A 119807-nucleotide genomic window follows, 5' to 3' on the forward strand; every position below is an offset into this window, starting at 1 on the left:
CCTATTCTTCAGCCTCCCCCTTCTTTCTCAGCCGCTAGCACAAGCTCTTTCTTGCCCCTTAAACCAAGACAAGACTCCCACCCTTCCCCCTTTTCCGACATCTTAACCCGGCTCCCCGACCGCTCCTCCAAAGCAAAGCGTTCCACGCCATCAACATGGCGGCAGCCACCACCTCCTTCCCCACCCCGCTCCCTAGCGCGGCCGCGCGGCGCGGGATCTGCTGGGAAATGGAGTCCGAGCCCCGCACGCTGCCGCCCTGTGGCCGCCGTAAAGAAACTACAAACCTCAGAATCCCCCGCTGCCAAGGGACGCCAGCCAATGGCGAGGCGGCGGCGCGGGCAGCGGCCCCGCCCCGGCGGGCGAGAGGGGTGATGTCATTGCCCAGCGGGGGCCGCGGGGGCGCGCCGCGCGCCGCCGCTCATTGTGCTCGGCCGGTGCCGCCTCCGCTGCCGGACACGGCGGGGGGGCCGCGCTCCCGCTGCTGCGCTGCCTGGGGCGGGCGGCCCCGCGCACATCCCCGCACACGGCTGCCTTGCGCCCAGCCCTGCAGCTCCCGTCCCGGCCGTCCCCCCAGCGTGGCTCGGCACCGTTCCGGAGGGCTGCGCTGCGCTGCGCTGCACGGGCGGTGGGGACTGAACACGCATCCCCGAGCGGGACTGCCTTGCGCCCAGCCCGCTGCACCCATCCCGGGGAGCTGCCCTGCGCCGGGAGCGTGGCCAGCATCCTTCCCGGTGGAAGTGGGCTGCTCAGCTCGGGGTCAGCGCCCAGCCCGGTGTGCGGGGGCTGCAGCGCCAGCCTCGCTGTCCCCAGTGCGGCGGCCCGGCGCTGCCGCTTGTCCCCATCGCCGCTGGCCGGCTCCTGGCTCCCGCCTCGTTTTATGGTCGTGGAGAGGGAGGAAAAATCCCAAACCAGGTGAGTTCTGCGCTGCTCTTCTCTTTCTGTGTGCTTTTCCTTGTCCTGTTCCCTCCTCCCTGCCAGCCCCCATCTCCCGGTGCCCTTCCCCGCGCCGTGTGTTCCTTAGCGGGAGCAGCGCTGCCGGGCGGGACTGCGCTGCGTTCCCTGGTCCTGCTGGAAAAGGAGGGGCGGAGGGATGGCGAAGCGGGGAAAAAGCCCTAACCCGCTACATGGTCTCATCCCGCGGAGATGAGTCCCCTCACCCCCTTCGGGCCCGGCGGCAGCTCCGCGTCCCGCAGCCCCGGGAAACTCCCGCAACTCCGGGATGCTCCGGAGCTGCGCGGTGCCGCGCCGGCGGGAGCCCTGTGCCGCTTGTCTCCCTCGCTGGATAAGAGGGGAAAATAAAATGGGTTTTGAATTGTTGTCGTTAACCGCAGCAGAGCCTGCGAGAGGGCTCCTGAGGACAGAATAAATACGAGGTGTGTTTTAGGTTGGTTTTGGGGGAGTTGGTGTGCCGGCGTGCGGCTCCGTTGTTTTGGCACCGCTATTCCTCCCCTTTTTCAGGGAAACGGGGGAGATTTGGACCCAACTGATTCTCGGTCCTGGCTGAGTGTGCAGTTGGTCCGGGTTTCTTTTCCAAGACACATCATGAGTTAGTATCTTAAAAATTCTTGGCCGAACAGTCTGATGTTTTATTTCAACTTCCAAACTACTGCGCTGGTCTTTTTCTTGTATGTTATCGTAAATACAAGAAGTGCCTCTCTTTTAAACTTTGTAGAAACTTTGTGGTCCCTCAGAGCTTCATTTTAGTGTGGCTGTTTGTTTGTTTCCCTGTTCATTGCTGTTTGTGAGGTGCAATTCGGATCTTTACTTGAACAGTGCTCAGAAATTAGCACAACACAACAGATATATTTTTTTATTATATGACATCAGAAGGTTTTATCCCCTTCTATAACTAAATTACTTCTGGAACTGCTGGTGGACCCCAGACATCTCATTTTGTGCTGGTGGTAATGAAATGTGTGCACGCAGAGGGGTCCTGCTCACCTCAAGTCTGTCAGTATCTTTCAGTGCCCTTTAAAGTTAATCCTCACCAAAGCCCGACTTGGAGGCTGTTCTGAGAGCAGCAGGAGAGTGTGCAGCTGAGCTGATATTTTTAAATTTTTTTCCCCCCCTCTGCTGCATATTTCCTTCTGCGCTTGTCTTGTGTAACTGGCACTGTGTGTCCTCTGGCAGGGCTCTCCCTGGAATTGCAGTGCTGGGGAGAGCGTGACATGAGTGCAGTGGGGACAATGAAACTCCCTGTTTGGTTTGCTCACAGTGTTTGTAAACACCCAGGCAGTGTTGGGGTGTCCATATGTAAGGCATGGTAACTGTAAAACAGTTTCCCCTCTTCAAGTGGGATAAACATGCTGCATCCACACCTCCTTGCATTTATTTTATCTGTGTTTTTTCCTTCCTTCCTCTTTACTACTGGCTCAAAGGGGAAGAACAACAGTGCACACAGGCGTTGCCTTTGGTTGGTCTTTTTTTAACATTTTTGTTTCCTGGAATGGCGTTTTCCTCTATTTTTCAAGGGAGGGAACAGATAATCTAATAGAGTGTTTCCCATCTTGCCTGTAAAAGGAGAAGTTTTGTAGCAGTGGTTTTGTTAGCTTAGGATAGAAGGCACTGGATATGTGGTGATAATTTGAAAGTGTAGCCTGGGAATTGTTCTGAAAAATACTGATATCAACGTTGGTGAGAACAAGAAAAGAATCCATGGCCAGGGATTTTATATTTTGAGATGCCCATATTTTTAAATTCTTTCATCTTAGAAAGATACATGTATGCATGTATCTTGAACAAAACATGTGTAAATAGCAATACATATTTGTATGTTTTTCAAAATTTGTTGGATTTAGAAGAACTTGTGATAATGCATACTAGCATTTTCAAGTTATGTTATACTATATCAGGAGGTGCATTAAAAATGTACCTCAGAAATACACACTATTGTATTAATCAGATTAAATTTTGTCTTTCAGAAACTGAAGTACAGATGCATAAAAAAGGACAAAAAGCTGAAAGTCACTCAATGTTTCTGTGAAAAAAACCCAGCTGAGCTAGGGGACCCTTTCTCTTGTCCCATAAAGACCTAAATGCAGTATATGTGTTTACTCTGAATCAAGAATTCTCCAAAAGGTCAGTTGCTGGAGGCAAAAAAAAAAAAAAAAATAATCCCAGGAAGGCAGCACTAAATAGTTTCTCAGGTCTTTTATTTTTTTCCCATTTCTTACTAGTGTCCAGTTTCTGAAGGGAAATTTAGGATTAGGTGGTTTTAAGGTTATACTCTGCAGTTTTCTTGTATTTTAGTCCTTTTCCCCATGAAATTGAGTATGATGCCAACTATTGGCTTCTTAGTGGAGCCAGAAATCTTATCCTTGCAAGCTGGTTTTTATGAGCATCACCTGTGTGCCCTGAACTGTGTTAAATTGCCTGTCCCAGAACTGTTGCTGCCCTGGGATGCCTGGGTGTCACCCCTCTTCATGTACAGGGGAACCCAAAGGCTGGTGGGATGAGGGGAACTGGGAAGAGCCAGAGCTGGGCCAGCCTTGCTGACTTCTCAGCTTAACTTTCCTCTTTGCTCCAGGTGAGCTGTGAGAGGACAGGGATTTCTGTAGCCTGGAGTTGGAATCTGGTGGAACAGCTGAAGTTCCTGAAGCAAGAGGTGGATGGCTGAAGGTGGTTCTTCAGGGAGGAACTGTAGAGTTGCTTCCCAAATAAGCAAGGGGAGAAAGACATGTGCAAGCAACCAGCCCCCATTTGTCAGCCTGCTGTGAAAGAGCTTTTCTCTGTTGGCTGAGCTGTGTGTGTGCTCCCCATCTTCCCAGAGCCAGCTGCAGGTGGTGGATGGTGCTCACAGCCTGAGCACTGAGCTGCAGTGTGGTGGCTCTCCATTGCAAGCTGTTTCAGCTCTGGAGCTGCCTTGGTTTGGGTCCTTGCTGGGACAGCCAAGCTGGCATCCATCAGATGGAGACATTTGCTCCAAGTTTTGTGGTGTGTCCCAGAGAGGTGTATTTGCAGCTAGATTTTTTTTTTTTTTTTTTAATGGGTGATATAGGTTTGTTGACATTTTCTTATTTTTACATATAATGTGGCCAGATAAGAAATTATAATAGCTGGAATCTAGATTGATTCCATTTCTCATTTTAAGGCTTATTGCCTTTTTTTAAGGACAGGACCAGCAGCTTGAGTGCAAGCCTTGTTCTCTGTAGGTACAGAAGGAGGAGTGGGGAACGTGGTAGGTGCTAGTTTGTGCATATTGTCAAATAACCACCCAGGCAGTGAGGAGATTTGAGAGATTCATTGCAACTGTGTGGCTGGCATGGCAGGAGTGTGGAAAATAGCACAAGATGGGCATATCTTGCAGTGACAAAGCTCTTTAGGGCTTGTATGGATGTTTGCAAAACTTAGGAACAGGAGATTTATGAGATTATTTTACTATCTTCTATATTACAGATGGATTTCTGACACCAGAAACATCAGCCCAGTTGGAGAGGTCTTGGGGCAGAGATGCTGGAGGACAGATGAGATAACCTGAGGCAGTGTTTTGATTGACTTTCTAGTTTCTACAATTTCATTTTGCAGCAAATCATTTAGGTTCCCACTTCCTCCCAGTGCTTCTGTCAATAACTAACTACATTCTCATTTTAGTTTTAATGACTCTCTTACAGTGGGAAAGAAGTGATCTGTCATGTTTGTTATACAATCCTGGTTGGTCTGTGCATAAATAATTTAAAGTGGGGGGAAGGAAGAGGTTGAACTGAATATTCCTCAGGTGCTAATATGTTGAAATAATTAGGGCAGAGCCAGGATAAAACTTGTCCCTTAAAATCATTGTCAGCTTTTAATGGTCAAGACCACATTGAAGTCTGTTGCTGTTGCAGTAGTTTCATAACTAATCTGTGCTATTAAACATTGACCCTGCATAAGGTATTAGTGAGATTTGTGTTGTAATGTAATTTGATTTCACCTTGCGTAGACAAAAATAATTAGAGAGCTTTGTTGCTTTGAGCTCAGGAGAGATATTTAGGTTGTGAACAGCTTGAGATTCACTTGCTATTTGTCATCTCGCCTCTCCTGGAGTTACTGCTCTCACTACACTGCAGAGGTGTACTCTTCCCTAAATATACTTAAGGCAAAATTTAAACCTAGTTAAAACCTATTTAACCTAGCTATTACTTTCCTGAGATAATTAGGGAATACTTGTACAAACAGAGGAGAAAAACCTTCAGTAGGGTCTCACAGGAATCTGCTGCTGTTCTTTTAAACATCACAGGATACCCTGTTTATTTTCATTTCTTTTAGCAGAAATACTGCCTTTTGAGTACTGCTGGACTAAAAATTAACTGTAACTTTTAAGTATCTGAATAGTGTTTTCTTTTAGACCTTCAAAAGAGTAATGAGAAAAGGGAAGAGAGAAGAGGAAGGGGAGGAAAGGCTGTGCTGGCATGAAAAAAGATGAGCTTGTGCATGGTTTCTTAAAAGACTGTATCCTGCAGGCTGAATTTAAAAGGGGAGGGGAAAAAAAGAGGTATTAGAGATGCCAAAGCACAGAAGTCAAGCAGTGCTTGGGTTACTGTGTCGTGCTAAAGATTCCCTCCATGGAGAGGCACTTCATGCAGAGCCCCAGCAGCCCAGCCCACTGCTGCACTGTGCTGCTTCTCCTCTGCAGTGAAGGTTCCAAAAACTAAAAAAAACTCTGCTTTTTTTGATTAAGCAAAATCTCAGTTACTCAAAGGGCAGCATGTGTGCATTTAAAGTGGGAGTATTTCTTGATAAAAATCCAGGCTTTTGTTTGTAAAAGAGAATTGTCATGGAACTACCATCCTGTAGGCTGGTGCTGAGCCTTGATGCCATTTTTTTTTGGAACAGTGCAGAAAATGAATCTGACTGTGTATGAGACTCTCACATCCCCCACAGTAGCAATCATTTGCATGTGCTTTCCTGAGTGTCTTGAACCAAAATCCTTGCAGCCAAAAAAAAAAAAAAAAAAAAAAAAAAAAAGAAAAAAAAAAAAAAAAAAGAAAAGCTTTTATTGCTTTGGCAGGAGGGATTACCTGGTTACCTGTCTCTGGAAGGATGTGACCCCTCTCCAGAGTAATGAAGCTGTTAGAATAGACTATTTTCCAATGCAGCCACCCCAGCTGCACCTCCAGGAATCTGGATGCTCCCAGACTACAAATAATCTGAGGAGTAGGAATAAGTGGAGACTTTAACTGAGGAAGATGTGATACCTACAGGAAGCAGATTATGAAAGGTGCTGAGTAGAAGAATTTGTCTGGTTAGCAGATCACCCTACATGAAACTTAAGGCATGGGAACTTGTCAAACCATCCTGTCTTTTCAATGGTAATTCTTTTGCTCCAAATAGTAATTTATCCATAAACATGAGTGTGATGAGAGATCCAGAAAAATCTGTGCTCCAGAAAAATCCCAGATCCATGCTCGGGACATAGGCCATTAGTTGAGATGTGAATGCCAGCATTCAGATTTACAAGCAATCAAAGAAAACTTAAAGGACTGTCAGGATTAGAAAAGAGATTTTGGGTGTGCTGTGTTGCAAAGAATGCTTTCAGTAATGAAAAGAGGACTTGAAAAATAATCATTAGCACTTCTCTGTAATTTAAATTTCATTGCCTGAACTCAGAGAAATGGAAAATAGATCAGTCAAGGCTTTTCATCTAACTAGTTTTTAAAGAAAGCCAGATTTGTGTCTAATTAGTGAGTATTTCTTCATGGTGCTTTTGGGGCCTAAAGAGTGGTGTTTTCATGACAGTTGGGCCTGTATGGGAGTATTTACTGAAAATAACATCCTTGCTTAAGAACATAGTAAGACAACTTTGTATAACCTGAATTGACATTGAGAAATCCACTGTGGGATCTCCATACTGTGTGGTCCTATTTTCCTGTTGCCTTCTCATGGTAGAAGGGAGTTCTAAATTCCTCCTTCTCCAACACTGAAGATTGAGACTTTGTTATAATGCCTATTGAACTTGATTAACTGAGGTTGAGGACAACTGCCACTTGAAAAAAAATAATTTCTATTGTTCTTGTTTTACAGCTATTAACACAAATACCTGAAAAGGAAATGTAGGCTTGAAAAAGCTTTCCTGGCTCATTTGGTATCCCTGGTAGGTCTCTGGAGACATCAGATTATTCTATCCTGAGAAGATTAATCTTTAGAGGTGAGAATCAGGTAGCCAGAAATTGCTGTGAGAGTGTCAGTTCATTTTTGCATATTGAGAAGAAGGTTAAGAGAAAAAACATTATCATCTTTATTCTTGCATCCCTGCTGAAGTTCACAGTGCAACATGGCCTGTGGAGAAAAGGTATAAATTCAGGTAAATCTGTGTAATGAGTTTATTTAAACCCCAGCAAAGACTGGAGAAATCTCTAGCTGTCACAAAAAGGTAAGGGCAGGTTTGGTATTTCCATATATCTATGGACTGCTGAGGGTGTCTGAATAGTCAGCATCTGGTTCACTGGAGGTGTAGCAGCAAGTTCAACCTGTGTGATTATGGCTTTGGGCTCTGCTGTACTTCTCTGTAATCCCTTTTTCTGTGGCATAATTGCAGAAAGTGCTTTTACTCTAAAGGGGATGTTCTGACACAGTTTGCAGCTAATTTCGTGTTTTCTGTTTGAAATACACTCAAGTGCAGTGAGTATCTGCACTTGCAATTACTCCAGCCCTCTTGGCAGGAGCTGTCTCCTGTCTGTAGCCAGCAGAAGATTGTGGCACCCTCTAATTTCTCACATATAAAAATATAAAAATCCTTGCTGTTAGTATTTGCTCTTAGAGCATTAGGTACTTATGGGGGAACTCTTGAACAATGTTGGGTCTGTTGAAAAAACCAAACATGTAAATACTGTGTCAGAGTTACATATACCAGCAGCTTGAAACTGCAGAAGCAGAGTCAGTGCCTGATTTCTTTATTGGATTTGTCCTTGTTCTGAACAATTTGTTCCTTCTAAAAAGGGAGCTGTGCCCATTCCCTTCAAGTCAGCAGTATTCACATTTCTAAAATGTGGTAGTAGCATTTTGCTTGGATTGATGTTTGTGCACATGTAGAAAACACTTGGATAAACACAGGTTTCTTTTAACTCTTTAATTTCAGCAGGCAAACACGAGTCTAAAGTTGAGCTCTAAATGCTGGGCTAATGGATTTCTGCTCCACCTATTTAGAAGGAAGCATGAGCATAGGACTTGGATGGAAGCTGCTTTGTGGGATCTGTAGGAGTGAAGTCTCATCTTGTGTTGTGACCTGTGGTTGGCATGTCCTGGACACCTTGTGCAGGGATGTAGTGCATGTTCAGTGCAGAAATAATCAATGTCTTTAGCAGTTGTTAACCCCAAATTCTGTCTCTTCTGCCTATCACCCAAAACTGGAAATTAAACTTAAATATACCTCATTGTGGTCATGAGGTACTTCTCAGTACTTCCATTATGTTTGTAAATGACTTTTGCTACTGTAGAGTGTTTCCCTCTACTAGGAAGTCTTTGTTTTCCTTTTCTCTGAAGTGGCAGTTCTGTTGTCACAGTTGTGCAGGCAAGCTGTGTCTTGGTGCACTTGCACTTAGCTGTGAGAGTCACTGTTCCCCTTGTGTCACTGGAAGCACTGACAGAAATGTCCTCAAAAGCATGGCTTGTGAGAAGTGTCTGCTGGCTCACACTGGACATCCCTGTGCTGGAGGTGCTTGAGACTGCCTTGTCCTCTGCCATTACACATGGCTATTATGGACCATTCCTGAATTTTCTACTGCAGGTGTGAATATAGCATGGGGAATTTCTAAAGCTCCTTCTCAAGCTGCTGCCTGGCCTTCATGTGTGCTTCCATCATGAGTAACTTCACCTTGCTCATTGTGAGTATTCACTCTTGTCAAGGGCCATTTCACTTATATCAGTGTTGTGCCTCTGGATTGAGAAACTGCTTGGATAAGTCTGTCTTAAAATTAATCTTTTTTACTAGGTTAACTTTTTGGGATAGCATCCTCAGGCTGATTCATTTGGAGCCATGTGGGTGGTTAGATGGTATTTAATTGCAATAATAATAAATAAAGGCATGTTTAAAACAAATTCCCCCCCAGTTAGGAATTTGCAACTGAAGAAATTCAAAATAAATTGAGTATTGATTTGCACAATGAGATAACCAAGGAAAACATTAATTGTGGGCTGAGGCTAATTTTATTAGAATAAATGAGGCTGATTGTGAAATAAATATTAAATAAAGTATCTCATTAGGTTCTGCAGTTTTGCAGAAGCTGTCACCACAGGGAGGAAGAACCTGGTGTGAATGATTGTTTGTTTACTGCAGCTGTCAGTCATTGTGGGGGTGAGCATGGTGCATCAGTTTGTGGAGTAGCCACTGGTAACCAGGTCATCCTGCTTAAATGTCAGGCTTCTTGCTGGAAAATGTGTGAAACTACATAAAAATTCTTTCCATCTTGTTAGCACATCTCTCACAATATTTCTCATTTTGCTTGATGACATCAGTTCTTGGAGATACAGAGGAAGATTTAAAAAATATCTCCTGGGCAAAGCTAGGTGATGCTTAGCTAATGAATTTATTGATGTCTGTCTCATACTCTGGGGGGGTTGATCCATTTCTTGTTCTTCCTCTGATGCAATTTTTGAGTCATTAATCTCTTTATGACTGCTCCTATATTTAATATATAGATTTTTATTATCCACGATAAGGTCTTTGGGATAGAACTTCTGTCTGTTAGTCCCCACTTACTACAGTGAAAAGTCTGCAGTTTTCTACAGTCTTTAGGTATTACTGTAATGTGAGTAAACAATGCTGTAATTTGGGTGGGAATAGCCATTAGTAGTTTTGGGGAAACAGTCTCCTTAATTTCACTGCAAATCAATTTATATAATTCACAGTTTCCCCTAGAAATTGCATATTTTGTACTTTGGAGGCTGGACAATTGAATTCTGCATCTCTCTTGTGTTTAAAGGCAAGTTCCTTTTAAACTTTGTGTCTTGGTTACCTCCATGCATAAAATTGAGATAACCTCAGAGGGCTGCCTTGAATATTTATCAGTGATTTATTGTATGCCACTGAAGAAAAGAGTTACCAGCAATGCTGATGAAGTTTATTACTCAGCCCCTCTGCTGCACATTGATTAGTATTTCAAAGATCCACAGTCTCCACACTGAGCTCTAGCAAATTCTTGACTGGACTTAGCCTGTAGATGATACTAATAACTTTGATTTATGTGGGGCTTTCCCTTTGGAAGAGCTCCAAAGGATTTTATAAACTGGAATGCAAGCCATAGTGTAAATATTGCCTCAGCAGCCACCAGCTATCAGGGAGGTGCTGTGTGATGGATATTGCAGTGCAGCTGAATGTGAGGGGATAGCAAGGGAGAAAAGGAGTTCTGCAAGCATTGGAGGTGGCTTGAGGAGATAAGTAAGAAAACAAGCAGCCACCACTTGAATTCTGATTTTTATCTTTGACGTGATTGGTTCTTACAGATGAAGTAGCTCTCATGTGAAGGGTGGCATTGTCACAGGCTCATGATACTGTGATACTGGTTCAGCTTAAGTTGAGCAGAACAAGCCCTGCTAGCAGCCAGGGTTTTCTTCACATGCAGAGCCTGTGTGTTTCTGGATGTCTCAATTCAAATGCTGGGGTGCAGCAATGTGTTCTCAGTGGTTCCTCAGGCTGGTGTGGCTGGCTCAGTGATGTCCTCTTGCAGAGGCAAAAGGCACTGTTGCTTGGAGTTTGCCCTGTATATGATCCAAAAGACTTGAAAACATACCCTCTTTGCACTTAAGGCAATGTCCCATTAACCCTAAATCCTTTTAGAAAGTGTAAATAACTTTGCAAAGATGCTGGCTTAGAATTTATTGCATTCAGTTGGGTTTGTTCACTGAATGGTGGAGCTTTGGCTTTTCTCCGAATCATAGATGCCCAAGTTGTGTTGTCTAAATAACATTATTGTTATTTTAGGTCCCAGACACCATCATTGGAGAAAGAGTCAGAAGCTTCAAGGGCTCAGAAGCCGTAGATAGAGGGAGGTCCAGAAGCTGGATAGCACAAATGAGTGGCTGGAACTGGAAGCTGTGAATGGAAGAGTTGGAGAAGTGCATGGCTGCTAGGTGAGCTCTTGGTTGACAGGCACCAGTGTCCTGAACAACCAGCCAAATAAGAAATGGCAAGAGCAGAGGCCAACCCAATAGTGATAGTGTGGATGTTGATTTTGGGCTCATCCCAGCTACCTGGGGATCAAAAGAATTGTAGTAATGATGTTGCTGAAACGCTGTTTGCTTCAGTAACTCCTGAGCCTGTTGGCCAGTTTAGAAGATTGCAAAAGCTCGTTTTCCTTAGAAAACAGGGCTAAAATGTGTATAATGCTTTGAGGAGCAGGGAGCTTGTTGAATTCAGGTGCTTAGCAGTGCTCATCTGAAGATTGCTTGATATAGAATAGAGGTTACACTCTATCATGTTTAGGTTCGGTCTGGGCAAATGAGTATTTCTGTTGAGCACCTAATGGAGACCTCAGCAGTGAACAGAGCAGTTTGTGGCTTGGCTTTCTGCCTGGCTATAGGCTTACACCAATCTTTACAACAAAAGCAAAACACAGAGTGTAATTATAGCCTGGTGGATGAATTTGTATTTTTGGTATATTCTGTTGCCGGGACTATTTTAAAGCCTCAGTTTCCAGGATTCTTGTCTTTCTAGATATTTAGTTCTGTATTTTCCTAGGCCATACCATTAAATATATATATATTGATAACAGTCAATGAGTGCTTTAATGTTTAATTCAGTACATTTTTCAGTTTTACCATCCCATTCATCCATATTGCTGTAATCGATTCCTCCTGGAAATGCTGTGGTAATTAGAGGAGAGAATGATTTGCAAGCAGTACTGTGACATGTGTAACCAACCTGTCTTGATTTGAGCTTTTCATTACCTTAGCTTATGACTATAATTGTGTACCATCTCAAGGAGGAGTGTGAACTTTTCATTTGCATGTTAATGGCACTTTGTCTGGGAAGGTGCTACAGAAATTCAAGCAGAAAAAGTGACGTGCCCAGTAAGCAAACTATTTTGATGGTTAGTGGTTCAGACGTTGGTAATAATAAGGGTGTCTTTTCTTCTGATAGAGCAAATGCATTTTTCAAATGGGCAAGACAATTGGTATGGTCTAGGAAGATAATTGTTATAGAGAACTTCCTGTAATCAGCATCTGTCTCTTCTTAGGAAAGAAGAAAGTGCTTATAACTTGTGTGCCCTTTTGAAAGGGAGAATGTATTAACTGAATCACACTATGTGTTGTGATACAGAGAGATGCATTGGGAAAAGCTGTGTGCTGAAACTCACTGGCTTTCTCATGTGCAAGACATGTGAAGCTTGTTTGGCATTTGAGGGCTTTGTCCAAGGCTCTGGCATTTTGCTCTCTAACTTCTAGTATTAAAAATGAACATCTGTGATTTTATCCTAAGCCTGAAGTGGGTCCCAGTGTGCTTCAGTGTATGATTGAGGTTGTTTGTCCTCTTGCAAAGAACAGGCTCATAACAGCTATTTTGGCTGTTCCTGGGAAAGTAGACTCTCCATCACACTTCTGCTTTTGTGTGGGAAGGGCTCCCTCTGAAGTTACAGAAATCCCTTAAAATATCAAAAATGCATCGTGTCACATTTCAAATCCTTCATAATTCCCTACTCTCCTGCTATTTGCAAGAAACCCAAGCCACATGCTTTCATCTCACCATCACCTCAGCCTGATGGATCCAAGAGGCATTGCTGTTCTCTTTAGGTCAGACCTGGAGGAAAATGAGTAACATGGGCATAACAGCCCAACATTTCGATTTAGGAACACTTGGATAAGCCTCAAGAGGGGAGACCTGCTGCTTTAAATTAAGAGTTACCACTCAAGTGAGATTTCTTCTATCTCCTGTCACTGTATGTTGCTGCTGCATTTTGTGGTCCATAGTTTAATATCCACAGTAGCTGTCACTGGCAAAATGCAGTTTCCACCTGGCAGAGCTCAGTGCTTTCTGGTAGGTGACTACAGGTTATGATCACTAAGAGGTAGGGAAAGGCCAGATAACAGCAGTATTTTTGGGCAGGGGAAAGCTCAGTGAGTGTTTTCCTCCAGCTGTGAGGAGAGCATGGTTGACAGGGCTGCTTTTGCTTTAAGGATAATTAGTTGGATGTAAGCTAGGCTGTAAAGTAAATGTGAAAAGTAATAACAAGGAGTTAGAGCCATAGAAAGGAGAAAAACTGGAAACCCTGAAGATACAATTTGGGCAAATTGTGTTTTAACATTACTGGGTTTTTTTGGGGGGGTTTTGGGTTTTTTTTTTGTTTTGTTTTTTTTTTGTTTTGTTTTTGTGGGGGCGTATGCCAGTGATCCAAGTTCTATTTGGGCTAGAGAGGCACAATTACAATTGATAACTGAGATGTGAGAGGATGCTGACTTGGATTAATCCTGAATATTTTTTTTTTTTTAAGAAGGCTTCACTGATACAATTCTGCAGGAAATAACTCTGTTGCCAGCTGAGACTAAACCAGTTCTTCACATGAAATATTTGTGTGAGCAGCAAAGATGTAGGTTGGCAAGGCTTTGGTTGGGAAGGGCTGTTCTGTGAGCAAAGAGAGGGTTTAAGAGAAGCTGGGTGGTATCTGCTTTAAGCTGATATCTTCTTAGGATTCAGCTTAGGAAATCTGAAGTCTTCTTAGGTAAGTATCAGCCACTTGAGAACTGCATCAACCAGTTCAGTTGCTGCACATAGAACATTAAATTAGGATAGAAAGTGTTTCTGCTCGAGTCTGGGGACGGAGATGGCACTAAGGCAGCACTAGTGACTAGGAGAGAATTTGGACAGTTGCAGATCAATGGGATGTGACCTGTCTGCATGGAGAAATGGTGAAGACCAGGATGGCCTATCCTCCAGCACCGAGGAGTGAGTGGTAAGAGAAGGTAGAAGAAAGTATTATTTTTGTTTATTGTGGTAGCTAAAGCTTTCATACAAGACTTACTTAAAAGGGGGAATTTCCTGAATATGGTACGAAAATAGTTTCCATAGAAAAATACCAGCCCTATCCTGTTACAACTTCCTTGGCAGACAAAGACAAAAATGCACATGGGGAGTATGATACTAGGGCAGAGGAAAGTGGGCATTGTGACTGCAGAATGAAAATATACTCATCAATGACAGTAAAGAAAAGCAAAGCAGAGTTGGGAACATCAGTAAGGAAAGAGGCTGGGGAAGTAAAATAGCTCAACAAAGATGAGGTATAGGTTTGGTTTACATAGGGTTGTTCCTGAGTTTCTTTGGACAAGTCACCTGACCTGTTACTTTTCCCTCATTTTGCTTCTGTATGCAGAGTGCTCAAAGATGAACAATAATTCTTAGTAATTTTTCTGTAGCACAGAATATAGTCAGGCCATCACCTCGAGTTCAAGTTTTATTATGATATAGACTTGAAGTTCCTGTTAATGATGAGGAAAGCAGAATATGTACATACTGTTTATGAGCAACTTGCTCTCCCTTTAAAATTTAAAGGATGTACAAGGGGGTAGATGTAAGGTGGAAACTGTGCTTGCACGTGTTGAGTGAAGCTTTTGACTTATTACTCCAAACTTCTAAGAATGCCACAGAGTTCTTTCAATGTGATAGACCAAAACCATGTGATATATTCTCTCAAAGCACAACTCACATGCTGTTGGAGTCCATACAACCTGGTTTAAAGGAAACTCTTGTCATGCAGATGGAGATACCAACAAGGAGAAAATAACAAAATTGAGAAGAGTCTAACAAGTGTGTAAAGCAGAGACAGCTTCCATATGAGGTCTGCAACACTCCTCTGGTGCCCTTATGTAATCTAGCTAATGTTTGACTTAGTTTTGTTTTCAGTGTTGGTTCTTGTAATGAATGAAGTAATAATTTACTTTTATTCTATATTATATATTTAATGTGGCTTCTTAATTCCTGTGTGCTTATCACCACCAGGCTCTGGGTCTGTCCAAAGGTGTATTTGTGTTGAGGGTGAAGGGAATGATGTTTGTAACCATGCTGAGACTTTATTTTGCTGGCTTTGGGGCAGACATGAGTGGACGCAGATCTGCTCCAAAAAAACATGCATTGTCTTCACTGATTGCTTAAATGTAATATACAAAAAAAAAAAAAAAAAAGGCAAACACGGTGCTTTCTGTGTGACCCCCATTCTCTGTGACTCTCATGTTGTACCTGGGAAGTTTCACTTGGTACTTGCCTGATTTTGTGGGAAGGGAGAGAAGAGGGTGTCCATTGCCAAGAAAAGAATCCCTAATCAGTTTCAGAGAGCACTTCACCTCTCTGGAGGTGAAGTTCTTCACTCCAAATGCTAGATAGACTTTTTTTGTATGTGGAACACTTGGCTTTGCCCCAAGCCCACCTACATTGCTGTGCCCAAACCATACTCAAACTTGTCCCCTTGCATTGCACCACAAATGGGATGATATTTAACTTTTAATGCCTAATATTACCCAATTGTTGTGGGTTGTTTGGTGCTTTTGACAGTGAACCAAAAGCCTGTTTGTGACTTACAAATGCATGTTCTGTTGCAGGTGGATGTGTTAGGTGGGGCTGTAGTGACTGTCTCAGGCTGGCACTAGAACCTGATTTATGCTCAGGGCTTGAATTCAGATTCCCAGATCCAGCACACAGCCTTGCCAGGTTATGTACCTCCTTTGCGGTTTTAAAAACAGAGGGTGTTCTAACTTTTGGCAGAGATAACCCCATGGCTTTTATCTCTGTAGGTAGCTGGCAGGTGTCATTCCAGAGTAAGGGATAGTTGTTTGACATTTGTTCTTCCCATCTCTCCCTCTGGGCAGCATTTTTCCTTCCCTTTTGTGCTGTGCAGGGCAGGGATGCTCCTCTCCGCAGTGCGGCTGGCTGGGCTCATGCCTTGGTGCTTCAGCAGCATCTGCCTAGACATCCTTAGCCCTGATTCATCCCCTGTCCTTCCTGTTTCCCCTGTCTTTTCAACCTATAAATCTTATTTCTTCCTTCTATAATGATAACCTAAAATTGCCTCTTGGAATTTCTTTAAAAACACATTTTTTTCCCCTCCTTTAAACTAGATTTTTAGAGCTGTGATGTGTTTCTGCTCACCATCATCTGTAGCAATTGAGAGTACTGCCAACTAAGCAAATATCCCAGTCAGTTTTACAAGCCTTGTTACCATGCCTGGATTCTTTACCACCACAGTAGCTTCTCTTTTGCTTTTTATCATACATGTATCCAGTAGTTCAAGTTACCTCAATTTCAGTTGTGTACATGACAATTGCAGAGGCTCTGAGGAACTTGGGCTAGAAGGGAGCAGCAGCACACATTAAAAGGAATTTTTTTTTTCCCTTTGGAGGGAAGCTAAATAGGTTGGGGAAGAGAGTAGTTTGAAAAGGTGGTTCAAAGCTGGAATTCTTATGTGCTTGCTGGAGTTAGCTGCTTGCAATAAAATTGTGCAAGTCATTGTAAACCCTCTTCTCGGAGAGAAAACCAGTGACTTTTATAAATCTGCTTTTAAAATTAAGACTTAAGGTAATGCTTTCATTCAAGTTCCTTGCACAGTGCTTTGCAGGATGGGTGGATTTGGGCTTGAGTGCCATTTCAGGGCAGTGCTCATGACTGTTGCCTTGGAAAGAATAAAATCTTTAAGTGCTGTATAGAACCTGTCCAGCAAGAAGTCATCACCATAGCCAAAAATCTTCTTACATTCTGACTTGTGGTTTTGATCTTCACCTCTTTTACCTGCTAAGAAGATAAAAATGCACTGAAAAAGGGGAAAAAAGTCTATTCTGTTCTATGGATATCTGTTTTCAGTCACATGTAATATAGAAATTCATACAGAAGGAGCTGGAAATCAGTACAGAGCTTCTACAGAAGTCTTGTCTTTGCTTTACACAGGCTCTGTTAGACATGAAATCTCTTTAGAACTCATATGACAATTTGCTGTGCAATAGGAGCTGTTGTTTGTACATTGCTTTATACTTGGTGGGAGCATGCTGTGCTGGAGGGCAGCAAGGCTGTGCTTGTGTTTGAGGGGATAAATGGCAAACTGAAACATGATGTGAGGGAATTCTTTATTTTGCTAAATAAAAATGCCTTATGTTGAGTTTTGAATTACAAGTAGTGTTTTTGGGTAGACTGCCCATTTTGTTAAATAACAAATGGTGCTAGTCCAAATAGTTTTGGGCAAAATTGGGAAAATGAAAGGAATGAACAAATGTGAAATGTGCCTTACCCCCATAAGCACAGTCTGTTTGCCTCATACCATCTCAGTTGTCGAGCTCTATCCTAAAGGAAAATATTTAAGTATATGTGTATTTGAGAAGCTGAAAATGCAGTCTTTTTTTTTTGTGACTGAAACACTTTCTGGATTGTGTGTCATGACCTTGAACACCTGAGTGTAACTAGCTGTAGCCTTGAGACTACTACTAAGTCTCCTAGTCAGGATGGAAAATATTTGCTCTGTCACATCCTTTCAACTTAAAGCTGTGTGGCATCCAGCAGTGCCAGCCTGTTCTTCTGTAATACCCAAAGAGAGCAAGTCTTGCTTGGATTTTTTCTGTTTTCCTTTTCCAGCTTGCCTTCAAATTCCCCTTTGGCCCATGCTGTCTCCCTTGCTTACAACCATCCTCATGCACAACTCAGTGCTGCAGCTGAAATTATTGTGGGAATCTATTTATCTAGTACTTGATACAAAGTGACCTCCTTTTGGTACTTGTAGCTTGTAAATGAAGGTGTCTGCAGTCCTGTGATCCAAATTAGTTATCCATGTGTTGTCTCATTACCTGTAGCTAATTTGTATGGGCACCCCTGATTATGGATGAGGTTTGTGCAGGAGCACAGTTTTGCTGATGTGATGAAGCTCACTGGTGCTGGGGGCTTTGGAAGGATGTGGCCCTTGGTCCACACACACAGCCAGTGTTGGAGGGCAGTGTGCAGTTTGGTACACAGCTGCTTTTCCAAGAAGATAAGGGAAAGAGTTTGTGGCTTTCCTTAGAGAAAGGGCTGCTTTCCAGCCAGCTGCCCATCTGTGAAGGTGCAATGTCTGCTCCCCTCCAAACAATCACACTGGATGGGGGTGTTGAAAAAGAACCTCACCCACAGAGGAGCACTGCTTACCACACTGTACAATAAACATTATTCCTTAGGGTCTTGTTGTTCCTTCTAGACAAGAGTATTGCACTGAAGCCCAGGAGTGGAGAGCAATTTGCAGGAGGGGAAGGGCTAGAGACAAACCAATGAACTAAAACCTGATAGTGAAATGAGTGATGTGAGTCTGCTGTGGAGATATCCTCAGCTTCCCAGATTTTTAGTGTGCAGCCAAAAACAAAAGGCAGTGTGGCTGGAAGGAGCAGGCTCTCTGGGGACCTGCTTTTGAAGTTACAGCCAAATTATCTCCCTATATTTAGAAAATCTGCTGTAATGAAAGATATGTGATGGTGGTCATGCAGGCAGGGTGCAAGGTGGTTTGGAGTGAACACTGGGATGTCTTTGCTGCTGTTACCTGTCTGGCAGATGAAAACTCAAACATCCATGGTTCTGGCTTGCTTTGAGATCACAGGAAAACACACCCGTTGTAAAATGGTGTTGGCAAGAAATGGCATGGTGATGCTGAACGTGGGAGCAGAGGAGGGGGGCTCACACTGCTGCCAGCTTCTCCTTGCCATGCTGTGCTGGCAGCCTCCCCTGGGAGCTGGTGGCTGAGCCCTTATGGGACTGAGACTCCCCTTGCAGCTAGTTCAGGCTCCCTTTGGCAGGCAAGAAGTCACCACATCCAAGAGCACATGATTTTCATTATCCGCGCCTGAATGTCTGCTGGGGCTGAATTGCCTGGATCCCCTAGAGCTGCTCAGTAAGAAACAGCAAACATTTTCCCTGGGAAGGAGCAGCTGTTTATATATAGTGTACAGTGGGTTCAAGAGTGATTATTAGGAAAACATTCCTTTCTAGTCATAAAAAAGGGCATTTTTGTTGTTTTCTTTCCTCTAAAACAGTCAAGTTGGAGAGTCAGGGATTTTCATTTGCCATGACAACCAATGAAACTGCCGAGCCATGTGATATCTTTATCCCTCCTATGATTAAATCTTTGTTAAAAATTTTTTAAGGTCATGATGCTAACAGTTAGGAAATATCAGGTGTTGTTTGCTTTTCTCATGTAGATAAGTCAGGATTTAATTTGCATGTTTTTATTTAAGAGCTGTAGAGAGTTGGGGGGTATTGATATTTCCATGATTTATGGTAAGGATGGTATCTTAGTTCAGAATTGCTGTATTGTACTGAAGTCTTTCCCACTTTGAGACTGGACCACTCAGCAATAGCACTGTCTCCCACAGGACAAAAGCTATCATTGGACTCATCAGTGCTGCTGAGCAGTGATGATATTCAGAACCTTGGAGATGTTGGTTTACACAGGATACAAATGGCTTAGAGACTGTATGAGCCAATAAATCTTTCCCTGTTCTTATGCCAGGACAAGGTTTTGTAAAGGCAGAAAGTGTGAGGGATGTGACTCTTGGTGTTTGGTCCATGTGAGCTTCCCTTGTCTCTAGGTTGGAGCACTTCACACTAACCAAGAGCCTGGTGGTGGTGGTGTCAGCAAAGCTGAGTGCCAGCATTTATCCTCTCTTTTAAAAATTGCTATCTTCTATTTAGGAATTTCCTCAGGATGCCAAATATAGATTGAACACACACACACACACAAAAAAAAAAAAACCCTACAAGCTCAAAGCTCAACCCCAAAAGCTGCTCTGTTGCTAAGGAATAAAAATAGGTGGTCACAAACACAGTGCTGATGTGCCAAGTTGTGTCCCCATGACCATGCAGCTGTGAGTGCAGGTCCCTGTCCCAGTGACAGCAGTGCCCAGGCTGCACACAGCATGTTGGCATCAGTGTCTACAAGTGACTGGCTGCTGCTTGCTTTAAAGAAGAAAGAGGCAGTAACTTCCTGTTTCCTAATCTTAGTCCCAAAGAGGTAAAAACTTCAGAGGGTTGCTGCCAGACATAGTAGTAGTACAGGAAGAAATACACGTTTTTGTGTGCTATTATCTATAGTACAGCAATATCTGTACTGGAAGAGAGATGGGATATGTATTTTTTAACAAAAGCACTGTTCTTTGGGAGATCTTGGGCTATGTCACAGAGTTGCTGGTCATTGATAATATCAGAAGGGTGAATATTAGCACAGCAGAAGCTTCTTCTCTTCAAATGCAAATTTTTCTCTGCAGCTCTTTGCAATAATTTATTAAAAGGTGTGGCTGGAGATGGAGAGTAGCTGAGCTGGTGTAGAGGTGTGCAGAGGTGCAGATATGATTTATGTGGGCTGGAGAGCTGCTGTGGCCAGTGCCATCTTTTCATGTGTGTGTGCATGCACATGTGATTCTTGGTTTTGTGGGGCCCTGCCTGCTTAGTTCTCAAGGTACTGCTTGCTGCATCAGCTCTAAACAATAAATCTCAACGACCCTTGAACACAATTTTTAAAACAATGTTTTCAGATTTTGTACTTCTGGGTGAGCTGTTTGACTAATGTCCCTGCAGCAGTAGGAGGCCTGGAGCAGAAAGCTTCTGCTAAAGAGCTGCCTTTTTGTGTTTAAGGATTTGTTTTAGTGCCAGATTTACCCCCTGCAGTTTCTTGAATTGCAGCTGGTCCAAAGCTGAGATGAGGTTTTAACAGCAGATAGCTGTCCTAGAAGACTAAATGTACATTTGCAGTGGTTTAAAGTAAATTAAAAATACTGTAACCACCTGAAACTATAAGGGGAACTGAAACTAGGCTATGTCTTAGCATGTGATCCAATATATAACCAAAATAAGAATACTGTTCCTTACCTTCTGATGAGACCTGTCATATCCTTATAAAAATCTTACTTGGGAGCCATGATATGACGTTACTGAGATACTCGAGATAGTAAACATACTTCTTTACAAAATTAAATTCTGTGACCCAGGCTGAAAACTCTAATTCTGCTGTTCCACCCTCAGGTTTTGTTTTTTTTCCATCTGGATTGGGTCCCTCCTGCAGCTGTCTGGAGCAGGCAGAGCTGGAAGCCTTCCCTTTGGAAACATCTTAAGCCAGTCCTGAAGCTACACCCAAGTCTCTATTGTTTCTACTTTCTTCTCCCTCTGAACAATTTGTTTTTGTGAAACATCTGCTGCTCTGGCAGACACCCACAGTTAAAGCTGTAACGTAGTGTTTCTTTGCAAAAATGCAAAGAATATTCCCTGCCAGATCAGTCACTTGCCAGACAGGATAGCTGATCCCAGCTGAGGGGTTTCCATCAGATGAGACCATTTTTAGAGGGGAAGATTTCTTGGAGGGCACATGCAGTGCTTGAGCAGGTAGTGAAGTTCCATTAGGAAGCTGAAGCATTGTGTGCATGAGTATGCCTAGTACAGGTAAAATGTGTTTCCCATGTGGAAATAGGAGGTGGTGAATTGAGGACCACTGGGGCAATAATCAGCCTAGGAATAGGTCAGAACTCATCACCCCAAACTTAACTTCAGTGGCAGAGAGGGCCTCTGGTTGAGATTCCAAGCTCATCTTTGGACGCAAACTCCTGTAACACTCATCTGTATTTTATTCCTCCTATCTTATCACTTCATGCTCAAAAATGCTATCCCTTCTAGATAGCAAACCTTCCCTTAAGAGGCATAACAGAGGCAGAAATGCTGAATTGCATAAATGCTGCCTTTGCTGTTGTGGTGGATGTGCAGCTCACGTGTGGCTCATATACGATGGTGTGTGTGCTTGAAGAGGGAGTCTCCAGCTGAAACACAGATCACTTCTTTATTTCCTAGTGTAAGTTGAAAAATAACCAAGCAAAGAACTTTTTCTCTTAGCAATCCACCTCTGGAGTAGTAGGTTTCCCTTGAATTAGGGGCCATGCCTTAGAGTTTTGCCTGGGAGTGACAGCCACCTTCTTGAGTCCCTGGGAAGAAGCTGCTCCTGTAACCCAAATTTAAATGACTGACTGAAGATGAGTTGCTTAAACTTTGCAAATTAATGTGCTGATAACTTTTTGCTTGTTCCTGGATGAAGTTCCTTTAAAGAATTGTCTTGAGGAGGCTGCTTCACTGCCCTTCCTATTGTAACAAAACGTGTGAGAGGAGCTGTTTAGGGGTTGAACTCCTCTCAGTGAAGATTACTGTAGATTCCTAGAATGGTTTGGGTTGGAAGGGACCTTAAAGATCATCTGGTTGCATCTCCCCTGTTATGGGCAGGGAACCTTCCTCTAGATCAGGTTACTCACAGTCTCATGCAACCTGGCCTCAAACACCTCCAGGGATGATTTTTCACAGGTCCCTTCCAACCCAAACTATTGTATAGGTCTATGATTTTTGTCTTTATTTTTCTTTTCCTCTGATGCTGGTATTGCTAATATATTACTATGACAATATTTAAATTACATATTTATAATATATAAAAATATATATTTAAATACATATTACTTTATATATCAAAATGTATTTTGGAATATATTTATATATTCTATCTTCAGACTTCAGGTATGATATCTCTGCCCCGAGCCAAAAACATTTGTTAGCTCTAGGGCACTGTTGATTTGGCACAGCCTGGCCTTCACCAGTGGCATGGCAGAGGAGCATCATGCACAGGGCTCCATGGAGCCCACAGCCCGAGCTGTGAGGTACCAAGCACAGCCCAGACCTCATACACCTGAAATGCAATTAGCTGAGGTTTAATTACTTATTACTTCTAATAGATTTGATAGAGAAGTGATATAAATCCCAGTAAATCACAAGCTTACTTAAGCAGAAGTGAGGAGATTGAAATAATGGCTTATCTTTTCAATTAAAAAGCATTCTTGCTAAGTAAAACATTATTAGTTTTGGGGTTTTTTTCTGATTTTGTTCGTACCACAGACTCTGACACAATGAAAACAAGATGGTCAACAGCAATAAGACATGTCACTGCAGTTAAAACTCCATAAAATTTTCTTGGATAGTCTGGGTTATGAAAGTGTGTCTAAGGCACATATTCATATTTCACAATACATTTATGATTATGTCACTGCTAAATGGCATAGTTACACTTGTGCTAATCCTGCACTTGCAACCTCATTTGAGTCATGATGTTCCTGCAAATGCTTTATTGAAATTCTTCAGTTATGATAGCTTTTCTCAGCTAATCTTCCAAGTTTTTAGCAGAACCCAGTCACCCAGTTTCAAAACTTTTCCAGTTATGATCATGGTGCCACTCTCCTCTGCCAGCCCAGCAAACCAATGCATCAGGAGATTTCTTTGGTTTTATATATTTGACATGCACAAACCTTTGTGCTAAACCAAGGATTTGTTTCTGCACTGGCTTTGCCTCCCTGTGAGTGCAGCCTGCACTTCACTGGGGGTTGCACTGTCCCCAGAAACCTCCTGGGAGACGCCTGGGGTTCAGCCTGGTCCTGCACCTGCTTTCTAAAGACACAAAATCTCACCTAAGTTGCTGATGGGTGTCCCCATTTTAGTGAGTCAGGTCTTGGTGTGGGAGCTTTATTTCACCTAGAGAGCTGGACTTAGTAAGCTTTCTTGGCTTTTCCATGCAAGATATTCCTCTTGGCTGTAGTTTAAAAAAATAATTTTGTTGGTTCCCCACCCCCACCCTCCCCCCCCCCCCCCTTTTGGGAAGAGGCTGTTGTTTTTGAGTGGATGAAACAGCATTTTTTGGCTGGATTTCTGGCAATTCAGTTTTTTCCACACTTGGAAATCAGCCTGTCTGCTGTGCTGGCTGTAACTGCTTCAACACACAAAAGCGTGTTGCTGCAGAGTGTACAGCCTGGTGGTCCCAGGATGTGCTAAAATGTAGCCAAGACCAAGGGAATGTTGTTTTGGACATGGAGTGTTGTCCCCATCTCAAGCATGTTTTAAGAGATGTTTATAAAAGCATGTGTTAATATTGCAGCAACTTTTTTACAGTGAAAACCCAGATTCTGATGGTAAATGGAGTGTCAGGCTGTTCTCATGCTTCTGATGATGGTGTGAACCCTGAGGGTGCTGGTATGTGGTTTGGTCAGACACCATTGAGGCATTGTGCATGTCAGCAGGTTTTTTTAATCTTAAAGAAATTAATTTTCTATTTATCATTTTGTAGCTACTGCTAATAATGTAACTCATTATTCCTAAGTAACACAGAAATCTGATTAGTTTATCTGTGCGAGGAGAACTATTATTATTAACATTTCAATCTTCATATGTGTGTGATGGAATATAACTTGCTGTCTGCATGTGATATTTAGCACTTCCATGGCCATTCCCAATGCTGATGTGCACAAATGGCTCTGGGTCTCCTCTCCCTCCAGGAGATGACAAAGATAGATGAGGACACTGCACCAGGCAAGCTGTGAGTTGCCTGATCTCTCCTCAAGGGTCTTTGGTGGCTCTGAGATCCACAAGGATGTGTCCAACCCAAACCCATCCTTCTACCATTCACCTGAAAAGGATTAATGATGTGTGTTAGTGCTGCTCTTGACACCAGTAGCAGCAAAGGCCCCCAGAAGACTTCACTCAGAAGTAAAGAGGCTGGACACCAACAAAGCCTTTTCACCACCAGGGGATGCCTGGAATATGTGCAAATCCAAGGCTTGTTCCTGAGTGTGAGGTCTGTGAGCTCTGTGTTAAGCCAAGCAGGGAGATGCAGAGGGCAGTCTGCAGGCAGTGACCTCTGGTGTCCACCATGGCTGGGGTGTCTTCTGTTAAATGGCAACACCACAGCACAGCATCCTGTTCTCTGGAGCTCTGACTCCAGGCTCTTCTTTGGGATGATATTGGTGCTGGATTTACTGCTTGTTCTGTGGTGAAGCAGCTGTCATTGCTGGTTGGTGGGTTCCTCTGTAGGACCTGCACAAGCTCCTGGAGGCCAGCTCATTTGTGAGCCATGATCTGAGTCAAGTAGTTCAGTGAACTTCGAGTTTTCCATGGTGGCAAAAGAGGTAAGGGGAAGCTTGTGTGCGCTGTGGCCATTGATCTTCCTTTTATTTATAGAAGTATATCTGTGGGATAAAACATACATCTGACTTGTACCTTCTCAACTTGCTTGGTTGCTGTAGGAGAAACATGCTAAGTGAAGCATTGAGGGGCATGAATCTCTCCATATAGGGTAGGGCTGTGGTTTTCATTATCTGGTTTTTTGGGGTTTTTTTCCCCAGATGCACTTTTTAAAATGTGCCTAGACTTTAGAATGATTAGCAGCTCATCAGGCAGTGTTGCTGGGTCTGCTGTGCATGGGGAAGCCCCATGCCTCCCTGCACTATGTGCACAATTGCTTGATGCCTCCTGGAAGTGTTGGATGGATTTATTGAGTGCTGTTGGGACCTTGTCCCTTTCTTGAAGTGATATGTTTAGGATTGCCAGAGCACAGGCTATTGGATTTAGCTCACCTGCAATGGCAAGTGTGGTAGGAGGAGCTGAGAGATGTCAACCCCAAGTGCCTACAGTGAACCTTTCTCCCTTGATTTTGGAAAAGACATTCCAGGAGTTTTAATGCTGCACCATGCCAAGAGCTTGCATCCCATGCACTTGTGGTTTTGCCACCATCAGTGAGGAGGCATGCATGATCCAAACTTTCTTGGGAATTAAGTCCTTCTTAATTTTTCTAATGTGAATGGAAGTGAAATTAAACCCTGTAGAGATGAGGAGTGAGGAAAGTGGGCAAGGAAGCAGAGGGAAGTCCAGCCTGCTTATTTGCAGAGGGGCATGAGCTGGGCTCATGCCTGCTGAGTGCAGGAGCCTGCTTGGGTTGGCAGGTGCTTTGGAAACGAAAATATTTTATCCTGAGTTACATAATGCAGCAGCATGTCCAGACCTGAATTCCCTGCAATTTTCTGGCCTGTGAGGAATAATTTTCTGCCTGAAATCTAAGCCTTAGCTTTGAATTTTGTGGCTCATATGGCGCATGCAATCAGTGTAATCTCTGTATACGTAACTACTGCTGTTTGAACTTGAGATGTTTGGGTAAATTTATTTTTGTTTATAGCTGTTGGATGATGAAGAACATAAAATGGTTGTTTATTAAGAACTATATAAATACATCAAAACCTGCCTACTGGTTAGATCCAGCAGGTGAAAAGGCTGCAGATCCTTCTCTAATTGCAGCACTAGGTTGTAATGGGGTTTTGAGGTGGGATAGAGCTGAGGTGCAAATTATCAGCATGCCTGGCTTGATATGGCTTTGGTGTTGATCCTTAAATGGGGAGAAACCTTTGCAGCTGTGGATAGTTTGTTTTTTGTTCTGTTTCTCACACAGCTCTTTATTGGGTAGAAAACTGGCTGGATGGCTGAGCACAGAGAGAGGTGGTGAATGCAGTTACATCCAGCTGGCAGCTGGTCCCAAGGGCTCAGTTTTAATATCTTTCTCAGTTTAATATATTTATCAATGATCTGGAGAGAGGATCAAGGGAACCCTCAGTCAGGTGGCTGGTGGCAGTAAGGTGAATCACATCAAGTGGAGTGGGAATGTTGATCTGCTGGATGGCAGGAAGGCTCTGCAGAGGAATCTGGACAGGCTGGATCTGAGGCCAAGGATCTGAACCCTCTGTATGAGGTTCAGCATAAGTGCTGGGTGCTGCACCTGGATCACAGGAAGCCCAGGCAGCATTACAGACTGGGGACAGAGTGGCTGGGAAGCTGCCTGGTGGAAAAGGACCTGGGGATGCTGGTCAACAGCAGCTGAACATGAGCATGGCAAAAGCAGCCCACAGTTTCTGCATTCCCTTTCTGATGTCTCCAGGGGAGCAGGAACTTGTTTGTACAAGCTTGGGTGAGAGAAGGAGAGGTGGAAGTTCCTGGTCCCTGTGCTTTTGGTTTGGGTGGATCTCGCTGGTCTTTTGGTTGGATTGGAATTAATAACTGGAGAATATTGAGAGCATTTATTGCACTGTCTTGCCCAAACAGAAAAACACTGAGGTTCTGGAGCATGTCCTGAGAAGGGCAGTGGAACTGATGAGGGGTCTGGCACAGGTCTGATGAGTGGCTGAGGGATCTGGGGGTGTTTAACCTGGAGAAAAGGAGGCTCAAGGAGGACCATCTCATTCTAGAGCAGCCTCAAAGGAAGCTTGTAGTGAAATAAGGGTCAGTCTCCTCTCTCATGTGGAAAGCAGTAGGATGAGAGGAAGCATCAAGTTGCATCAGGGGAGAATTAGGTTGGGTATTAGGAAAAATTTCTTCATTAAAGGCTGATGAAGCACTGGAACATGCTGCCCAGGGAAGTGGTGGAGTCACCACCCCTGGAAGTGTTTGAAAAACACATAGATGTGTGAGGTAGGGAAATGCTTTACTGGTGGACCTGGCAGTGCTGAACATGGTGATCTTAGAGATGTTTTCCAACCTTAACGATTCTATGAACCAGTGAAAACCAGCTAAGTGTAAAACATGTCCTGCTGTCCTTCAACTGCATTCCCACTGATGGAGCACCTCTCCAGGTGGTCACCCTGCTTTGATTTATCCCTCCTGGTCTCTTATTCTGTGTGTGGGGTTGCATGATGGAGTGAAGCAGAGCAGTGGCACAGATGAAATAAAGCCCCACAAAACTGCTCCTGTGTGAGGCTGGCAGGAACAGCCATGGAGACTAGTTGGGATGCCAGCTGCATAAACTGCCTTGGGGAAAAACAGCTGTGAAACCAAATTTTCTGCTGTGCTGCCAGCCTTGGACTCTACTCCTGCTTCATCTCATGACAGGGCATGTCTCTGTGCTGTAGTGCTTGTGATTTAAATGAATGTGGTGAGGGGTGGCTGAGGCATGGACTGGCATCACATCTCTTGCTCTCACTGCAGGGTCTTTTCTCTTCCAGAGGGTGGGACAGGCAGCTGCATCCTGAACACTTTAAACCACTGCAGGGATCTGAGGGAGAGCCTTGCACCTGCAAACAGAAGAAAAGAGAGGGGAAGAAAAACCCAAACCCACACCAAAAAAACCCAAGAAAACAAAAACAACTAGAGAAGTTGTGCTGTGTGTCTGCTTTGGGTATTTAAGCATGTAATTCAATGTGTGCTGTATTGCTGAGATGCACATTCCCCAGCAGTAAGTGGGGCAGAGGTTAAGACACATCTTCTCTGGGGAGAGGGGAGGGTAGTGTGAGCCTGAGTCAGCAGCAAAGGTCACTTGGCTGCAAGGCTTGGCATGCAGAAGGAGAGGATTTCCCAATCCTCTGGCCAGTGCAGTGTTTGTGTCCAGCACTGGCAGCGTGCTGGGACAGTGTGAGCACTCACAGTGGGGTGATGGGTGGTCTGCTTCACCTGCCCACTCTGCCTCACAAAGCACTGCTCATTCTTCCTGGCTGCTTGCTTCCCTTGCCATGCCCTGGCTTCTTGTATCTCTTCAGTTCTGGCATTTCAGCTCATCATTGCATGTTTGTTTTATGGTCTTGGCTCATCTTTCAGTTCCTGTTTGGGGTCATTATCACATATGATTAGTCCTAGAGCCTAATGAAGGGGATCAGACATAACTCTAGGGTATGTCTGAGCCATTTAGCATTTCTAACCTCAAAGATCTGCAGACAAAGTTTATTTTTAAGCTTCCCAAGAAGATAAATTTGAATTTTGGATTGTTTAGGGTGCAAGTAATGGAACTGAAATCTCCCTGGGTGGAACATACCCTCCGGGGTATGAAGAATCCCAGGAATAATTATGCAGTTCTGTGTTAGTGTCATTAGTCTTGAAATAGCTTCGGCCATGAAGAAAAACGTGATTATCCAGCAAAAGCTAATGTGAAACCTTGAAACTTTGTTAACATTTAGCCTTCATTTAAGAGCACTGTCAATGTGTGTTTCATACTGCTTTTGTTATCTAGTGCCACTCTGGGAAAGCCGGTCACAGAGGTATGAAATGGTTACACAACTCCAGAAAATAAAAAAAGAAAATAAAAAGGTCCCACTCCTTCACTCTACTGAGAGAGGAAGGATTTGCAAGGACTCGTGTGCTGGAGCAAGGTGAAGTCAGAGCATCCTCAGGACACATCCAGCTGCTGCTGTTTGTGGCACTGTGCTGCACTGTGTTCCTGACCCGGTGCAGTGACCCGGGTGCAGTGACACGTCTGTGCAGTGACTCAGCTGTGTTCCTACTAACCATCTGCTGATGTGCTGCAGCTCATTAGTCACTAATTGGTGTGGTTACCCTTTTTTTAGGCTGTTGCAAAGGCCAAGGGCCACATACATGTGAAGCAGCTGAGTCAGTCTTCTCCCTCTTTTGCCCTCAGGTCCACCAGGCTCTGGGTGGTGCTTGGAGAGCTGTTTCAATGTTCACTGCCAGGCAGAAACAGACTGTCTCAGCTTTATCTTGTATTCTCTGATTGTTTGACTTGAGCCTATCACAGCTGTTTGGTGGGACTGGAGTCTGTTTCTGGAGCCTTCTGGTGTGTGTCACAATGACAATGGAGACAGCACCCTGACTTTGGACTGAGCATGAGAAGCTGGTTTCTCGTTCAACCCAGCCTGCATTTGCTCCCTTCATCAGCTCTGTAAAAATCCTCTAAGCAATCTAGGGATTTACTGAGGATAGCACTTATTCACAATATATTTTTGCCTCCATTCCCCACCCATCTGCCCCATACACTGACCATCTTTGACTCTATCACCTTGTTCTTTACCTAATCTACAAGTACTGGTGTTCTGGTTTTGCCTTACACAGTATTGAACTGATAACATGTAAATATGTCTCTAGTCTGATATCTTGAGGGCAGGTCTTTAATACCATGTGTAATACCTGGATCCTCCTGGATATAGCTGGATTTGGGCACTGTCCTTTGCTTTCTTGTCTCTGAGTTTTTCTTTCTCCCTAAAATCTCCATCTGAATCTCTTCTGGCTGTTGTTGCTTTCTTTGGAGTTACAGACCCCTTTTCTGGGCCCAGTTGGAGCACCCTTGGGAGCACTGGAGATGGAGGTGTGGATGCTGATCCCTCATGACTTGCTCAGCTGCAGCAAATGCATTTGTCAGCAGCTCAGCTCTGCATTTGTTTGTTTGGTCCTCCCCATGCTGTGAGTGGTGTAGGAAGCCATGTGGATCTTCCCCCATGTAGGCAACTCTTCCCATCTTCTGTGACATTGCTGAAATATCAATCTCTGCATCCTGCCAAGGAGCTTGGAGTTGGGACATGGAATGTGCTGGATAATTCCTAAGCTTCTCTCTGTTCACTTCCCATTTGAGCAATCTAAAGATTCCTCACAGAACTAAAGAAAATTATCAGAGTAGTAATATTCCTAATAGCATCTATCATTTCTTCTTTTCTAAAACCTCTAATTCTTCAGCTAAACTGTTGCCCCACTTTTCACTACACTTTCAGTACATGAACCCTTTCTGTTTTTAAGGCAAGCACTGCTGCTCTTGTTTTAAAATGAAGTCCCCTACCTGTTCTGCCCTCATGTGTGTCTGAGCCCTACTCTGCTTGTACCCAGTGTATTCCTGGAGGAGCTCATGGTGAAACTTGGGATATTTCCCTAATAGGAGTAAATTACCTGATCCCCTCAGACAATGTGACAAAGTCCATGCTGTCCTTTGGAGACTTAGTTAAAAGCAAAGCAAACATTTGGGAACATCTAGGAATCAGCATCTCAGATTTGTGGAGCACTGCTTAGAAAGCTGAAAACTGGCATCTCTAACTTGTGGGCAGCCAGGTGAGACTGTACAAGAACCAAAATGGGGCTGAGGTTTCACAGCAGCTGACTTTGACTACGTGGATGCCCCGGCTCAGAGTGAAAAGTGCTCTTCTCCCTTATCTGAGGAGCCATGTGTGTGCCAAGAGACCTTTGTTCTGCATATTTGGAGCAATAAAGTTCAGCAGGGATAAAAGGCATGTCCCCACTGACTTGGTTCACACAGTGTTGTGCTCTCTGTCTCTTGCAGCTGCGTAAATGAGTATGGAAGATTATGATTTCCTCTTCAAAATTGTTTTAATCGGCAACGCCGGGGTGGGGAAGACCTGCTTAGTCCGACGCTTCACTCAGGTAAGGCTGGCCAGCTCCTGGATTGTGGAATGTTGGGTTGGGGGCAGCTCTGGTTTGGGAGTGTGGAGCCTGTGGCTCTGCACTGGGGGCTCTCCAGTGTCACAGCTCCAGGGCATTTTGCTGTTGACAGTCTTGGTGTGTGCATCGCACACAGTGACATACGGGCACAAGCAGTGCATCTGTATCTAATGCTGCACCTGCCCTCTGATGGAGCTTGGGGTGGAGGTTGGAAAAACATTCCTCTGAAGGTGGAAAATCCCCTCTGAAAGCCACTGGCACGACTCCTCCTGTTTTGGTGGTGTTCTGGACCAGCTATAAAACCAACACATCTCCTGGTCTCCTCCCCAAGCTTTGCTGCACAAAGTACTCCGTTATTTATCATTAGTAAATAAATAATCTGTGTCCTGAGCTGTCAGTCCAGTGTCCCTTTCTATTGTCAGAATAGCCCCTGTGATCCAAAGCAAGGGAATGCTTTGCATGATGCATCATAAAGCTCAAGTTGTGGGGTTTTGGTTGCACTCTGCACTAGGAATTGTCAGCAGTTTTCCCCTTTGCTGTTAATTTTAGTTTTGAAGCTATAGTGATTTTAAATGCTCTACAAAAACATGTGGCAGCCAGTGGCAATAAAGCTAGTCATACCTAAAAGGTTAACAGCAAAAATATTTGGCAACTTCTGCTGCTTGTTCTTTGGCAGCACAGCTGCTGTAGGGGATGGATGTGTCCCCAACTGTAGAGAAGGGCTTTCCCCCTCATTTTTCTTCCTTTTTTTTTCCTGTGTTCCTACCTCTCAAGTCAATGACTTGCTGCATAACTAGGGATGTATAAGGCAGGGAAAACACAACAGGGTTGAATTTATGGTAAACTTCATGCTGGGGAAATGTCACACTCTAAATGTGATGGAACTAAATGTCATGGGAAGGGGACAATGAATGAATTTTTAAGAGTTTTAAAGATGGGAAAGGGTGAGGATTGGCATCCAGTGAGACTTTTGTCTTGTTGTTGAAAAAAGTTTAATCAAACTATTGTTTTCTTCCAGGGGCTTTTCCCACCAGGACAAGGAGCCACGATTGGGGTTGACTTTATGATTAAAACTGTGGAGATAAACGGTGAAAAAGTAAAGGTAGGAGCCTGATAATTTCAAGTGTAAATTCCTGTGGCAGGACCAAAGCTGAGGTTTTTTGCTGCAGCCCTTCCTCTGCTGGAAAACACTCAAGGAAGGTCAGGGCTGTCTGGCATTTGTGGGCTTGGGCAGTGCAGGGTCTAACAATCCATGTGCCCCTCTCCACCATTGCTGTCAGGATTGTAACAGTGAACCTGCTGGAATGGAGAAAGTGGAACAGGGAGACCTTGCAAAACTGTAGTTCTTGCTTGGGAGACATTAAGGTTATGCCTGGCTCAGGTTGAGGAAGCCCAAAGAAGCATTTTAGTGCAGCCTCTGCTCACTGTCATTCTGGTAAGCATCCCACTGGGATGTGCTTGAGGAAAGTCTTCTGCTGTGAGCTCCCGGGATGGCCATTGGGGAGCACAGACATCTGGACTTGGTGGTTCTGCACAGCCAAGGCTCATCTTCCACTTCTGCCAAGTTATGGATTTGGAGAGAAGCAGAGCTCATCACACTACTTGTGCTTCAGCCAACTGGTTGAACTGCAAAGGGCAGAGTTCTCCATATTTTTAACTCTTTCACCCTCTAAAATAGGGTGGAACCTGCTTCTGGGAAACTGTCCTTGTCCTGAGCTGACTCCCAAACTGTGCCTGAGCATCATTTGGCAGAGCTACTTTGCCTGGGCCAAAACACACAAAGCATGGGATTGGAGACCAATCTCATGCTTTAATGGGGTCTGTGGTTGGGTTCCAGAGCCCAGAAATGTTGGCTGCTACCACTTTGTTCATTAGAAGAGGTTTCACTTGAGGTGCTGTGATATCTGAGATGAGAAAAAAGTAATTATTTGAGCCTATAATATGGACCAAGCTTTCCATGATCCCTGAGCTGCTCCTAAATGAAATTCAGGGGCATCAAAGTGAAAACCAAAGTGAAACCCCTTACTGTCCTTTTTTAAACCCAATAGTGAGCAAATGCAAGAGTGTGACAGTGGCTGGGTGTGACACTGAGACCTGGTTTTAAGCTTGTGTAAGTGATGGAATGGAAACAGGGGACTTGGGCAGATTTTCAGCCCTGGGGATTTTTTTTTAACCTGTACTACAGCACCACAGAGGGGTTTTAAGAAGAAAATGAGATGTTGTGTTGCTAAGTTTAGGACATATTTTAAGAGCTGTGGTCATGTCAGCAAGCTGTGACTGTGCTGTGTGTGGAGCTTACAAACTTCTGGGGAGTGGTGGTGTTTCACCAGGAGGCCTTCCCACCTGAGCAGGTGAAGGACAAGAGGTAGAAAAACCTTCACCTGATACAGACCAAGTTTATACTTAGCAGGTGGCTGTGCAGGTGGGCCAGAGCAGCAGTGAGAGTCATGTGTAGCCCAGGTGGTGATGGTGCTCAGCTTGCTGGTTGTGATGCTCATTGGCCAGGACATGAATGCTGCTTGTTCCAAGCTGCTCAGATAGCAGAGATGTTTTTTTCAGCCAAAAGCAGCTCCAGTGAAGCAACTCAGAGGATCTGAGCTGGTAGATGGTGTAATTGCTGCAGTGGATTTTATTCTTTCTTATATTCAGAGTTTAAATCAGTGACCTCAAGACTGTCCTAATCATTAGAGGCAGTCCTGGGGTGCATGAATCCCATCCACTTTAGATACCTCTTCTTTTCAAGCATCTGGTTCTCTGTCAAATTCTGCTGGAGCCTTTAGAACATCACTTATATATGAGGTCTGGGGTTTGTACTGGTGAACTTGCCCTCAGGATTTGCCTGCATTTGAAGTGTTGCTCCTGTGATATAATCCTGTTTTAAGACTAATTTGGACTGAGGGTGCCAAGTTCTAAAGAGAATATTGGAAGCAGTTGTGCCAGTATGAGCTGTCTCAGGGGCAAGGATGGTTCAGGGAAGCTGTACAAGCTAAGTGAAAAGTCACTGCTGCCCTGCAAATGTCTGATGAATGCACAAGTGTCCTCTCTGAATACCCTTGGGGCAGGATTGTGTGTCACAGAGCCTTAGCAAGTGCTATCTGCTGTATTTCACATGGCCAATGCTGGCTTCTAAAGTCACTCTCCTGCCCCCAGCAGTGCAGTAAATTGGAGTTGCTGGAGCTCAGTTTCAGTGACCAAGCCATGGTGGGAGCTTAGTATGATCATTTGGGCATTGGAATGTGCTTTTGGAGTCTGGAAGGCAAACAGATTTCTTTCAGTAGTTTTATAGATGAAACTCTTTGAGTAAGCAGTGCTTGTGAGAATAAACATTTGAGAGGGGAAAGCAGGAATGAGTCAGAGAACAGAGCTGCTCTGGCTGTTAGCTCCTGTAGCAGTGCCCAAGCCATGACTCTCTTGCCTCTGTGCTGGGCAGCCTCCCCTGCATGTCTGCTGGGATCCAGAATGAGGGAGCAGAGATGTTTACCAAAAGAGTTTTCAGAGTTGAAAATAAATTATGGATTTCTGGGGAAAAATACTTTCCAGCTTTGAAAATAGCTTTATAAAGTCAGTGGAGAGGGACTCTTTGGTATGAAAGCTGTGTGCAGGCTTTTCCTGATATGAGCAGCTACCAAAGCTCACTGCCCAATGAGCTGAGAGAGCACTGTGCAGTTGTGAGGGGAGTTTGATCTGCCTGGCTTCTTCCAATGAACTCCAAAAATATGTGCAGCACTTGTACCAAGAGAGCCCACAAATTGGAGCAAAGCAGACAAGCACTTGCCATGCTGGTCAAAGCTAAGCATCCTCAGTGCTGCAAGCAGAGGGCTGTGCTGTATGCACTTGGTGGAAAGATAAATGTGTGTGCAGATGTTGGGAGGGTGGGAAGCATCAGCTGACACCAAGAAAATAAACATCTAGAGTTGCTGCAGGCTGAGTCAGATGCTCTTCTTTGGTTATTCTGGGGGGGGGGGGGGGAAATTGTACAAATAAAATAGTTGCTGTGAAATATGTTACTTGACAGAAATGACCAGTGAGGGAAAGTGTGAGATGTGCATTTTGGATGCACTAAAAGTTTATTGGTGGCTGCAAGATTGAAAGTTCTTCCCTGCCTTCTGCAGCCAGCTCTCAGGTAGACTCATGTCTGCTCCCCCCAGCACAGTCTCTTCTGCTTTCAATGTCTCTTAGATTAAAGCAATGGCAGGACATATTCACATCAAGTTTTTATCAATTTAGATATCTTCTCAATAAAGGCAGAACATATATACGCTGGACTTAACCAGCAGACGGTGATTAAATGTTTTTCCCAGGAAACAGCTGAGTAACAACAGAATTATCTGAATCTTTCCATCTGCCAGAGTTTGGAGGCTGGTTTGTTTTAATGAGGACTCAGTCATTATCTGGTTTTCATGTGCAAGTAATTTCACTTATGGTTTTGTGTGTCACTTTACAGATACCAGACTCAGCCATTTAAGTACAACTATACCAAGAGATTAAAGCACAAAGGTGCCCAGGAGCCTGTCACAATTACTTTGTTTAAACAAAAAAAAAAAAAAAAGTGTGGGTTTTGTTGTCTTTTTTCCCCCAAAATCCTGCTCCACATCTAAAAGCTGCTACTGGGAGCTTTTGTTTCAAACTAATATATTTATGATGAGTGGCTGGTGTAGCTCAACTTTGGGAAGAAAAAGGTAAAATATTTGAGATTCTTTCCATATATTCAGCAGCCTGTACAGAGAAAACCTTATTCTTGCCCAGTTCCAAAGTACACAGGATTTTGGCTAGAAGTCATCCTTCCACATATTTAATTCCAGGGAGAGGTGCTTTAAAAATAAAAGCTGAAGGAGAGAAATACTCTTTTATCTTGAAATTATGTTAGTCATGGATATTTTTCTTAGACTTCCTTTTTGAAGAATTGAGGTTTTGATGACCCACTAAAAACTATCAGACGGTCAAAATATAAAACCAGTATAAGTGTAGTTTGTATTGGTAAATGTTGTCTTTGTGGATCTAGAGGGTTTGGCAAACATTCATGAATTCTTTCATGCTGGTGAGACACAGGCACAGACTGTCCAGAGAAGTTCTGGATGCCCCATCCCTGGAGGTATTCAAGCCCAGGCTGGATAAAGCTTTGAACAACCTGGTCTGGTGGAAGGTGCCCCTCCCCATGGCAAGGGCTGGGAGCTAGATGGTCCCTTCCAGCTCAAATCATTTTAGGATTCTGTGATGCAGCCAATTCTACGTGTTGGGAGTGCAAACAGTGAGCAGCTGGATGGGATGGCTGAAGTTGTAGAGAGGAAATGTGTTCCAAACCTTCTATAAGCCTTCAGCTGAGCTCCTTGTTCAATCCTGTGCTTTCCACCCATCACTGCATTGTCTCTGGATAACTGCAAACAGCTCCATGAGCTAGAGGAGAGGTTTTTTTACCCCTTCTTGGGAATGGAAGCTGCTGTTGTTGGATTACTGGGCCGGGAGAAGTGACTTTCTCCCTCTAGCCCCTCCAGGCTGGCAGTTCTGCCCACTGCAGAGGGAGATGCTGGAAGTTTCATGGAATCCAACAGAGCTGCAGCTTCCAGGGCTGTCAGCCACAGTGCCAGCTGACTTGTGGATTGAAATGCAAGGCACAAAGTGCAGGAACAGAAACAAATAATGCTGGGGGAAGGGAAGCCAAGGGGAGAGGAGCAAAGTGGTTTCCCAGCGTTGGTTTTGCCCTGAAGGGGAATTTTTTGGTAACAATAGTGCTGCTATCAAATTTTTAAAAATTAAATAGATATGTATTTTCCTTTTTTTTCCCTTTTGGCCGTGCTCTTGCCTTGCTGCGGCCAAAGCTGCAGATCTGGGACACGGCCGGGCAGGAGCGGTTCCGCTCCATCACGCAGAGCTACTACCGCAGCGCCAACGCGCTGATCCTGACCTACGACATCACCTGCGAGGAGTCCTTCCGCTGCCTGCCCGAGTGGCTGCGCGAGATCGAGCAGTACGCCAGCAACAAGGTCATCACCGTGCTCGTGGGTAAGCCACCAGCCCTGCCCCGCAGCCCGGGGCTCTGGCCCTGCCCCGCTCCCCGGGGCTCTGGCCCTGCCCCGCTCCCCGGGGCTCCGGCCCTGTCCCGCTCCCCGGGGCTCCGGCCCTGTCCCGCTCCCCGGGGCTCCGGCCCTGCCCCGCTCCCCGGGGCTCCAGCCCTGCCCCGCGCGCCCAGCGGCGTTGGGGATGCCGCGGCCACCCCGGAGGTGTGCTCCTGCTTTGGGGCTACACTGGGATGCTTCCCGCCAGTCTGGGGTGTAGAGGGCACAACTTCCACCAAGCTAAGAGTAGAGCAGTTCCCCTTGTGACTCCAGATCTCCACACATCAGTCAGGATCTGCTGGAGCTGGTGATGTCTGCAGTTTGCTGTACTCCGTGCAGGATCCGGCAGCCACATCAGGACGTGGTGGTCGTGTGGATCGTAGTGTTCATAGGTGGGGCAGAGCTGGAAAACTGGATGTTCTTGCATGGATTTTAGGGAAACTAAAAATAAACAACTGAGTGTTATATTAATCTGCAGAGCTTCAACTCAAGGCAAAACAGACCTCAGGCCATCTGTCTGCTACAAGCAAGGCGAAGGTTATTTTGCCTACCAGTGCTTTTCCATGCTCTGCTTTCAGCATCTCAGAGTTGGGACTTGGCTTTTAAAGGTCCAAGAATATATAAAGAACAGTGGAAAAATAACTTGGGGAAAGCTAAAAAGTTTCATGCTGCAGTGTCACTTTTAATAGTTTGCTATTTAAATGAAAAAATCTAGGTCATTGTAAGAGGTGTCTGAAAGTGCATTTTAAAGGAAAAAAAAAAAATCTTTAGAGTTTAACATGCCCCAGTGCTACTTCAAGTGAACTGTGGGGTTTATAGATCTTTCATACAAGAAACTCGTATTCCATGAGTATGGCCAGGATGCAAGTGGTGCAGAAATAATTAATAAATGACTAACAAATTGATTTTTTTTTTTCAGTGAACATTAAGTTAATTGCTAGCATCTGCAGCAGAACATATAAATCATATTTTAGTCATAACACACCCTTTGAAGATGGTGACACCCATAAACCACTTGTGCTGAGTGATAATCTGTTTAGAAAGGTAACTTCAGTGCAGGTAGTGGGTCCAAGACACTGCTTTATTGGGAAAGAAGGAGATATTAGACGAGGAGAAGGCAATGAGACAAGGCTTGCTGGTAGAAACACCACCTTCTCCTCCCACAGGCTCTCACAAAAGTGCTGGTAGGAGTGGGACCAGGAGATGTCTCCTCCTGAACCTGCTGAGTCTGTGGACAGAGCAGCCTGTTACTGCAGGTCCTGGTCTCTTACCTTAATTTTAAGATTAATTTATGACAGAAACATCACGTTTGAAATTAAGTGACCAGCAATAGTGTATAATCATATCAGATTCTTAATAGTGTATAATCATATCAGATGATTGCTTGGGGCTTTAATCAACTCTCTGCTAAACAGACCTGTCTGAACCAAAGGGTTGGTCTTGCCCCTCCTCACTCTGCAAGTGCCTCCCAGCTCCAGCCTCTGCAGCCAAGTCCTAAACTGGAATATTAAAATAGGGAGCCTTCCTTCCATGCCAGGCTTTTCACAAAGCTTATAACAACATGATGAATATCACACTTAGTGTTTCATATGCTGTAATTGACATTTTAAGTGCTCCTCAGAGCAAGCACAGGAGAATTTTCAATAGATGTTAGCATGGAAATCCTTTAATGTTGGTTGATAGCAGCAAGCAGATGCACTGGTGCTAAATTAAAGCAAACTGGCTTGGATGTTCATAGGGCATATTTCATTACATGAACTGATATTAAATGGACTTGGGTGTTCCAGGGAATCCATTATTTGCAGGGGAGAGCAAGCACTAGGAGTTACATATTCAAACATATTGAACCAAACTCTTACATATCCTTTATATACCTCAGTTTCTCTTGGTTTTGAAATTAAATTAACTAATTTTCTAAAATATTTTATCAATGCAGGTAATAAGATTGATTTAGCTGATAAGAGGGAAGTCTCCCAGCAGAGAGCTGCAGAGTTTTCTGAAGCACAGGACATGTACTATCTGGAAACATCAGCAAAAGAATCGGATAATGTGGAAAAACTCTTCCTGGACTTGGCCTGCCGGTTGATCAGCGAGGCACGACAGAACACCCTTGTGAACAATGTCTCATCCCCCTTACCAGGAGAGGGGAAAAGTATCAGCTACTTGACTTGCTGTAATTTTAATTAAAGAGCTGGCATGTGATTGCTTCTTCTGCCATGGGCCAAGTGGATTTTTTTTTTTTTTTCTATGCTGGGATTTATCTACTTGAAGGAATTCCTGCCAATCTGACCCATCTGGCTTATTCAGAGTCAGGTTACAGTCCTGGAAACATGGCAGGCTGATGGCTCCAGCTGCATGGCAATGTAGCAGAATACAACAGGGTTTAAATTTCATTTTTCTTGCAGTCTGCGGAGCAGGTCGGAAAAGAAAGAGTTGCACAAGTGCTTCATGTAATGCAGAACATGAGCTGTTTTGTTTCCTTCTGTGGGAGAGTAGACCAGCCTTTCTTGAAGATACTGAAGAGATCAAAATCTCTCTTACACAACAACGTGTTTGATCCTTTTTAAAGTAAAACAAAGTAAGAAGAAACGCAACAATGAACGCTGACTTCGGGCTATGCTGGCAATCCTCTGGGCTGTCAGCAAGTGAGCTCTTAGGATGTGTACATAACATCTGCATCTTCATGGAGGACTCTGGTGTTTGAAATAGTGTTATGTCTCTCATCTTCAGGCACTTTCATGAACGTGGAATAAACAAAAAAGCTACATATAGCAGCGTTTTCAAGATTGAAGAAGACATGGATACGGCTCAGTTGCTCCCTTTGGTGCTAGCAGTTCAGCAAATATTCCATAGGCCAAATGTAGTCTTACCATATTACTGTCTTCTGAATGTGTAACTTAGACTGGTTAGGAAAAAAAAACCACTAATAAGCACTGTTCATAAAAATAATAATAAAAAAATCTCATTACCTCTTTTTCTAGGCCTAAACATAGTGGGAAACTCTGTGCTTCTTGGATATCCAACAAAGGATGAAAAGACTTTCCAGAAATAAAATAAATAAATAAATTAACCATTCCTCATCTAATTAGTCATATCCTGATGTAGAAAGTTAGCCTTGGGAAAGATTATTGGTGGACTTGGCAGAAGTGCACCAGACATGACCAAAGTCTTGTGCCTGCATGGATGGGGTGTAAGGGTTCAAAGGAAGCACAGTCTGAGCTGGCAGTCTGCAATGTGTCCAGCTGAAAAACAAAACAAAGCCTGTAGATACAGCTCCTGTTGGAAGGCAGGAGCACAAATTCGTAGAGGGTTGGTTTGATGGTCAGGGCCATCCTTCCATGTTTGCCCCATCCATCTCTCACCTTGTGGAACTGCTCTCAGAGGTGCTCATGAAGGTCTCTTCTTGGCATTTCCTCTCTCTGCTTGGGTAGCTTCTAGGTTCAGGGCTGTGGAGTCATTTTATTTACCTGATGCTTTGTACCCTTAATCCCAAACTCTGGTACATGTAACTTCTTCCTGCAGAGCCTCTGAAGTGGAAGCACCCTGGAGTTTGTGATGTTACTCCACCTCTAGTGCCATACAATGCATTGCAGATTTACACTTTGGCATGGAAGCAAAACCAGAAGATAGTGAATGTGCACATAAACAATTTCATTTAGGAGTTTGAGTTCAGTTTAGCTAATCTGGATAAATCTCTCCTGGTGATTACATGGCTGTGATATGCTGCAATTTAGAGTTAATCAATTTAATATTGTTTGGCTTTTACTGAAGATTGTAATAGAGCTTTTGTATTGACATAAAAAGCTGCCAGTAAGTACTTCTTGAAAAAAATAGCAATTAAAAAAAGAGGCATTTTGAAATGCTTTTTGTTTGTTTCATGGAAAGATTTCTTTGGGCTGTATCATGTTGTGCCTTTGATACGTAATGGGGAGTTGACTCTGTGTCAGAGAGAGGGGAGATTGCTTTGTCATATGGCCATTTTTAATATATTTTCTTGCTATTTTTAGGTTACTTTTGACTAGTGGTAAAAGGAAGATGTAGAAATTATGGTATGCAGCTTGTTTGTCATTTAAGTAACATTTAGCAAAGAGCTTCTGTAAGTGTGAGATGTTGGGGAACACGTCATCTGCTGCTCTGCTCTGGTCCATTTCAGTCTCTGCTCATGTTGTAATCTGGAGGATTTGGAAATGTGTGGGACTTGGTGGCTTCTGCTGTGCTGGACCATGTGATACAGCCTGTGCTGAAGAGCAGTCTCTTTCTTCTTGAGCATTCCCCAGACTGCCAAGTGCAGCTTCATTTGAGCTTGTGAAGGGCACCCAACTCCAAGACAGCTGATTCTGCTGAGCTCTTAGGTAGTTCTTTAGAGCTGGGCTCAGGGTGTTCCATGGCAGGTAACACTCAAGTTAAAAATCCATACCATGTGTATTTAATTTGTAGTAGCTCTTACTCCCTGAACCTGGACCTGTCAGCATATAATTGATTACAAATAGGGCAGGGGTCTTTGAACAGCTTCATCAAGGAGGAAGGAGACTGCCCAATAAAACACCCATGGGTAACTCAGCCTGGTTTCCAAACAGGTCAAAGAAAGATGGCCAGGTACTCTTCATCCCTGCTGAGTAGCACTATAAATGCATTTTAAAGTGCTCCTTGCATCACTTCTGGAATTGGAACATGACTGAACAAACTGAGCTAGTCAAATAGAAGAAACTGCTAACTTTTTTAATTTTTTAAATTTTTTTTTACTTTGAGTTTTCTGGAAATCTGAATCTTTGAATCTTTTCCCAGTGCTTTCCTAATCTGTAGGTGACTATTTTGGAGACTAGCTGCCTACTAGCAACCTCAAAGCACCAGTTCTTTTTATTGCTAGTGAATCTTTGTGTAAGGACTCCATCTCCAGACAGTGATGTGCTTTTGTGGTGGGGTGGAGTGCTGTGGTTGGGCTAATGTTCAAGAGAATGACCTGATTCCTTCAGTCAAATTTGAACTGATTCCTCTCAGTGTTTGTCTGTATAGACTGAAAAACTTGAAAGGAAACAATGGTGGTATGTGCAATGCTTTTTACATGGTCATAAACCATGTAAAGCTGTAGTTTAAAACTCACCCCTCTTTCTGCTGTTTGCAAACATCCCTGTTGTTGAAGAAGTGATGTTTTCTAGTAGTAATTCATTTACTGGAGTTACTTTTGTACACCTTTGAATATCTCTGTAGTGCATACAGCCAAACTTTCCTTGTAGCACTGAGGGCTTATTTTCTCTTGTACATCTTCTCTTCAGCTTCACTGCTGAAGTCTTCCCACCTGGAAGAGGAACTTTATCAACTGCAGAGTCTTGCAAAACAAAAAAGTCCCAATTATGTGATAATCAGCTCTCCAAATAAACACCTTGCTAGATTTTTGAGACAACTGTCAGTAAAAGCTTTGTGATGTTTGCTGGGTAAAATATCCAAAACCCATGCAGAATCGATCTAATGGGGCCAAATTTGACTGGGAATGTTCTCTACTCTCATGAGAGCCAAGCCTTTAGTGGGTGCTGGATTTGAATGTGTTTGAGGATGATGTAGTCACAGCCATGGAGTAATCTTATTTCTGGCTGAATGTTAATTCTTGTAGTAGTCCTGTAATGAGACCCTTTCGTGACATTTTTAGCACAATGATTATGTCCAAGCAGAAGCCAGTACTGGATGATCAACAGATGTTAGCTTAATCTAGCAAGCCTGTTTGCAGAGATTAATACAAGCAATAGATGGTCCAAACTCTGATTTCCAGTGGGAGCCACGGATTCAGTCAGGCTGATTTTGAGTAAACCACCAAACATTCAGTGCTTCAGATCACTGGGTGTGAAGTACTTGCTGCCAAGTTTTGCACTGGGTGTTGATACTGAGAGTTTGCTGAGACAAGCCATGACTCCTTTCTGTCCATATTTGTGTTCCCTCGTGAAAGTATCAGGGGACAAAAAGCCCAAATTATAAAACACCCTTCAGGTCAAAGAAATAAGATGGAAAAAGTGAAGTTATGAGCTCTGTAAAGAAAGGGAATGCTGGGTGCCTCTTCCTACCTCAAACCCTGAAGTCTTGATTTGACCCCCAGGTGAGCTGTTTGAGCATGCAGTCAGACACACGTTTGTGCTGAGTGCTAAATGGCTCTGTGATCACCATTTAAAGAAAACCACACATGACAAATCAGGCAAGATACTTTGTTCTTTGCTGTAGAACACATGAAACAGCCCTGAAAATCTGTCAGCCTGCTGGTGCTGTTTGTGTTTTTTTTGGAGATGGCTGTGTTGGTAACAGTTGGCTCCTGCTAGTCTGGGTTTAGCAGTTAATGGCTATCAAATTCCTTCAGCAACAGTAATAACAGCAGCAGACTGGGGCTGACACAGGAGACAGTGATTTGAAAAGAGGAAAAGCCGAAGTTAGAGATGCAGAAGCACAGTGGGTGCTCATACATGGGACAATTGGCTTTCCACAGCTTTTGCTGACAAGGGATGCAATTAGTTAGAGTCAAATCCACTGGGTTTTGCCCTGGTTCTTATCCCTAAGGACCACTGTTTGTTCAGCTGCTTTTCCACTTGTCTTCTCAGTATGAGGGACTGTCTGTAAATCAGGCTGAAATGTTGAGCTAGCATCATTCCTGCAGTCAGAGACTGAATTCAGTTGGGAAATAGGTGAAATTCTCCAGCTGTTGAAACAGGCTGAGCAAACATGCAGGATATGCTGCCCTTTGGGAACCTGTGGTGCCATTGGGGTCAGATATGGCTAGAGACACTGTCACTGAAACCCTCTCCTGGCTGTGGGCAGAATGAATGCTACAGCCATTTCTGCAATGGAAAGATGGGTCTCTGGAGTAGAAAATGCAAGTAAAGAGATGATTCCACATGCTTACGGTTTTCTCCATCCCATCCTCTTTTAAAATTGCATATATGGATTTGATTTTGATTGCTCTGGGCTTTCGTAAAGGTTTGCTTTGGAAGTTAGTCTGAAATTCTGCATTCTTTTACTTCCAGTGTCAAAGCACCCAATATCCTTATGTGATGGGCTCCTATCAACCCTACAAACAAAGTCCTTTTTGAGTTAATTCAGTTAGAGAAAGGTGTTTCTAGAGGATACTTTGTGAATTTCCAGTGAACAAGTATGGAAATTGTCCTTTTTTGAATGTCTCTATACATAAGGGCTCACCAGAAAACCATCTGGAGCCAAAGGAAATACTCTAATCAGTTCTAGCAGTGAAACGCCTGTTAAATCAAAATATTTTCTTCCAGTTTTTTAAAAGTTATCTCAACAAATTTGGGGTTTGACATCACCCTTTTTCCTTGCATCAGTTCTATCCTCTTGTTGCAGTGGGTAATAATTGTTGTAGCTGCTGTTCAAGGATCATCATTTTGAAGGACATTGTCTTATGGTAATGAATGGTGGGGAAACAGGAGCTTGATTTCTTATAGTGCATCCTAAGCAGAGCAACCTCAGCTGGGACTGGTGATGTCTTTGAAATGTAATCATCCACTTGAGCTGTAGCTAAATGTACCATAAATGTTACTGATCTCACATCTGCCTCAGTTTAGGATTTGTCTTGGCTGGGAAAGCAGACAGCAGGGTAGTCATGCTGACCATGATGCAGAGCTCCCAAAGCAGCACAATGCCTTGCTCTGACTTACCCCTCTAATCCCCACCTCACTCACCTGACCCAGAGCTGCCTTTGCTGTACTGAACCATGTCCAGCTGGGATAGATCACCAGCTGCCATCACTCACAGATGCCATCACAACCTTTCCTCTCATGTGAACGAGCTGTAACTTAAACCAGAAGTAAAATCTATGCCATGTGAGTCACAGGTGTGTGTTTCTTTATGAGTGGGAGCCACAGATCCAGAAAAAAACCCCCATCTCTAAAGCTTGCTCCTTCAAATGCAGTCGATGGGATAACTGAGGGAAGATAATGCAGACAGAGCAAAAAATGAGATGGCAATGAGTGTAATTTAGGCTGTAAATGTCAGTGAAAAGTTAGACTGGTTTTAAGAGGACAGCCAGGGTCAACAGCACAGCTTATTTGTCTGGATGACCAGGAGCTGGGTTTACAATACTCTTTAAGATTGTCTCTGTTTTCACATTAATAACTTGCAATTAGAACTTGGTGGATGTGACCACATATTTTGAACAAGTTATCCCTTTCCAGTAAGCTTAGAAGAGAATTTTAGCTCTGGTTAGTGCTACAATATTACTCAAACAGATGCCTGTTTTACATTTGCACCTTTGCTTTTTCCACTTGTGCTTATATTGGGATAACATTCTCAAGGACATGCACACTTGTGAGTAGGCAGTGGTGGTGTCCCTGGTGAGCATTTTCTGAATGCCTGGTCCTCAGGCAGGAAAATGACATGGCCAAAACCTGTGTCAGTCATTATTTTAGCTGTGCAGGGTTCCCCTGGGGTAGAGGGGATGGTAAAAGCATTCTTATGCTTTCATGGGCAGCAGTCAAGGGCTCTGGAGTGTCTGGTGTCACATGAATGCAAACCTCGGCACTTTTCAAAGCTTGATTCCTCTAGTACCTCTCATCAATGAATCTGCTCTTCTCTAATTACTGCTCATGCCTCAAGCACTGTAGAGGGATGATCTGATTGCAGGAACCACTGGATCTGACTCCTGCTTTAGTTAGAAAGAAGAGCATCAGAGGCTCATTTTCTGTGCCACCTCGAGCTTCTTACTATGGACATAAAGCTATTAATTCAGTAAGGAAGGAATACTTCGTTTTTGCAGGATCAATAAAAGAGATTCAGACATTAAGAATTGATGGGAGTTAGGTGCAAATGAGTTGCTCTCTAGTGAGCAGGTGGGTGCTGCTCTCCATCCTGTGAGACTTGGGGTGGTGTGGAGGAGGAGCTGTCACTGGGGAATGTGAATGTCTCCGAGGGCTGGGGTTGCATCATTGGCACAGAGCTTTAGCAAATGTAGTGTCCCAGCAGCTGAGTCTTTACAGAAGGGCAAACAGAGGAGAGGGAATACCAGTTTTATATTTTAATAGAGTGGGAATAAAATTCTTGGTCTGTGGTGGGGAGAGCTGCTGTGTTTTCAGGCACTGCCATTGCCTCAGCTCTTGTGGACTGTTGGGAAGAAAGGGTTACCACTCACCCCACACACAGCCAGCACTGAAGGGGGAAAAACTAACTTCTGAAGCCAACATTTTAGTGGAGAAAAGGCCTTCTAATGAGAGCATGGAGCAAGCCCAGCTCTTGTTACTATGCTGATTGGGAGTGACAAGTATATCTCTGGATATTGGGGAAGTAGTTTAAAATATGCCATCGTTTTTAGCATAATAAGATGCACTGCAGATATGTCACATCCATTTTATTCTCCACAGCTGTTTACAAAAGGAAAAAAAAAACCAAAACCCTGAGATTGGAGCAGCTGCAGTCACTCAGCTGTCAATATGGGACAAGGCTCTTTCTGCTCTTTTATTTCCACTTCACTCTGTTCTGCTGCACATATTTGGCTGTACTGTGAATTTGCAGATCATGAGATTTTTTTTCAAACTTCTCTTGATCTATACAGAAAGACTCACCCAGTTCTCATTTGAATTCATTAATACTTTGAGTAGGCATTTTAATTTTATGTTTACAGGCTTGTTTCCCTTTGTAATGTTATCTAACTGACAAGTTTGTCGTGCTCTGCATTACCTTTAGACTTGTGAATCTAAAACATTTCCTCTTTCCTGAAAGATATGATAATTTTTAGAGATGCTACAAAGGCATCTTCATTTCCTCAGGAGAAAACCTGAATTACCCTCAGCTTTGATTACTATCAAATCAACATTGAAGCACGTAATTTCTTTTACAGCATGAACAAAGTATGCTTTATACCATCAACTATAGTTGGAATTGTAGTTTAAAAATCTGCTTAGGCACTAACAGCAGCATTTTGTTTGTGATTTCCATGCCAGGAAGTCACAGCATTAAAGGAATTTTCTGTGTTGGAGTTTTTCCCACAATGGTCTGCTGTCTTTTTCCCCAACAATTGTGAATTTAGCACAATGTACAGAATTTTAGCAAGAACCCTGATTCCTAAACATTTGGCCAGAAGAATGAGGAGAGGATGTGGTTTTTGTTGATCAAGCACAACCACTTCAGTGGAAAAAATGCACTACAGCTGGTCAGACAATTGATGTCGTTGGTGGGGTAGTGCTGTCTTTGGGGAGGGTATAGGTGTTAGCAAATCACCAAACTGTGAATCTTTCACTGTCAGAAGCATTTGGCTTGTCTCTTCTTTATGTTCTCGTGGTCAAGTGTGGTACAGTGGGCTTGAGAAAGGAATGTGTTTTGGGTTGACCAGGATGATGAATGTATGATGCTTCATGTTTATTTGTAATGTCCTTTTTATACTTAGAAATTGCTTACATGTGTATCTGTATGTAAATAAATGTTTAATCCTTTCCACTTGGTGTTCAAAGTGTTTGATTTGTTTGGTTTTTGATTTGGACTGCAAAGCAAAGTTGCCTTAAATACAAGGCATTCAATTGACATGATTTGACATCAGACCAGCAAACTCATAGCTACTAAGGATTTTCTGCTTGGGCTGAGCATACTGAGGCTCTTGCAGCACTAAGACCTCACAAGAAGAACAGATGGAGAGCTGCTGCCCATGGGAGTGAGGTCCCTTTGCAGTAGAAGAGGAAAAACATACTCGGAGTAGGAGAAATTATAGAGGTTTGAAATGCCAAAGAAATGCCGGCGTCAGGCACTAGAGGGTGGCCTTTGACAGGCACCATCCACTCACTGACCTTGTGAGCCTGTGGCACCTTAAACTCTTGTCCTAGCAAGATGCTGGATTTGTGTAGGATTAAGTGTTGGGTGATGGTTGGATGCTTTGGTTTACACCCAGTCTTTTTTTATTATTTTTTTTTTTTTTAATGCCATTCCTTTTGTTCAGCCTTCAATTTGCTGTTTTCATTCTCATTGAACTCCACTGGAGTTCTCCAATGACCTTCCTCAAGGCCTAGAATCCTTTTGGACAAGATCTCCCATTTTAAGCCTTTTGTCTTTTGGTAAATACATAGGGTTTGTGCTCTGACTCCTTCTGGGGATCATGTTTCCTCCCCTGTGCTCTGCCCCACATCAAAGATGACTCCTGCTAACACCTACACTGAGAAACGAGCTGTGAAGCCTGAAGACACCATGTGTCTTTTATTGCCTCTTCCACTGACCTTGAAGCTCCTTCCTTGGTAAATGTCTGACATGAGGGCTGGACCATCTGCTCTTCCTTTCCCCAGGAAGCTGGCAATTTGAGTCAGTGAGAGAGCAGAGAGGTATTTGGAAAGGGAAAAGTCCCTGTATGCTTCTAGGTAGGAACAAGGCAAAGGGAGGGGAAGGAAAACATCCTTCAGATGTTCAGACCTCTTGGGAAGTGAATATTTTACTGAAAGAGAGGAGGGCTGGAGTGTGTTGCTTTTTAGGGGTGAAGGCTGTAGAAAACAGACCAGACTCTTCCTGGGGAAAGGTAAGGGGCAGGTGAAGAGTGGCAGCTCTTCTTCCCAAGGAATATTTCACCAGTGGGATGTGCAACCTTCTTCTTGTTCAGCAGGTGTAGCAGCAAGGGTACAATTTGTGCCAGGCTATGCTGAGGGTGAAATGAATGTGAGCACACAAAGGCTCCCTGCAAAAAGGGAACAAGCTGCCCAGGGGAAGAAAGACAAGGCTGACTGACTACAGGAGCAAAAGCAAGAGAGCTTTTTCTGCCTCTCTTCCATCCTCTCATGGTCAAAGTCTCCCTACCGAGTGTGTGGGGAGCTCTGCCAGAAGATGTCATCTTGCTGACAGGGGCCTGTCACACAACAATACTTTTTGCTCTCACTCTGTTCCAGTCCTCTTGCACAAAGCACAGGAGAGCTGAGTGTCCTGCTTTAATTTCAATGGTAAGGCACAGACAGTCCTGCCTAATTTAAAATCTACTCTTGATTTATGGATTTCTATGCGCAAGGAATCAATCACAAACCCAGTATGCATTTTCAGGAGTTTTATTACCCTCAGAATTAAACATGCTGAGCTTTAGTCTTTTTGTACAGGCTTATAATTATAATCCCATTGGCCTGCACCAAAGCTATCACTTACTGTAGCATGTGAATGAATTGTCTGCTGAAAAAAATCACTCATGCTGCACCAAACATTTCATGTCAAGATGCTGTCAGGTATATGATGTAGAAGCTCTGGCAGTGTTTCATAGCTAGCTGCATCAAGTCTCTGGTGTCTCACTTGGATCAGCTCTGACTCCTGGTGATTGAGTGGGTATCTGTCCAGTTCATCACAAGGGCATGCTTAAAGAGCCAATGATAACTGCAGTACCCTATTATGTCCTGGAGTACTAGAAACTGGTTTCAAGTATTGTGGTGTCTTAAAACCTTTTCTGTATTGCTTTTTCTATGCTCAGTGATTTGGGTATAAGTAATGTAGCTTTTCACTACTACATTTTTTCTATGTAATCTATACATGCAGATTTGTAATTTCCAGGCAGGAAACATTTCTTACCCCTTTTCCACTTGCCCCAAGGGTTCAAGTAGGATTTTATTTGCAATACATAAAATATTTTCAACAGGCAGAGCACTTGGCAAATGCAGGCACAAGTCCAGTCTTTTCACTTGGCCTCATTCTGGAGCCCTGCCCTGCCGTGATCAAAGCAGCCCTGGTGTGGTTTTGGTGTGATGATTTGCTGGGCTAAAGCTCAGCTGGGCAACTCAGCAGCAGCTTGCAAAGCCCTTACAACTTCTGCTCTTACCTCCCATCCCTCTGGCTGTGCCAGGAAGCCTTGCACAGGGAGCTCTGAGCCCTTTACAGCAGAGCCCTGCCATGTTCTGCAGCAGTGCTGTCACTGGCACATTTAGCACACAACTCCACTCACAGGTTACCTTGGCCACACAGCCACACAATGGTTTTGGGCTGGACTTGAAAGATCTTGTTCCAAGCCCCCTGCCCTGGGCAGGGACACCTTCCACCAGACCAGGTTGCTCAGAGCCTCATCCAACCTGGCCTTGAACATTTTCATACATGGGGCATCCACAGCTTCCCTGGGCAACCTGTGCCAGTGCCTCACCACCTGCACAGTGAAGAATTTTTACTGCATATCTAACCCAGATTTCCCGAGTTTAAAAGCATCATCAACTTATCAATTAAACATTGTTAAAAACTGATATGTCTAATTCTGCTCTTTTCCATCTCTCTTTGCTATAACAAATGTTCCTTTTCCTGCAGTTTATGTCTAGGGTTCAGGGACTGCAGGGCTCTAGGCTTGGACCTGTCAAAAGAAACCTTGTGCCTCTTTCCACTGCCATCTGCTGTGGCAGGATCCTTAAACACCAGAAGAATTTTTGAGTATCTTGCTAGGTACAGCAAGAAGAGATAAGGTCTTTCAGTGATCTTCATGTCCGTTCAATGTCAGGCTAGTCTTTGAACTTGTGCCTAGATTTCAACTGTAAATAAGGAGGGAAAAAAAAACCCCAAACCAAACCAACCAATTCTGACTTGAAAAAGCTTCTTTGTAGAAGGAATTTACCTGTGCAGACCTGTTGCATAACCATGCATGACTTTCTCTTGGGTCTGCCTACAGGAATGCCTGCAACCTCAGCACATCTGCACCCTTGGTAGGAGAGGCTGTACCTCATTTACACCCTGCTCAGCCAAGGAGAAGCTTGTTTGATTCCAAATACCCTTCTCCCTCCCATCCCTCAAAGGGAAAAGCATTTGATTAAAAGGTGCAGAACTTAGGCTAGAGACTGAGAGACTGAAAAAGTTTACCTGTATGTTCTGTGATGGTGATCCACGTCAAAAATCATGGATAAGGAAGAAGGTACAGAGCAAAAACCCTTAGTCCTGAGAAACTCTTCTGAACAAAGAGGGAGGCTTAAGTAGGTGCTGTAGAAATTATATGAGGCCTCAAACATAGGAAAATAAAAACATCCACCTTGTGGCTGAGGAGGAACCAAGTAAACCCTCCCTGTCACCAGTCACAATGTAAATGGTTTATACCTCAAAAGAAAGTCACAGCAATTGCTTTTAGGTCTACTTCTGGTTCTACAATCGTGGTGCATTCCTTCCACCATCTTGGGCTACACTAGGACCTTCAAACACTCACTCACAATAAAATGTCAGCATTTCAGGATGCTCAGATCCTGTGCCACCATATTCCCATATCTTCTGCAGGACCTGACTTACAAACTTAGAAGCAGCGGATCCAAGATTTTTCTGTTAAATGATCCTAAATGCAGCTGGTTTGGGTTGGGGATATAGAAGATCTTAAAGCAAGGAGAGGAAAGACACTGTCAGGAATCTGCCACTAACAGTCTTTAACTTGAAAAAGCCTGTAGGAAAACTGGGAGCTGCTACCAAGCCCTTGGGATGGTCCCCTACACCCAACTCAAGGCTGTCACAGGATCCCAAATGGGCTCCTTCTCCCAAAGGAGTCATCAGGCAAGAATCTGGAGTGGACATGGATTCCAGTGCTGATATTGTGATGTAAAGGCAATAGTGAACATTAAAACACTTCACCCACTTGTACTTTATGAAGTGAGATCAATGCACATTTACAAAAGTTTATTGCACATCCTAGTTAATTTTCAAGAAAATATAGTAGCTACAAATTATAATTCCCCTCATCTCAGTGGTACAAAGGTCTGAAAATAATCCTAACTCCTCTTTGCAAGACATATGCTGACAGGTGTATAAATAATTTCACTTTTAAATAGCTTTTTTCTTCCACTGGATCCTTCAGAAAAGTTAAAAAAAACAGTTAAAAAGAACACAGCATAGAAATGTATCTTTCTTACTATTTTGGCTTACTGGAAAAAGGAGTCTGTGCTTTGAAGAACAGCTCAGGGGACCAGACAGTTGACCCTTCCAACACAACTCCTGAATAATTTCCACCTGAGAGGTGATTCTCACCTTCTGAAGGGGAACAAGTTTTCAGGACTGGATCATTTAAAAATGAGGTCTTGGTGACACTTGCAGATACAGGAATTGTTAGAATCCTGGCTCTATCCCCAGGGTTTATTCTCTCATTTTGGATGAAATTTTTATCATTTTCACTGCTCTTTCTGCTTTCAGAAATAGGGTTCCTGCCAGTGTGCCCACAGGTGGATTCCAAGTCAGCAGCCCAGCTAACTGTTTTCAAATTTAAAGGTGCAGTTGGTTTCAGCCCTTTGTTTGAAGATGGAGGGGTCCACTCCTCCAAGCTGGCAGGCAGCTGGCAGTGAAGGAGCTGCTGAGAAGCAGAGCTACCACCTTCTTTGTCTTCCCTGTTCCTCAGTCTCTCACGTTTCACTAACTTGCTGGTAAGCTGCTGCAGCAGAGTGTTCTGAAAGGAAGACCTGGATCTCTTGCATTTGGAATGGATTTTAGTGGGATTCTTAGGGGTGAAGATGGTGATAAAAGAGCTTCTTTCCCCAACAGGCCATAGTTTCTGCAGAGGTTTTGTCATAGGAGTTGACTGTGAATAAGGAACAAAGTCCTGAGCACAAACTGAACCGCATTCTGAATCACAAAAGGAGGAAGTTACAGGTGTACTGTGCTTGCTGAAAGCATGTGGGGACCTGTGTAGGGATGAGCTCAGTTTTGAACTGTTACAAGGAACACCTCCAGGAGAAAGCACTGATTCAGCTATGACCTTCTCTGTCAAAGTATCTTCCTGTATTAAAGAATTACATGACTTATTTAAGAATTCCACAGGTTTTGCTACCTCTCTTACACTTGCATCAAAGAGATCAGCAGAAGCATTGTAGCTGCCTTCAGGGAAGATGTTGTTCCATTGCATGTCTTTCCTACTAACACTTTTGAAGGAATTATCTGACAGTTCTGTCAATGGTTTTAATTCTCTTTTATATATCCTTCTTGCATTGTTGGGAGTTGATGGATCAAAGACCTGGGCCCCTGTGAGTGTAAGATCTGTTTTTTGGCTTGGTGTAGAATAGTTTTCTTTATTTTCACAAGCAGCTAAAAAGCTTTCACATGCCAAATGCACACAGGTGGCTGTATTGCTCTCTTTTAAACAGGAGGTTTCTCCAGGCAGCCTAATAAAAGACCAAGATGAATTTGCAGGGTCACTATTTGCTTCTTTGGACTGCACACATCTGCTCTGAGAAACTGAAGGCTCTGGTGTAACTGGTAAGGATGCTCCACCTTCTTTGAGGGTTGAAGATAAATCACTAGGGGAAGACTCACATTGTGAAACATCACTTGGAGGGTTTGCATTTGACTGAAGACAAGCAAACACTGTGTTCTCCCAACTATTGTTCTCTGCTGGTGGCAAGAGCCTCCCTGAGACACTGGCAGCAGGCAAATCACCTGCAGCTTGCCTGGAATATAATTTGTTAAGATTTACACCCAACTTGCTACTTTCAAGATGGACACGTTTGCCTGCATCAAGGCTGGGTGATGTTACAACACTCCTGCCCTCTATTCTGGCTAACAATTCATTTAGGCTTTCTGAGAGTGGGAGCTCTTCCCAGAACACAGAGTCTATCTGAGACACTCCAGCCACATTTATGTGATCAGAAGCTGAGCCATCTCTCTTGCAAACAAGGGAGTTGTGGGATTTTTCTGGGTAACAGTAATTTCTACTAATAGTTTTTGGGCAATTGTTTTTTACCTCAGATTCCAAGGGATGTTGTAACAACTTGGAACTGTTTCCATGTGAACATTCGGTGTTTGAAGAGCAAATGCTCTCTAATTTATCAGCTGCAGAGATACTGTCAGTCCGATTAAGCTGTGAACTTGATTCATTATCCTTCTCTTTTTCCCCTTCCTTCACAGAAGAGATCAGAAACTGTGAGTCCCAAACAGTTTGACTGTTGAGGCTTACACTGCCCAATTCTGCAGAGACAGGCCTTTCCTCTTGTTCATGCTGTTCACTCACCAGTTTTCCCACTTCCAGAGTGGGAAAGTCTTCCGCTGTTACCCAAGCAACAGATGAAGTCAGACTGAAGGATTGCTGCCAGCACCCTAAAAAACTTTTCCTGCCACTAGACTGAACAAAACAGGAGCTCCTGCTCAGGCTAGACAAGCTGCTGAGCTCACTGAGAGGTTCATCTACGGAAGCTGATGACACATCAGGTAAACATGAGCTGTTATTACAGCTCCTGAATTTTGCCGACTGCAGGAGACGATCTAAGTAGCCAATAACAGTAAAGCCAGTAACTGCAGCATTCAGCGGGAAGAGCTGGCATGCTACAAGGTTTCTCGTACTTCTATTAATTCTGGAACACTTCTGCAAGATGCTGCTGGCAGCAGAATGCCCTCCATCTTCCCTTGTAAAACTCTGGGAGGGGGGAAAGAAAACAAAGAAACAACCAACTTAGAGGAAAAATTATTAACACGTGTCTTTTAAGTCAGGCGTAAATTTAGGTCTCGCTTTTTGTCAGGATCTGCAGGGAAGAGAATACAAAACGGCCTGTCACACAAGGCAGTCCCTGGGAAATAAACCCTGGCAAGGACTGTAAAGGGCATCACAGTGAGAGGTTCTTTGCTTGTTGCAATTACAGAATTTTGGAGCTGGAAAAACAACCAAGGACTCTGAGAAAGGACTTCACAGAAAATTTCTTCCTCCCTTCAGGGCACTGGATGCTTCCGGGCTTCCTCTAGTGCAGTTCAGCGTGAATGGCTGGCAGCCTAAGGCCAGTGCATTGCTTTCATCCAGGAGGCACTGGGCAGCACTTGAAACAAAGCACTCTGGTACCAGATACTTGACTTGGCAGCTCAGCTGCCAAAGCCAGCATGGTACTTTCTGTGCACTACATCCGTGAAAGGGAAATAAGCTACAACCTTTATCTGCTCAGATTTTTAAAAGAGCAGTGTTTCAAAGGAGCTTCAACTGCAATTATTTATAAAACCTGCTTCTGTCTACACTGAAATTACAGGTGAAAAATGACATTAAACAGAGAGGGAATTAGCTCATAGTTTAAGAAGTGGATAAACCCTTTCTCATCTGCCTCTCAAGGTCGGGCAAAGCCAGAGAGGCCAAAAAGCAGATACAGTTATCTTCAACAACCTTCCTCCTCCCTGAGTCTGTGCAAGGTTTGAGGCTGAAGGCTGCTAGCCAAGGACAACACCCTCCCAGGTAAGCCTTTAAACAGCACGTTATGCTGATCAGAATCAGCAGTATTATCTGGGAGGTGTAACATACACAGCTGAACACAACTATACAGAAATGTCTACAGCCAAGAGCTGAACAGTCTTCAAATGTGTGTTCAGCTCTTGTGTGGAGCAGGAGCAGCCACAAGGCTGGTGATATCTAGGATTAGTTAAATTTGTTAAGGCATCAGGCCCAGAGACCTGGTCAAGTGTTCCAGGTAAGTAAAGTTAATCCATTAGCTCCTCCAACTTCCATTACCTAGGATGCTGTACATCAGAAAAATTCTCAATTCAGATACTAACCTCATTGTACCTGTGGGAGAGGCAAAACACCTGCCAGGTAGGATTTAGTTCACAGATTCCATAATATGAATGACTCACATAAGCACCACTTGAACAGAACCTTGAAGACTGTTTCTATAGAAATAATGCTAAGAACTAATATTTCAAAGTGTGTTAAACACATAAAAGAAACACCAATGCAGATACTGAGCAGCTGTACTTCAACAGCATTTTGAAAATGCTCCTAAATCCAGAAATATTAAAATGCTTCCAAAGCCATGTGCTTCTCCTTACATTTCAGACTGGAGACTGCATAGCATGGGAAAGGTAGGGCAGTGCTTGGAAAGAGAGGCTGTTTCTTGCTCCAACCATACATAGGTTTTTTACAGACTCCAAGCTGTTACTGATATGCACAGGAGCTGGCATTGCTCAGGCTCTCCAAAAAGCACCCTGACAAGCTGTTAAGCTAACTACTGCCATTCAAGATGATTTTTGAATGTGACTCATAAAAAAAAAAAAACATCACAGGAGTCTTGGGAAAAGAAGCAAATCCTTCTCATGTCCTAGCCCTACATTTTCTCAAATTTCCAAAAGATATTCTACATGAAGCTTTGATAACTCAGTCTATACCCCTAACTGGCTACAGAAACTCAATAAAAGACCATAATGTGGACTAAAATTACCTTCACTCCAAATATAAACCTTTTTCCAATGAAACAGGTTTCCACTGCTTGAACCAACGCTCTTGTAGATGACTCTGTGTTTGTTTCTCCTGACAGCTGACTGAAATCTTGAATATACCTAGAATAAAAAATAGGGAAGTATTGGACCAACAGAGGAAGAAGCCTTACATTGCATTTTAGCTGCAATACAGCACTAATGAAGACACATGTTAAGGAGAAGATTCTGTGCTAGCTTCAACTAAACTTAGAATAAAAACAGGAAAACCATGAACCTAAAAATGCAATTCTTTAGTTCACCTTATTTGTTAGTGAGATAAAGGAAACAAAACAACCTCTCTGAACAGGTTTAATACACACATGACTTTCAGGTGCTCCCCACGTGGTTGTGATTTTTCTGCCAGCACAGTAACTGTACAATGCTGTCAAGATGCTGCTATTCCTTACATATCCTTCCTGCACAGCCTTTACAGCACGGTAGTATCCGTGTAAGACATGGAAATAATTGTTTTTCATGGCTGACAGCAGCACAGCAGTGTAGGGCACTATGCCTGTCACCAGCATGTTATTAATGCTGCTAATATGGCATTACAAATTCATCTCTGAGGCATTGATAACACAAGACATTGGAAAATAACAGACTAGCGAAAGAAGCACGGAATCTATCTGAATATCCATCCTGGCAGTTTCAAGTTTCAGAAAATGTGAAGCCTATAATGTGGGTGGTCAGGCTCTGAGGACTAATAGACTTTTTTAGAAATCCTTTCTTTCTTCGGGAAAATTTGGTCATATTGCCAAATAGTCACAAGGTGCATTCAAACTGTTAAAAAAGAAAACCCAGAGGCTCTGTCTGGAAAGCCAACTTACTTAAACAAAGGGAATTCAATCATCTCACAAAAAGGAGAAAGGACACGAGGAAGAAGCCAAACCAACTAAGCAGTGAGGCTCACTTAACAGGTAGTAGCTGCCCTTAAAAGACAAGTAGAGGATTTCTTCTACTACCTAGAAGTAATCCATCTCAAAACATCAAGATTTCAGGAAGAAACAAACTTCAGCACTTTCTCAAGGTGGTGGGTATCAAGGAAATGCTGGAAGGGAGCACTTTAGCAGTTACTTCCCACTCATCTTCCCACCATATAGGCTCACTGCAGTTTTTTTAGGCTGAATAAATAACAGCAGCTATATGGTCAGACAATCTATTCCTTACCTCTGCAGATTTTCTGCGGTGACCCCAAAGAATGGATCTAAGCAGCTTCCAAAAACAGTGATGTCAAATAAATCATTAGTGTCAGCAATCTTTAGGGACAACCTATATCTGTAGCTTGCATCTTTAGCTTCACCTGTGCAGCCACATTTTAGACAGCTGAACCTGACAAAAGACAGTAAAATGATAAAAAAGATTGAATGCATGAACTTCTGTTAATCACTGAGGTAAGAATTTATCTGCAGCCATAAGTATTACTACTACAATGTATAAAATATTCCATAAAAAACTCCAGGATTTCTTTTCTTATTCTTTACCCCTTGAGGGATTAATCTACCAAAGGCTCAGAGCAAGATGTGTATATTATGACAGAATGAGTCTGGCTTCTTTCACTGATTTATTAAATGCTAGCCTGTTGTGAAATTGAAGGGCTACTGAGCTTTGAAAAACTGTTGGGGTGCAGTTTTGAATTCCCTGCACTCATTTTTTTCACATTTTATTCTGGTTTGGGATTTTTTTTTTTTCCTTGCAGCTTGAGTATAAATACCTAGGTTTAAAACAAGAATCAGGAAACAGCAGTGTTATCTTGTACTTCAGCATTTGAAACAACAGATTCCTTGTTTTACAAAGTCAGCTCCTTCTATTTAGTGCCGACATTCATTGATTTACTGTTCTTCTGAGTGTCAGAGATTTCACCCACCACTGCAATTAAAAAAGAAAGCTCATCCCTTTCTGGACATGCACTCAGTGAAGAGTCATCCAGGACTGCCAGGTGCACTGCACACGTAGAATGAGATGAAAAAAAACAAAATCAGTATTTGATCTGGAGGGGCTGGATTTCTCACCACTTTGTTTCGTGTTCAGCTAACAGAGATCCCCAAGTTAATGGAGATCAGTAACAAATAAATAAATAAAATAAAAATAAATTATCCCCAAAGAGGACATACCTCCTGGAATCCAGTATCAGCCTAGAAAAGCAGTTTTGACAGGCAGGATAGACGAAGCAGGAATTCTGGATGGAAATCACAGAGGCAGCCAAGAGTCCCTGCACACTGTTCATGTGCTCACAGCATCACCTGAAATGAGCAAGTTGACAGGGTTTGGAGAGGTCTCATGAGATGTTAATATTAGCTGCTTTCAGTTGGGTTATTTCAACATTTTGAACAGCACTCTTCAGGAAATGATGATCCCTGTTTGAAAACAGAAATTCTATTAATTAACTCTAACAAAAAAAAAATTAAGAAAAGATAAAGTTATGTAACAGGAAGGAACTGCTCATGGCATTTGCACACCATTGCACACAGATAATGCAAATTCTCACCTGCATTTAGGGATCTTTATTAGAATTATCCTTGGGCACAGCACTGCAGCAAATGGCTTTCTAACTATTTCCCTTAATTTAGAGTGAAGTCACAACATGGGGTTAAAAATTGAAACTATTCTGAACTTGTAATTCTGCAAATTTTTCAGTGCCAATGACTTGGAGAAGTTACTCAGAAAATCTTGAAAAAGTTATACAACAGTAACTGTATTAGCTCCTGTATCACACTCTGAACTAAAGGGGAGGCTCCTGGTCCACAGAGGCTGTACAGATTTGACAAATAAATGATGAACTAAACACTTAAATAAACAGGAATGAATTAATTTTTATTCAGTATTATTCTTCTGCAGATTTATTTTGGCTTATTATACTATACTGCCCAAAACATCAAGTTTTAGGAAACTTCCCCTATTTTAGACAGACAACATTTTTCTCAGCAGATGTCAGAAACATGTAGACAACAATCATAGAATCTTGGAATGGTTTGGGTTGGAAGTGACCTTAAACATCATCTAGTTCCAGCCCCAGTGCCAGGGGCAGGGACACCTTCCACTAGACCAATTTGCTTGGAGCCTCATCCAATACCTCAAATCACAGAGTTCCAACTTAAATGACCCAAATGTTCTCAGTTCTGATGAAAAAAGAACCCCAAGATCCCCTACATCTGGAAAACAGAGTTAGGGAAAGGGAAAAGCTGTAATAGGGGGCCAAACAGAATGAGAAAAAACCATCTCTTCAAGAACACACATATTAACAGAGACTCATTTGACTCAGTATATTGAATTGAAATACGGGAGATAAAGCACAGCGTGTAAGTGCTCACACACGTTCTATCAAGCGCAGACTCAAGATTTCCACCTCTATTTCCCTTTGGAAGAAATACCCGACAGACTACCTGACGCAGCTGGAAGAGGAGGTCGGCACGAGTGGATCTGCTTCGCTTGAACTTTTTGTCGCAAACCAAACACCCAAAGCCCAGCTCCCGGCCGGGGAATCCCAGAGCAGCTGCTGCTGCCCTCTGCTGATCCCGCTGCCTCGCTCTCCCTAAGGAAAACCAAAGCACCAAAGAGTCGTTAACACACCTCACTCCCGTTTGCACCCCTGAGCCTCCCAGCGGCCGACAGCGAGCTGCCGGTCCGGTCCGGTCCGGTTCGGGCCGGGCCGGGGGAGCAGCGGGGCTCGGCGGCCCGGGCGGTGCCACCGCCTGAGGGCAGAGCGGAAGGGCGGAAGTGCGGCTGCCGAGGGCCGCCACGGGGGCGGGACGAGGCGGCGCTCAGCCAATCGCGACGCACTCCCGGGGAGAGCGGCCGCTCTCGCCCAATCAAAAGGCGAGAATGACGGCCGCGCCCCCACACGGCGCGGGGCAGAGAGATGGGCGGGTCACGTGTTTCAGGCAGCCAATCGCTGCCTCCCCGATGGGAGGCCGCGCGGCCGAAACACTACGGGAGCCGCCTCAGCCAACCGCGAAAGGAGCGCGAGCGAACCGCCGGCCGGCAGCCAATCGGGAGGCGCCGCTGGTTAGCGCCCGCCCCTGCACATGTGTGCTGGCCCCGCCCCTGACTCCGCCGCTCCGCGCCGCTCCGCGGGGCAGCCCCGGGCGGGGAGCGGGCCCGTATAAAGCGGCGGGGCCGAGCCGCTCCTGCTCCTCCTCTGCCGCTCCTCCCGCTCCTGCCGCCCCGGCCATGCTGCGGCTCCTCCTGCTCCTGCCGCTCCTCGGCGCGGCCGGCGCCCTGCCCGCCCCGCTCCGCCGCCGGCGGAGCGCCTCGCCGCCCGTCGGCCGCTACCTGACGCGCTACCTGAGCCAGCAGGTGGGAGCCGGGGTGGAGGGAGGGTCCTTGGGGAGTTAGGGGCATTTTCTGCTGTCATGAGCCTCACTCGAGCCACAGGACTGTTCGCAGGTTTTTAAAAAGCACTGAACGCTGGTTTTCTTCGGTAAAACGTTCCAAGCGTTGAGCATTCCGGTTGAGTGCCGCTGTTTAAAGGTCGGGTAACCTGCTCTCTTGCGCGTCGGTTCCCCGCGTCCTGGCGCTGCCGCCCGTGTCAGCGAGCGCTGCGCTCCGCTCTGCGCCAGACCGTGCCTGCCCGCCGCAGCTCTGCTCGTTCAATCACGGAATGGTTTGGGTCGTGAAGATCCCTCTAATTCCACCTTGCCACGGCAGGGGCGCTTTCCTCTGCATGGTGATGGCCTTCCGGTTTTTGCCGTTTTTTTTCCTCTTGTACGTTTTGGTTTTTCTTTTCGCACATACATTCGTAACTCTGTAACTTATTGTATTAGTGGCTAGTTTTCCGAGTAATTTTCCATGGCCTTTCCTTAGGCAAAAAGACCAAACAAATTCCAGAGCTCTCAGCCCTAGGGGGATCCAAGGCCCCTCTCCTATCTTGGTTCTTCCTGGGAACCAAGGCTGAGAAGAGCTCTTTGGGATATAGTTCATGGACAAAGTACAGCTAGTACCAAAGGAGAGGCGGGTTCCAGAGAAGGGACTTGGCCTGAGGGGGGAATTGTATCACTGCTTGTCCTCCCAATTGGTGCTTTTTGTCAATTATACTAATGTCGTAAAACCTATAAAAATGTACTCACCCCTGTGGGGCTGCGCTTTTGTGGTCATCTTTCCATGAATGCCTCCGAAAGCCTTCAATAAAGATCGCCTTTTATATTGCTTCCTTAGTAAAATAATCTCGAGTTTATTTCTGAGTTAGAAAAAAAGGGCAAGGAACAGATTTCTATTACTAACTTGAGCTTTGTCATGCTGTCTCCTCCAGCAATTCCTTGTCAAAATCCATGGCATGTGGGCAGAATGGAAGGCTCTGCAGTGTTAATTGTTGGTGTGTTTCCTTGATTCACACTTGAAGCCCACCTTGTTCATAGGTTTTCATAAAAACAGGCACCAGTTCCTTTGGTGTGTTGAGGAGTGTCTGCATTGTCCCCTGTTCTGTAGCTGAGTTTTGCAGGGGAGGCAATAGTTCTTTTTGCTGGGAGGCATAGTAAGGAGGGAGGAGGATGTTTTTCTAGTACTCGCCTGTTTAGGATCAGACTTGTAACATGCATCTGAATTTCATGCTCTGGTCTACATAGGGGATGGTGAGAAGGAGGAGGTGTTTAATTTACAGGCACAGAAAAATTTAGGTTGGAAAAGATCTTTCAGATCACCCTTTAACCCAGTACTGCTAAATGCAACACTAAACAATGTCCCCAAGTGCCACGTCTACACCTCTTTTAAACACCTCCAGGGTTGTTGATTCAAGCACTTCTCTGGGAAGCCTGTTCCAATGGCTGATAACTGTGTCAGTGAATAGTATTTTTTTGTTAATATACTGTCTAAATATCCCTTGGTGCAACTTGTGGCTGGGCATCTTGCATAATATATATATTGAATATCTCCTGTTTCAGCTTTGTACAGGGTGAAGTTATTACGGAGTGAGCAAAATGGGAAGATTACACTGACAGAGAGTAGATGTAAAAGAAACAGATAAACTTTGTAAGATTATACTGACTAGCTAGGGAATAATTTTAGGGTCAAGGTCGCTGTCATTTGAGATGGAAGATAGATTGGGTATGATTTTAGTGAGAAGTCTATCCACTGAGATTGCAGTCTTCTGCAGATAGTGTTACTGGTTTGGGAATGCTGTTCCAGGGATCTCCTTGCATGAATCATAGAATTCCCATGTCTGCCTCATGTTCATTTGGGTGATGATTTGAGATTTGTGTCCCTGCATTAACTTTATTAACAGCCCTGGAGCTTGTATTGTGAGTATATTGCAGATACCTTCTGCAGTGTGTGGCCAGCGTTGGCCAGGATATCACTGCTGCAGCAGTGGTGTAATTAACCCCAGCCTTTGTGCCATACAGGTTATTGCACATTGTTATCATAGTACCAGTGATACTAATTCTGTGCTATGGTCTGAGCCACCCTTTGTCACTGTCTGTTACACTTGTGTCCTCATCTCCTCCCGGGGCTGTGGTGTCACCTGGCTTTTCTCCTCAGCTCTGGCACTGACAGCCCAAGTGCCACCCAGCTGCCAGCAAAGCAACTGTGTGGTTGAGACCTATGGATTTTGGGATGTAGATAGGTATTGAGAGAAGGGAGGGAAGAGTCACAGTAACAGCCTTTTGTAAATATTGATGCCTCATCTTGTTCACACTTTTCTCTCTTATGCTTCAGGCAAAATCCTGTTGGCTTAGAGTGGCAGCTGCAGAAAAGAGGGAGCCTATTCACAGGCCTGGAAATACTTGCTTTTCTTGTCCAAGGACTAATATTGTTGAACAGTGTGAGAGACACAAGAGGTCTAATCACATGGGGAGCATAGGACACACTATCAGTAGCACAGTGTGTAGAACTGATAGCATTCAGCCCTAATGAAACACACTCAGTGCTGTTGTCTGGGAATTTGTAATTGCATTATTATTATTCTGTAGTGTAACATGAAAGCTATGATTAATATGTTAAATAAGGGTGGTGATACTTTACCACCTCTCAGGATTGTTGAAGTTTAATTACTTACATTATATTTCTTATGACATAAATTATCTGACTGTGTTCCTTGCTGCCAGGTCTTTCTTCTTAGCTAAGGTTCCTGTTTTGATTCTTGTTTCTCTCTTCACTGGTTTTCATCACAACTTGAAATAATTTATCTAAAAGTATGCAGTATTAAAAAATACTTCATAATATGGCAAAATACTATGCTGTCACAAAGGAAATGTTTTTATATTTATTTATATTAAAAATACCTTTAAATAGAGTCTTTAAATATTTAATTCTTCTACAGAAGAAAACTTTGAAAGTGTAAATAGATTCCTTACATGATTTGTTGCCTAAAAAGTTACTTCTTGATCACTGTGAATAATTTTACTTCTGCACACTGGAACCTCTGGGCATGATGGTCTATAGACATGTAACATTATTTGAGGGTTTAGTGTCAGCTTTTACTGTGAGTCAATATTATATGACATTTAAGTCAGTTTTCACAAAAATGGAGAAATAACAGGGTCAGAGTTAAGCTCAGTGCTCATTTGCATCAAACTTCCTCCTGTTTATCACTTTGTCAGTTATCCATGATGGGGCTAAGGTCTAGAATATTCGAAATCTGTCAAGCAGTGCCTGTGTCAGTGTGACTAGCATCTTGGCTTGTTTGCTGACCTGTGTTTGTATGTAAACTTTTTTGTTATTTTGACTTGGAGGTGTGATTTTCTTTTTTTTTCTTTTCCTCTCCCTTCAACAGGGAACTGTTGTCTTTCAGCCCTCTATTTCTATGTGCTGTATAAAAAGCTACCTTATGCAGACCTAGAGGAGGAGATGGCCTTTGAAGGAGAAACTGCTATCAACCACATCTTTAACAAATTTTGTCTGTTTAGGGGATGATTCTCTTTTATAGCTTTTCTGATGTACTAATGTGACTTTTGTAGGCAAGTCTGTATTAATTTGTTTGCCTTCTGAGTAGTTGGTTGAGATTTGTGTGTTATGAATCCATCCAAAATGGAACTTTACAGAGAGAATGATGTGTAGAATGTACAGAGCTGTATCAGGGTCACCAGTGTTGGGATGGCTTCTTTGTAAGCAGCTGTGCCTGTGACCACAATTCAAATTAATTGGAATATTGAGGAGGCTCTGGAGTCAGTTCTGACTTTCAGGGAGCCTTGCCTTGTACCTTTGTATCTCTGACTTTGGCACACATAGCAGTGTTACAAAAACCACAGCCTGAGGACTTGTGGTGCTTTATGTGCAGCACTGCTGAGAGGGTGATGCCTTAAAATTCCTTATTTGAAGGCTTTTCAGTGATTAAACTCCTCATAGAAAGGAGAGTGGATGTGGTGTCTCTTCACTCAATTTAATATGTCCGTATCTCATCATGAATTCACATGCAAGTCTTTGCTCTGAAATGCATCTACACTTCATATTGTGTGTACACACAAGGAAGATATGTTGAAATTTCAAAGTGATGAATTTTAAAAAGTAATGCAATTTGATCCTTTCTGACTTTATTAGGAGTCTTTGTTAACCCTGCTTTTTATTACAGACTGAAATTCTAAAGTGTAGAAAGTAAAAGCCCTGATTGAAAATTAGAATGGATATAGATGTTTTTAAAACTTAATGAAGTAGTTTTCAATCATAGGTCTAAAACTTGCTTAGGAAGATATTGAGATGGGTTGAGGTTATATAATTTTTAATCATGGTTAGCATCTTATTTAGCACCTTATTGTGATTCAGGTTGGTGTCTCAGAATAGTAACAGATGTCGGGAATGGTTAAGAAAGGTTTGTTTTTCATGCCTGGCACCATAGTACAATAGCACTTTTGGCTTCTGCTGAAGGAAAAAACAAAGTGCTTTTTACAGAGCCCCTTGGTACCAATTAAAAGTTATCCTGATATTTAGAGAAGTGATGCTGATGTTTGTCTCTGAGGTGAATTACTTGGAAGATGTGTTTTACTCATCAAGTACAGGGGCACTTGGCAGCTCTTTCTCTGTGATTTCATAGCATGATTTGAATGGGAACTGTAAGCTATAAACCAGGTTCACAAGCAGGAACAATAGCTCTTATTCAGTGAACAGGAAAACAGGGAAGTACTTGTTAAAGCTTGTCAGTGAATTTTTATTTTTATGCACTACTTATCTGTGGGGTCACAATGCAGGCATCAGTGTCTCTAATTAAGCAGGAAACAATTTCCTCACAACTTGCAGCCTTTTCCTTCAAGTGAGCAGTTAATACTAGTGACTCACAGAACATCAATGATCACTACTCCCTCACTGCAAGTGAGCATATCTCACTGGCTTTAATCATTAAAAGCTGTAATAAGCCACTGAAAGATTTCTGATAGCTGTCTAGATTAAAGAAAGTCTAAAGAACAAAACAGTAAGCAGAACTGCATATGGCTAAGGTAGCAAGCTGTTTACAAGGGAGATGTGCATGAGAACTCCTGTGAACTTCATTGAATTTGGCTTGTACCATGAGATTCTACAAGTTGAATTCTTAGCACAATTTTTTTTTTTTTTTTTTTTTTTTTTTTTTTTTTGTGGTAGGGACTGGGTGGGGAGACATGGAAGAAAATGAAGTTCAAGATGAAATTTTATGCTAATGAGTTCTTTATCTATTTTTTTCATTTGACTTTGAGGAGATCAAGACCAGCCATCAGCATAAGAAGCTGTTGTAGATCATGCAGATAATTTGTAGCATTTTGCCAAGTTGTTGAGAGATCAGAAGTCAAACTTGATTCTCATTTTAAGCTTTCAGAAACTGAATGCCTTAATTTATTTCATACATCCTGTAATATTTGTATTTTATATCTAAAGCAGTAAAACTTACAAGAAATTTAGTGGGATAAACCAGGCTGTACTGGGTCATCTTACTAATACTTGCAAAATGGTTAATTTCTTTATTTTCCAGGCATGTCAATTCAGAGAATTAAACATAGACAGAAGAATGGGATTTGCATTTCTTTTAAGCACAGTCAACATATACTCCTTTGCCTGTGGTGTAATAGGCTAGTTTTGTTTTTTTTTTAATTGAAAATTTCTAGTTGCTGTCTCCTATGCTTTCATTCAGCTCTAGCATACATTCTGATACTTGGTGCTGTTATAGTGCTGCTGTCAGCTGTGTGTGCATGGTTGTTGTTCTCTAAACACACACAGTGAGCAAAGAACAAAACTTCTGATCCTTGTGGGCTGCTGTTTCTAGCTTTAAACTGAGTAACAGCTTTTTTCATTATTCATACCTGCAGCCAAGATACAGAACTTATGCACAAGTTCACCCTTGTGTCAGGCTTAAAGCCAAAGTGATTGTGAAGATGAGCTGGAAAAGGTGCTTGTAGAGTGAAATTTGAGATGTGTCTCTTTGCTGAAAAGGAGATTGCTTGGTGAAAAGCCTACCTGCATGGATACCATGGAGCCATGATACTGTGTGATGTCCTTCCCCTCTGATTACTGGTATGGAGACACTTGGTGGTGCAGGGAGCTGATGATGATATTTCCCTGAATGCTGCCATTTCCCCATCATCCTGTCTACCAACATCTTGCAGCCCTGCAAGCAGAAGTTGTTCCTTGGTGTTGCAAGCTTGCCAAAGTAGCAGTTGCTAGGTGGTATTTCTGCTATTGCATCAGAGCTGTAGAAGTAATTTCTGCTTTCCTTCTTTGTTTTCTGAAATTTTCTCTCCTGCCACCTCAATGCTTATCAGAATTGGTGGCTACTAAATACATGATCCCCAGTGGCACACGTAAAATACTTAGCCTTTTAATATTGATAAACTGCCATTCCTATACTGAGCTTTTGTCCTTTTGTCTTTGCCTAATTGGAAGATTATCTGGATAGATGACAGGACAGTTTTCCTGTTTGCTGTCATTGTTTATCTCTATTTCCTTGGATCCTCTTTTCTTGGATCTAAAAATCTGGGAAATAATTCAGCTTGCAATTGTTTTAAAGCTTTTAAAATATTTTGCAAAGTAGACAGTTCTAGACCTTTTTGGGGTAGGGGTAGAGCTGGTTTAAGTATTTAATTTGACTAAATAAAAATATTCTCTTAGAAATGAAGTGATTTTATTTCCTGTGTCTTTGTTAAAAAAGATGAGGAAGCCTTTCAAATGACAACCACATTCATCAGAGAAGATGAAGCTTTGCACATTCTTTTGCTTAAACAATTAGTCTTACACAGAACTTTGGGTCAATTCTAAAAAAACCTGGAGTGCTTTTTTGCTGCTTAATCTGTGACATATTGGCATTTCACATCCAATTTTTTCCTCTCCTCTGAAGTTAATCCTCTGAGTGTGATGGATTTGTAATTCAATCTGGAAGGCACATGGAAAAAATTAGTGGCCTTTGGCTGTTAGGGGTCTGAGAGAACTTGCACAAGGGTAACTTTGTTCTTGCATCTTCTGGTGTTGTACATCTTTGTGCTTTTTTCACACCTTGTGAAGTAGGGCTCTGAGATGGTTGTCCCTGTGCCTTGCCCCATCCCTTGTTCTGTGGAAGAATTTCACCAGGAAAATAATGCCTTGAATGGAAGCATCAATGATGTGAACGTTGGGATATTTACTGCCATAGTGGCTTGTTGCAGAGTTATGGAAATTATGAAGTCTGGGCAGCACAAACCTCTTCTTTGCCCTGAAAAGAGCCAGGTAGCAGAGGAATGGAGACTGGTTAAGGAGGGACAGCAGTAAAGCTGATTGAAGAGATTCCTGCCTTGTCACCCATTCTCCCCATTGTGCTGGAGCTTTGTGGCTCTCAAGTCTGGGACAGAAAATGTTGAGAGTGCCTGTGGTACTCCTCCTTCCAAATGGAGGAGTTTTAATAGAGAACAGCATCTTCACTGTGTCTGCTGGAAGATTTTGCACCTAAGTAAACAAAGTCTAAATATCTTTATGGACTTCATTTTTGCATGGTAAGCAGAATCTGGAGGTTCGATTGCAGCACAAAACTATTAATGGTTTGTGGAAGTTGAAATCAAATTGTTTGTGTTCTCATTAGCTGGTTGGGCTTCCGACATAAAAATAACCTTTCTTCATGTACTGTTTGTTTCTAACAAGGGCTGACCTGAGTACCCTGGTGCTTTCCTACAGCATATCCTGTAGCTGTTTAAATTTTCTTTGGTCTTTTCAAGTGCCTGTCCAAACTGTGTGACTCAGGGCAGGAGTAGAGTTCCTGTCTGAAGTTTTCCTTGTTGGTGTCTTTTAATCACTGAAGAGATAAATCAGTGCTAAAAATCAGATTTCTTTAAACAGCATCCCAAGGTTCTGTGATTTCTGCAGTATAAGAGAAGCTTCAGAAGGATACATGAAGTGTAGAATCCTAGACTCATGTAGGCTGGAAAAGACCTTTAAGATCATCAAGTCCATCTGTAATGTAACCCTGCCAGATTTATCACTAACCCATGTGCATTGTGAAAGGCCAGTGTATTCTCCAGGACACAGTTGGAATGATAGATTCTTTCTATTACAAAGATCCTAAGCCTGCATTTGCTTTGGGGGTGTATTTGCCTGGAAGCTCATTACAGTCAAGGAAAACTTGGTGACAGTTGCCCTAGAACATCTTAATACTTGAATAGAAATTTGGAACAATAAACAGTCAAAAAGCATGTCTGTTATCTGTGTGGTTTGGTAAATGTGATGGATTAACAAATAAAATTAAATCAGTTGAACAAAATCTCTGAATTATGTAGCTTCTGGAGAATGACAATGACAGAGTCAGTCTCAGCTTGAGTGAGCATACTCTTTGCTGGGTGAAAAACTGGCTGGATAGCTAAGCCCAGAGAATGGTGGTGAGTGAGGTTAAATCCAGCTGCTGGTTTTCTGAAGGACAGCAAGGCTCAGCAGAGGGATCTGGACAGGCTGAATCCATTGGCTGAAACCAATTGTATGAGGTCTAACAAGGCAAAGTGCTCAGTCCTGCCCTTGGGTCACAGCAACCCCAGGCAGTGCTGCCAGCTTGGGGAAGAATGGCTGGAAAGCTGCCCAGGATACAAGGATCTGGGAGTGCTGGTCAACAGCAGCTGAACATGATCCAGGGTGTGCCCAGGTGGCCAAGAAGGCCAGTGGCACCCTGGCCTGTGGCAGCAGGAGCAGGGCAGGGATTGTCCCCCTGCCCTGGCACTGCTGAGGCCACAGCTCCAATGCTGTGCTCAGCTCTGGCCCCTCACTGCCAGAAAGACACTGAGGGGCTGGAGCGTGTCCAGAGAAGGGACACGGAGCTGGGGAAGGGTCTGAGCAAAAAACTGATGGGGAGTGACTGAGGGAGCTGGGGGTGTTCAGTGTGGTGAGGAGGAGGCTGAGGAGCAACCTGTATGTTCTCTACAACTTCATTAAAGGAGATTGTAGGAAGGTGGGAGTCTGTCCCTTAAGTAGCAAGCATAAGAATGAGAAGAAATGGCCTCAAGTTGCAACAGGGGAGATTTAGATTGGATAGGCTTGCACTGCAACAGGGTATCCAGGGAAGTAGTGGAATTGCCACCTCTGGAAGTGTTCAAAAGGATGTGGCTCTTGGGGATGTGGTTTAGGGATGGGCTTGTCTGTGCTGGGTTAATGGTTGGACTCAGTTTTAAAGTTGTTGTTCCAGCCTAGAGTAATTCCATTACTCTTATCTATGATCCTATCTCTTTTAAATTTCTGGTATTTTTTTTACATCTAAGACTTTCCATTTAGTGGGTTACACAGCCTGATGCAAAAAAAGGTGCAGTTTTTATCTCCCTGCTCTTCTACAGAGCACAAATCATTATGCATTTCAACAGAGGGGTACAAATCTTCAATCTCTGCTGTTCCTTGCACAACTATCTGCCTTGAAAACAAGGAAACACCTCATTCCTTGCATTTAAAATTAAGAAGGTGAAACAAAGCTAAGCTTGGTTTTCTTGTCTGTTTTTTTTTTCTCTCCCTTTCCTGCACTGAGCAGGGACAAACAGAGAATATTAGCTGATACTGGTGGGATGAAGCCTCAGTTCTGGCATGCTCAACAAAATCTGTTCACCACCCCCTTCTCCTTTGTTATACAGGCATGACAAGAAAGTCCCTGTCCTCATGAATTTCAAATTTTAATAGAGTAAGCAAAAGTTGTAAGAGGAAACAAAACTAGTAGGGCCAGCTGACTGACCTGGAATCCCCCACAGCCCATCAGAAGTAAACACATCAGTGAAATCCCAAGGAGGCTGAGGTCTACACTGCTGTTCATAGAGTAGGATATCCTCAGGCTGTCCTGTATCTTCCTGTCCTCAGGAAATAATTCAGACAGGATGAGCCCTCAAAACAACTCCATGGTCATGTGGAGAGTAAAGTGTAGCTTAAAATCCCCTGGCTTCTCCCCAGTAAAACAACTGGCTTGATTTCATGTGGGATATCCAATTTGGGAAAATAAAGCTATCACATAGAGGAGTGAAATTCAAGGCATCACAGAAAGGTGACCAGATGCTCAAAATCTTGCCGGAAACCCCAAAGCATTAAACTATCAGGTGCTGATTTGCCACCTCAAATGGTGTGAGCTGCTGTTGGTTAAAAATTGCCCTGTGAATTAGTCTTTTTTTTTCTTTTTTTTTTTTTTCCTTTTTTTTTTTTTTGGTAAAGGCTTAGGTTTGCTGCCTTGTCTCTGTAGTCACTGATAACCTTAAGGTGCTGCTGAAAAGGAAGTGGGTTTTAGCCCACATGTCCTGTTTTGTCTTTGTACTCTACTCCTTGCCCAAGTTCCTGAATACTTCCAGAAGTACATTAAGCAGACTAACATCTGTTGTGCCTTTTTTGTCTCCTCCCCAGGGAAGATATGTGGTGGAGTGGCTTGTTTTATTTTAAATGAACTTTTAAAACAGCAGAAAAGCACATTACAAAAAAAACCTACCTTGAGATAAGTAATCTTTGAGAGCTCAGCAAAAGCACGTGGTACATGTGCACTTGTAAGGTATAGGTGCAGGAAGGTGCTGCATAGTTCAAACAGAAGGCACCAAGGTGGAGTTTGACCATTCCTCCCAGTGTGAGTTTGTTCAGTAAACCAGTCTGGGGAAGGTGCCTCACCCTGACCTGGTGAGCTGCACTTCTCTGTAGGAAGTTCCTCTGAGCTGAAAAAGCTCAAAGCTGCTGTCTTGAGACTTGAGTGTGGTGCTCTCATCAGCCTCATAGGCTCAATGCCTGCTGTATGTGCTTGTTTTTATTTTCCCTAAATGCTTTGAGAGTCTTTGGACTCAAAGGTCTGCAGGAAAATACGAGGCTTTCTTAATTGAGCAGTGTTCACAAAGGTTTTTGTATGTGGAACTGAAATTTAGGTCTTCATTTTACCATCCTGTCTGCCTCAGCTAACAAGAGTTTCACTTAAGTTATTCATAAGTTCTCTTAAAAATTTGCTCATAACTTGCAAGTTTCAGTGCTGCTTTTTCAAATTTTATTCTTCCTCTTATTAGTATCAGGATGACTGTTCTTGTATCAGTAGATCATACTTTCATCTGTAAAACATTTCTGTTGCATCATTGATTATGACTGTTTTTTTTTTTTTTTTTACCAAACTTACCAGATAGCCCTGCTTACAGAAGTTTAGAACTTTGGGCTGAGTAACTGGTTTGCATTAATTCTAGAGTAGTTTAGTTTTAGAAGGGAGCTTTGCCATCATCTCTTTGAACCTCCTACACAAAGCAGGGACAATTTCAAAATTGTTTAGGATTGCTCAGGACCTTGTACTAACTGCTGACATCCTGGACACAGTTGTAATTATGAAAATTTTAATTGGAAAAACCACATATCTGCTAGTATACCATTATCATTGTTTTAACCAGCCACTAAGATGTTTTAAATGTGAACTAAGCAGATTGCTTTTCTTTTTGCTCCTGTGGTCTGGTTGTAAAAGTAATTGATTTTATCTTATTCCTTTTGCACAAGAGTGGGGAGAAAACCCTTTCTGCTTCAACTTTTTAATGACATCGGACTTAAGGGAAAAAAGCTATAAAAATATCTGGTTGATTTGAGTCCCACAGTAGGCTTCACACAGTTGCTGGGGTTTGTTGCCTGTTTGCATTCCTGTTCTCCCAAGAATGGTGAAATGAAGCAATTGTTTGATGTGACCCAGCAGCTCCTGTGCACAGCCCTGCACACCCCTGCTGCTCACTCTGGCTACACAACAGCTCCATCTGCTGCTCCTGAGCTGCAGCTTTCCCTGCCTGTCCACACCTTTCACCTCACAATTTTATATTGACTCTTGGGCTTCTTCCCTCTTGGCTTGACAAATTTTAACAGTTTTTATTCTTGTGGGAACATACTCCTTGGGATTACCTCCACACCATGCTTTGATATTTTGGATTTAGAATTTCTTTGAATTTCTTGGCAATAACCAGCATTTGTGGCACTTTCTTTTCTGACCACTTTACAAACATTAGGTCTTGTTTTGGTTTGGATTGTTTTTTTTTTTTCCTCATGCTGTATGTCTTACCCTTGCAAAGACAAGCTGCTACAAGGTATGAAGCCACATCATCTAGATCTAAAGGAGTTTCAGCTCTTCAGCTGAGTAATAACTACTTTAGATTTGTTTTGTTTTTTTGTTTTTCTTTTTTTTTCTAGAGATGTCTGGATTTGAGTTTGTTCTGCCAGGGATCTTATGCATGTCTGTGGTCGGATGTGGGGTGAATATGAACAGAGGCAATTTAGTTGTGGGAGTATCAAATTTCTACAGATTGAGAGAAAAATAGGAAAGAATAACATGGCTGATGGCAGTGAGAGAGTGTACAGCATGTCAAAGACAAGACAGAGAATCCTGACTCTTTGATCAGCACGGTTACTAAAACTACCAAAAGAGCTTAAATTCCTATATTTTTCTCCCTCTTGGTTTTGAAAGACACGCTAGAGCATTGTGATTTCGCAGTTTGTTTTGGGGAAATAGATTTGCAGATAACATCAGAGGAAAACTGCAGTAAATCACATCTCTAAAGAAAACTAGCCATAATTTGGGAAAAAATATGTGCATGTTGGAGTGTCACTCTCCTAATTTTCTAGCTCGTGTGAAATAGGAGGAATAAGATGGGCTTTAGAATCTGTTCTGCACAATAGCCCACTAGATAATCTCAGCCCAGTATAAAAATTTTTTCTCTCTCTCTCTAGCTTCAGGCAGGAAAGATGCAAAATCAATTTCTAAATCTAAATATTTCTTTTATTACATTAGAGGCAAGCAAGACACATGGGCCCATTTTTCCTATCTCTGGCAAGCAATCTAACAAGAAATTTTAAATAGAAAAATAATTTCTCCCATTTACAAACTGACATGGAGCAAAAGATTTGTTAGTTGTACTTTCTAATAGTGTTGGTGTTTATCAAACTATATGGTGACTTTTTAGATGTGCCTTAACTGATTGTTCTCTTTAATTGTCCTGAGGTCTTCTGACCAGAGACTTTTTCAGTTGCTGACCTTCTGTCTTTCTATGTTTTCTTTACTTACATTTACATACTCTTAAAGGTGAAACTGAAATTAATAACTATGCAGGTGAGTTGTCAGTGTGAAACAAGCCCAGCATGTGTTGTCAGTACTGAAGTTCAGTGAAAGAATCCTTAAATAAGCACATGATAGCATCACTGTGTACTTATGAGTAAGGAGCAAATGGCCTCCCTGAGGAAAACTGTGAAAGTGACTAGAATAGTTTTATTTGGGTGTGGAAGCAGTCACTGAAATTACCTACTGGAGGCCAAGGCTGTGTCTCATGTCTGTCCACACCATGCACTGACCTCCATCTGCTCCTGCTCTTGTAGCAGGGAGCTGCAGCACTCCCACATCCTCCCACTTGAATCCAAGAGTGATGGAGTTCAGAAAAGTCATTTTGCAGCAGACTGTACCTCTGAAATAGCTTCCTGTGCTCTCTTTGACCCAAAACAAATATAAGGATGGGGTGTGGAGTAGCTGCATCTTGCAGGTCAACAGTTAGGCTTTTCTGAGCTGCCTAAAGGAACCTGACTAGCAGATATGTTATTGCTGGGATTTGGGTGCAGTCTTCTTCTTTTCAACTTTAAAGTGCAGATGTTCCCAAAATAGGGAATGTGAGAGGTTGTCTGCTGTAGCATCTGAGAGGAGTGGCAGGGTATGGATGTGAAGGCAGATGGATGGGTGAGCAGAGATCCTCAAGCCAGCAGATGTCAGGCTGTTACCACCAGCAGTAACTATGACAGGAAAAGGTGGATTGATGCACTGATGAAAGTCAAAATTGGGAAGCCATGGGTCATCTTCAGCTGATGAATAAAAGTAGTGAAGAACTGTGAATACATGGTAATTAAGTAGGATAGGTCTTCTGGAGTAATTCTGTGGTTTGGTTTGATGTTTTTTTCATATGCTGTCATAAAAACCTGAATGGTATTCCAGAATAAGATTATGCCTATGCAGGGAGTTACTTGTAAAAGCAATGGATGCAATTTCCATTGGATGAATTCTAGGGGAAAGGTCAAGGTGGATGGTGAATACAAAGCAGTGTGAGTAAAAGCTGGAAAAATACACCTTAGGAATTAAATTTCTAATGAGGGAATGAATGTAACACTGTGGTTTAAGAGCAATGATGTATATAGGCTGGCAATATTTGTAGAGCAGTGGTAAGCAATAAAAACCCACTTTCTAACAAGAATCTGTTTGAATTTAATTCTTATGCCAGAAGGAGGAGAGAAAGAAGAGGTGAGTTTTTGTTGGTTTTAGTTTTGGAGTTCATTTTGTTCAGTTTGGTTTTTTTCAGATTTTTTTAACTACTGGGTTAGTAAGATTTTCCTGAGACTCAAAGCATCCTGTGATGACTCTTTTTACTTGTTGATAGAGTTTTATTGCATGAGGTACTTTGTGATCTATCAGAGGAATTGTTTACTTCCTAAATCTATTTAGAATTTCTGGTGTTAAGTAGGATGCTATAAAAAGGGCATAGATTTATTTTTCTTTATGTCTGAAAACAGGATTTCTCCTTCAGTATCTGCACCTGTAATTTTGACTATTTTTTTCACAAAGCAGAAATAATTTGATGAATTAAGAATATGAATTAATACTTTTTAAATTTAATCTGTAAAGTAACTGTCAGCACTCCCAGTGGGCTCTAGGATCAGTTCTAGCTTCCTGAACGTGTTGCTGATGCTTGTTCTTACAGATTGATCACTTTGGATTTGATGAGGATCGTACATTCCAGCAGAGGTACCTGGTAGCAGATCAGTACTGGAAGAAGGACCATGGACCAATTCTGTTCTATACAGGCAATGAAGGAGACATCGAGTGGTTCTGCAACAACACGGTACGTGGGAAACAGGGTTCACAGTCCTGCCTGCCAGTAATGGCATCCTGAAAAAGGGAGGAGGAACAAGGGGACACTCACAGGTCATTGAAAGATCAGTTTGTAATGATTGCTGTCGTTATAGGAGGAAGAGGAAGCTGAACAAAAGCACAGAAAAAGTTTGAGGGGGTTCAGGGTTCTATTTGAAGTCCAAGCAAACCAAAGGGTTACACTTCTATTAAATTCCTGGAGCAGTAAAGAAGATTTCTAGAGGAAACACTGTAGCTGCCCATAGCTAATAATTCAGAATTTTGGACCAAATTAAAATTATCCTAGTACTTTAGATTCCCCAAGTAAAATGGAAAGTTTTCATGTTTGGATTTTTGTTTCTCTATTAAGAAAAATATGAAGGGAGCCAGAAGTCAAAGCCAGATAATTATTGTTACTCTGCAGTACCTGTGGAAGTTTTTGTTTCCCTGACTGATACAAATACAGAATGGAGTGTGTGGGTATTTTTTAGCCATTTCTATACAAAGTCCAGTAATACAACAGGAGGTGGCATGTACTGAGCTCAAAGCCACCAAGGACTGCTTGCATGCTTTGTGCTGCCAGCAGGTGATCTCTGTCTGCTTGGTGGTAACAAATTGTTATCAACAAGTAATATCAAGTTTTACTTATTTATTAGTTGAAAATAACTGTATTGCAATGCTCTAGATTATTGCTTATTGCCAAACAAGTTTTGTATTTTCTATAACATAGTCCTAGGTCAAATGCATGCTTTTGTAGTCACAAAACAAGGGTGCTTAACATTTCACAGCATTGAAATATACATACAACCTTTGTATATATCACCTCTGGGTTGATATCTGTTTTGTGTGTTTTCTTAAGTCATTGTACTCTCTTTCTAGTGACATTTTGATAGTGATATCTTTCTAATCAAAGAATTTGAATAACACTAGACTGAAACTAGAGACTTTTAAACAGGTTGAATCAATTATTTTCAGTGTCTGTTTTCCTCCAACCAGGGTTTTATGTGGGATGTGGCTGAAGAATTTAATGCCATGTTGGTATTTGCTGAACATAGATATTATGGAGAATCTTTGCCCTTTGGGAATGAGTCTTTCAGTGTAAGTGTCATCTTTTGTCTTCCTAATAAATGCATTCCATACAAACATAATTCTGCGTATTTTAGTTCTTGGCAGGGCAATGAGTGTTAACTTGAAGATGTAACTTTTTTGTAACTATCAATTCTAGTGTGAAAAAGACACCAAAACTTAGAGGGTTGTTTTGGGGGTTTTGGTTTTTTTAGTGCTTCAAGGAACACTTGCACAGAATATTTCATTTGTTCTCAGGTGTAGATTTAGACCTGTGGTTTTAGCTGTAGACCTGCTTATAGCCATAGTTGCTGTGGGGAATAGAAAAGCTGCTGCTGGAAATCACTTTGCTGTCCATAACCTACCTGCCTTCTTTCTCTCAGGATTCCAAGCATCTCAATTACCTGACATCAGAACAAGCTCTGGCAGACTTTGCAGTACTTGTAGAGTACTTGAAGACAACCATTGCAGGAGCCCAGCACAGTCCAGTCATAGCTATTGGAGGATCTTATGGAGGAATGCTTGCAGCCTGGTTTAGGATGAAGTATCCCCATGTGGTGGTGGGGTGAGTGTGCTCCTCCTGCTTGAACACAGCAGGCATTTGTTATTTCTGTGCCATAAATATTACTGCTCTGGGAGAAGTACCATAATTCAAGCTGGCGTGAATTTTTCAGTAGTGGCAGAAGGAATCAAGTTACTTTGAAGTTGGGAAGAGGCACTGTTTGCCTAACGAAGGCAACTGTAGGTCAGCAGGTACAGGATGGTGTATTTTGTCAGAAAACAGCATGTGGACATTGACTTGGCACCCAGTTTTTTTTTAGGGTCTCTAGACTGCCTCATGACTTTAGGCAGGTCTTCAATCTCTTCAAGACCCTGGTACCCTCTTGGAAGTAAGCTAGAGAGTGTATTTCCATGGATTCTGCCTCTCTTCATTTGAGTTCACACAATGCCTAATGAGAAAGACCTAATTGATAGATATGAATGAAAAACAGTAAAGTAATCAAGTCAGAATTTCTACCTCTTGTATTTGCTGATATTGTCGTACAATGTCCAAGACTTACATGCTCCAGCAGCCTTTTACATACAGACCTGTGGAATCATTTTGCAGCATTATGATTAGTTCACCTAGAGCACTGTGTTCAAACTGAATTATAAATGCTGTTTAGATAGTGGCTGTGGGGAGGGTATGGATGTCCATTTTGCAGGGGTTTAGGATCTTTTTGTGTCCCTTTGCAGAGCTCTGGCAGCCTCTGCCCCAATCTGGCAGTTTGGTGGTTTGGTTTCATGTGGCACATTTTTCAACATAGTGACCAATGATTTCAAAAAGAGCGGCACGGGCTGCTCAGAGAGCATCCGGAATTCCTGGGATGCTATTAATCGCCTTTCCTCAACAGGTAAGACCTCACCAGTGCTTTTTCAGAGAACAGTAATGATCAGGAGTGTCATAACTTTCACCTGTGTATGTCTTGGGGTTTTTGAAACTCTGCTCCTGGTACTGAAAACTGCCTGTTGAACCTAGCACTACTTTTAAATGTCTGTTTTGTTGTATCACAAATTTCTTTCAGGCCTGGTGGGGTGCAGAATCCAGGTCCAAATGTTCCTAAGGTCAGATGAGAACAGACTTAAGATCAAAATCTCAATGCTTAAATTCCTTCTGACAAAATAGGCCAGATAGTCATTACTGTAAAAAAAAGTACTTTGCCATCTGAGGCATTCAGGAAAAGTAAACTACAGTCATTATGAACTCAGTGTTAGGGACTCAGTTGGACTTGAGAATTTTTTCCAACCTAAGTGATTCTGTGATTGTACAGCTGCCTGAAGAGAAGCTATAATGAGGTGCTGACTAAAATTTTATCTGCTGTGCTGCTATGTGTGTGGAATAGTTTCACTAAGTTAGGCTAAGCAAAAATATATTTTAGTAGCAGTACTATTGACATATGTATTAATGGTCCAATACACTAAATATTGTTTTATCCATTTATTTTTATTAAAGTTGCAGGTTTGAAATGGCTTTCCAGCACATTTCATTTGTGCAGCCCCTTAAAAACTCTTCAGGATGCTGCTGCATTGAAAAATTGGCTGAGTGAAACATGGGTAAACTTGGCTATGGTGAATTATCCCTATAAAGCTGACTTCCTGCAGCCTCTGCCAGCTTGGCCTATACAGGTAATTTAGAACCAATATCTTGGAGAATTGTCTACTTGGTTTGATTAATTCTCTCCTCTCCTAGCTTGCATCTTTTCCTTCTCTTCCTGTAGAAGCAGTGTGCTAAAAAATGGCAACCAGGATAATATCTTGTGCATGAGCTGGTTTGTTGCCTAAGTGCCACTTGTAGATCTAATAGGTTGCATCAACAGTGCAGGAGAAAAAAGTGCCAGGGATGACTGAGAAACCTCAGCTGTCCTACAGAGCTTGAGTGGCAGAAATGCTGCCCACAAAGTACATGTGATTAGAGTTTCTGATGGGAGACTCAGCTGACAGAGCTGTCAACTGAACAAGTTTTGAGGCCTATGTCTTTATGATGTGGGAAAACTAGTGAGAGAAAATGTGGGTCTCCACAGATATATTCCTTGCAGGATCCCTTCTCAAAGCAGAACCTCTTTTTACACTTGCAAGCCTTTGCTTGTGCATTTCTGTTTATCCACAGTGCCCTCTCCAAGATGTCTATATCCTTGGAGTGCTCTTTTTATTTTAAGACTGTCTGAATTTCCCTGCAGAACTTGGGGTGTGAGGCAGGTAAGATATAAGTATTTTAGGCAGTAGTTAATTATAAAACAAAATCTTTCCCTTGTGTAGAGCTTCCTGATGGAGGAGAGAGGGAAATTCATCTGTCCTATGTGGCTATCTGCAAAGAGCAGGATAAACACCTACTTCTGCTTTTTTATTAGTCTGAAAGAACCAGGAGACATGCTCACCTCAACCACTGTCCATGTTACCTCTGTTTAACTGAGGTACAAGCCTAACCCAGAAAAGGCCACTACCCATCTGGACAATACTAATCTATGAAATCTGATTTATATAAGCTGTTAAGATAGTTTCTTTTCTGAAACAGTAGCTCTATTTTGACTCTGAGAGGAAGAAAAGGGGGGAAAGATGTGGACTTGATGATCTTGGAGGTCTTTTCCAACATTAATGAGTAGCTGTATATATATATATGTATGTAGTTTAATCTGCTCTCTGTTGTGAGCTACCTACATCAAACTGCAGGGAACCCCAGTCTATACCTGGAGCTTCTGTGTTGTATATATGTATATGCTATTTTTAATTACAGAGGTACTAAATACTATATATTAAATCGAATCTATTTTAAAGTAAGGGAAATAGATTGAAAAATTTGGTGAACGAAACATTAAGGTGCCACTCTTGGGTTTTTAAAAAACATTTAATCAGGAAATACAAAATTTCAGGTTCCTCATGGTAGCATGCACTACACATATGTGATACTGCTTTTTGTGATAATCAGGATACATAATTCCATAGACACTTTCTGGAAGTGGTCTGACTGTACTTGGAAAATAAATTAATATTCTACCAGTTGTCATGTAATTCCTGTAGATTGAGATTTTTGTCTCTCTTCATTGCAGGAAGTCTGCAAGTTCTTGAAGAATCCCAGTCTCTCTGACAAATTGTTGCTGCAGAATGTTTTCCAAGCAGTAAATTTATATTACAATTATACAGGAGACACCTCATGCTTAGATGTGGCACAGACTGCAACGAAGAATCTGGGTGAAATGGGTTGGTACTACCAGGTATGCTCACTAATCTTTATAAGTTGCAAGTCAGTTGTGGTTCCTTGATCTAGAGCTGATGAGAATTGTCATTTAGCTGTCAATACATTGTGCCAGATGTATTGATGTACTGGTGGCAAACATAATCACAAACCAAGTGTGTTTCTAGTGGGGAAGGCAAGGCAGAAAAGAGAAGCTGCTTTCCCAGGAGGTTTAGATTGCATCATGGCCTGGATCAGCAGTGGTGTGGCCACCAGGACCAGGGCAGGGATTGTTCCCCTGTTCTGGGCACTGCTGAGGTCACATCTCAAATCCTGTGCTCTGTTCTGGGCCCTTCACTGCCAGAAATACGTTGAGGAGCTGGAGTGTGACCAGAGAAAGGAAACAGAGCTGGGGAAAGGGTCTGGAACACAAAACTGATGGGGAGTGACTGAAGGAACTGAGGTGTTCAGCCTGGAGGAAAGCAGGAGGCTGAAGAAAAACCTTAATTCTCTATACTGCTTCCCTGAAAGGAGACTGTAGGGAGGAGGATTTCTGTCTCTTAAGTAACAAGCAATAGAATGGCAAGAAATGGCCTCAAGCTGTACCAGGGCAGACTTAGATTGAATATTAGGAAAAATGTCAAGCACTGAAACAGGCTACAAAGGGAAATGGAGTCACCATCCTGGAGTTTTTTTAAAAGATACTGTGCACTTAGGTACGTGGATTAGAGGTGGACTTGGAACTTTTTTGATTTATGGTTGAACTCGATTCTTACAAGGTCTCTTCCGACCTATATGATTCTGTAGTAGTTAGGTAGTGTACTGATCAAATGCTGTTTCAGCCTTCTTTTTAAATACTGCAGTAACAGCTATTGGATATTCTCCTAGGAATGCATTTTATTGACCTGCCCTTTCTTTCAGGCTTGCACTGAGATGGTGATGCCCTTATGCACAGATGGTGTCCATGACATGTTTGAGCCTCAGAAGTGGGACTTTGATGCATTTTCAGAAGAGTGTTACAGGATGTGGGGAGTGAGGCCTCGCCTCTCTTGGATTCTTTCTATGTATGGAGGAAAAAACATCACTTCACACAGCAACATCATCTTCAGGTGAGCCTTGTCTCAGCTGATAGTTTAGAGTCTTTCATCAAATGTGGAGAATCTGCCCCAAGTAGCAAAGAGATCTGTCTCCAGCACTCCAGCTGAATAAATGATGGGAATGCTTTGTGTTGCTATTGAGAGTAAAATGGTCAGTCTGCAGTGGCCAAAGAAGCCAACTGTTCTGTTACTGCCTGTGTGACTCTAAAAGAAGAATCTGTGTTGGGATTCTGCCAAACATCATCTTTCCATGTGGATTCCTTCTTATCTTGTGGCCAAAATCCAGGTTTCCCATGTTGGTAAAGTCCTACTTTTATGAATCCAAAGCACTGTTGCTTGCATGTGAAAGGAAAGTCTAAATGATAACACAGAATCTTGGTCACCAAAATTATTGCTCTGAGTGATAGCCTTGTGAAGGGGTTGGCATGGCATTCCTTTTTCCCTTTGATACAGAAAAGAGAGGGAAGTAACTTGGGGAGTTTTTCTATTACTGACAACAGCTTTTTCTTTTAGTGGCATTTAGGCAAGTTTTAACAAACTTGTGTAAGATCCAAATACAAAGATGCTTCTATTTTAGTAAGGAATACTTAAATACAATGAAAGTTTGTCTGAAACACCTTTGTATGTGGACAAAAGGTGAAAGAAATGTTTCGGTTTAGCACAAAAAACTAGTCCATGCTGCTTATGCTCTATTCAGCCTTCACTTCCTTGGATTTCAAGATCAAACTCTGCTGTCTTTAAAGGTAGGTTCATGTGGTTTTACATATGCTGTGAGGTGATCCAGGTGAGTACTGTCTATTCATCAGGCTCTCATGTGAGAGGAAGGTGTTCTACAGACCCATTGAGGCCTCATCCTGACTTGCTGTACCCATTGCTTGGGAAGCTCATGGATATGTATTCCTCTGTGTTCTGGTTAAAATTTTGTTTTCATAAAACATCTTTCCACTTCTACAAACCAAGCTCAGAATTAGTCCTTTGGATGTGGTAGATAGGTATGCATTTTAAAAGTAGAACGTTCTCACTTGATTTGGGGATTATTTTCTGCATCACTGCTGTTAGTGTCAGTCTGGCTGCAAATGCCTTTTACTTTCCTCTCGTTTGCCTCTTGCTGTTTCTGTCCCAGCAGGATATCTCCTCTGGAGTGAGAAATCCCACCCTTTTTTGGAAAACTTTAATAAGAAAAATTTGTTGGTTTTGCTCAGTTTCTGCAGAGTGTTGCTTATTTCCAAGGCTGCACAACTCTGTACAGTAGAAATCTGATTTCTAAGCGATAGACAAGCAAACAAATCTAAATAAGTGTTTAAGAATTTATGCCAGCTGAAGGAGCTGGAAATGAGAAAAGCCTGAAAGCAACCAAATGAATGTTAAAGTAGTGCTGTACACACAAAGCTTTTGGATCTCAAGCTGGGTTGTTTCTCTTCAAACAAATACATTGTCAACACTGTACATTTTATATAAGAGCCTTTTATCCTCAAACACTGCAGAGTGCTTTACAAAAAACATCCCAATGTTTACCAGGGGATGTGGCTCCCTGTGGAGTGAAAAGGACTGTGTTTCAAGTGACAGGCAACTTGCACAACAGTGTAGTGCAGGAAGGGAAAAGTACTCCATCTAAAGAGAACCACTGTAGGGTGGATTTATCTGGACACAGTGGGACTTGGCCAGGATGCCTAAACTGGTGCTGCTGCTTCTCCCTCTGTGAGCAGTACATCACTCTGCACAGTCACACTGTTGTTTGTGCTGTGTGGGATTAATGCAGGGAATTCCATTGCCCTTCTGGTACCTTCCTGGAGTTGTGTAGTGTGTAAGTGGTTACTGTGGGCAGGTGGTACTTGCCTGTCCTGGGTAATACATCTTTATTAAAACTAGCCTGAGGCAATTGAGGGTTTCAGAACACCACTTCCTCTTTGCCTTCCAGCAATTTTCACTCCTCTTACTGGAGCATTCTGTGTACTTCTGTGTGGAAGTGCTGCACAATGGTGGGAAGTGACATTTTAATGCTGTTCATATGTGTGGTGACAGAGAGCTTGTAGCAGTTGTAGTGTCTCATCAGTGTACTGTGATAGTCAAAATCAGCCCAGGTTATATCAGACATTATGAAATTTGGTGTGCACAGTCTAAAATTGGGGCATTTTCAATTTCAATGAATCACCCCTAAGTTGTAGGCTTCTAAGGGCACCCACATCCACCCTGCACTGGCAGGCTCTGTTTTAAGAGATTCTGGTGCTCTGTGCAGAAGGGAGAATTGTTAGCACTGAAGAAGGGAATGGAGGCTAAGAAGAGAAGGCAGAACAAAGCATGGCTGAAGAGAAAAGGTTAGAGAAAAAGGGTGACAGGAAACATGACAGTTGTGGAAGGTGGTCATGTTAAAGGATGCACAGACAATGCTGCTGCAATTGTGTAAAACTGGGTAGGGCAGGAGGGTTGAGGAGACTGAAGAGAATGTAGGGAAGGATGTGCTGTGGGATATGTATGTTGTCAAGGAAGTATATAAATTGAAAACAGGACTGGCTGCTGTCTTTTGCATTACTTTTTTTTTTTTTTGAGGTCCTGCTTGCCTGGCCACTGCTAGAAAGAAATGTCTGATTTATTCTTTCTCTTCTTTTGCTACTTTGGTTTATACTGGGAAATTCCTGTCCTGTGAGATGGGCAACTGAGTACTTACACACATGCTTAGTTTTAACACATAAATAATTCATTCCAGTTGGAATTATTTTAATCTGCAAATGCTGTTAAGATTTATGATTTTGTGGTGAGCCCTCCAGCCCCTCTCCCTTCAAGTTTCACTTCCCAAACTGCATCAGTGCCTGTGGTGCCATCCTTTGGAAGGAGATGCAGAGGCTGCAGCCAGCAGCTCAGAGAAAAGCCTGTGGCATGCTTAGCTTCCACATGACCAGGACCAAAAGATCCAAGTTCACATGCATCATGGGTCTCTCAGCAACTCATCCCCCTGTTGCCAAGGTGCTCTGCTGATTCAGGTGACCTTTTCAATCCAATGCTTTTGGCTTATTGGGCAGCTCTCAATGCTTTTTGTTTTGCAGATACAAAATGTTTCTCTTGTCCTAAGTCATATTTAGAATCACTGAAAATAAAGAACTACAGAGACTCAAGATATTTCGTTGTTGGTTTTTTTTTTTCAATGGTGAAACAAGTAAAGTATTTAGACCCCATTAGGTTTTTACTCCTAGTTATTTCTGAAAAAGCTTTTTAAAAATTATTCATCATTTTACCGTTCTTTTCTGGTGCTGCCATTGTGGTATTTTTCTATCTGTATATCTTTATGTTCAAGGAGGTTCTAATTTCTTAGCTCCTTCTATAAATTTACCCTCTCATACCACAGCCCATCTCTGACATTTCCTTTTGTGGACAGGTGCAGTGCTTTAAGTGAGAAATGGATCTAGGTTTGTGTAGTTCCACAAGTATATGGATGTTGCTTTCTTTGTGCAGACAGATGGACCATGTGTGGGAAGGGCATTGCAGTAAAGGAAAATAAGATGGGGTTATGGGGTAAGTCCAAAGCTAGGAATCAGACATGGAAAGCTCTCTCCCAGCAGAGCCATTGGTTTGCTCTATGGACTATTATTTGGAGCCATATCTATAGTGTCTGGAGTTTTTAAAATTGGTTTGGGATGAGAGAGTAAGGGGAGTAAATGGTATTAAGTTGCCTTGTCACAGAGGAATAGTCATTTTAGGCAGGTTTTTTAAGGGATAAAAATCTTCATTTTCATGTGGTTGTTATTAAAGTCAGCACACTAACAAACCATCCAAGCATTTCTTTGCAAAACAGTTTGGCACTCAGCTGAGACAGCAAAAGGTAGAACTTCCTTAAAATTCAGCTGTAAAGATCCAGTGGGTAATTTGTTTATGGCAGACTGTGAAGAAGGAAAGTGAAGTGCTTTGATTTGGGAATTTGGGCATGTTTTGGTAGAGGGAAACCTGAAACTTTTATTACAATTACAGGTGGCAGCAGATTTCTTTTTAGAGGCTTTTGCAGTGTTACAGGTTAATATCTGAATAAGCAGATAATTAATGAGAAGTGTAGCCTTGCTTAAGTTGCTGATAGCTCCATACCTCTGTCAAGAAGGTGCTTCTTAGCAGAGGGGTGGGCACAAGGCATTAAGACAGGGCTGAGGTCTGTTTCTGTTGCTGCACATGTAAAACTAGTAGCAATGTTGATGTGAGCTGCTGCCTCACTGACTGCTGTGCACATGTACCCTAATGCCATAGTCTTTCCTTACAGCAATGGTGGCCTGGATCCATGGTCTGCAGGTGGGGTGACCCAGAACATCAGCAGTTCCCTGGTGGCAGTTGTGATCCCAGACGGAGCCCATCACTTGGACCTGCGCAGCCGGAACCCTTTGGACCCCCAGTCTGTACAGCAAGCTCGAGCCATGGAGATCTCCCTCATGAAGGAGTGGATTCAAAAGGCCAGGCACAGCCACTGAAGTGCTGCTGCAACAACTGTGGCCATTGCATCTCTCTTGGCTTTGCTGGGAGTAGGGCAGGCCTTGTGATATGGTCACTGGAGCATTTCCCTCCTGCTTCCTCACCTGCACAGCAGAGGCACCACTGCTTGTGTCCACGAGAGAAGCAGGCAGCAGATGGATGGAGAGCATTCTCAGATGATAAACTCCAGTCAAAGTGCATGGATTGAGCTGCCTGCTCTGGTTTGCTTTCCTCTTCTGCTCTTTTCAAATGCTGTACTTTGCTGCACAGTAATGGCTTCCTGTTCTAGGCTTGTTGCCCTTCTCACTGTGCTGGGTGATTGTTCCAACTGGTGGTGTATCCAACAGTGGATTACATGGGAGTGCTGTTGATGGTGAAACTCCTGCTGCCTCCAGTGTGATTGAATTTGAGACATCCTCTGCTGTGGAGATAATGGGGGAACAGAAATCACATCTTACTGTGGTGTCTGATGGAGAGGTAGGGAAGGCCTGGGGAAACTGGCTGTGCTGTTTGTAAGGAAACTAAACAGCCCTTACCCTTTGGAATTAGTGTTGGAAAAGAAATAAACACAACTTTTTTCCTACTTAATTTTGCAGCAGCTTATTAATCGGTGGATTTTTGTATTCTGTGCTGTAATGAATGGTCAGGGCTGGGCCCAGACTCACTCTGCTGATAACTGAGCATGCAGAATCTGCATCAGAATTTTATTCTTTTGCTATGAGTCCTAATTCTGTGATATCTGTCACTATCTGTGATGATGGTTACCAAAGAAAACTGAGTATATTTTGTGTGTGTATATGTGTATGTCCCTCACAAACACTTGGCTTTTTAAAATCAGGAAGCTTTTGAAGATATTCTCTTGAAGAGCAAATGTGACACTTGTGCTGGCTACATCTTATGAAGTGACAAATAATTGGGGCTGTGCCTTGTGTGGGTTCTTCCCTCCCCTCCATTCTGTGTATTGTTCAAATTCTGCATGATCTGTTTGCTGATGGCTCTTCAATAAAAGCCTTTAAAAAAATTGTTTGCTGGACAAACTATTGAAAACACAGAATGCAGCTATTGCCTTGGATCAGCCTAAAGCCTGATGCTGAGCTCACCAAGCCAGGTGCACTGGGTTTTCTGTAAGGCTTCCAAACCAGACAAACTGCCCTGATTCATGAGACAGCATATTTGACATTAATAAATGGCTGGGGCAGTCCCCTTGTTTTCCAGCTTTGGCTTCATTCACACTGCAGCCCTTCTTCAGAAAGGATTCTTTACAGTTTAAAGGACAACTCCATTTTAGAATGACTTAGGCAAGTCTTCCTGTCTCCAGACTCTTAAAATTCCATCTCTTTTGAAAAGTTTTCTCAGCTTTGATGATAAGCCTGATAGTTGAGTATTTTCCTCAGATTCCAGGTGGCCTTTTCTCTTTCCAGTCTCCTGTCCTCTGGGAACAAAGAGAACCTAACACTGCATTTTTGTATTTTCAAACACTCCTGTGTATCTTCTCTCCAATATATTGTCTTATTCCTCATCTAGTGTTACACATGGCATTTATGTTCAGACTTTGCACTCTGAACATCTTGTGCTTTTGAGTAAGGTAATTTCAGAGACTCCAGAGAACAAGGCCAGACAAGAGCTATAGGACTGAAGGATGAGCTGTGTAGGATTTGCCTGAAACCTGCTGACTGAAAGCTGTTGGTTTTCCCCTTTTCCAGCAGTTCCAGTTTTTGCTGTAAATACACTCCAGAGTCTCACTCGTGGACTTTATAATATGTCCTTGGTTATTTTGAAACAAATAAAATTTATTTTTTAATCAATTGTTACATCAAAGTTTTTAGAAATACTGTTGTATTTTCTTGCATGTTAATTGATGTGTGGTAATGTCCTGCTTTACTGCAGGGTGAGGAATGAAACCTGTAAGAGATAATATCCATTTGGGGATCAGAAATTATTTAATTGAGCAAGCAAGATCCTGGTCCAAGTGCTCCCACTAGCCCACTTACTGCTCAGGGTGCTACTCCAAGTGGAAATTTTGGGATAAGCATTTCTATGTTGTGTGGATAAAGATGTGAACAGCCCAAATTAACAGCTACTCTATATTATGTCAGTTTGTGTCTCCTCTCTCTCCCCTGCTAGTGAACTTACTGTCTCACAAAACAGCTGCTGCTTTGTTGTATGGAAAACACTTTTTAGTTTCAAGCAGCAAAAGTAATTTAAATTTTCCTTCCTCTTTCTCTTTTCAGTCCTTTCATTAGCAAATAAAGTTACCTTCAGCATTTACGACAACATCCAATTTCTCGATTTTAAGTTTTTGTGAAATGACACTTAGAAGTGTTTTTCTGAGGGGCTTTGTTTGTATTTCTTGTTTATATGTGGGGGGGGATGTTAATAATCTTACCAAGGGGCTGTCTTGTGGTTTGGCTGCCTCATCTCAGTTTTGGCTGTCCTGTGTGTTTCATACAGGTGAGAATGAGCTGGCCTATAACAAATGGTTGATTTTTCTTTTCAGGGATATAATGATGGGCCATGCTTCATCTCAGGCTTATGTAAATCCTTGGCTTGTGTCAGAAATTACTGGAATTTAAGCTTGTATGTTTCTTACTCACTGGGAAAAATGCAGAAGGAAAAAGAGTTAATGTTTTCCCCAAAGCCTGAATCTTAGTGGTGAGCCTGCAGTTTGTATCAATAAAAGTGCAGTAAAATGATGTTGAGTTTCTGGAACTGGATTTTGTTTTGCAGGGACATCAGTTTTTATCCAGGTTCTGCAGGTGCCATTGTCTGGTTTGTAATTGTCTCTTGAGGAGTGAGTGGGGGGAGAGCTGGTTACAGGGATCCTTGAGTCACACAGCAGTCAGGATGACAAATGGTTAGTTTTCTCTCCTTTGGGAGTCTCACTTCAGAGCTTTGGCTGTGGTGAGGAGCAGGTGAATGAGATGGTTATTCTCTGTAGGTGACCACACTGAATGCTGTCAAGCTACCTATAATGGGAAAAGTCCATTTTCCTTTTGAAAGTTTTCCCAGGCAAACACACACTTCCCACATGTCTGTACTGAGGAAAGTTGTGAGGACAGATCTGTAACTTCCCCTGACCTGGCAAGGAGAGGTTTTAACCAAATAGTTAAAGGCTTACCAAGGCTACAGGCTCTTGGGAAGGAGCTAAATAGGTTCTGCAGCTCATTTTGTTTGTAGGATAATTTTAATTTTGAAGATGATCAAATATTTTATCATCAAAAGAACGTACAGAAAGGAAACTCCCTCCTGAAGCATGGATTCTAAATCACAGGAAAAATGAGAAGTCTCCCATGCTGTCTGCCCACCAAGGATGCTGCAAAAAATGTCATTATGCTTTAAATAAAGGGATTTCTTTTTCTACCTCTGCTCTTAAAAGGGGTATTTAGCTGTTGTGAATTGAATCTCTAAGGAATAATGAGTGACCTAAAGAGCTTTATGTAGGTTAAAGACAGCACATAGACACTTGGATATTTTAGCTCCTTGCAGGACTAATGGTGGAATCATTGTGCCTTTCTGGCAGTCAGGAGGACACTGTGATGAAAGAATACAGAGGATTGTATACTCCAAGCCTCAATTTTTAGCTCTGCCCTGTTGATTCAGAACATCATTGTTATGCTGTAAGTGGCATCTCGCTGGGTGTTGCTACTGTAGCCTCTAGGTTTTGGGGTTTTTTAAAGTAATCTAACCTCTCTGTGTGTTTTTAAACCAAAGCCTTGGTCTTACAAAGGTGACTGCAAATCTGTCTTTCTTTTAAGATTGTCCCTGTCAAAAAACCTAAAATGGTTTGTTTTGGCAGTGCAGGTTAGCAGAAAATGTGGAGCAGTGGCAAAAAATATGAAGTGAAGATATCTGCAGTAAATTAACAGTGCTTAAGTACTTTTTAATTTCTCCCTTCTATTGTTAAAAAAGCCAGATTTTATCATCTAAAGCTGCTGGGCATTGGAGCTTCCACTGGTCTGAGTAGACTTGTGCTCCTGTATTGTTTGGGTCCCTTGATTTCCCAGCACTGCCTCCAGCTGCAGGAACATAAACCTTTCTTGTTTTACCCCCCAGCCCAACTTTATTCTACCAGCAAATCTGAAACCATTTGATCCACACACTTTAAGGCAGCGTCTGTCTCTGTATCCTTTCAATAGCCCAATGAAGAAATTGCTTTGCAGCAGAGTTAGATTGCTGACAGCTGATTGCACTCCTTCCCTGAGCCCTGCTGAGGAGGGGACCTGCGTTATCCTTGCTGCACCCCTGTGGGGATCCCGTGGTGCTGGGGCATGATGCAGAGGCAGCAATGCCCTCAATACCCACAGCAGAGGAGAGTGAGGATGTGCTCCTCCACCTCACAGCTGAGCTGTGCAAGGCAGTCATCAGCTCATCTTGCAGGTGGGTTTTGGGTGCGGATATTCAGCGGAGGAAATCAGCTGTGGGGGTGCTTTGGGTGTAACCTGTGGCCATCTCCACGTGTGACACTGCTCTCTCCAAAGCCCTGGGATCCAGGGCGGGTGGGGGCTGCCCAGCTCTCAGGGGCTTTTTCCTCCTCTGGTGATTTGAAAAATCTTTTGGTTCCATCCCCCAGTTTAGAAAGTAGGGGCAGTGAAACACTGAGACCGGGAATAGCAAATCCCTTCCGTTTGTCTTGTTGTTTTCTAATGTATGCGACCTCTCTGGGTGGTTTAAGCGGTTTAGGTACTTTCTATAAAAGGGATCTTTTAATGACAAAACTAATGTGATTATCTTACCAAGTGTGAGAGGCGTATTCAAGGTTTAAAGAAAATCTGTTAGAATAGCTGAATGTATCTGCTTAATCCTTTCTCTAATGTGGGTGGACAATGCTCTGGGAAGCAATTGGTCTTTCTTTCTTAGAGTAAATGCCTGGTCTCCAGAGGTAGGAACTTGTTTGCAGCTTTTTATACCCTTAGCTTCACCTTCTAGAGAATACAAAGGCGCAGGAGAGAGGCAGAGAGCTTTGAGAGGCCAAGTTTTACCTCAAATAGCTGGGGGTGTAACCAATACAGGGCCAATTCCGGCAGGGGCTGAGCACTCTGCTCCCTTTGACTGCCACCTGAATAGAGGGTCCTCCTTTTTGCCCTCCTGCAAAACCACACTTCCCGAAACACGGAATACAGGGATGCATTTTCCTTTCTGAGCATGTGGTGAAGCTGTCTGCAGTTACTGGGATGACAAGACCCTGTCTGGTTTTGTGCTTTGGGTGAGCAGCCCTACCCATGCAGATCCAGGGCTTTAGACCAAAGGTCCAGTTTTCCATATTAACCCCTTGGAAAAGTTTGCACCTTCTGACGAGTTTTTGCAGGGTGATGCCTGAGTGGGGAGGGAGGACAGCACCAAGGGGTGATGCTGTGGGATGCAGCCACAGCTGGACCTTGTCTGGCACCATCCTGGGGGTGTTCAGCTGTTCATAGGCCTGTGCTGGTGATTCTTAGGTTTCCCCATGCCCGTCCGAAGGCACAGATCTTAGACACATTAGGAAATCTTGTTGTCTGGAGCAGTTAGCAAGATGGGTAGAACCCCTATGCATTAACGCTGAAGCACTTAATAAAGCAAATAGTGGCTCTGGGACTCTTTAGCAAATGGATTTGGCTTTACAGCAGAGACAAAAAGGTTGCATTTTCTAATTTGTTTTCTAAGCATCCTTAAAACAACACATTAGGAAGAAAAGGTTGTTGGGCTATTGCCTTTCCCTGTTGGAATGAAACACAACCTCCTCTCATCATGCAATAGAGCAACACAGGAAAAAGAGGTACCTCAACATCAGTGTCTCTTCCTTGTGAAGACAGATGCTCTTTATCTCTATATACTCTGCTCTATATATTTCCATGTCTCATCTACCTGCCTTGACTGTGGACTCGGTGCTGGGTTCTCTGTCATGGAGAGAGAGAGAGTGTTCAAGAACTTAGTGCACCACCTAATAACTAGTCCCAAATTGTATCAAACTGAATATTCTGAAGGAGAGAAAAACAATTCTGCACCACTGCAGTGAGTCCTTCCTTCCCAAAAGCACAGGATTTTGTGCTTGCTCTCACAGAATGCCATGAAGTTCTTGTCTCCCTTCAGCACATGTATGAATGGCCACCCTTCCTTCAATTCTTCCTTCTGACTTGGCGTCATCTGCAAGGCTAAGACATTCCAAAGAACTTGAAATCTGAGAACAGCTTCTTCACTGTCTCTCTTGTAGAAGGTATACTTGGACTAGTTTTGAAAACATTTTTTCTGTAAAACTTTTGTAGCACTGAAAGGCTGACAATCTTCTTTTTGTCTGCATCCCTACATCAATCCTGTCATGGATTCTCAGCTGAGATCTGACCAGCTCCCAGGATAAGGGAGGAAAAGCTTTGGCTGCTCTGAGCTTTAGAAGTGATGTTCTGTCCTCACAGCCCCAGTGCTGCAATGAAAACAGGGCCCAGTCATTTCTGAGAGGGGCTGTGAGACACATTTAACACTTAATCACTGTCCAAGAAACAGGGATGAGGAAGAGGAGCAGTTTGGGCTGTCTCCATACAAAGGATAAGGGATTTCTTTTGGAGGGTGGTTCATAGCATCAAATGAGTCTGAGAGAGCTATGCATGGGATCACCAGTGTTTCATCACAGGTGTTACATAACCATTTCATAAGTAGGGGATTTGGACCAGAATGAGACCAGTAAGGTCTTGACTGTTTTTCTTCAGAAGGAATGATAAACAGTTTTATCTCTGTCCAAATCTCGAGTGGTGCTCCAGGGCTGCTCAGCATTTCCTGCAAGCCATTCAGTATCTCTGGGCAGATGCTGAGGAGTCATCAGGAGTGATGGCAGGCACAGCTCAGTGTGCACAGCTCCAGGACTGGCTTCCCAGGGCACCCAAAGCTCTGCTTCCACACCTGCACACCTGCCTCAGTCTGATATGAAGCAACCCAATGTTTTGTAATGTTTTGGTGTTCCTCCAAGCGTCTCACAGATCCACCAGCTGCCCTCAGCCCTTGGCTGAGGCAGGCTCTGGTGAGGTGAGCCCATTCCCTTGGTCTAAGGGGAGGAGAGCGTGCTCCCCTCCACGGAACACGTATCTACGTGTGAGCACACAGCTGAGGCCAGGGCTTGCTAGGCAAACGAGACTAATAAATGTCGGGGCAGCAGGAGGTGAGTGCAATCAACTGTGAGAGCCTGAATTATAGCGGTAACCTGCTGAATTCCTGGGTCACAAAGTAATTTACAGAACAGCCCCAATGTCATTCAATAATTACTCCGCCAGCCCGGGCCCCGGGGGGCGCAGCCTCCTGCCGCGGGTGTTATTAATACCATCAACAAGCAGCAGGATGGTGCTGTGAAGAAAAGAGCCACAGCAAAGCGTGTGAACCTCAGCAACAAATGGAAAATGGTAGTAGTGGGATAGTGTACCAGACTCTAAAAATTGATCTGTCTTGTCCTGGCAAGTCATTCAGGGAAATATGAGTGTGTCCCCTGTGGCAGCGGGAATGGCCGATGGCAGTTTGCAGCAGAAGGGGAGGACGGTCGGTGTGTCAGGGCTGCTCATTTCTATTGCCCAGCTCTGTGATAGTCCCCATGGAGACTGAACGAGAGTGGGGGAGGAGGTGGTTTCCAAGCACCCCAGAATAATTTAAATTAATATCCAGTGAACAATGTAAACCTTCCCTTTGACGTGGCGTGGGAATAGGCAGTCACAGCGCTCGGGCTGGGTCAGTCGAAAGGGAAGGTAATGCTGCAGCCCGGGATTGGATCAGCAGGGTAAACCAGGGGCTCGACCTCTGCCACCCCTTCCCTTCCCTTCCCTTCCCTTCCCTTCCCTTCCCTTCCCTTCCCTTCCCTTCCCTTCCCTTCCCTTCCCTTTCCCTTCCCTTCCTTCCTTCCCTTCCCTTCCTTCCCTTCCCTTCCCTTCCCTTCCCTTCCCTTCCTTCCCTTCCCTTCCCTTCCCTTCCCTTCCCTTCCCTTCCCTTCCCTTCCCTTCCCTTCCCTTCCCTTCCCTTCCCTTCCCTTCCCTTCCCTTCCCTTCCCCCATCCTGCAGAACATGGAGAAAGGGTAGCAAAAATACCTTTTGCTGAATGGAGAATTTGTGTATAGAAAGGATGTATAGGAAACTCGTGAGTGAGTGTAGAGGACAGCACCTTGCAACATGTGTGGACTCTGGCATGCAGGTGGTGCCAGGGGATGTAAGTGCAAGGGTGGCATTGGCACAGCTGCACTTTTAAATAATTTCCTGACACCACTTTGGGTTTTATGAACTTTCCTGTCAAAGTTCTGTGTGCTCTAAAGGTGGCTGCAAAAGCACAATAAGGAATTACGTGGCCCAAGCCTGAAATAACCCTGAGTTGTTTTTCAGCTGAGGAAACGACAGCAGAGGGCTGCTTGCTACTTTGCTTTGATCTGGTCCACATGGCTAATAAACAGCCAAGCAGAGCCCTGTGGGGGATAGGTCACCACCATTGCTGGGAAGTGACCATCATGCCTGAGGTGCCCTGCTCTGCACAGAGCCCTTCTGGAGCATCTCTGGCCACAGGGTCAGGCTGTTACAGGAGCAGTAGCAACACTCCAGCTTGGGATATGAGATCAACTCAGTGGTCCTTTTTGCCACTTAAGGTGCAAAATGAGTAAATCTCCACAAAATTGTGAGGCAAAGAGAAGCTGGCCATGTGGAGCTGCCCAGTGGTAGGCAGTACCCTGGACTGGTGCACTGGTGGACAAGTTCATCACTGGCCACGCCTGGCCTGTGATGAGTGAACACGGCCAATTCACTGCTTTTTCATAGCTTGGATAGAATCCAGATGCCTGTGTAACTAAAGCAGAATTAAGCAGAGGTCCAGCAGCTGATAAATGTTCATCTGCCAAGGAAAAGTGCCCAGAAACCTGCAAAATCACTGGAGAGAAGCCCACCAGGCAGGCATTTTATGACTTGGGCGGTTATAGGGAGAGGCACCTTACCACTGTGTGGATGCCTCATTCCTAGAGATGTTCAAGGCTGGGTTGGGTGGAGCTTTGAGCAGTCTAAAGGAAGATGTCCCTATCCATGGCAAGGGGAATGGACTAGGTGGTCTTTAAGTGTCCTTTCTGACCCAACTCATTTGATCTAAGGAAATGTGCTGATGGGATTTCTGTCTGGGTACCAGAGGGAAGTAGGACAGATGAGTGTGTCCTACACCCATGGTGAGCAGTCACACCTGAGGTTTAAGAAACAGCTCACCCATACAAATTGTTCCACTGGCCACAATTTACTTCTTTCTATGATCTTTTCCAATATTTGAGCAATGCTCTTTTTCAGTTTTCAGTTCTGCTTTGCTTTTGTGCTGCCAGTGCCCATCAGGCAGACAGGAGGCCCATGGAGAACTGCAGGCATTGATGGCAGGAGGTATGGGGGGATTCTGATATTAGCTTTAGACTCTGGGCCTTTCCTTTTGTTCATAGTTTAGCAATCATTGCTGGTGACCTCCCTCCCATCTAACCTCTCTCCTTGACTTCTACACAGCACTACCAGAAGTGTCTGCAATTTTGTGCCTCTACTGCTTCTCCTGATGAGACCCAGGAAAAAGGAGTGAGAGATATGTTATTGTGATGTTACCACTGTTACTGCCTAAGAACAGGATTACCAAAATACTTCTATTTCCTCTATTTATTCTTTTGTGCTCATGCATGGATGTTGCTACTGATATTCCCTGAACTCCCCTGAAAAATAAAGAGTGTTTTATCCTATTCCCTAAGTGCCCAATACAAATGCAAATCAGCTCTGGGCCATTGGTTTGTTGTTTTTGTTTTGGTTTTTTTTCCTGTCTGGCCAGCATTGCTTGGCAGGTCTTTTCTCACTTGTTCCTTTTCCTCCCTTTCCTTTAGCTGGTGTGTCTGAAGCAAGGTCCTCAGGAGGGTCAGAGACCTGCTCCATTCCCACACCTCTGCCCTCCTCTTCCTCCTCCTGTGGCCCAACTTGTGTCTTTATTAACCCTTTGTGCAGAAAGACCTGGAGGGCTAAAAATAAACCAGGGCTCAGATTCCCTAAAATAATGGTTAGGTGGGCCACATTTGTTCCAGGTGAGAACAGAGCCCTTTATATGTTCCTGCTTTGTTGCTGCTCTACGCAGTTCATCTCTTGGACAAAACTGAAAGCTATGGAGACCCAAGGTTAGAGTGAGGAAGGACTCTGAACCTTCCCATCACTTTAAAGAAGTCAGATTTTTAGATAATCAACTACCTAAATGAGTGACTCCTATATCTCACAAGTGGGATTTGGAAAAGGGGAATTTAAACTAGCAAGGCTGGTGAGAGTAACCAGTGCTCTAAACTCTCAGGCCAAAGCAGGTGCCTACTCACTGGGAAAATTCATGCACAATATTTTAAAAAGGACAAATAGTAGACTAGGCTGTTAGGTTAAATTCATGTCTGCCCTTTCTTCTGCAGCTGGCACATTCCATTATGTGCCCAAATGTCAGTCCGATGCCAACTCTGTGTCCTCAGCATCTCTTGCCTATTTTAAAATAAATTAATCGTATTTAAAGCTACAGCTGAACATATTTCAAGGTTATGTTGGATATGTACAGGATTACTACAGGGAGAAGTTAAAAATGAGACACCAGCATCAAAATTCAGCTCTAGCAATCCAGCCAAAGGCAGCCTGCAGGTCCTGTGATCCTGAGCTGAGCATCCCTGCCAGGGGCAGCCATGGACTTGGTCAGGACCCTTGTCTTCTTCCCATGGGTTTCAGACCAACCAAGCACTTAAATACACACTGACTAGTGGTGCATGAGCAGCTCTTACCTACCAAAATGTTCTTGCAATGGGCCAAGCATTTGGGGCACCCTTAAACCCCAGCAAAGGGCTGGTGAAGCCCAGGTGGGGCTGAGGGATGTGGCTTCCTTCCCTGCTTGGGTTCACAAAGGGGCTCAAGATCCCACAAATCTGCTGAGCCTGCGGGTCTGGCTTCATCTTGTGTGTTGGGGCCCATGGAGAGACCAGGAGCTGTCTGCAGGGGGTGAATGACTTTGGGAGATGTGGGATCCAATATGATTCCCTGCATCCCTTTGTTGCTAATTCCCATTTCCCAGGTGCTGATACCAAATGGTTTGTTCTACTCTTAATACTGCAGCTGAGATTGTTCCTTAAAAAAAAAAAAAAATAAAAAGCAAAACTCAAAGGGAAAAAAATAATTTGTGTGGGTTTCCTTCTTCCCTTTTCATCTTCTTTCCTGCTGCTATTCATTTAGCATGAAATAACCCTCCAAATCAATCCGGAAGAGATCATTTGCAACTGTTGCTGTTTTCCCATTGCTAATTGCTGGTTTGAAATCCCCTTCAAATCGGCCTGAATACACAGCCCAGTGTTCCTAAACTAAGTGCCTACCAGGTATTTTTCCTGATGGGCTTTTATTTCCTTGCAAAAACCCCCACAAACAACCAGTCCTGGATCACTGGTTGGATTTAATGGGACAATAGCATCTCCATAGTACATCTTGTTTCCGAAGCAGAGCAGTGTTTTGGCAGGAACCAGCCTCTGCTGAGTTTCACAGGCCTGGCAGCATGTTTTGGTACTGGCAGAGCCAGAAATGAAGCAGTTAATTGCCCTACTGGGAAGGAGGAAATTTCTTGTAAAAATCCAGAATCTGGTTGAACAATGTGGCCTTTTATTTTTCAGCCTTGGAATCAAGCCTGGCTGCCCTTGTAAACAAAGAAAGGAAAGAATCACTGAACCAACCCAACACATAAAAACTGACCACGTCTGTCTTTGAAGTTCCCTTTATGCTATTTGGAAAAGTTGGGATTATATAGTTTTTTCTTTCTTTCTTTCTTTCTTTCTTTTTCCCTTTCTTTATCTTCTTTTAATTTTTTTTTTTTTCCTAGAAAAAGAGAGATGGAAGTTAAGGGAAACTTTTTCTTAAACAGAGCAGAAGTCATTAATTAAGTATCCCATTCATCCCCGAGGCACCGGCTCATCAATCAGATTTCTTATTAGCATTCTGATGACCCGGCTGACCCCCTGTCTCTGCACTGTCTGCATGACGACACCGAGCAGCAGACCACACACCGAACGGAGCAGGAGGATTATTCCCCACTTTTCCCGGCTGCGGGGCGGGGGATGGAGCTGGAATTGCGGGCGCTGTTGTTTTGGGTTGGGGCGGCTCCTGCAGAGCCTGGCAGGGGGACTGAGCTGTCTGCTGCCTACAGGGGCTGGGACCTGCAGCTGGGTGTTCTCACAGGGGACTCAAATCCAGAGCAAAGAGCAGGAGTTTAGCACGCTGTGTTCCCGCTCTCGGTAACCCCTGACACTCTCGGGTCCTGAAAATGTGCTGGTGGCTTTGGGCTCCATTAGTAGGCTCTGTCCTCAAGGTGGGTAAGAGCCCCACATTACCAGTCCTCCAGCCCTTCTCTTTCCAAGTATCCTAATTGCCACCACTTAGCTGATTAAATAGTCACACAACTGTTTTTGGGCAAGGTTTTATGTTAAGGAGGACAACGACAGCAGCAAGCTGTGCACATCTTGAGAGAAAATGCAACTGCAGCAGCCCCTTGCTTAGAATGGGAATTTACCCATGCTCAGAGCACGCAGCCAAGGGTTGAAGGAGTGCTGATTCAGATTAGGTGTAAGAAGGAAGTTCTTTACCATGAAGGTGTAGAGACAAATGTTGCTCGAAGAGGGGGTGGCTGCCCCATCCTTGGAAACATTCGAGGCCAGGTTGGGTGGGGCTCTGAGCAGCCTGGATAGTGGAAGGTGTCCCTGCTCATTGTCAGGGGTTGGACTAGATGGCCTATAATGGTCTCTTCCAACCCAAAATATTCCATGATCCAGGATTCTGTGATTCCATGCTGCCCTAAGCAGGGAATGCCAGCAGTGGCAGTGTGAATGAGGCACCCATGTGCCTGCCACAGGAATAGAACCAGGAATAGGGCACTACTCTTAGGGCTACTTGTTACCAAAAGTTGGCTGAGATCGCTAAATGAGAGTCGTTATGCAAAGTGTTCTTAAAACCAAACATGTTTACTATTTCTTTTTAAGCTAGGGGTGCTGTTTTCCTATTTCTTCATTATTTTCTTTCTCCTTTTCAAAAGCAAAAGTACAGTGATGTGTGTGATGGATGGAGAAAAGGAAAACGTGAATAAAATTCCAAAGTTTCTAAAGTAGAGTTGGCTTGAACCTGACCAAGTGTCACACATTCTCCTTTAAGTCTCACAGCCCTGGAGAGTTAATACCACAGATCATCTCTGGCCTTAGGCAATATTCCCTGAGTCATGCTAAAACTGGTAGGGATTAGACACCTTTAGGAGTCTGAGCCTCAAGGTTTAGCCAAACAAGAAAAGTCCCTCTGGACAGCAAATTGCATCTTCTCTCCAGATAAAACCCCAGTGTATGAGACGTCCTTGTCTTTGGGGCTCATCCCCAAGGCAGAGGGTTGCTGTGACAAAGGGAACACAAAGGTTCTTCCTGGAGATGCAAAGATGTGCATCAATCTTTGCTGATCGAGAAGGAAATGGAGGATGGCAGTGAATGTGGGCAGCAGTTTTATCTGTCATGTCAAATAATAAATCAGCTCTGGGAGCCAATACCTGAACCCAGGGCTCACAACCCATGCCTTTGGCACAAAGCTACAGGAACTCCTCATCTTGCTGTGCCAATGGATCCTCAGTTGTTGGACACCAGTGTGAGGGGTGCAAGTCAACTTCTGCACTGTCTTCTGAAATTAGCATTTTGTTGTGGTTTAACCCCAGCCAGCAGCTCAGCCCCACACAGCCACACACTCATTCCCCCACCCCCACAGCAGCACAGGGAAGAGAATGGGAAGGGCTGAAGTGAGAAATAATGAGAGCTTAATGGTGAAGAAAAAGCTGCACACACAAATAGAGCAAAATTAGGAATTCATTCCCCACTTCCTATGGGCAGGCAAGAGTTCAGCCATCCCCAGAGGAAAGCAAGTAATGGTGACTTGGAAATGTTTTCTTAATCGTGTCTGAACATCCCAGGCAGCCTCTGTGGCCCCAAGTGCCCAACTTGACTGATATTACAGAGGTACAGCCATCCCCTCCTTGGCAAGTAACTGTGGACCAGGGCCAGCAGGATCACTGGGGCAAGGATAAGGGCAAACCAGGTATCAGACTATCAGTCAAAGTAACTGGAAACCAGTTCCCTGGGCTACCAACACAGATGTATCTTCCATGTGCTCACAAAGGATCTGGGTACCCCAGACACTTTTTAAAAGGCCATATTTTTTTCTTGGTGATGGGAAGAGTGCCTTGACAGACAGCTCTTAATGATGGTGCCTGACCCAGGGCATCCTCCCAAAGCTGCTTCTAGTCTCAGAGCCCTAGAGACTGATCCACAGCCCTTCATGTCATGGAGCAAATCATGGATGGTGGGCATCAGACTGTGAGATTCATATCCACACCTCCAGCGAGCTGATTACTGCTGTGTATTTTGCAGCTGGGAAACACAGACAGGAATTAAACCCTGAAATGTTAAGGGGGTGGTTTAGATATTGATAATGAAGTCTAGTTTTCATGCCCCTTGTTAACCTAAGCAGTACTTGATCTAGTTTCTCCCTGAAGTATCAGGTGGGGAGAGACTTCTATGTGGAAGATCAAAGAATGCACAGAACTGTGAGGAAGAAGGTTCAAACTCCCTCCAATCTCCCTCCAGTGCAGCAAACAAGGAGCTGAGTTTAGCTGGGTACCAGTTTGGTGGCTGCTGTTCTGGTGCTGGACCATCTCACACAGCAGTCAGGTATTGTTTACAAAAATGTCATAAATTAAATTCCATGGAAAAAAATGAAACTGGATCTCTGGTGCCAGCAGCTCCTCTTATCATTTTATAGCCTGTTCACATTCCCTGGCAGATAATCACCATGACTAACATTTATCTGACACAGCCAATTTTGCCACCCAAATCTGTTTTCTGACCTTAGCTGACTATTCACAGCCATAAATGCTAATAAAGCTCTCCTAGAAAATAGGTGAGGTTTGTGGACACTACAAAATCATAATAAGATGTAATGAATGCCGCAGAGTGCTGCATGGAGGGGCTGAATGCCTGTTATTTCTCTGTCTTAGTGGTAGTTTCCTTCATCTGGTTTGTTTATTCTGCTGTTGTCTGCTGTATCTTCAACTTGACTCCTGGGCTTCCTTCCTCTGTCATTTTCTGTATTTCTAAGAGTTCTGTAAGGCAGGAAAAGCTGGAACAAGGGTTTGGCAATGCAGGGATTTGATCAGGGTTCAGGTGAACCTGTCAAGATTGAAGAAAGACAGGTTTATCTTTTAGCTTCTCACCATGGGGCTGTATGTGATGCTGGCTACATACAGAGGAGGGAGCTGGGGTTGAGGCAAGGAAAAAAGGACAATCATGGCAGATGTGCACAGGTAGCTGTGGCTCATTAGCAGATTTCTAATCTGACAAGATTCTTCTGCTCTGACCAACTCCCTCTGAAACTGGCCCAAGTTTCCATAGATCTCCACTCAAGTCATATGTTTTATAAACCCCCAGTTTGTCCCCTGGGACACAGACTGGGCAGGGTCTCAAGGATAGATATGGGAACATTTTATCCACAATGATGTTTTAAGCACCTGATAGTTGTGTTTCTCAAGAATGAAATTCTTCAAGTAAATCTGCCCACCCTTTTCAAAATTCTGTTAGCAGTCCTTCTGTCCTCTTTCTCCTTCTGATTCTTCCTCCATGAAGCCCATACCATCCCATAAACCAAAATCATGCTTGTAAGGAAAACCAGCTTTAAATAGTGCATCTAGGTCATATGTTAACTCTGCAGTGGTCCCCACCTGATGGTCCCCACCTGCAGATCAGAGATGAAGGCTCCAGACTGCAGAGATGGTTCAAATATGGTATCTTGCACAAAAAACATCATCAGATATACTCCAAACAGGTATACAAAATTTCTGGGTAAAACTGAATGCACAGTGTTTGTATTTTCATACCTTCATGTCTGGCTGTTTGTGAGGGTGACTGGCTCAGAACTGGCTTGAGTCATTGGCAAAAGTGCCCACCCTATCTGTGCCTGAGGATGTAGTCTGAGTCCTCTCATCCCTCAGGGTTTTCCAGTGGACTCTATTCTTCCTCCACGTGATGCCATTAGAAGACTGCATTTTGTCCATATTGGTGAGTCTCCCTATCCAAACTGAATGACTGCTCCATATTCCCTTTCAGTTCCTTCCTAAAAGTCCTTTTCCATAGGCCCACAAGAAATAATTAAAAGTTGTTTGGAAGATAATGCCTTTCCCTGCTTTCCTGAGCATTCAGTCATATGAATAAGGTTTACTACATCTAGCAACTATTTGTTTTAGTGTCTGTACGTTCTTGGCACGCGGCTAATTATGGATATTCTGCTATATCAGTAGACTTTTTAAGCCTAAAAATGGGAATAAGAGATTAGATGATGTAGAGATTTTGGAGAGAGAGGTGCTCTGTTTTTTTTCCTTTTCTAACTTTGGTCTCAGTCCAATTTAAACTCGCAATGAACAAAAGCAAGTACTGGAGGGGAATTTCCCTTGCAAAAAGAAGCATGGTGACCTCTGGATTTCCAAAAACCATTTTCATGACGTTTTGGACAACTGCCTGCACTGGTTTGACACCTGTAGCTCCAGTGGATGTTGGGACAAGCTGGGAGGTTCCCTGAGTTCTTCAGACTCATCCTCCTCTGGGAACCCCTGAGAGTTGGCAGGATGGAAGATGAGGGTTAACACACAGAGGGCAAAGCTGGGATGTGGTGGTGGAGCCAAGGCATGGAGCAGGGTGCTGCCAGCCCCACCTGCAGGGACCCCTCACTCCAAGCAGGAGCAGCACGTTCCCACCGCCGGGCGCCCGATATGCCGAGTGCCAGAGGATCTGTAGGAGCTGATGGGGGGAATATCCTGGCATAGAATTTAAAATGTGCTCTAACCTTTTCTGCAAACTGAAAGCAAGAAAAATGCTCATAAAACTAGTCTTTGTGCACAGAAAGAAGTCCATTTTTATACTGTTGCTAAGTTCCTTATTGTTTTCTGGCTGTTTTTTGTGTTTCTGTGGCAGCCTTTTCTGTGGGCCTCTTTCAGTGACTTAGCTATATTGGCCTGCAGATAATTAGATCAGTGCTATCATTTTCACTGTCCTTTTTCCTCTGGTGCTATTTGCATGATAATGGCAGTTTGTGCTACTCTCTCCCTCCGTCTCCCTCTCTCTTTTAACCAGACACCATTTCTAAACATGAAATAATTCAGGGAACAATCTGTGAGTGAAAGACTGAAAACATCTGGTTAAGAAAACATTTCTGGTAACCAAGAATCCAATATTTATGTCAGCTATAGTTTTTAAAAAGAGATCTTTTCTTAATAGCATTTTTAGTCTATATTTTAGTCTATATACACTATTGGCTGTATGCAAAGTTCCTAACTCCAGTATACTCCCATCTTGGGTGTATATATCTTTATTTTATGTTTATCTAGACAATTTATAAGCAAATAAAATATTAGAATCTAAACTTCTAGTCAAATCTACCACAGGTACCATTTTAAAGGCAGCTGTGTCCCACAAACTGGTTCTGAACCCCTCTTGCTGTGAACAAAGTCTTTCATTCTGCAAGATACACCCAAATCTAAACAGGAGAGCAAACCCATTGAAACCCAGAGCTTGTCCTGGGTACTGACACTGGTGTTGTGGTGATTTAGGGTCTGGGGCTTCCCATGGGATGATGCATCAAAGGAAGCTCTTTGTGCAGGAGCATCTCCTGCCATGCCCAGGTCCTGCAGACCAGTGCCCATCTCAGCCTCCAGCCTGTGCCTCACCACTGAGAAGATTATTGTTGCTGTAAGAAAGAGGTCTTGGGACCAATTCCTGCTCCTGATGAGACTAAACTCCCTGCAGACATACCTCAGCAAGGGAGAAAATAAATAATGAAAAAAACCCAAACAGAGTTCAAATTGGTCCATGAAATTAATTTGGGATTTTGATTTCCCTGTGGCAGCTCAGACAAGGAACATCAGCCATCCTACACCTGCTAATTTTTCACATGGATCTTCACATCACCCTGGCAAAAGTGTATTCCTGGTGTGGCTCCAGATACTGGAGGGCCCCTCAGAGCACCCAGTGCTGCAGTGGATGGGTGGCAAGGCTGGGAATAGAAAATCGTATTTGCCTGTTGAGTTAAATTTGTTAAAGATGATTTGAAATTTCCTAATAGGCAATTTTCCATAGGCAAAACTGGACACAGTTTTGATAGCTTTCTAAGTTAAAAATAAAGCAATTAAAATTTCCACAATTGTTTTTCTTTTTATGAGAAAAAGATTCTTGTAAAGAAGCGGGGTTAATCAGTTTTAATTTATTTTAATTAATTAACTAATTATTTTTATTTAAATACTGCAACATGTTGCTGAACGGTACTTTTAGACACGAACTTGTGCTGAAAATATTTCACAACAATTGTAACACACCAGAGAAAAATTCCCTGTGGGTAAATATCTGTGAGGACTGGGTTCTGTTGTTGTCTGCCATGGGGTCACACAAAATCACAGAATGGTTTGGGTTGGAAGGCACCTTAAAGGTCTAATTCCAAACCCCTACCATGGGCAGGGACACCTTCCAAGCTGCTAGACCAAACTGCTCAGAGCCTCACACAACCTGGCTTTGAACACTCCCAGGGCTGGGACATCCACAGCCTCTCTGGGCAATCTATTCCAGAGCCCCACCACTCTCACAGTGAAGAATTTCTTTCTTGTATCTAACCTAAAACCATCTTCTACCTGTTTAAAGCCATTCCCTCTTGTCCTGTCACTCCATGCACTTGTGAAAAGTCCCTCTCCATCTCTCTGTAGCCTCTTGAGGTACTGGAAAGTTTCTCCAGAGCCTCCTCCTCTCCAGGCTCATCCATCAGCTAAGCTGCACCAGGTTTAGGAGTAGGAAAAGTTATGAGAACACTGCTGTGGTCAGAAGTACCTGAAAATCACCTTCAAGTCTGAGAGAAATCACCTCCAAGCCAGCATGGCTGAAGCATCATTTGAGAGCTGCCCAGAGCAGCAGAGAGTGCTGATCCCAGCCCACAGGAGAGTTGGAAGGATGAGCAGAGTTCAGCTCATAGCTACATGGAGCAAAGATGCCACAGATCATATGAAGACTTTGGCATGGGGCTCCTGGCTCAAGAAAAATGATTATTCACAAACAGAGGGCAGAGGCAGGGAGTGGCTTACCAGAGTCATGGGAATTACTGATGCCCAGCAATTCTGAACATTAGATCTGTCAACCAGAGTTATTAATCACTTAATGAAATTCAGTGGAAATGGCTTCACTGGGAATTGGACCAGGTCCTTGCTTCAGAGCATAAATACTGGAAGAGAAGCTTCTTCCTGAGACCCTGTTGCCCTCCTGTGCTTTCCCTGTGCTGTGGGCAGGGCATGGCCAGACCTCTGAGGGACACTGAGCACCTTTGGTATCAGTGGCCATTCTGAGATACATGAAGGCTCCTTTGGAACATTATAAAATCCTCACTGTTTGCACCAGTTAATGTTTGAGGAGCTCTTGTCCTCCCCAAAGCCATGCAGCTGCTCCTCAAAGCCTGTCAGGCACCAGGAGATCAAACAAGCTGGTTCCTGCCAAGCAGAAAAACATTAGAGGGAAGATAGTCTGCAGAAACTAGACAGTGCTTGACATAACTTGCTGTCTGATAGCATATCACATCTCTTCAAAGCAGCAACCTGCACTACTAGAGAAATAAAGGAAGGAATTTGATCCTAACCCCCACACATTTACCTTCAGAAATGTCTCTGAGTGAAGATAAAACCTTGAAAATTTTAAGGAATACACAAGAACTGAGGACCAAAAAAAGAAAAAAAATTCTCAGTAGTATGAAAAGTGGTTTATTTTCTATTTTTTTTTATTTATTTGTAAATGTTTCCTCAAATGTTTCTACCAGTAGTCAAATGTCGGATTATCAGCAGAACTTATTAAAAAAAATATTACAATTTCAACCCCAAAAACTCCTTCCTGAAGATGCCAGTGGTGCTTTTGGCACTGCTCTTTTCCTGCTGAGTCACCAGCATAAGAGGTGGCTTATCAACTTATTACATGAACTATTTTTTTGACAGAGAAGTTCATGATTTTGTAATTCTTGTGGGATTTCAATCTATTCCAGGTAATTTATAATCAAACTTTAAATAATGATAGACAATTTAGGTGGAGGACTGACATATTTCAGCTAATTCCAGCATTCTTCCTGAATGCTCCATGATTTCAGAGTATGAAAAAATATTAAATAGGAAGCTTCAGAGAAGAGATGAAAGCTTGCTGTCATCCCCTTATATATTATATAAAGATTTGAACAAAATCACAATAGTATGAAGAAGATGAGGGTTTCTCCAGTCAGGAAGTTTACATGAGATAAAAATAGCTCCAGTGTGAAACGTGAAAGCAACACTAATTTTTTAGCTGGTGCTGAGTTTTGTTTTCAGATGAGCTGCCCAAGGAATTAGACTTGGACATGGTCCCTTCCCCATTACATGCTTCTTCTGGTCTTCTTGTCCTTAAGCTTCCAGTCTACCTTCACATAGACAGATTCTCTTCACAATGTTTCATATATAAGGTACAGAACACAGGTGAGGAATGGGATTGAAAACTGTCCAGATGAAGGAGAATGATGGAAGAGCTGATTCACTGCTCCAGGTTTACACTGGAGTAACCTCACTGAAATAAGGAATTTCGCTCCTCCACAACCAAGAGTTGGGTCAGGCTCAGCTGAGTGATGGACTTTTGTATTCATTCTGATTAAATGGGGTCTCCCATGTGTGCCTGTTTTCCAGCTGAGTCCTGCACACCTCACATGGGCAAAGCAACCACTGCAGCATGAGCAACATGATGACAGAACTGGACACTAAAGGACTGGGCTGCACAGCACCACAGAATTTCAGAAAATATTGGATAACTGGAAATAAAGTATCTCCCTAATGACTTTTTGAACTCAGCTCCAGTGGAAACTTTTCCTATATAAAGTTGATGGGATGAGGGATCTACATACAAATATTAAATTTACTTTAGGGGGACTAAATTTGGCTTAAGTGGACTTCACCTCTCATCTCTCCTGATTTTATTGAGTATTTCATTGTAATTCTTTCATTATTAGTGGGAAAGCAAATCGGGATGTTTTAAAATTGTTCCCACTGTTGTTAGTATAAACTTCCTGAAGATTTTAGCCTGTTTGCAAGAGATTGAGTAAAATAAAGATTTTTTTTTTTTTAGGTCAACATTTTCTTCTGGCAGACTGAGCCTGAAGTGCACTTTATTTCCCTTTAATTTAACAGCTCCAGCAGCTTTTCCAGTTAAATCGACTGTTCATTATTGAGCCCATTTATGAAGGGCTGTGCAGTGCAGTTTAATGAATCCCTGGCACAAAGCTCCCTTTCAGTGTAGGGAAAGAATAGCAGCCTATTTAGGTCCTGTAGGGCTGTATGTCAAAGGCTGCCTATAATACTTGTCAGGGAAGGGCAGAAATTCCCACTGATATAAGAATGTGCAAGAAATCAACTTTCACAACCAACTCGCCGATTGAGACGCGATCAGGAAATGAGTCTGTAGGTTGGGAGCAGTGACACCTGTTTGGGCAGCCAGATTTTCCCATAACTCAATAACCATATGGGCCATACAACCAGGAAGGGGGGAAAAAAAAAGCCCTCCCTCCCCTGTTGCAGAGATTTTCTTACTTTCACGCTGCCTTCCTGATGCCCCGATGAAAGGAAAATGGGCGTTGTGAATTGTGAGAGCTGGGCTCCATGCTGGATTTGGTTTGCCTTCCCTAGGAGGAGGTTTTGCTTGTGATCATAAAATCATGCAACAGTTCAGGTTGGAAGAGACTGTAAAGATCTGGTTCCAATCTCCCTGCAAGGAGCGGGGACATCTTCAACACGATCAGCTTGCTCAAAGCCTCATCCAACTTGGCCTTGCACACTTCCAGGGACTGGGAATCAACCACCACTCTGGGCAATTTGTGTTTCACAACTCTCATCATAAAACATTTCTTCCTTCAGACTTCCATCAGCCCAAATCTATTTCCTTTTAGTGATGAGGCACAGTGAGAGACATTTCCTCCAGGCTGAATCCCAGTGGGATCCTGCCCCTGCGTGGCAGAGGATTTACCCTGGGGCTGGACACTGATGGGCAGCCCCATGAGCATCAGGAGGGCAGACAGAGCTTCTGCAACTGGCTCCAGTGAGGAGCTGCTCTGCAGAAGGGCTGGCACTGTAACACAGCCCTTGACTATGCAAGGCTTCCTTGCTTGTGGAAACTGCCCTCCTTGATGTCCAGCTTGGTCTGCAAGGATAGCAAATTGTTCTTGTGAAGGGCTTGGTCGTGTGGCCATGAGCTCAACCTATGGCATTAGTGATCAGAGCATGCCCTTACTCCCTTTGATTCTCAGGGTGCCCTGGTTCTCTAAAAAAGCCAAGCTTGATGACAAGGGTGTTTCTCTCAGAAGCCTTGGTTCAACCCCCAGAGGTGGCTGAGATGCTGCTCTCTATAACAAACAAGAAAATGAACAGAATCGGATAACTTTCCTACACAAGTGGAAAAAAAAAAAAAAAAAAAAAAAAAAAGCAGTAGAGCCCCTGGAGTCTCTTAGAAGCACTGAGTGCTCTCCTGTGGGTTGAAGGTTTGGGGTGGTGGAAACAATTCTGCAGCCACTTCACTCACCAAAGTCTGTCGGGGGTACAGCAGAGGGAAAAGGACATCTGGTCAAAAATTTTGCCTGGAGTTGGGGCTATTTTGTGGGTCTAATCCCAGCATTTCCTGGACATTAGACCCTTCTAGTGAGCAGAGGTGCATAGCTGGGCCTGAGAGTGGGCTGAGCATCAGCATCCTGTAAGAGCACAGGCAGAAGACAAACAGGCTCATACAGCTGCTGGAAAAGAGATATGTTTTACAGGAATAACCAAACTGCTATTTCATTGAAAAAAAAAAAAATCAAGTTTCTTTACAAGTTGTTGACATCATGTGGCTTAGCAAATTTCCCTCCAGGCATTGCCCAACTTGGGGTAATCAGCTCTGCCTGAGAGAACACAGAGAATAAGCATGTTTAATGCAATTATGAAGGCTTTCTAAATCTCCAGATCTGGTTGAGAATATGTAAATTCAGCTGCTTAGCACATCTGAATGCAAACCTTCCTTTGCATGCCTGACAATTGTTTTAATACTCTCCAAGTTTTCGGAGGTAATAAAGTCTCCCGCTAAACCGTAGCTGAGCTCTCAAAGCTGTTTAATTGAATGAATTCAGCCTTACAGAAGAGAAGCTGGGGCTTTCAGCTCTTTTTTATCTGAGCCACCGGATATTTAGCCACTCTGCATATAATACCACCCAGACTCATTAACAAACTCCTTAGACAAGCTACAGAATATTGCTGCTACGATGCTGAGGCAGACACTAATTTGAGAACAACTTTGTTGCCACTCTATTTGAATAATTTTGTGTTGCTCGGATAAGAAACAGTCCCAGACTGTCTGCACATCCCTGAAGGAGAGTGACCCCCATTTTCTAGACCCAAGTGGCCTCACAGGGGATGCAGAACTATCACGTGGAGCACACAGGGGATGTATATGTTGTTCCTTACATTTTCTCATCAATAAGGGAGCTTGGAGCAGGCTGCAAAGCTTGACAGGGCTTGACAGGGCCTGAGGGTAACAGCTCAGGTCGCTAATCCCTGTCAGTTGTATTCGAGCTAAGTAGTTTAAATCCACCTTCTGTGTAGACATACTCATTCTGACATGGACAGATACATAAACTTCCCATAGCCCTCTGCCTACCAGGGGTTTTTGCTTCAATTACACAGTTACATTCTGAGCAAGTCCCCAAATAAGAGACTCTGGGAGACTCCAGCTAAGCAAGTTTTGCAAGGGAGACCCGGTCCAGATGTGCCAGGTGAGCCAAGGCTGTGCCTGGGACTGTGAGGTTCTGCCTGCCACTAGGACCCTGCTGAGATGCTGGTGAGAGACCAAGAAAATCAGCATTCTTGTTTTGTAGAGGATATTGAGCCTTCTTTTCCTTTCATGAAATATGTGCTTTCTCCTCTTTTCCCCTTGCAATACTTGCTTTGCATTCAACAAGTGTTTCAAAACACAGTGAGGTGAATTTGGCTGTTTTTTTCCATTTTACCACTAATTACAGTCCCAGGAGCCTGTCTCAATTTCCTTCTGCAGTTTAGCTTTCTGTTTTTTCCTTTCAGTACAAATCTGCTACATTTCTAATGAATTGATGCAACCCATGAAAACCCACTTTTAATAAATTCCAAATCAGATATGGACCTTCATTCAAATTTGGACATATAAAGTTTTGAACATAAATCTGGAGCTGGGTTGAGGGTTGTTCTGCATCAATGCAACAGCTTTCTGAAGGCAAATTGAAATGCCTTTTGCCCATAAAAAAGACAAGGTAGTTCCTTCAGGAGCTGTTAAGTAGTTTAAGTAGCCACTTCACTAACTTTTCTACCTTCTGTACGGAAGGTTTATGTTGCTGCTTCACTAAATCCATGCAACACCACAAGCAAGGTGGTCTAGTGGAAGGTGTTCCTGCCCACTGTAGAGGAGTTAGACTAGATGAAGTTCCTTCCAATCCAACCAGTGATTCATGATTCTGTGACTTTAACTCCAGGCACCCCAGTCGTTTGAAATCTCTACTGGATCACGGCTTTGAATGTTCTTAGGACTTGACTAGACAGAGAATCCGCTATGTAATGTGCATAGCAATGAGCTTGGGAAAAAGCATCCTTTACAAATCAATTTAAGTGTGTGTATCCTGGCGGCTGCCAGAGCAAGAGCATGTCCCCGCGCCCTTGCACCAGAGCCGTGCAAGCGCCGAGCCTGACCCCGGACAGAGGAACACGTTTTCTGCCAGCTGAGCAGCTGCAGGAGCGGGCTCTGGAGGATGCTGTGCACCTGCTCCAGGTGAGCGTGTTTGGCCAGGGGATGCCCGCGCACCTGTCCCGGGCAGCGTGTGCACACCTGTCCCGCGGGGCCGCCTCTCTCTGCCGGGGCGGAGTGTCCAAGCCGCCGGGGCGATGCTCGTCCCGCCCCGCCCTGCCGAGGTTCCCGCCGGGCCGGTGGGTGGGTGGGTGCAGCCAGCCCGGCCCCCGGGCCGCGGGCAGGGAGGCGGGGAGGGCCGGGGCCAGCCCCGCTCTGATCCCTCCTCCTCCTTCCCGCCCGCCGCCTTTTCCCCGCTGCCGCCGCCGCCGCCCGCCGGGCGCATCCCAGCGGAGTCTGTCGGAACTCGGGGCGGCGGCGTTCGCCGCCGGCCATGGCCGTGCCCGCCGCGCTGCTCAGCCCCCACCACCTGCTCTCCTTCTGCTTCCCCGCCGCCGGCGGGCTCCTGGGCTATGCCGACCTGGAGAAGGGCTACGAGGGCGGCGGCGGCGACGCGGGGGACTTTAGAGAAGCCACCCGGGACCTGCTGAGCTTCATCGACTCGGCTTCCAGCAACATCAAGCTGGCGCTGGACCGGCCGGTGAAGTCGCGGCGGAAGGTGAACCATAGGAAGTACCTGCAGAAGCAGATCAAGCGCTGCACCGGCATCATCGCCGCCGCCGCCCCGGCGCCCGCCGCCTGCCCCGCCCGGCCCCCGCCGCGCCGGGAGCCCGCGCAGGCGGCGGGCAGCAGCCTGCAGAGCCGGAGCCTGGCCGCGCTCTTCGGCTCCCTGCAGCGGGGCCGGGGCGCGGCGGGCGGCGCCGAGCCGAGGGCGGGCGGCGGCGGCGCGGAGAAGGCGGCGGGCGGCCCGCGGAAGGTGCCGCTGCGGGACCGCAACCTGCCGCCCTCCTTCTTCACCGAGCCCGCGCTGCCCGCGCCCGCCGCCCGCGGGCCGCCCGCCAAGGAGCCGGAGAAGGGCGCGGAGGCCGCCGAGTTCTTCGAGCTGCTGTGCCCCGAGTACGGCGCGCTGCTGCCCGAGCACGCCGCCCCGCCCGACGCCTTCGGCGGCCGCCTGCCCGCCGAGCTGGGGCTGGAGCACGGGCTGTACGAGCTGCCGCTGCCCGCCGGGCCGCACCCGCTGCTGGGCGGGCTGATGTACCCCGAGCCGCCCTGGAGCCCGGCCGCGCCCTGCAGCCCGCCCAGGAAGGCTCCGGCCGAGCCGCCGCGCCCGCTCTACCCCGGCGGCGCCGAGCCCGCGCCCGGCGGCGGCAGCGAGGAGCCCGGCGGGCACCTTCCCGCTGGCTTCGCCCCCTTCTTCCCCGAGTGCCCGCTGCCCGCGCCGCAGCCGCCCTACGACTACGGCGGGTACCACCGCGGGGGATACCCCGCGCTGTAGGGCGGCCGGGCCCGGCTCCGCCCGGACGGCAGGCGGGGAGCGGAGCCCAGAGCCCCGCGGGGCGGGCGGACCTGAGGCAGCGCGGGGCTCCGCACACCCCGCTGCGTGTGAGCCCCAAACCGCGGCACGGCTCCCCCAGGATTCACCCGGGGGCACTGCCAGTCTCCTCCTCCTCCTGCGGTTTGGGCGACGCCGCAAATAAAATGTGAAACTTTGGGTTTCTTCAGGTGTTTCTGTAGCGGCCGGTGCCCCCCTCTCATCGTCCTTGCTTAGGGGCCAGGGCTTGGCTGGCCGTAGGCAGACGCGTTGCTGTACCTGTAGGCGACGTGGGGACAACTCGTCACTGATTTCAGTTCAATTCTAAAGCTCGTGTCAACACTTGAGGTGCGTTTAACATTTTTCCCAGGCTCACGTTTGTCACAAGGGCTGGCAGGTCTTCAGCTGAGGACACAAAAGCAGGAAGGTGAAGCAAAATTAAAAATGCTGCTACCAAAACTCAGTGTCCTGAAATTTTAACGGCGTCTTGCAGGATCTTGCAAAACGGCAATTTACAGCGATTCGTAAGTTAATTGATGGTGTAAATTCGGGACAAAACGTACTGTAGCCACTGTGGCCATGTGATTCCTACAGACTGTTGGATTTCTTCCAGGAATCTGTCAAAGCTCAGAAAGCAATGCGGCTCCGTCTCATTGTGTACAGGAGATTATTTGATAATCATTTAAGTTATGTAAAAGAGTCTATGATAGGTCCTATAAAAATAAAGCTACACAATAGATCCGAGATGTGTGGTTGTTACTGCTGTTGAGACGCGGCGTTCAGGGGGCTTTCACCGTGCCTCCGTCCTCTGTAATGGTTTCTTGGCAGGAGTTAAGACAGGCAGCGGGTTTTGTCTTTTCTAAATCTTTTGAAATGCTGTATTTTATCCACAGCGACCCGTGCTTGCTTTGCCTTCATTTGTACCGTCTGTTTCTGTAACTTAGTAGAAAGGAAGGAGCGATAATACGCTACAAAGTCAAAGGATGAAAATTGTTACAGTTATGAAAACAGATCAAAATACTCGGAGGTTTCCTATTGAGATGCAAGTTTTCAAAGGCAGTCCCGCAGTCTGGCTCCCTGCCAGGCCCAAGTGGATTGTTTGTTTTTTAAACAGATCCACATAGAGAGCAGCCTGGGGTTTTACCCTCGGTGGTGACAAATCCTCGTGCCTTCTGTGTTTTAAAAGATAATGTGAAAGATAAAGCAATTTTTTTTTTTTTTTTCCACTTTTCAACACATTTAACTTTTCAGAGATTTGGGGTCAGCATGCTGAGAGGTGTAGAGAGGTGAAGCAAAATCTTTTGAAAATAAACAGATAATTTGTTTTGGAAAATGTTTTAATTTTACTTCTAAAAGCAAGAGCTGTAACTGCTGCCTCCTCTTTCCTCCTCACAAGCTGCCCAAGGTTTCCACAAGCTGTACAGAAAGGAGCCACCATGGATGAACATCCACAGCACTCTGCTAGCTGAGAGCTGTTGAGGAAATGCCCTTTTCAAGAACAATTTTGCAGCAGTTTATTTCACTCAGATTCTCAAGAGCGTGTATGAGGGTCAATGGGCAGCCTGTCCAGCCAAGGTAGCTACAAATTAGGTTAATCCTGCCCTGCTGCTGGTTTTGATGATGGGACAATGCTCTGCTCAGTAAGCTCTGTCCTGCCTTCTTCACTTTGGCAAACCTCCCAGTTTGCATTAGTGAGCTGCACACTGCCAGCTCAGCAGAGCTTGCATCTAGCTGCATCTGAGACTACCTGGGCAAGACCAGCTGGGGGGGTATTTCAGCTGGAGATGTGTTGCATTATATTTTTGTTTAGCTCCTACTTCAAGCATGTGAATTTGCAGCACATCTTGGCAGCTGCTCAGAGTATTTCAGACTGATGATGCTGTGCTAATAATCTCAGTGCCCACTGTTTTTTTTTTTTTTTCCCTCCTGAACTGTCCATCTAAGATTTGTGCTTCCAGCAGGCCAGGCAAATGATGGGGGAGCTGATAATGCAGTGGTGTCTGCTAAGGAACAAACCCACCTTTTTTAGGATTTATCTCATCCTGAAGACTTCATAGCCTATCCTGTCAGCTGTCTTACGGGTGTCAGTGAGATTTTGCTCAGAAAAAGTCAAAAAGAGGTTTTCAGGAATTGGTTCTGGGATAGACATTGCAAACCCGAATAGTCTGCCCACAGACCTCGCCTTCTTATTCCAAGCAGCCCTGAAAAGCCACAAATCTGCCCAGCTGGTGGTTTTTGCTCATTTGGTGCTCTGCTGCCTTGTAGATATTGACCTGAGCATCAATCAGCCTTCTTGGGTTAGACCTTGTCTAAAACCAGTGGGAGAAGCAGCTCTGTGGGTGCCAGCAGAGCTGATCCAAGCTGGGGCTGGCAGCCCATTCCCAGTGCTGCCAGGTTGGGAGGGTGTTTTTGTGGGCTTGCAAGAACTTTGGGTCAGGCTCTGGGAATCAGGCTGTCTGAGCAACAGCTGCAGAAGTCTCTTCAGTTTAGCCTCTATCCTGCTATAGTTCTTTAAGGGGGATATTCAGATTATAGGAGCTTGCACTCTGAAAGAAAAAAAAGAAGTCTAGAAATCGGTGTTCTTCCAAGTATGGTTACATTGCTGCCAGAGGATGTATTTGTATTTGGGAAGTACCTGGCATAGGATGTCTGATAAGCCTGGAAAGGAGCTAGCAACAGCTTTTCCCACAAAACAGACCAAACAAAGAACTTCTGTGTAACTCCTGAGGAGTGCTGGAGCCCCTCTCCAAGCTGCTGAGGTGGTGAGGGCACCTGAACAGCCCAGGGGTTGCCATCTAGTGAGGCTGCATCTTTGATCTCCTTTGTGCATGTGTGGGCTCCTTTTGTTGGGTGGTTTCCCCTAGCTTGAATAGTGCAGCAGGCACTGAAAACATCACCTAACAGTCTCACTCAGAAACACAATTGTTTTCTCCTTTGAAACACTGAAGATTGTCATTTTAAGCATCTGCAAGAATAAAAGCTTTTGTAATTGAGCAAGATATTTTGGTTTTTTTGATGCACTTTTATAAGGAGTCTGTCCCTAAGGACTAAAACTGATTCTTTTTAGCTTTTCTGTCTTAAAAGAAGTGTGTCCCTTTGAAAGGAAACGGGTTCTGTTTGGTTGGATTGAGGTCAGACTACCAAACTATTTCATTTTACAAAGCCTGCACTGAGTTTCTCAGATACACTAAACTCCATTTTACTGCTGGTGTATTTTACACTTATTGCCTGATGTAACTGGAGATTTTGATGGGAAAGCATACATGTGTTAATAATTTTTCATATATAGTCAAAGATTATAAAGGAGGATGACAAGAACCCTTGCTTCTCATTTTAAATGAGAGAATCTTAACCTTTCCTTAATGGTGATTTACTGACAAATAAGTAAAGGTTCACCATGAACAATTACCACTGTGCCTCAGCATTTTGTGACTTAAATGGTCTGGGTCTATTCCAAAGCCACTTTCAGAAAGCAGAAAGATTCCTTTTTTAAAAGTGTTTTGAAACAGGCTCATTAACTATTTCATGGCCTGAGCTTGGGAATGCTCCAGTACAGCCTGGCCACTGATGATGAATTATCTACGTTAAGCTTACATAGTTGATCAAAGCATTAGTGAAAAAGATACAGAAGTTTATTGTAAACTTTTTTTGTTCTCTGACTTTCTAAATAAACTGCTTTTGGCAACAGTGCAAAAACTGAAGGTCATTCTGCACTTATTGGAAAAGAGGAAAAAGGTGGTGGAGTAATTCCATAGAGATGTGCAAGAAATTCAGATGAGACTGTGAGAGTTCAAGGCTACAAGCCTGACTATATGAAGTGAGAGCTGGGAATGCTTTTAGGATAGCTTTGTGTCAGCCAAAGAGGTGGGTGAACACTTCCCAAAAATCCAGTGGTGTTTGTAACACAGCTACATAAACTGCCAAAAATAGAGGGTATTACAATGAGGGCCCTCTCCCCAGTCCTGTGTGGGCAAAGATGGGCAGGAGATTGCTGAAAGGTGATGCTATGAATGTGTTTTATATTTTCCAATACCTCATTGTAACCCAGATTTGCTGGCAAAAAGTACTTCACCAGCCTGCAAATTTTGAGGCTTTTATACTTTTTGGACCCCTCCATATGAAATGTAAATGTACTGTCAAAGCCTTATTTTTAGGGTTGTTATGACTGTAGTCCACAGACCTATAGTTGTCCAGAGATCACAGACTCAATGTCACTGCATTGCTGTCAGTGCAATGTATTTTTAATTGCTTGAATTGGCCAGAGTGGGATTTAAGGAATAGGCAGCATTTCCCAGATGATCCTTCACCTTTCCTTCTCTGAAATGGGAGAATCACATCTGATTTATACAGTCTGTGCCACTCTCCCAGAGGCAGCTAAAACTGCATGATTTATCCTGTGCTCCCCTCCAGGTACTCTCCACCAATGTTGAGCATATAAGGTAAATGTGGACTGGTCTGTACTGAGGGAGGAGAGGATTCAGGATTTGTAGTAATGGGTTCTGGTGTGCCTGTTAGCATGTTTTGTGTACTATGATGTCTCCTGGTGGGCATTTCAGACTGCTTCAGCCTTAGCAGCTAATTGTAATTCATTCTGTGGGCTCTGCTGAACAAATTCTGGCAAATCCTGCTGTGCCAGATGAAGAGGTGACTGTCTCCATTTTCCTGTCTCCATGCCCTGTCTCTTTGCTGTTGGTGCCATCCCTTAGCTACATGCTGAAGGGAACTGTACCTGTGCCTCTGTTACTACAACCTGTGATCAGTGCCCAAGTGCATCCCCAAGGAGGGTTTGGAGTGAAGAGGGGACAGTTTGGCTTAGCCCAGGAATGGCTGGAGCTCAGCTCAGCCATTTCAGCTGCAGCTAAGTGAAACAAATCTGTTGTCAGACTGGGAGTGAGTTAAACCTAAAACACTGGCCAACAAATCACTTTACTGGTAGCTCTAGATGTGGAACACAGACTGCTTTCTCTTGGAGAAGCTGGGCATAATTGCTAGTGATTTTTTTTTTTGTTCAGCTTCATAAAAGATAGAGGCCCACAGCTTCAACCCTCTGTACATCCACAGTGGTGAAAGGTCAATGGATGATTTTTAGTTTGATGTTGCCACAATACTCTTCAAATAGAAGTATACTGCCTGAGAAACTGTTGGACCAAGGATGATGTCACAGGAAAAGTGGTGGCCCAGATTTTGTCCCTTTTTTTTTTAATTGCAGAATGTGATAACAGACTCTTCTGTACCACAGGGTAAATGAGAAATTATAGGAACTGGTCCCCATGACTCATTTCAATGATGTAGCAGACATGACCCTTTCTGTCTTCCAAACTTCCTAGTGAAGAGCTTGAGCTTGTGCTGAGTGTGCTCAGAACTCTGCTCTGGGTTCAGGTGGGCACAAAGCTCCAGGGTGCATTGAGAGCTGTCCTGGACCCTCCCTTAGCATGTCATTCTTATTTCCTTCTCTTCCCATCTCTCTTTGATATGTTCAGCTTCCAAGCTCACCAGAATGTTTCTTTGGGTATTGAGGCTGAGCACCCTGAAAGGGGACAGAGTTTCATAGTCAGTGTGTGAAATCTCTGGACATCTCAGTGATTCTCAGACCAATCTGCAGGAGTTACAGATTAACATTTGGTGCTCTGACTGCTGACTGTATGAACACAGCCTGGGTGACTGTGTTGAGCTGGACTCTGGCAGATCTTGTTTCAATAACACCAGCAGTGTTACAGTTCTGTGATCAAATCCCCTCCCATGCCAGCAGTCTCTTCCCTGCCAGTGGTTTGTCAGCAAGATTTGTTAGGTCTGGCGTAAACAGCCCTGTTATTCTCAAGATACAGAAAACAGAGATCAGAGGGATAAAATTTGGTATGAAGATAAATTCCATCCTTCTACCACCATTTTTCATCAGTGGGTAACTAATAAGGAATTTTTTGCATAGAAACACCTCACAGTAGAACTGGGCTTCAAATAACAGCTATAATTGCTTCTGTGCACTCCAATAATTGCATATAAATCAATTACCACCATTTTAGGTATTTGAACAGCTTGCTCTATGAATAAAAACCTTTCTTTCCCATTTAATAGCCAGACCTTTAGTTTCTTTGTTTATCCACATATCTGGGACAAATGATTCAAGCTCAGTCATTAATTAGCGATTTTATCAAGATTTTCCTTTCAGGATGGAAAGGTCATCACATCCTTGAAGTGCCAGCAAAACAAATGTCTCCCATTTGCACATGAAGTCAGGGCTTGTGAGGAAGAAGCCTCAGAACATGACTTCAAGGGTAGAGGCTTAATTTGGGGTGTTCTTGTAAGAACATGCCTGGTGTTCTTAATAGAAATGTGGTGGCCAGACATCCTGACTTTTTTCCTGAAGTCTGTGATTAATACTTTGTATAGCTTAGATGACCCTTAATGCCTAGAGCCAGCTGACAGAACACCAGGCACAGGGGCTGAAGAAAAAAGGCCAGAGGAGGATGGCCCTGACTTCAATATAATTTATTTTTACTGTATTGTCCAGAGCCCCTTGGGTTGTCAGAGCCACACATTGGCTCCTGAATGCTCCTGGAGATAAGCCAGTGCTACAGCCTGTGGCAACTCCAAGCAATGTACTGTCTTGGCCAATAGATGGGCCCTGCCAGGGGAAGAAGAACATGTTTTACTACAGGACAAATGCTACCTTGGCTAATCCAGACCAACTGGAAATACAAATAAGATGAAATTTTGTTAAATAAGAGGAGAGACATGAGTGATGAGGCAAAGAGAAGTGATGGCTTTTTTCCTGGCTGAGGTAATTCAGATATCAGGAAATCGCCAGGCTTAGCATGTTTGGATGACACAATAAACCTTTATGAGCTTGAAAAAGGTATTAATATTGCCACATTATTACGTGTATTGATATATTTTCCTAGTGTTTATGCCAGTTATATCCCCGGTTTCAAATTACCTCATTTTTCAAAGGAAGGAAAAAAGATCAATTTAAGAATAGAGACTTTTCCTGCTGCTGAGAGAAAAACTGGGAGCAGAAAAATCCAAAATGAGCTGCTAGAAATTCCTTGCTTTAAATTAGAAAACAAAGCACAGCAGCTAAAAGTCCCACACTATTCAACTTGAGTTTTTCCTACACCAATTCAGTCTCTTTTACTAGTTGATGTTCCTTGTAGGGCAGACACCCAACAACTCCATGTATTCCCTCTTTTCTTGTACAAGACTGGACAAGAAAAGAATATTCTCTGCCAGTGCTTAAGTCTCTGGTAAAATGTGCTGTACAGCCGACAGGACCTTCTCTGCTGGGGAAAAGCTGTGCACAGAAATCCTCTGCAGCCCTCAAGTGGTTGCCTTTGAATCCTGCACGGTGGGAACACAGGGCTTTGGAACTCGCAGGGCAGGCATAGCCTTGCTCCCCTAAGAGGCTCCCACCCAGCTTGCTGTGCTGCCCTGAGCCCACCTTCCCTTCAGCCCCACCAGAGCAGGGAGATGTGCTGCAAGAGCTGCCAGCAATCCCTCTGCTCTCTCCCACTTATGGTCAGCAGCACCCATCCTGCTGGGATAGCACTTGGTGAGGCATGACAATGTCACAAGGCTGGAGGAGGCTTCCCTGGAACTCTGTGACACAGAGGGACTCCCAGGGAGCCCTTGGCTGGTGGCAGTGCTTCCTTAGCAGTGTCCATCAAGAGCTGTATGTGGCTTTGGTGGTGTCCTGGTCTCTGGTTTGGCTATCCCCTATGTGTCCTTTCACTCTTGTTCTCTCAAAGGGTCACCTGAATTGAGGAGGGGAGAGGGTCTGTTGTCCCCACGGGGTTGAGGGAGGTTTTGGGGTTTGTTTCCATGGCATGTGGCAGATGACAGTGCCAGGCTGTGTGACCCATGCAGCAGTTTGGGTTGGTTGAGACTCCCCAACATCAGGGCCTTCAGAAGCAGAAAAAAGAGTAGTGCTTCCCAAGAGTACAACTCCCTCAGGGCAATGCACACACTTCCCACTGCATCCAGAGAGCCACAGGTGAAGTGTGGCTGTCATGTGTGAGGG

The 119807-nt window shown here is 43.8% G+C and overlaps 4 protein-coding genes across 8 annotated transcripts; 3 read left to right on the top strand and 1 right to left on the bottom strand.

Annotated features, from left to right (window-relative positions):
• Positions 1–381: 381 nt before the first annotated feature.
• RAB30 (RAB30, member RAS oncogene family) lies at positions 382–47367 on the top strand. 2 transcript variants are annotated; one of them, XM_079303938.1, is made up of 5 exons: positions 382–912; positions 30777–30877; positions 31914–31997; positions 36712–36895; positions 38885–47367. In XM_079303938.1, exons 2-5 carry the CDS (start codon positions 30785–30787, stop codon positions 39133–39135), a joined length of 612 nt encoding a protein of 203 aa, XP_079160064.1. In that variant the 5' UTR covers positions 382–912; positions 30777–30784; the 3' UTR covers positions 39136–47367. The 2 variants fall into 2 exon arrangements, with proteins under 2 accessions (XP_079160064.1, XP_079160065.1); XM_079303939.1 differs by lacking the exon at positions 31914–31997 and having other exon boundaries at positions 418–912.
• Positions 47368–50135: 2768 nt separating this feature from the next.
• DDIAS (DNA damage induced apoptosis suppressor) lies at positions 50136–60017 on the bottom strand. Of its 4 annotated transcripts, none has more exons than XM_079303709.1 (5): positions 59504–60017; positions 58155–58283; positions 57211–57372; positions 56007–56124; positions 50136–54229 (listed from the first exon to the last, which is right to left on the bottom strand). In XM_079303709.1, exons 2-5 carry the CDS (start codon positions 58265–58267, stop codon positions 51743–51745), a joined length of 2880 nt encoding a protein of 959 aa, XP_079159835.1. In that variant the 5' UTR covers positions 58268–58283; positions 59504–60017; the 3' UTR covers positions 50136–51742. The 4 variants fall into 4 exon arrangements, with proteins under 4 accessions (XP_079159835.1, XP_079159834.1, XP_079159833.1 ...); XM_079303708.1 differs by having other exon boundaries at positions 59424–59745; XM_079303707.1 differs by having other exon boundaries at positions 59611–59712.
• A 65-nt stretch (positions 60018–60082) lies between these two features.
• PRCP (prolylcarboxypeptidase) lies at positions 60083–87339 on the top strand. Its single transcript, XM_079303844.1, has 9 exons — positions 60083–60336; positions 75075–75215; positions 76220–76321; positions 76672–76853; positions 77525–77682; positions 78282–78454; positions 79873–80037; positions 80919–81106; positions 85335–87339. Exons 1-9 carry the CDS (start codon positions 60211–60213, stop codon positions 85537–85539), a joined length of 1440 nt encoding a protein of 479 aa, XP_079159970.1. The 5' UTR covers positions 60083–60210; the 3' UTR covers positions 85540–87339.
• A 23330-nt stretch (positions 87340–110669) lies between these two features.
• FAM181B (family with sequence similarity 181 member B) lies at positions 110670–111863 on the top strand. The gene has a single exon (XM_079297738.1). The coding sequence runs from the start codon at positions 110756–110758 to the stop codon at positions 111755–111757; it is 1002 nt and encodes a 333-aa protein (XP_079153864.1). The 5' UTR covers positions 110670–110755; the 3' UTR covers positions 111758–111863.
• Positions 111864–119807: the final 7944 nt, after the last annotated feature.

This window comes from Erithacus rubecula (assembly GCF_903797595.1).
Source record: "Erithacus rubecula genome assembly, chromosome: 1".
NCBI lineage: Eukaryota > Metazoa > Chordata > Aves > Passeriformes > Muscicapidae > Erithacus > Erithacus rubecula.

What these genes read in the sequence shown, in the direction of transcription:
- FAM181B (XM_079297738.1), top strand. Translation starts at nt 110,756, where the DNA reads ATGGCCGTGCCCGCCGCGCTGCTCAGCCCCCACCACCTGCTCTCCTTC.
- DDIAS (XM_079303709.1), bottom strand. Translation starts at nt 58,267, where the DNA reads ATGAACAGTGTGCAGGGACTCTTGGCTGCCTCTGTGATTTCCATCCAG. An exon ending in ACCGCAGAAAATCTGCAGAG is followed by an intron (nt 56,125 to 57,210) that starts GTAAGGAATAGA and finishes TTTTTATTCTAG; the next exon opens with GTATATTCAAGATTTCAGTC. An exon ending in GGTTTATATTTGGAGTGAAG is followed by an intron (nt 54,230 to 56,006) that starts GTAATTTTAGTC and finishes CCCCCCTCCCAG; the next exon opens with AGTTTTACAAGGGAAGATGG.
- PRCP (XM_079303844.1), top strand. Translation starts at nt 60,211, where the DNA reads ATGCTGCGGCTCCTCCTGCTCCTGCCGCTCCTCGGCGCGGCCGGCGCC. An exon ending in TATCCCCATGTGGTGGTGGG is followed by an intron (nt 76,854 to 77,524) that starts GTGAGTGTGCTC and finishes GTCCCTTTGCAG; the next exon opens with AGCTCTGGCAGCCTCTGCCC. An exon ending in CACAGCAACATCATCTTCAG is followed by an intron (nt 81,107 to 85,334) that starts GTGAGCCTTGTC and finishes CTTTCCTTACAG; the next exon opens with CAATGGTGGCCTGGATCCAT.
- RAB30 (XM_079303938.1), top strand. Translation starts at nt 30,785, where the DNA reads ATGAGTATGGAAGATTATGATTTCCTCTTCAAAATTGTTTTAATCGGC. An exon ending in TAGTCCGACGCTTCACTCAG is followed by an intron (nt 30,878 to 31,913) that starts GTAAGGCTGGCC and finishes GTTTTCTTCCAG; the next exon opens with GGGCTTTTCCCACCAGGACA. An exon ending in GGTCATCACCGTGCTCGTGG is followed by an intron (nt 36,896 to 38,884) that starts GTAAGCCACCAG and finishes TTATCAATGCAG; the next exon opens with GTAATAAGATTGATTTAGCT.